Source organism: Rhinopithecus roxellana, chromosome 20 (assembly GCF_007565055.1).
Source record: "Rhinopithecus roxellana isolate Shanxi Qingling chromosome 20, ASM756505v1, whole genome shotgun sequence".
NCBI lineage: Eukaryota > Metazoa > Chordata > Mammalia > Primates > Cercopithecidae > Rhinopithecus > Rhinopithecus roxellana.
The window spans coordinates 17,303,726-17,405,223 of NC_044568.1; the positions used below are offsets into that span (position 1 = coordinate 17,303,726).

Here is a 101,498-nt window from a genome sequence, read left to right on the forward strand (position 1 = left end):
CCAGCTCTTTCATCCCCTGACAGCTCAAATTTCAACCACTACCTCCCTGCAATGGCTTAGGCACCTCTGGTAACGAGAGTGCTGCTCCCATGCCACCAGCATTCAAGGTGTGGCCTCAGAGTGCTGGCAAAAGTGGTCCTGACCTGGTCCAGCACTGGTAGGGGGACTGCTCTTATGGGAGCTGGGGTGCCTTGTCTGGGATGGTTTCAGAAACCAGGAAAGGCGCTGGCTCCCCAGGCTTTATAACCCAATGGCCCTGCAGGCAGAGCCCAGGGAAACCCACACTTTGGGTGATGCCTAGGGGCCCTGGAGGCCACCGGCTGGTCCCAAACCCCAGGGCTTGTCAGTCTATTGGTGGATATGGATTACAATTCTGACCTGCTGAACTCTGGTTTGAAGTTACTTGTAAATATACTGAGATGTCTCTGGAGGGACACATAGACGTTGGGAGACAGGTTGGAGCTAGAGAGACTAACTCTGGGTGTGTGTGTGTACATCTTTTTAAATGTTATACCAGCTGGGTGCAGTGGCTCAGCTTGCAATCCCAACACTTTGGGAGGTGGAAGGCTGAGGTAGGAGACTCAGTTGAGTCCAGGAGTTTGAGACCAGCCTGGCTAACCAGGGTGGGGTGGTTGGGGTGACTTGAGACCCCATCTCTACAAAAAGTAAAAACAAATTAGCCAAACATGATGGTGTGTGCCTGTGGCCCCAGCTACTTGGGAGGCTGAGGTGGGAGGATTCTTGAGCTCTGGTGGGTGAGGCTTCAGTGAGCTGTGATTGTGCCACTGCATTCCAGCCTGGGTGACAGAGGAAGACCCTATCTCAAAAAAAATTATGTAATTCATCTATTCAAAACTACTAAATAATAATTTAAAAATTTATTTTTATTTTTATTTTTTTGAGACAGAGTCTCTCTGTTGCCCAGGCTGGAGTGCAATGGCTCAATCTCAGCTCACTGCAACCTCTGCCTCCTGGTTCAAGCAATTCTCCTGCCTCAGCCTCCCAAGTAGCTGGTATTACAGGTGCCCGCCACTACGCCCAGCTAATTTATTTTTAGTAGAGACGGGGTTTCACCATGTTGGCCAGGCTGGTCTCGAACTCCCGACCTCAGGTAATCTGTCCGCCTCAGCCTCCCAATACTAAAAAGTTTTTTTTTTTTTTTTTTTTTTTTTTTTTAGAGACAGAGTTTCGCTCTTGTTGCCCAGGCTGGAGTGCAATGGCGCAGTCTCGGCTCACAACAACCTCCGCCTCCTGCCTCCTGGGTTCAAGCAATTCTCCTGTCTCAGCCTCCCAAGTAGCTGGGATTACAGTCATGCGCCACCACACCCAGCTAATTTTGTATTTTTAGTAGAGACGGGGTTTCTCCATCTTGGTCAGGCTGGTCTCGAACTCCCGACTTCAGGTGATCCGCCCATCTCGGCCTCCCAAAGTGCTGGGATTATAGGCATGAGCCACCATGCCCCGCCCTAAATAAATTTTTTAAAACCAAATACTAATATGAGAGGTTTTTGAACTCTCATAGAGTAGGACCCATAGTGTGTCCTCAGGTCACCAGGCTATCTCTAGGATCCCTTATAGGACCCCTCAGGGTCTTCTCTGACAGCTGTTGCTTCTTGGGTCCTGGCTGGAGATCTCTGCTGCCCCCAGACTCAGAGGAGCCACTCCAGGACTCAGGGAGTGGCTGGCTTTGGGCCAGCCCAGCCCTGCAGATCCAAGGCGGGTCCTCTATCTCCATAATCAAATAGTGCTCTGCCTCCCGCCCTGTCTGGGGACCCTGCTCACCAGCCACAGGCGGTTTAGGCCAACCTCCCTGCCTCCTGCCCAGTGCAGACGCAGCCTATAAAACTACCCTATGTGTCCTTGCCGACCCTGGACACCCAGGCGACAATGGCAGAACTGCCCGCCACAGAGACCCCTGGGGACGCTACTTTGTGTAGCGGACGCTTCACCATCAGCACGCTGCTGAGCAGTGAGGAGCCCTCTCCACCAGCTGCCTGTGACAGCAGCCACCCCAGCCACCTGACCCACGGCAGCACCTTCTGCATGCGTACCTTTGGCTACAACACGATCGATGTGGTGCCCGCGTATGAGCACTATGCCAACAGCACCCAGCCTGGGGAGCCCCGGAAGGTCCGGCCCACACTGGCCGACCTGCACTCCTTCCTCAAGGTAAGTGCTATCTCAGAAGACTGGCCACTTCCCTGCTGTGTGACCTCTCTGAGTCTCGGTTCTGTCATCTGTGCCATGGGGATGGAGGAGTGTCTTCTTCCTGGATTGAGAGGCCCCAGTGAAATAGTGAAGCTGCAGAACTCTGCACACATGTTGGAATGTATATTAGCCAATCACTAGAACCCCAAAGGTAGAGTGGGAGGCCTAGAGAGGTAATGAGCTTCCGGTGAGTAGAAGCATGCAAGCAGGTTGTACACACCTGAAAGAGATAGAGAAAGATGGGCCTGGGAAGGTTCACCTCAGAGAGGGGGCTCGCCAGGCTTGCTGCCTGGGAGGCTGGACTGTGAAGAGTGGAGGGCTGGAAACTGGATTGTCATGCCCCTTGTCTGGCCTCCCTTTTCCCATATGACAATTGGGCAGAATTGTTCTTTTTTCTTTTTCTTTCTTTTCTTTTCTTTTTCTTTTTTGTTTGAGACAGAGTCTGGCTCTGTCGCCCAGGTTGGAGTGCAGTGGTGCAATCTCGGCTCACTGCAACCTCCACCTGCTGGGTTCAAGTGATTCTCCTGCCTCAGCCTCCCAAGTAGCTGGGATTACAGGTGTGCACCACCATGCCTAGCTAATTTTTGTAGTTTTAGTAGAGATAGGGTTTTGCCACGTTGGTCAGGTTGGTCTTGAACTCCTGACCTCAAAGGATTCCCCCACCTTGGCCTCCCAATGCGCTGGAATTACAGGCATGAGCCACCACGCCCAGCCCAGAATTGTTCTTGATTCTGAAGCTAAGACTTGACAAACTGACAGGACTTTTCCCCACCCCAGAGCAAACCAAGACATGGCCCTTTGCTCCACACTGAGATGAAGTGCCAGGAAGAAAGCCCCAGAGGAGGGCATCAGTCACTTGGGGCACAAACCAGGAGACCTCCCAGTGCCCCAGAGGTAGAGGCCTGGTTTCAAGACCCAGCCCTCCAGGGACCAACTATGTGGCCTTGGGCAAGCTTTCATCTCTCCAGGGTGATAATAATCCTGTCCCCCGTTACAAGGCTGGGCAACTGCCTAATCACTTCCAAGACCACTGCTCTCCCAGGGGCAAGAGGTGTTATGAGCAGGAGCGCCCAGGACTCCCAGTCTCCTGTGGCATCTGATCTTGGCTCACTGCAACCTCCACCTCCTGGCTTCAAGAGATCCTCCTATGTCAGCCTCCCGAGTAGCTGGGACTACAGGTGCACGCCACCATGCCTAGCTAATTTTTGTATTTCTTAGTAGAGACAGGGCTTTACCTTGTTGCCCAGGCTGGTCTTGAACTCCTGAGCTCAAGTGATCCACCCACCTTGGCCTCCCAAAGTGCTGGGACTACAGGCATGAGCCACCGCTCCTGGCCTAGGGAGCATTTTAAAAGCCCCTCAAGCAGCTCAACACCCAGTGGGCTGAGGGGCCAGGGGGTGCCCGGTATGGGGCACAGTGGTGCAGGTCAGTGGGTTGGATGCAGAGTCGCCGTCCCTAGCACCCCTACCTGCCTGACTCGTGGTCTCTGGACTGCCAGCAGGAAGGCAGACACCTGCACGCCCTGGCCTTTGACAGCCGGCCCAGTCACGAGATGACTGATGGGCTGGTGGAGGACGAGGCAGGCACCAGCAGCGAGAAGAACCCTGAGGAGCCCGTGCGCTTCGGCTGGGTCAAGGGGGTGATGGTGAGTGGGGTGTGGGTGCTGCTTGAGGTCCAGAAATGGGGGTGAGGTGGCAGAGCTCCATCCAGGCTCAGCTCTGACTCTCAGGCCCTGGTGGGGCTTCAGTTTCCCATCTGTACAATGAATTCAGTGAGTTAATAGATCAATAGATAATAGATTAATGCCTGCCAGGAAGTAATTAGAAGAAACTGTATTTCCCTAAAAAGCCACCAGGGGGCTGCACTAAACACACAATTCCGTAAATGTGTTTTTCTCCTCCATGAAGGGAACGAAAAAGTTTGCTGTAGTGTAGAGCAGGATTAAGTTTCCAGACAGTAAAGAATCAAGTACATTTGGCTTTGGAGACATGATGGGACTTTACAGAGGGGATCTCATGGGATGTCGAAGGCTTTAGCCCTGCTCTGGGAGGCAGGAGGCTGGGGTTCTGATCTTAACGCTGCCAACTTGCTGTGCCTCCGTTTCTCCATCTGAACCACGAGCCCTCCCCGAACCCCATATGCTCATATTCAGAGCTGGGATCTCCCTCCCGGGCTGTGTTGCCAGAGCCGGGAACGGCCCTGCAACTCAGTGGGACCAGCAACTACACCAGCCCCTCCCACCTGGAACCTTCAGCCTCCATCTTGGCCTTTGGCTTTGCTTTAAATTTGGAAGCTGAAGTCACAGGCCCCTGAGCTCTGATATCTGCTTGTACATGGGCCACTGGCTCACCTGGCATTTGCTGAGCTCCCTGTAAATGCCAGGCTCTGGATCAACTGCTGACCACTGGGGCCATGGTCGTGGCTGGCAGACACAGGATCCTGGGCTTGGGATGGATACAGTGAGGGGGGACAGAGCTCGTAGCCCAGCGTCAGGCCTCAACAGGAGGGCAGGAAAATAGGTGGGAGGGATAGGTGGGTCTCTGGGTGCCTCTCACCCTCTTGCCCCATAGAACCAGACTTGGAACCTACTGACGTGGGTGAAGAAGGGACCCAGTTGTCCCCAGGGCCTAGGTGCCTGACACCCTGCCATAGCAAGGGACAAGGACTTGTTTGGCCTTGGGGTGTCCACCCAGGTGGCCTCTGACCCCCCTGTCCTCCCAGATTCGTTGCATGCTCAACATCTGGGGCGTGATCCTCTACCTGCGGCTGCCCTGGATTACGGCCCAGGCAGGCATCGGTGAGTGCCCCTCTGGGGAAGAGGAGGGAGGGCCTGCCTGAATCCTGTTCTTCCCAGGCCCCGAGGTTGCAGGATTAAACTTGAGCTGCAGAGACCAAAGGGCCAGGCCTACACCTCCCTGGTGCCGTCTCGAGCCCCTGCAGTGACAGGGGTCAGGGGGGTGTGGCAGAGGCACACTGGACCTGGGGTCAGTAGGCCTAAGGGCTCTTTGCCCTCAGTAAGCCACTTAACCTCTCAGAGCTCACTTCTACCTCGAAGCCTGCAGGTTAGAAAGTTGTCCTCTGGCCGGGCTCAGCGGCTCACACTTTGGGAGGCTGCAATCCCAGAACTTTGGGAGGCCGAGGCAGGTGGATCATGAGGTCAGGAGTTCAAGACCAGCCTGACCAACATGATGAAACCCCGTCTACTAAAAATATAAAAAAATTAGCCAGGCGTGGTTGGCGGGTGCCTGTAATCCCAGCTACTCGGAAGGCTGAGGCAGAGAATTGCTTGAACCTGGGAGGTAGAGATTGCAGTGAGCCGAGATCACGCCACTGCACTCCAGTCTGGGTGACAGAGTGTGAGACTCCGTAAAAAAAAAAAAAAAAAAAAAAAGCTGCATTCTGTAGCCTACAGCTGCTCTGTAGCCTGCTGTGTGACTTTGGGCAAGTTTCTTCACCTCTCTGAGCCCTGGATTCCTCATTAGGAAAATGAGGGTGATAATAGAACATACCTCATGGAGCTGTTGTGGGATTTACAGGATGCAGGTAAAAACAGCACAGATTTGGCTCCCAGAGGTGATCACGGAGTGGTAACTGCTACTTTATTTTTTATTATTAAACGAGGGTAGCTTCCCCCTCATGCCTAACAATCCAACAAATGCTGGCTCAAGGGCTCCTTGGCTATTCAGAGTATGGCAGGAGGTAGACAGAGACCCATTTTTTTTTTTTTTTTTTTTTTTTTTTTTTTTTTTTTTTTTTGAGATGAAGTCTCGCTCTGTCGCCCTAGGCTGGAGTGCAGTGGCGTGGTCTCGGCTCACTGCAATCGCTGCCTCCCAGGTTCAAGCAATTCTCTGCCTCAGCCTCCCAAGTAGCTGGGATTACAGGCATGTGCCACCACGCCCGGCTAATTTTTGTAGTTTTAGTAGAGACGGGATTTCATCATGTTGGCCAGGCTGGTCTTGAACTCCTGACCTTGTGAACCGCCCGCCTCGGCCTCCCAAAGTGACAAAGACCCGTTTTTCAGATGAGAAAACTGAAGCTCAGAGAAGGGAGATGAACGTAGGTTGCATGGTGAATGAGTAGGCAAACTGGGGCTCCTCCCCTGGGAAATGCCCTGCCTAAGCTTTGGGTGCTCCCTGCAGTCCTGACCTGGATCATCATCCTGCTGTCGGTCACAGTGACCTCCATCACAGGCCTCTCCATCTCAGCCATCTCCACCAACGGCAAGGTCAAGTCAGGTGGGCCATCCCCCTTCCCACCAAGGCCCTCCTCTCGTGGGCTGCTAATCCTGGGAACAGGACTCCCAACTTCCCCAACCCAATGGGACACCCAGCTGCTCCTGTGGTTCCAGGAGAGGGCTCTAGGCAAGCTGTCTACAACACGAGATGGCCTCAGCTGTCTCCTGTGCCGTGGGTCCCATGGCCACTCTCTCCTGGCCTCTGCCTGCCCCGAGTCTACCCCAGCGAACCGACTCCTCTGGTTTCATGGTTCCCGACTCTGCTCTGATAGGTGGCACCTACTTCCTCATCTCCCGGAGTCTGGGCCCAGAGCTTGGGGGCTCTATCGGCCTCATTTTTGCTTTCGCCAATGCTGTGGGTGTGGCCATGCACACCGTGGGCTTTGCAGAGACTGTGCGGGACCTGCTCCAGGTGAGGCCGGGGGCTGGACCCTGGGTAGAGGGATCCGGGTAGCCCACTGCACTCTCCTCCGCCCCATCTAGGCGGGGCCCTCCTGCTGCCCTGCCTGACTTCACCCATCAGGAACCACAGCCTGATCACTGTGGGTGAGAGTGACAATCTCACCAAATAAAGACCATTCCTTTCCCAGAAGTCCCCTTTGTGGGGGGTGGTGTGTGGCCTTTAGGGCCACATTGTCCAGGCCCATGCAGCAGCTGCTTTGTGGACTCGATGGCAGGGGTGGTGCTTGAGTTAACATCGTCCTAGAAGAGTGCACCCCACAGGAGGTGCCTCCTAGGTGGGCAGAGTCTGGGGGATGGGGAGTTCAGAGGGTGGCTTGCAGCCTGGCCCATTTTCCCTCCCCAGGAGTATGGGGCACCCATTGTGGACCCCATTAATGACATCCGCATCATCGGCGTGGTCTCCGTCACTGTGCTGCTGGCCATCTCCCTGGCCGGCATGGAGTGGGAGTCCAAGGTGAGGAGGCCATAGAGGAGGGGGACGTGGAGGTGGTCATGTAGAAAAGCGGGGGTCACCAGGCCTGGGCCCTCCCTGGTCCTCTGCCTTTTCTTTTTTTCTTTTTCTTTTTTTTTTTTTTGAGACGGAGTCTCGCTGTGTCGTCCAGGCTAGAGTGCGGTGGCCGGATCTCAGCTCACTGCAAGCTCCGCCTCCCGGGTTCACGCCATTCTCCAGCCTCAGCCTCCCAAGTAGCTGGGACTACAGGCGCCCGCCACCTCGCCCGGCTTGTTTTTTTGTATTTTTTAGTAGAGACAGGGTTTCACCGTGTTAGCCAGGATGGTCTCGATCTCCTGACCTTGTGATCCGCCCGTCTCGGACTCACAAAGTGCTGGGATTACAGGCTTGAGCCACTGCGCCCGGCCCTCTGCCTTTTCTTTTCTTTTCTTTTTTTTTTTTTTTGAGACAGAATCTTGCTCGATTCCCACGCTGGAGTGCAGTGGTACCATCTCGGCTCACTGCAACCTCCACCTCCCAGGTTCAAGCGATTCTCCTGCCTCAGCCTCCTGAGTAGCTGGGATTACAGGCACCTGCCACCATGCCCAGCTAATTTTTGTATTTTTTGTAGAGATGGGGTTTCACCGTGTTGGTCAGGCTGGTCGCAAACTCCTGACCTCAAGTGATCTGCCCGCCTTGGCCTCCCAAAGTGCTGGGATTACAGGTGTGAGCCACCGTGCCCTGCTGCTTTGTATCTCTTTTGTGTGACAATCTAGGTTCCACATGGCCCAGGGTGGGCATGGTGGCTCCAGGGGGCTGGGCACCCAGACTCCTTCCGTCTTGTGCTCCCTCCATGCCTGCACGTGGCCTTTGTCTACCTGGTCCACCATGCCCACATGCCCTCCAGTCAGAGGGAAAGCAAAGAAGGGGGAAATGAAAGGGAGGGAATTCCCTTTTCTCTTTCTTTTTGTGGCACCATCTGGAAGCTGCACTATTGCTGTCACACATGGCTGCAAGGGAGCCTGGGGAGGTGTGGCCTTCAGCTGAACCACGGATCCTGCTGGCAGACTCGGCCGGACAGGCCCTACAGGCAGGGCAGGACCTTGCCCCTGCAACCTGTCCTCTCCCCACATTCTCTGACCTGCAGCTGTCAGAGGGTGACCTCCTCTCTCTTCCTCGGATGCCCTTCCCCAGACAGTTCTCTGACTTGTTCGTTCTCCCACTTTAGGTGTCTGCTAAACACCTTCTCTCTGGTGACACCTTCCCAGGCCATCCTGCTAAATGAGCTCCACCCAGTCCCCATCACACTCCCTCTTCTTACTTTATTTATTTATTTGTTTTTGAGATGGAGTCTCGTTCTGTCACCTAGGCTGGGGTGCAGAGGTGTGATCTCGGCTCACTGCAACCTCTGCCACCTGGTCTCAAGTGGTTCTCCTGCCTCAGCCTCCTGAGTAGCTAGGATTATAGGCGCCCACCACCACGCCTGGCTAATTTTTGTGTTTTTAGTATAGATGGGGGTTTCACCATGTTGGCCAGGCTGATCTCGAACTCCTGACCTCAGGTGATGCACCCACATCGGCCTCCCAAAGTGCTGAGATTATAGGCTTGAGCCACTGCATCCAGCCTGTATTTTTAGTAGAGACAGGGTTTCCCCATGTTGGCCAGGCTGGTCTCAAATTCCTGACCTCAGGTGATCCTCCCACCTCAGCCTACCAAACCTCTTCTTACTTTAAATTCATCCTCCTTATTTATCAGCCAAGACAAGAGGCTTTGATGGTCTTGAACTCTATACCATCTATATTCCCAACTCCTTGAACAGATCCTGCTGCATAATGGGTGTTGAATGAATGAGTGAGTGAATAATGGAGAAACAGGCCCTGGGCAAATTATTTTCTGGCAGGGCTTCCCAGAGAGGTAGAACCAGACTATCTGACCTCTGGGGTCCTTCGCCGCCCCCCCCCCCCCCCAGGCCCAGGTGCTGTTCTTCCTTGTCATCATGGTCTCCTTTGCCAACTACTTGGTGGGTACGCTGATCCCCCCATCTGAGGACAAGGCCTCCAAAGGCTTCTTCAGCTACCGGGGTATGTGCTAATCGAGGCCCTGACCATGACTCTGGGGACAGGGACTCTCTGCCCAGGAATCTGGCCCATTGTGTGGACACTGGGAGGATGGGATTAACCAATCCCATGGTCAGGGGCTGCCTGCCCATCAGGTCCCAGCAAGGGGGGTCAAGCCCTCCAGGTGAGCCTTACTCGGGCCTTGCTTTTCCAGCGGACATTTTTGTCCAGAACTTGGTGCCTGATTGGCGGGGTCCAGATGGCACCTTCTTCGGAATGTTCTCCATCTTCTTCCCCTCGGCCACAGGCATCCTGGCAGGGGCCAACATATCCGGTGACCTCAAGGTGAGCAGAATACCCGCCCCTCCTGTGTCCTGGCACCGCACAGGGGCTATGAGCAGAATCCTGCTCCCTGCTCTACTGGCATCTGCCACTGGGCACTGAGACCTGGGAGGCAGGGATTCTAAAATCCAGTCCAGTCCAACTCAGCTCAGTTCAACCCAATCCAACCGATTCCATTCCGTTCTGTGGTTGTTTATGAAGACCAGCTGTATTCTAGGCTTGAGGGGCACCACGAAATGGCTAGGTTCCTCCCTAGTTCCCAGAACTTAGGGGAAGACTGGCCCAGCTGTGACCTTAAGAGCTCAGCCTTGCTCATGCACATCTGGGCTGACATCCTCCCAGGGCTCCCCACTGCGTTGCTGCAGGCAGGCTTCTTGGCTTGGCATTCAAGGCTCCAGCCCACCTATCCAGGCTCATCCCTGACCAGTGCCACCCTTCCCATGAGCCTGCTCCAGCCCTAAGGCTCTACTGCTTTGCCCATGTTACCCTGTCCCTCCTCCATGCCTTTGCCTGTGCTGCACTCTCTACCTGCAACTCCATACACTTGCTTTTTTACCCTGAAAGTTTTGTTCTGTTTCTCTTTCTTTTTGTTTTGTTTTTTTTCCTTTGAGCTGGAGTTTCGCTCTGTCACCCAGACTGGAGTGCAGTGGCACGATCTCAGCTCACTGCAACCTCCGCCTCCTGGGTTCAAGTGATTCTCATGCCACAGCCTCCAGAGTAGCTAAGACTACAGGCACCTGCCACCATGCCCAGCTAAGTTTTTTTTTTTTTTTTTTTTAAACGGAATCTCGCTCTGTTGACCAGGCTGAAGTGCAGTGGTATGATCTCGGTTCACTGCAAACTCCACCTCCCGGGTTCACACCATTCTCCTACCTCAACCTCCCGAGTAGCTGGGACTACAGGCACCCGCCACCACGCCTGGCTAATTTTTTGTATTTTTAGTAGAGATGGGGTTTTGCCATGTTGGTCAGGATGGTCTCGATCTCCTGACCTCAAGTGATCCACCTGATTCATCTTCCCAAAGTGCTGGGATTACAGGCATGAGCCACTGCTCCCAGTCTGTTTGTGTTTCAAATACCTCCTTCAACTATCCTCTCTCCCAGCCCTTCCATCAGAGTCATGGTTCCCCCAGCATAACGATGTCAGGCCAAATGCGTATCTGTTGCCCTGGCATCTGGAGAATGGAGACTTGCCTCTATCTCCCTATTCCCTCCCAGCTCAGAGTCTGGCACATACTAGGTGCTCTGTACATGTTTGCTGACTGAATCGTGGTGAAATGCAGTGTTTGAGGAGTAGTACAAAGTGCTGCACCATCGGGGAGAAGGAGAAACTAACGTTGGCAGGGGTTCCAGCAGAATTTCTGGGTGCAGGAGGTGCCAGAGCTGGGTTTTGAAAGATGAGAAGCTGGCGGAGCCTTTGCTGAAAGGAGGTGGCAGGCAAGAGGGGGTGATGAATGCGGAGCTAGCCCCATGCTGGAAATCACAGCTAACCCCTACCCCAAACCCCCAGTCTCATTTGGAAGGCACTCCTTGATGCATTTTCTTAAGCGAATTAAGGACTGTGCATTGAGCCAGGCACAGTGGCTCATGCCTATAATCCCAGCACTTTGGGAGGCCAGAGCAGGTGGATCACTTGAGGTCAGGAGTTCAAGACCAGCCTGGCCAACATGATGAAACTGTTTTAGTCTCCACTAAAAACACAAAAATTAGCCAGGTGTGGTGGTGGGCTCCTGTAATCCCAGCTACTCGGGAGGCTGAGGCAGGAGGATTGCTTGAACCCAGGAGGCGGAGGTTGCAGTGAGCCAAGATCGAGCCACTGCACTCCAGCCTGGGCGACAGAGCGGAACTCCATCTCAAAAAATCCCAAAAAACAAAAAGGACTGCGCATGGAGGTGACTGTGAAGCCAGCCTGGCTTTAACCGGCTATGCACCAGGTGGTGTTTGGCAGGGCCTGGAAATTGGAGAACAGCCGGCCGTTGGTTTGTCTGGGGAATGGCCAGCAGAGGCCTGGTCTGTCTGCCCTGAGGGTCCCGCAGAGGTTGGGCCTGTGCTCAGACAGCCTGGATTCCATGGAGCCTCATTAGATGGTTGCCTGGGAATTTATCTCGATGCCTCATCAAGCTTTTTAGGTTACCAGCCAGCTGGCGTCAGCTGTCTCGAAGCCGGGTGAGGCCCGCCCCTGCACTCTGTCCTAAATGCCCTCAAGCTTTAAGGGGCTCTTGGATGGCCTCCACCTATCCTGTGGGACAGCATCCTCAGCAGCAGAGCCACTGTTGGTGGAGCCCTCCCTGTGACATTTCGGGCAAGTCCCTTTGAAACTCCCTGGGCCTCAGCTTCCCCAATTCCAAAATGGGTCGAGTCCAGCCCCCACCTTGCAGGGTGGTGGGGAGGATTCCATGCGCTAATTCATGTAAAGTGCTTAGAATAGTGCCTGGCTCAGAGCAGGAGCTAAGAGCTTCTTGTCATCATTGTCGTTCTTACCATGATATAGACAAGCAAGCCAAGGTCAGAGAGGTTCGGGGGCCTGCCCAGGACTACACAGGTGGCAGAGGAGCCGGAAAGCCAGTTTCTAAAACAGAGAGGCCTCAACTACATCACCATTTCATCATCCAGCAAATATGTTCTGTGTGGCCTCAGGGCATGCCCCTGTGCACAGTACTGCCCCCACCCCAACAGCTCACACTTACCCCCTGCCAAGTTATTTTCTGATCTCACAGATGGGGAAACTGAGGCTCAGGGATGTTAAGGGGCTTCTCCCAGTGTACACAGCAGGGAAGAGGTGGGCTGAGATGTGGACCTGGATGTGCCTAACTTTGTTAAATGCCCAGGCAACAATCTTGAAGTTAGTGACACATCCAGGTCCACATCTCAGCCCACCTCTACCCAGCTCACCTCTTCTCTGCCTGCCTCTTCCCAGCACATCCAGGGACTGAGATCTCAGATCTAGATGCAGGAGGTAGGATGGGGGTTGATGGCTGGCGTATTTGTGTTTTCACCACAAATTGGGTGGCTTAAAAACAGACCTATATTCACTCCCAGTTCAGGAGGCTAAAAGTCTGGGATCCAGGTGTCGGCAGGACCAAGCTCCCTCTGAAAACCCAGGGGAGAATCCAGACTTGCCTCTTCCTGATTTCTGGTGGCTGCTGACAATGGCTTTCATTGGCTGGCAACTGTGTCACTCCAATCTCTGTCTCTGTCTCATGTGGCCTTCTTTCATCTGTGGGTCCTTTCCTTGCAAGGACATCAGTCATTGCATTTGAGGCCCACCCTAATCTGGTGTGACCTCATCTTCATTAATTGCACCTGTAAAGACCCTGTTTCCAAATAAGGCCACATTCTGAGGTTCTGAGTGGATGTGAATTTTGGGGGACACTATTCAATCCACTAGAGGCAGGGTGGGAGGCTGGCATGTTCTGTTGGCTTTGGGGCTAGGGACCCCATGTGCATGGCCCAGTTGAGTCAAACAGGTTTGCCAGGCAGGGCTGGCAGGTCCACACCTGCAGGGGCCCCGCAGAGCCCTGGGGTGGAGACTCCACCCAAAGCCCTGCCTCAAAAAAAATAAAAAAAAGAGAAAGCAAGAAAATATGAGCAGAGATTTATTTCTCAGAATGGTAGGAGAAAGTTTGGGGTGTATTCTATCTATTGTTGAGGAACCAGACAAATCAATTGGTGCATAATGATTGAACATGCTGTGAGCGCTGGCGGGGAGGGGAGTCCTGGTCTAGGATCTCAATGTGGATTAATTTATTTCACCAACATCCCTGACAGATGAGGGGCCGGGGTGTGAGAGCACAGCCCCCTGCCCAGCTGGCCGCCTGGAACTGAACCCGGGCAGGCCAACTCCAGAGCCCACCACCCTACCCCCGCCCTCACCACCCTCAAAGCAAGCCCTGGCCAAGTGCCCTCTGTGGCCCAGGCGTGGAGCTGTTGAATTTCTTCTCTCTGCCTCCATCTCCCAGGGGCTTGGGTGGAGTCTCCGCCCTGTGATCTCAGTTGTGTTCATCCCTCTGCAGGGGTCCTCAATCATGAGGCTCTTTCCTCTCTGTGCTGGAACAGGGGCTCTGAGGGGCCAAGGTCAGAGGTTGCTGTCCCCAGCCTTAGCCTTAGACAAGGAGGACAGGCCTGGAAGGAGGCCCAGGGGCTGCCTAATGTCCTCCCTCCTTCCCTCTCTCCCTCTCTCCTTCCCTCCTGCAGGACCCTGCTGTAGCCATCCCCAAGGGAACCCTCATGGCCATTTTCTGGACCACCATTTCCTACCTGGCCATCTCAGCCACCATTGGTAAGTGGCTGCCCCAGCCAGTCAGGAAGGGGAGGGACCTGGCCTCCACCCTGCAGTGTCCCAAACCCCCCACCACTGGAGGGGATCAGAGGGTGGGGTCTGACTCTCTAACAGGGAGAGCTGGGCTGGGAGGGTATGGCCACCTCAGGATGTGAAGCCTTGAACCTATCTCTGGGGTATCTTGACAATGATCAGAGCATCTTCATGGTGGTGGGCATGGCGGGGTCAGACCAGGCTCCTTGGGTCCCTTGAGGGCCCAGATTCATAAGTGTGAAGATCCTACAGGACAAATCTAGGAGTGATGATGATGATGATGATACCAGCAACTGACTTCCCACATGCCCAGCCCTTTGCATGCCAATCCTATCACTGTCATTTTCCCTATTTCACCAAGGAGAAAATGGGGGCTCAGAGATGTTAAGTGATCTGTCCAGGGTCACACAGCCACTGAATAGTGGAGCCGGGCTTTGAGCCCAGGCCTGAGCTGTTAACACCTACCTTGAACTGAGATCCTCACAGGTGCACTTGCTCCCAGTGGCCCCGTTTGAGGCAAGCTGTTCACAAATGGCCAAGGGACTTGGTCCAGCTCACAGCCACTCAAGGCTTAAGATCCAGGTCTGCGATCCAAGGAGGACGTTGTGATCTTGGTCACTTAAGCTCTATGCCTCTATAAAATGGCAACAACAAAAGTAATAGTAATGCCTGCTCGGAGGTTGTTGTAAAGTACTTAGCATGGCTCCGGGCACACCTCCATTGTCATCATTATCATTGCATGATGAAGGGACAGCTGCCCGTCATCTGCAGTGTCTCACCCTCTGCAGAGGTGGGGCTGGAAGAGGATAGAGTAAGGAGGGAAGGGAGACCTCCCCACGCTCTCCTTCCTCCTCTCAGGCTCCTGCGTGGTGCGTGATGCCTCTGGGGTCCTGAATGACACGATGACCCCTGGCTGGGGTGCCTGCGAGGGGCTGGCCTGCGGCTATGGCTGGAACTTCACCGAGTGCACCCAGCAGCACAGCTGCCGCTACGGCCTCATCAATTATTACCAGGTTACCGCCAGGAGGGCTAATCCACCAGACTCAGTGGGGGCTGGATGGAGGCTGCAGGGCCCCTTGCAGACCTGGAAGTTTTTGGGGGGGACAGTTTTGGGGGCTGAGCCCTAGGCTTAGGGGAGAGGGGTTCAGAGCCCAGGTCTGTCCAGTCCTGACCTGTGGGTGGACACTGGGATCTCCAGGGGTGGGTCCTGGACTCAGATGGAGACTCAGGACCCAGCCCCTGCACACAGTAGGGAATGAGTTGCCACAGATGGGGGCTTCTGGCTCAGCCCCCCACCATGGAGTCCCTGAGCCCCAAATCCCCACAGACCATGAGCATGGTGTCAGGCTTCGCGCCCCTGATCACAGCTGGCATCTTCGGGGCCACCCTCTCCTCTGCCCTGGCCTGCCTTGTCTCTGCTGCCAAAGTCTTCCAGGTGAGGCCACAGAAAGGGGTCAAGATGATGGGGGCAGAGGAGCCTGGGCTAGAGGCACAATCAGGCGGGTACCTGGCTGACTGCTACAAACAGCGGAAGGTGTCATTAGACCGGGGTCTCTAGCCAGAAGGGAAAAGGAGCTATCAGCAAACTCTTGAAGGAAGCAGCCCCTTCCAGTGGTGTGACTTGACAAACACCTGCAGCCCCCACCCCAAACTCCCACCTGTGCCACCTGCATCCTGTCCGCAACTCCACCATTCAAGCTCTACCCAAAGCCATCCACGCCCCGGTCATGCCCTTTTACTGTCTTCACGGTAGGGCGGAGGGAGAGTGATCATCCCTGTTTAATAGAAACAGACACCAGGGGGCGCGGTGGCTCAAGCCTGTAATCCCAGCACTTTGGGAGGCCGAGACGGGCGGATCACGAGGTCAGGAGATCGAGACCATCCTGGCTAATATGGTGAAACCCCGTCTCTACTAAAAAATACAAAAAACTAGCCGGGCGACGAGGCGGGCGCCTGTAGTCCCAGCTACTGGGGAGGCTGAGACAGGAGAATGGCGTGAACCCGGGAGGCGGAGCTTGCAGTGAGCTGAGAGCTGGCCACTGCACTCCAGCCTGGGCGGCAGAGCAAGACTCCGTCTCAAAAAAAAAAAAAGAAAAAAAAAAGAAACAGACACCAGGACCCAGGTTGGGGAGGTCACAGAGGGCACCGAGCCAGGGCTGGAGCTCAGGTGGCCCCAGGGGAGGGGAGGTGGCAGTTTCCAGCCTGGGGGTGAGTGAGGCCTCTGGTGCTGCAGTGCCTTTGCGAGGACCAGCTGTACCCACTGATCGGCTTCTTCGGCAAAGGCTACGGCAAGAACAAGGAGCCCGTGCGCGGCTACCTACTGGCCTACGCCATCGCCGTGGCCTTCATCATCATTGGTAAGGCTCTGTCAGGGCTCACAGGGCCTGGCCTCCTGTTCCCCTGGCCGGCCATGAGGGTCATGGGGGCCGGGCTTTTCTCTTGCCTCCTCGTCTCCCCGCCCCAGAGCCCCGCCTGGCCTGACAATTAGTGGGCACTCAGAGGCTAAGTCTTGAGGGGTGAGGCCCCACCTGGGAGGAGACATCGGGGGGTCATGTGATCCTTTCCCTTCCCACCTCCAGGCAGGTGGCTCCCAAACCATGTCAGGCAGCAGAGCCTTCTGCTTTGTTAGAAGAGAACTTACCTGTTCCCCCAGTCTGCATTCGCGTGTCCTGGCAGCTAGCATCCCCCTTCCCTGGGTCTAAACAAACCCCCAGAACACCTTTGGAGCATGGGACAAGCTGACTGGTCCCTCCTTGGGATGGGATACCAATGGCTGGTCAGTATCCTCATAGGTATATAAACTAGATAACCCAGTTCATCAGACCTAGGGCTTCTAGACTCCTTGGGCTTCAAGATAGCAGATATCTTAGGAGAAAAGAGCCCAGGTAATCAGTTCATTAGATCAACTTCCTATCCAGGCTTTGCCATGTGCCAGTTGTGTGACCTTAGACAAGTTACTTCACCTCTCTGAGCCTCATTTTTCTCATCTGCAGAATGGGAGCAATAGTTCCTAACAGGTGTGTCTCAGATGGGGAGGAAAATACCACGTGTGCAGGAAGATCTACATGCATTCATATATGCACACACTCACATGTGCACACACACATGTGCACACACCCGGTACTTGCCTAATTTACTTAGCTATGGAGGCAGAACTCGCTAGGAGAGAGGTAGCCATGCTGCGACATGATGTCCCCTGGCCCTTGCTCCCTATACAGGAGTGGGGTGGGGGTAGACTACTGGCCAGCCTCCCTGGGCTCATGGGCACCCTCCTGCCACCAGTGAATCCATGCTGTTCAGGCTGGCATCACAGTCCATGAGATTTGCCCTGATAGCCTAGTCACTATTACCCAAGGGAAGCTTTCCAGACACCGGGTGCTACTGGGTCCTGAACCACATGAAGAGGTGGCAAGGATGGAAAAATCTGGTCACACTTGATATTCTCTGGCCCTGTCTCTGCTTCCTGCTCACAGGGGCCCAGAAACACATTTCCCTGCAATGTACCCTGATTTAGATTCGATGTCCTTTCATCTGGGTGGGTCTGACTTGACTTCAGACTGAGGATCCGGGCAGGGTTCTTAGGTGATTATATGAAATCATGGACAGAGGACCTGGCATATTAGTGCACACTGTGTTTTGGGATCACCAGAAGCAGGCCCCAAGACAAGGATTCATATGTGAAAGTTTATCTGGGGTGCTGGGGGCAGTGGCAGGGGAGTGTAACAGGGAGACGGGGAAGAGGAAGCAGTTCTTGGGTGGGTGAACACTGGGGTACCACTGGGGTGGAGCTGTGCTACGGCCTTAGCTGTCCTGGGTCACATTGCAAAATATATTTCTGGCTGGACGCAATGGCTCACGCCTGTAATCTCAGCACTTTAGGAGGCCGAGGCAGGCAGATCATTTGAGGTCAGGAGTTTGAGACCAGCCTGGCCAACATGGTGAAACCGTTTCTACTAAAAATACAAAAATTAGCTGGGCATGTTGGTGCACACCTGTAATCCAAGCTACTAGGGAGGCTGAGGCAGGAGAATTGCTTGAGCCCAGGAGGCAGAGGTTGCAGTGAGCCGAGATCATGCCACTGCACTCCAGCCTGGGCAACAAGCAAGACTCTGTCTCAAAAAAAAAAAAAAAAAAAGTATTTCTTGCTGTCATTTGTGTTCAAAACAGTACGATAGCAACTACCCTTGGTCATCCCATAGCCTGGTGGGGTCTACTGTCACACTGACCCCCACTGTCTTAAAAGCTGGGTGTTTAGTTTACAAGACACTATCCCTTGGAGCTTCACAAAAGGATGGACCCATTTCACAGATGAGATGGACCCATTTCACAGATGAGAAGGTTGAGACTGACTGAGCCTTGGTGGCCTATCTGGGGTCCCCCACCCTGGGAAGGAGAGTGCCAAATCAGTCCTTGGCAGAGTTGCCCAACAGGCTGTCCTCTCTCTCCCTGGGTTCCTGAAGCTGAGCTCAACACCATAGCCCCCATCATTTCCAACTTCTTCCTCTGCTCCTATGCCCTCATCAACTTCAGCTGCTTCCACGCCTCCATCACCAACTCGCCTGGTAAGCAAACCCTTCACCCACCTCAGGAGGCGGCACCCAGGGGCTAGGGGGAAATGGGGCATGGGGTGGGAGTGTGAGGCACGGGTGGAGGTCGGCAGCCCAAGGTCACCTCTCCATTTAAAACCATTGAAAGGGAACATTAATAGAATAATAGCTCTCGGCTGGGCGCGGTGGGTCACGCCTGTAATCCTAGCATTTTTGGGAGGCCGAGGTGGGCAGATCACTTGAGGTCAGGAGTTTGTGACCAGCCTGGCCAACATGGTGAAACCCTGTCTCTACAAAAATACAAAAATTAGCCGGGCGTGGTGGCAGGCACCTGTAATCCCGGCTATTCTGGTGGCTGAGGCAGGAGAATCACTTGAACTGGGAAAGGGGTGGTTACAGTGAGCCGAGATGGCACCATTACACTCCAGCCTGGGTGACAGAGCAAGGCTCTGTCTCAAATAATAGTAATAATAATAATGATAATAATAATAGCAGCTGTCCTTTCTCAAGCACTGACAGCGTGCACTTTACACGGATTCATACATTGTTTACCATCTGTAGAGGTTTTCCAGTCTTTCCCTTCCCCAGTTTTACAGGAATCGGGAGCCTGATTCCTCAGAGAAAGAGAATTGCCCAAAGTCACAGCTAGACTGTCACACGCAGTGCTGCAGGTTGCACACTGCCTAACTCTAGGAGGCACCATTCATATCATAGATTTCAGACATTTGCATGTTTATGATGGAAAACTTCTGGCAGATGGCAATAAAGAGTCTTGAGGAAAACTTTTTCTAACTACCTCCAAATTGCCATTGCCTTTTACCAGGCCACCTTTTACATAGACCCCAGTGTTCATGATGGCCCTGGAGTTGCGCCATGAGGCAGCTGTCACTAGTGGCAGCCCTGGCCTGGCCTGCTGGTGGGGAGCCAGGCAGAATCATGTCCTTCCCCCTCCATCTCACCCCCTTGGCACCATGGGAGCTGGTGCTGTTGCTGACATGGGATGTCCTGTGGCCGTATTTGGCCAGAGCTGGATGCTCCTGGTGAAATGCCAGCCGAGGCAGGTGTGTGGTTTGCCCCAGAGCCTGTAGACCCAGCCCCAGGAGGCAGGGTGGGTGGTGCTCATGGCTGGCGGGTACAAGCTGGGACCCCGGCTCTGGACACTGCTCGCATTACTGCCAGGCCCTGCCCAGCAGCTCTGGCCTAGAAGGAGGCTCCAGAGTGCCAGGCATGTCCACTGATTGGTGCCCTCGGCCCAGGGTGGAGACCTTCATTCCAGTACTACAACAAGTGGGCGGCGCTGTTCGGGGCTATCATCTCCGTGGTCATCATGTTCCTCCTCACCTGGTGGGCGGCCCTCATCGCCATCGGTGTGGTGCTCTTCCTCCTGCTCTATGTGATCTACAAGAAGCCAGGTGTGCATCTCAGCTGCGAGGCTGCAGCTCTCCTCCCCCAGGGTACCCATGCAGGCGGCCCTGCCCTCTGCCCCTGGCTGGAGAGCCCTGAGTCAGGCTCTGTGCTGTCCAGGGCCCCTCTCTGCCCCTCACCTTCATCCCTCCCCATGTGGCAAGGAACCCCAAGGGATGTCCCCACTCAGGGCCCATGCCTCGACTTCTAAGCCATCCCTGGGCACCCAGGACCTGGGAATCCCCTGTCCAAAGGACCCTGAGTGAGCTTCCAGGGCCTACGTTGGCCTCTTCCCTAGGTCTGTCCCCCAAGAAGGGTCAGCAGGCTGCTGTGCACACCTAGGCCTCAGGGCCGAGGGCTGTCTGTGTGGATGGCAGGCAGACAAATCTTGGACTCCGAGCAAGGTCTCTACTTGACTGCAGGCAGGGACCCTGGGGTGGCAGTGACCTAAGGATGGGAAATAGGGCTCTGAAAAAGCCTGGGATTCTAAGTCTCAACCTGGGCTTCTAGGCCATCATGAAGGTTTGGCAAGGCAGGAGGATATCGTGTGGAGCTTGATGTATAACTTTTTTGAGGGGGGACTGGGGGGCAGAGTCTCATTCTGTCACCCAGGCTGGAGTGCAGTGGCACAGTCTCGGCTCACTGCAACCTCCACCTCCCGGGTTCAAGCAATTCTCCTGCCTTAGCCTCCTGAGTAGCTGGGATTACAGGTGTGTGCCACCACACCTGGCTAACTTTTGTATTTTTAGTAGAGACAGGGTTTCACCATATTGGCCAGGCTGGTCTCGAACTGCTAACCTCAGGTGATCCACCCACCTCAGCCTCCCAAAGTGCTGGGATTACAGGTGTGAGCCACCGTGCCTGGCCTTGACGTGTAATTTTTCAACATGCAGCCACACGGTCTGTAGGCCTCCACCCTATAGGCTGCCCACGCCAGGTGGCCCTGCTCCCACGGGTGCCCAGTGCCTCGAGAAGGCCAACATTGCCTCCATCCCTCCGCATGTCTGGTTTCTTCTACTGATCCCTAACACTGCTCTCCCTTGCTCCCCCAGAGGTAAATTGGGGCTCCTCGGTACAGGCCGGCTCCTACAACCTGGCCCTGAGCTACTCAGTGGGCCTCAATGAGGTGGAAGACCACATCAAGAACTACCGGTGAGTGGAGCTGCCGGGACCCACCTGGAACCCCGGGGCCGGTGATGGCTCCACCCTGGGAGTTTCCAAGCCCAGACCTGTCACCTGACCCAGGCAGACCCAGGGTGTGTGGAGCCTCCACTGAGAGGGAACAGAGGTGGAGGAGCCACCCAGCCACCACGAGATAGGGGTGGGCATATCCTGATGGGGACCAAGCAAGTCAAGGGGCCTCTCCATGCCTCAGTTTCCACAGTGGAAATGTGCTTTGTTGTCGAGGTGATTGTTGCTGCAACTCCCATCACAGTATCCCTGGAACCAACGGTGACGAACCTCCCCTGGGTACCCTTCAAAGCGGATTCCCCTCTTTGTCGAGGAGGATTATGCACCTGCCATCCCCTTCCCACCAGATCCTAATAATTATTGGCAATATCTATTTTTGTCATGCTTACCATGAGCCAGGTGCTTGCAAAGTTTCTTACACAGCCTTACAAGAACTGGCTGAGGTCCAGGAAATTACTAACCCAGTCATGGACAAGAACACTGAGGCACAGAGAGGTTAAGTAACTGGCCCCAGGTCACACAGCTGGTGAGTGGCCGATTAAGTCTGGCTCCAGTTGACTTAGGTCATGGCCCTTGACCACTGTCATCTGCTGCCTCTTGAGTAACCTGCCTGGGTAACTGATGAGTTTGAAAGTGACGGACTTCCTCACTCCCAGGCTTTGTTCTTTCCCCCACTGTGCTGGGCTAGGCAGGACAGGGCAGGGGAGAAGCATGAGGGGTAGCATTTGGTGGCCTGAGCAGGAAGGACCAGAGAGACTAGTGTGGAGGTCACCAAAAGAGCAGGAAGGGCCCCAAAAGTCACCCTGGATTTATAGGCGGGAAGCCAAGGCCCCAAGCATGTAGGGTCATGCTGGTGGCCACACCACCATTCAGGGAGCCTGGGAGGTGCCTTTCCTACCCAGACCCCCATGGGCTCTCTCCTGATGGTTCCTGCCCTTTTCCCTTCCCTCCTCAGCCCCCAGTGCCTGGTGCTCACGGGGCCCCCCAACTTCCGCCCGGCCCTGGTGGACTTTGTGGGCACCTTCACCCGGAACCTCAGCCTGATGATCTGCGGCCACGTGCTCATCGTGAGTGGCCCCTGGAGGGGCGCAGGGCAGTACTCCTGGGGGAGCCGCCTGTGTGTGATGTGTCAGAGTGGGGGCCGAGGGGATGCGGAGCAAGGGGTGCCCAGCCAGGTACCCCCATGGACCCCATTCTCTCCCCCTCCTGGCCCCTCTTGCTGGCTTCTCCCCCAGCTTCCCTGCCTCTTTTCTGCTCCCTCCCTCTCCCTTCCTCCCCACTGTCTCCCCCACTCCTTGTGTTTCCCTTATCTGGGCAAAAGAAAAGGGCACCGTGGGTGCTGCCAAGTCCCTGGGGCAGCCTCCAGGGCAGGAGAGGGGCTGAATCTCAGGCTGGAGGGTGAAGGCAGCCAGTGATGTCCCCTGTCCCACCCACCCATAGGGACCCCACAAGCAGAGGATGCCTGAGCTCCAGCTCATCACCAATGGGCACACCAAGTGGCTGAACAAGAGGAAGATCAAGGCCTTCTACTCGGACATCATTGCTGAGGACCTCCGCAAAGGCGTCCAGATCCTCATGCAGGTGCCGTGGACTGGGGGCTCCCCTACAGGACTTATGCATCGGTGGCACAACCTGGAAGGCAGAAAGTCTTGGGGGCCCTTTTGCTTAAGCCTCTTTTGCTGCAGAAAGAGCCCCAACTTTTTTTTTTTTTTTTTTTTTTTGAGACTTGTTTTGCTTGTCACCCAGGCTGGAGTGCAGTGGTGCAATCTCAGCTCACTGCAACAACCTCTGCCTCCCAGGTTCAAGCGAATCTACTGCCTCAGCCTCCTGAGTAGCTGGGATTACAGGCACCCGCCACCATGCCTGGCTAATTTTTTTGTGTTTTTAGTAGAGACGGGGTTTCACCATGTTGGCCAGGCTGGTCTGAAACTCCTGACCTTGGGTGATCCACCTGCCTCGGCTCCCCGGAGTGCTGGGTTTACAGGCATGAGCCACCATGCCTGACGAGAGCCCCAGCTTTCTTATGTCTCCAGATGTGCTGATTCTGGGCACTTTTTCGGAATGCCCAGGACCTGGGAAACTGACCTGGAAGCCTGTGGGGGCTGGTGTCACCTTGGCCAATTCTAACTTTTGGGAGCCCTGGGAGGGATGTAGGGTGTTGGTGACCAAGCGAGAACTAGAATTGAGGATTCTGGAATTCAGATATTTCCTCCCATCAGCCATCTTTCTCCCAATAAAGTTTTGTTTTGTGCAAAACAAATTTTTTTAAGATTGTATACATATGTATATATATTTTTTGAGCATCAGCACATCTGGAGACATAAGAAAGCTGGGGCCTCTGGCCAGGCGGATCACCAACTCTGCCCCTCTGATGGGTTCCCCATCTCACCCCTATCCCCTGGCAGGCGGCAGGTCTCGGGAGAATGAAGCCCAACATTCTGGTGGTCGGGTTCAAGAAGAACTGGCAGTCGGCCCACCCAGCCACAGTGGAAGACTACATTGGCATCCTCCAGTGAGTCGGGGTAGAGGAAGGGGCTTGGGATCTGTTAATTTGGGCCACTGGGCCTTGAGAAGTGGAAAAGAAGTAGTGGGTGCTTAAACAGTTGAGTCCTGCTGGGCAAAGTGGCTGGCATCTGTAGTCCCAGCTACATGGAAGGCTGAGGCAGGAAGCTCACTTGAGCCCAGGAGTTGGAGGCTGCAGTGAGCGAAGATCGCATTGCTGCACTCCAGCCTAGGCGAAGGAGCAAGACCCTGTCTTTGAAAAAGAAGTTGAGTCCATTTGCTCACAGCTAAAGAAGAAACAGGCTGAGGCTGAAGATGCCCGTCTCTGACCTATGAGTCATGGACACCAAAGCCATCTGGGGCCAGGCAGGTAGCACCATGAGTGAAGCGGGCCAGGCATGGGGTGATAGGGAGCAGTGGAGACTGTGGCAACCCAGCGAGAGTGGCTCCTACTTGACTTGTGTCCATGCAGGATGGGCTCTAGTGCCCATGCGGAAATGTGGGCCCAGTGTTGCCAGATCTTTTAATTTTTCAGAGGAACTGCAAACGTGAGTTTTTAGGTGAGAACCTCATGCCTCCCTGTGGGCTCCAGAAGGTGGCCAGGGAGCCAGTCAAGAACTCTGAGGCGGTGCCCCTGAACAGGGAAGTGAAACCAGGCCCTGAGGACCGAACTCCCTGGGGACTTCAGGGCTGATTCCAAACTCTTATCAGCACTTGCTGTGTGAGGTCCAGAGATGCCTGCCTGAGTGGCTTTTCTGTGTTGATGTTGTTGTGTGTGGTATCACTGAACAACACGAAGCTGAGGGCTGGGGCCCTGGGACCTGCTTCCAGGTATGCTGTTAACCAGCTGTAGGACTCAGAGCAATCCTCTCAGCTGCTGCTAACAGAATTACAGCAGCAACTGATAGAATACCTGATCTCCAGCCTCTCTCCACCTCCAACATTCCAAACCTTCAAAAAGCAGGGCCTGAAAGGTCCTTTCCCAGAGATATGTGATCTAAGGAGCCCAGGAAGGGCAATGCACAGCCCATTGGCCCAAACCCCAGTGGTGGGTGGGCTCTTGGGCACTGTGTCAATCAGGCAGTACATACATCTTTGGAACAAGAGTCTTCCAGATACCTTTAATTTTTAAAATTTATTTTATTTTATTATTTTTATTTTTGAGGCAGAGTCTCGTTCTGTTGCCCAGGCTGGAGTGCAATGGTGCGATCTTGGTTCACCACAACCTCTGCCTCCCAGGTTCAAGTGATTCTCTCGCCTCAGCCTTCAGAGTAGCTGGGATTACAGGTGCACTCCACCACACCCGGCTGATTTTTGTATTTTTTAGTAGAAATGGGGTTTTGCCATGTTGGCCAGGCTGGTCTCGAACTCCTGACCTCAGGTGATCTGCCTGCCTTGATCTGGGCAGATCAAGTGCTGGGATTACAGGCATGAGCCACTGCTCCCGGCCTCCAGACATCTTTATAGACAGCCTATTGCAGGAGTAAAGCTTTTCTTATGAGCATGTCTGTCCTTTGGTCTACAGTCTCAGCCATATGATTCTAATCCCAGCTGCTCACTCCCTTAGCTATGTGATCATGGGCAAGTTACTCTCCAAAACTCAGTTTTTGCATCCATAGAATGGAGGTAATAATTACCATCCCCACCTCCATGGGCAGAGTTGGGAGGAATTATCCAAATGTATCAGGAGGACAGGGCTGACTTGGTTCCCCTGAGTACCGGATCTGCAGGATCCACAGTGCCACAGACTGTAGAGCTAGAGGAGTCCTGGGGTACTCTCCAATTCTGCCTGTACAGTATACAGATGGGGAAACTGAGGCCCAGAGAACAGAAAGGGTGTGGTAGGAGGCAGAACCAACCCTAGACATCTGGTCTACTGGGTGCCATGTCACCTCCCTGGTGGGGTCTCGGGGAGAAGCTGGACCTCACCTCCTCTCTTTCCAGCGATGCCTTTGATTTCAACTATGGTGTGTGTGTCATGAGGATGCGGGAGGGACTCAATGTGTCCAAGATGATGCAGGCCCACAGTGAGTACATGCCCCACCCACTCCCAGAAAGTTCTAGAACCTATTTTTTTTTTCTTTAATGGCAGAGGGAAAAATGAGTAAGAAATAAAAGGTTACAGACTCATAGAAAGTCACCTCTTTTTTTATTTTTTTCTGAGACAGAGTCTCCCTCTGTCGCCCACGCTGGAGTGCAGTGGGGTGATCTCAGTTCACTGCAAGCTCCACCTCCCGGGTTCACGCCATTCTCCTGCCTCAGCCTCCCCAGTAGCTGGGACTACAGGTGCCTGCCACCACGCCTGGCTAATTTTTTGTATTTTTAGTAGAGACAGGGTTTCACCGTGTTAGCCAGAATGGTCTCGATCTCCTGACCTCGTGATCTGCCCGCCTCTTAATGGTCCATTAGAGCCCATAAGGTTTCCCAGAGAGAGAAGGCAACTCATTCAAGGTCATGCTTCCCAGCTGGGGCAGAGCCAGGACTGGAACTCAGAGTTCCCCGAATCACAATCGGGTCAGGGCAAAAGGATCTAATATAGGCCAGACACGGTGGTTCACACCTGTAATCCCAGCACTTGGGGAGGCCAAGGCGGGTGGATCACCTGAGGTCAGGAGTTCACGACCAGCCTGGCCAACATGGTGAAACCCTGTCACTACGAAAAATACAAAAATTAGCTGGGTGTAGGGGTGGTGCACACCTATAACCCCAGCTACTTGGGAAGCTGAGGCAGGAGAATCACTTGAACTTAGGAGGTGGATGTTGTAGTGAGCCGAGATCACGCCATTGCACTCCAGCCTGGGTGACAAGAGCAAGACTCCATCTCAAAAAAAAAAAAAGGGGGGGGGATGTAATAGAAAACCAGGAAAGAGGGGAGAGGAAAATGCCTGCAGGAAGATGCCGGAATATGAAAATACATAATGACTGGGGAAAAAAATCATGCTATGGATATTATGAGACCAATCTCCCCAATGGAATAAAATAAAGTACTTGAACAGCTGCCATATTAGCATCTGTTTGTCCATATCATCATCCAGTTAATAGAAAGACGTAATTCCCACTCCTCACTCAATATATAGGTGGAAGTGGTTTTTATGGTAAATAAAATTAGATTTGCAATAAGACAAAAGTAATGATTCAGGACTTGGTTAATGTTAAGTTTAAATGTACATATCATGTTGAGAATTTTCTTTGAACTTATAACAAAACAAAGTGCTACTGAGCGAACATTATTGCAATGTAGTAAAGCAGAATGTAAATTCCTTGAGGTCAGCAAAAAAAAAAAAAAAAGAGAATACATAATGACCATGGGAACTGGGCATTTTGGTCCCCTGAATAGGGATGTGTTTTGCATTTTAAAGTCATATATGACTGCAGACTCTGAATTAAAAAATATTTAGAGAGGCTGGGTGTGGTGGCTCGTGTCTGTAATTCCAGCACTTTGGGAGGCAGAGGCAGGTGGATCGCTTGAGTCTAGGAGTTCAAGACCAGACTAGGTGACATAGCAAGACCCCGTCTCTACTAAAAATAAAAAATTAACCAGATGTGGTGGCACATGCCTGGAGTCCCATCTACTTGGGAAGCTGAGGTGGGAGGATGGCTTGAGCCCAGGAGTTTGAGGCTGCAGTGAGCCATGACTGTACCACTGCACTCTAGCCTGGGTGACAGAGAAAGACTCTGTCTCAAAAAACAAACAAACAAACAAACAAACAAAAGGAAATATCTAGAGGTGTGAAAGCAATAACGTTTATGGCAACAAATGGGAGGCGGTGCTGGAGAGACTGGGAGCTTGCAGTCCACGTCTCTTGCAGCCAGGGGCTGGGTCCATTCATTTGTGCTGTTGCTAAGTGCATGCCTGGCACACAGCAGCTGGTCAATAACTATTTATGCAACCACTATTTACGGAGCAGTAACTCCGCTCCTGACCAACGCTGCTCTTGGTGCTGGGGTTACAGGCACAGCAAAGCCAAAAAGCCTCTGCTGTTGAGAAGCTGACACTCCGGAGGGAAAAGCAGACGCTTCCCAGTGGGCCCATAAGTCATCTCAGATCATGAGTGTGTCTTGAGAAAATGGGTGCAGGGCGTAGTGGCCAGGGAAGGCCTCCCTCAGGAGGGGGCCTCTTGCTGAGGAGGCCAAGGCTAGGGAGAGTATGTTCCAGCTCGGGGCGCACCCACCACCATGGCCCAAGGTGGGGATGTACGTGGCCTGTTTGACGGGCCAGGCATGACTGGAGTGTGAGGAGCTGGGCAGGAGGCAGGTCAGAGGGAAGCCAGGGCAAGGTGCAGTGGGGCCGTGGAGGCCAGGCGGGGCCTTGGGACTTTCTTCCTGGCATTAAGGGAGCCTTGTCAAGGAGGAACCCATGGTGCCCTCAGACAAGGAGAGCCTGTGAACAAAGCTGCCTCTTCTTTTGCAGTTAACCCCGTGTTTGACCCAGCGGAGGACGGGAAGGAAGCCAGCGCCAGAGGTGCCAGGCCATCAGTCTCTGGCGCTTGTCAGTGTTCCCACTCAGAGCTCAGGGCACTCTCGTCCTGTGGGGCAGCTAGGGGTGGGCCACCTGGGACCTTGGTTGAGGAAGGTGGTTTTTTCTTGTAACAGTGATGCCTGAGTAACTGGAGTTGGGAACTGGAGGGGCTTGGCCATGTCAAAGATTGCCAGCAGCCAGGCGCAGTGGCTCACACCTGTAATCCCAGCACTGTGGGAAGCTGAGGCAGGAATTCCAGGCTGCAGTGAGCTGTGACCACACCACTACATGCCAGTCTGGGTGATGCCAGACCCTGTCTCAAAAAAGGAAAAAAGATTGCCAGGAGGTGGAGAATTCAGGGTCAGAGAATCATGGGGACCCACCTAGCAGGCTCTGGGGCCCTTGTCCCACCCCTGCCAAGGCCATGCAGGGTGCGGCAGGATTTTCCTTCGTCCTCTCCCACCATCACCCCGGGAGGCAGGGGGCCTGCAGTGCAGGCGGGAGGGCTCCTATGGGCATCTGTGAAGGGCGCAGGGAGGTGTTTAAGGGAATGGAGACTGCATTTCCCTACCTACCCAGAGGGCTCTGGGACTGCCTCCACCCCCAGTACTCACCAGAATCCCAGGAGAGAGAAGCTGAGAGCAGGTCAGGGGCACATCACAGCACTGAGCATCCTGGGCCCCAGTTCCTGTTCCACCTGCCAGAGAACCCGTGTTCAGCATCAGAAGGGGTGTTGGTGGGGCCCTGGGCCAGGCCTGCCAGGATGCGTGGCAGTTGGCTCTGCTCTGACCCGTCCCCACCTCCTGCAGTGGACCCCGAGGCCCTGGTGCAGGAGGAGCAGGCCACCACTGTCTTCCAGTCGGAGCAAGGCAAGAAGACCATCGACATCTACTGGCTGTTTGACGACGGAGGTCAGTGCCCCCTTTGGATCAGCCCCCCTGCCCGGCGGGGGGTGGGTTGGGGGTGGTCTTCCTTCCCTTTCCTTCCTGGCCTGCTCTCAAAGGGAACAGGGGCTCCTGGGCCCACCAGTCAGCTCAGGGGAGCCTGGAGGGACCCCTCTGTCTGGCCTCTAGTTTTTTGGTTATAAAATGGGAAACTTTGAGAGAAGAGCTGAGGTCGCCATAAGATGGAATCTTCTGACTGGATGGCCCTTAGGGGCACAGGCAGGTGATATCAATGGGGAAATGGGCGGTGCCCAGGAAGGCTAGAGGAATATTTTTCACTTCACAATGAAAAATACCCTTTCCCATTAAAAAAAAAGTGACTTTCAGCTTTATTCCTCCTACCTTTGATAGAGTCACAGATAGAAAGAAAATATCTTTGCTCCAGTGGAATGAATCCTATTAATAATTGCCGAAATAGGCTGAGCACTTACTACCTGCCTGACAGGGAATTCCCTACCTAATGCAGTCCCCAGGTAGGAGCTGTCATGATTAACTCCCCTTTATAAGTAAGGAAACTGAGGCACAGAGGATTACAAGGTGATATGTGACAGCTACTCCTTGGTCTTGTGTGGAGAGACAACAGAGAGGGCTGAGGGCTCCCACACACTGGTCAAATATTCACTCTTCAAGAACTGCCAATGACTGGACTCCTCGATTTTTATGTGAAACTCCTCAATTATGAAATGACAACTTTTTTTTTTTTACTTCTTTTTGAGATGGAGTCTCGCTTTGTCACCCAGGCTGGAGTGCAGTGGCATGATGTCAGCTCACTGCAACCTTCGCCTCCCGGGTTCAAGCGATTCCCCTGCCTCAGCCTCCCGAGTAGCTGGAACTATAGGCACCTGCCACCATGCCCAGCTTATTTATTTATTTATTTATTTATTTATTTATTTATTTATTTATTGAGATGCAGTTTCACTCTGTCGCCCAGGCTGGAGTGCAATGGCAGGATCTTGGCTCACTGCAACCTCTGCCTCGTGGGTTCAAGCGATTCTCCTGCCTCTGCCTCCTGAGTCACTGGGATTACAGGCGTGCACCATCAGGCCTGGCTAATTTTTTGTGTTTTTAGTAGAGATAGGGTTTTACGATGTTGGATGTTGGCCAGGATGGTCTCGAACTCCTGACCTTAGGTGATCTGCCTGCCTTGGCCTCCCAAAGTGCTGGGATTATAGGCACGAGCCACAGCGCCCGGACGCCAGCTTGTTTATTTAAATACACTGCACAAGCACAAATAAACCCTACCCCACAGAGCACCATGTGCATCTTGGGTTTAGTCAGGTTTGTTCATTATACAGATGGGTCGACTGAGGTCCAGCGAGGAGAGGAAGGGGTTTGCTAATGGCAGAGCGGGGCAGGAACCCACATAGTGCTCTGTCCTGAGTGTATTCTTGTCATGACTCACGGGGACTCTCCTTGCCAGGCCTCACCCTCCTCATTCCCTATCTCCTTGGCCGCAAGAAGAGGTGGAGCAAATGTAAGATCCGTGTGTTCGTAGGCGGCCAGATTAACAGAATGGACCAGGAGAGAAAGGCGTAAGTGCGGAGGGCTGGCCCCGGGCGACTGCTGCAGGGACCAGTGCCATCTTAGCTCCACCCAAGACTGTTCCCCTGCCCCGATCCTCTGCCACTGCCCCCAGGTGGGCTCTGAGATTGTCCCAAAGCCCAGGGCCAGCTCTCTCCAGGCCATGGCAGTGGGCAGGAGCAGGAGCAGGTTTCTCTCCATTCCAGAAGTTGCTCTGGTTTCCTGCCCACTTCAATAAAATGCAGATGCCCTAGGCTTTGCTAGACAGGGAAGGGAGTTAGGTTGTAAAGTTAGAAATCTCTGGGTTTGGACAACAAGAAGCATAAAAATAAGAAAGAAAAGGAATCTATTTTTTAAATTTAAAGTTAAAAAAAGGCAAGAAAAATTGAAAAAAAAAGATAAAAAACAAAAACAAAAAACAGATCTCCAGGAGGAACTTGTATGAAATGAAGGATGGGCTGGGCCAAGGCAGTTGGATCGAGACCAACCTGGGTGACATGGCAAAATCCTGTCTCTATATTTTAAATTTTTATATATTTTAATATATATTTTTTTCTTTTGAGACAGATTCTCGCTCTGTCACCCAGGCTGGAGTGCAGTGACCTGCTCTCAGCTCATTGCAACCTCCGCCCCCTGGGTTCAAGCAATTCTCCTGCCTCAGCCTCCCTAGTAACTGGGATTAGAGGCATGTGCTACCATGCCCAGATAATTTTTTTGTATTTTTAGTAGAGACAGGGTTTCACCATGTTGACTAGGCCAGTCTTGAACTCCTGACCTCAAGTGATCCGCCCACCTTGGCCTCCCAAAGTGCTGGGATTACAGGTGTGAGCCACTGCGCCTGGCTAATATTTTAAACTTTTATATAAATATTGTATATGTATTTAAAAATTTAAATATATATAATTTTTTGAAAAAGGGAAATGAAGGATGGAGAACACGCCTCCTCCTGAGAAATGAAGTAGGGGCTAGAATCCTTTAGGGCAGCAGTCCCCAACCCTTTTGGCACCAGGGACCGGTTTCATGGAAGACAATTTTTCCACAGACTGGGGAGAGAGTAGTAGTTTTGGGATGATTCAAGCTCACTACATTTATTGTGCACTTTATTTCTATTATGATTATATGGTAATATATAATTTAAAAATTATACAACTCACCATAATGTAGAATCAGGGGGAGCCCTGAGCTTGTTTTCCTGCAACTAGATGGTTCCTTCTGGGGGTGATGGGAGACAGTGACAGATCATCAGGAGGGTTCTTGGCCCTCTAAGATCCTGTAAGAGGGTTCATGGCCCTCTAAGAGTCTAATGCCACTGCTGATCTGACAGGAGGCAGAGCTCAGATGGTAAAGCAAGCGATGAGGAGTGGCTGTAAACACAGATGAAGCTTCGTTCACTGCCATGCACCCGGTTCCTAACAGGCCATGGCTGGTACCTTTTGGCAGCCCTGGGGGTCAGGGGCCCCTGCTTTAAGGCAATGTCCCCAATGCATGGGATGCAGGCTCTGGTGAGACAAGAGGTGACTTTAGTGGCCAGGGGTTGAGGCAGCAAATACCACTGAGTCTTTTGGTGAGAAGTGCCTTTTAATTCTCCTCCAATTCTGGGGCTGATTCTGCAGAAGGTCCTGGTTTAGCCTTGACCTGTCCTTCCCTTTGGTAACCTGTGTTTGTCTCCCTGAGCAAGAGGAGTAGGCTGCACACATGGGCTTGGCAGGCAATGGCATCTAGTCAGAACTTAGTGACCCTGGTTTATCAACATGGGTTTTATTGGTCGCCTCTTCCTTGCAAGAGGTGCTGGTTTTCTGTTTAAAATTGTGATGTTGACTGGGCACAGTGGTTCTGCCTGTAAATCCTGGCACTCTGGCAGCAGGCCAAGGCAGGGGATTGCTTGAAGCCAAGAGTTTGAGACCAGGCTGGGCAACATAGTGAAAGCCTGTCTCTACCAAAAAACTTTAAAAAAAATTAACTGAATGGTGGCATGTGCCTGTAGTCCTAGCTACTTGAGGGTGAGGCAGGAGGATCACTGAGCCCAGATCAAGGCTGCAGTGAGCTATGATTACACCACTGCACTCTAGCCTGGGTGACAGAACAGATACTGTCTCTATTTTTTAATAATAAAAATAAAGTAAAATTTAAACAAATAAAATCATGATATAAAATTTCCCTTTGAAATGTATCTAAGTTTGGGCCAGGCGTAGTGGCTTATGCCTGCAATCTCAGCACTTTGGGAGGCCGAGGTGGACGAATCACCTGAGGTCAGAAGTTCAAGACCAGCCTGACCAATATGGTGAAACCCCACCTCTACTAAAAATACAAAAATTAGCTTGGCATGGTGGCATGTGCCTGCAGTCCCAGCTACTCAGGAGGCTGAGACAGGAGGATTACTTGAACCCAGGAGGTGAAGGTTGCAGTGAGCCGAGATTGCGCCACCGTACTCCACCCTGGGCGACAGAACAAGACTCCATCTCAAAAAAAAAAAAGCATCTAATTCAGAATGTGAATTGATTTAAACAGAAAAGGAAGTAAATAGTAAGGCAGGTGGCACACAAGTGTGGAGTTGACAGGTGTCGGCAGGTGGAATTGGGCAGCTGCTGCTTTGAGCAAGGTCAGGTGAGGTGGGAGATGGTAGGCTGGAGGTTGGCTGAAGGGTACAGACAGATGGGGCGGTTTGCCCAAAGTCATCCAATTAATTAGCTGAAGAGAAGAACCCCTGCCCGGTCGCTAGTGTCCTTTGCAACTATCCTGGCTGTGATACCCCAGGGTCATAGTAGGAGGGGATCTCCCAGCCCACACCACCTGGTCCTATGCCAGGATGGCCTCCCATGCTCCATTCTCTAGTCACCCACAGGTGAGTTAAGGGAAACCCAGCAATCTATTGAGCTTTCTCCTCATCCCCACTAAGAACTTCTCCCGGGAAAGCCCCTTTTCAGCAATGCTAAGGAAGGTGTTGCTTAGGAAAAGCAGCATTTGACTTCTCTGTGATCTCCAAAAAGTAAATAAGATACGAGATTGCTCTGCAGTCTCTGCTTCCTGTGCTGGCTGTGAATGGAAGCTGGGTTCAGTAGGTTTGGTATAGTTCAAAGCTATGGCAGCCTGGGTCAACAGCATGCCCTTGGCGGGAGGGTTATGTAACCCTTCCTCTGCCTCCCTCTGTCCCTTGGTGGGCCACATCCTCTGCTCTCTACATAATCCTGGGGCAGATCTATGCTGCCCTTGCCTAGGCACAGCCCAGGCTTGCCAGCCTCCGCTGCTACTGTACACCAAGCAAATCTGCCCACGGCTCTGCTTTCAAAATTTCACTCCCCAAGATCAGGGACCAGCAGCGGCTTGACTGCTGGGCCCCAGCCTGGTCCTCCAGGCTTGTCTCCCTTTTCTTCCTCTCTCCCAGCACACTCTGTGCATCCCAGCCAGCTCCTCACTGCCCTGTTTCACTCCCTGGACCCCGATGCCTTCCCTCATTTTGACTGTTCCCCACCAACCAGTCCAGTGGTCCCTAACCAGACTGGCACATCGGAATCATGTGGGGCATTGCCAAAACCACGTCCTTCCCTGGGCTTCTGACTCAATGGTGGGCAAGGGGGTGGGGGAGGGCCCAGGCAGGTGTATTTTTTTGTTTGTTGGTTTGTTTTTGTTTTGTTTTGTTTTCCGAGATGGAGTCTCGCTCTGTCACCCAGGCTGGAGTGCAGTCGTGTGATTGCAGCTCACGGCAACCTCTGCCTCCTGGGTTCAAGCGATTCTCCTGCCTCAGCCTCCCGAGTAACTGGGACTACAGGCACCTGCCACCGCACCTGGCTAATTTTTTTTGTATTTTTAGTAGAGATGGGGTTTCACCGTGTCAGTCAGGATGGTCTTGATCTCCTGACCTCATGATCTGCCCACCTTGGCCTCCCAAAGTGCTGGGATTACAAGTGTGAGCCACCATGCCCTGCCAGGTGTATTGTTTTTTGTTTGTTTGTTTTGAGATGGAGTCTCGCTCTGTTGCCCAGGCTGGAGTGCAATGGCACAATCTCAGCTCACTGCAACATCCGCCTCCCGAGTTCAAACAATTCTCCTACCTCAGCCTCTCGAGTATCTGGAATTTTAGGTGCATGCCACCACACCTGGCTAATTTTTGTATTTTTAGTAGAGATGGCATTTTGTCATGATGGCCAGGCTGGTCTCGAACTCCTGACCTCAGGTGATCCATCTGCCTCAGCAGGTGTGTATTCTCAGGTGTAATCTCAGCACCCAAAGTGCTGGGATTACAGGCGTGAGTCACCGCGCTCAGCAGGTATATTGTTTTGAAGGCTCCTTGGGTGATTTCAGTGTAGACCCTCCCCTGCCCCACCCGCTTTGGCCTGTAACAGTCCTACCCCTCATTCAGCATCCAGCCAGACTGCCACCTCTGTGAAGTCTTCTCTGACTGCTACAAACCACAGTGGGCTTCTCCTTCCCTGTTAGATGCAAAGTCAGTGCTGTCTGTCTTGCTACTCCTGGTTCTGTACCTAGTTTCTTGTGTGTTATCTTTGCTTCCTCAGCCACTCTATAATTTCCTTTATTCAACTTTCCTATCCCTTAGACCTTTGTTACTCAAAGTGTTGTCTGTGGACCAGCAGCATTGCATCCCTGGGAGTGTGTTACAAATGCAGAATCCCAGGCCCCACGCCAGACCAGCTGAATCAGAATCAGCATGGTAACAAGATCCTCAGCAGCTGCGTAGACATGTGAAAATTTGGGGTGCGCTAGTAGAGATGGCCACCAGATACTTGGGAAAGTCTGGTCAATTACTTTTCCGTTTCACTTGTCATCATCTACCCCATTTTATGGGTATTCGTTTCCTGTCTGCCCCTACCCCTGTGTTCCACAAGGGCAGGCTTTAATCTGTTTTCCTCACTGCTATGTAGTCAGTAGGTGCTCAGTAAAAATTATTTGAGTGAATGAATACATTTTTAAAACTCTCAGGCTGGGCATGGTGGCTCCCACCTATAATGCCAGCACTTTGGGAGACCGAGGCAGGAGGATCACCTGAGGCCAACATGGCGAAACCCTGTCTCTACTAAAAATACAAAAATTAGCCAAGCACAGTGCACACATCTGTAATCCCAACTACTTGGGAGGCTGGGGCATGAGAACGCTTGAACCTGGGAGGCAGAGGTTGCAGTGAACCGAGATTGCACCACTGCATTCCAGCTTAGGAGACAGAGCAAAACTCTGTCTCAAGAAAATGTGATAACAATAAACCTCTCCATGTGTCCTCCAGGATCATTTCTCTGCTGAGCAAGTTCCGACTGGGATTCCATGAAGTCCACATCCTCCCTGACATCAACCAGATCCCTCGGGCTGAGCAGTAAGTTCTGTTTTGGAGCTTCCAGGCAGAAGGGCCAGCTGTGTGCCTGGAGACCCTTCTGCCAGCTTCCCCCTTTTTCCTGAATAAGCTGGGAGCAAGGGGCTCTCCTCCAAGCCCTTCCTAGATGTGTCAGAGGGCACAACTTCTGTAGTGGCTGTGGCCGGGACATGTTCGCTCCCTGGGGCTGAGGGGACCCTGGGCAAGGTGGCTGCAGCCCCTGACGTTGTGTTAACACATTGGTGCTGGGAGTGGGGAAAAGGTGAGTGACGTGGGCAACAGCTTCTTTCCTCCTTCCACTCAAGGGCAAGAGCACAGACTTTAAGCAAACCCCTGTGTGAATTTGTAGCAATGACCAGTGGTAGGTTCAGCAGGGACTGTTTGCTTTCCAAATGGTATAACTTCATCTTCTTCAAATAAGACACTTACAAACAGGATTTGCATTTTGTCAATCAGTGTGCATGAGGTTTTCCAGGACTCTCTCCTCACTAAAGTATGTCTCCTCCTGACCTGCTAGCCCTAACTTTTCTCTTACATCTCCCAGCCATAAGGATGTCCCCCATGGACAGGGAAGGAAATCAAGACAAGCAAAAAGGAGCTATGTAATAGTGATGGATACATTGGCTCCAACCATTTGTTAGGAGCTGTGCTCGGTGCTGCAGAGGCAGAGATGAGGAATCTGCAGCCCCATCCTCCAAGCATAGCTGCAGGCTGGTGCATGCCAAGGGCAGTCGCAATGCTGCAGAGACAGATCAGGGTGCCCAGGAGAGTAGGGTTGTCTCTGTTGGTGGAAAAGCAAACCCTTGAGAAAGGCTGGCCTCGATGATCAAAAAGAGATGGGTGAGATCTTCCAGGCAGAAGAGACAGCAGGAGCAACATACAGACCCCATTTAGCATCTGATATTTATTTAGTAGAGGGTTTCATCATGTCGGCCAGGCTGATCTCGAACTCCTGACCTCAGGTGATCCATCTGCCTCGGCCTCCCAAAGTGCTGGGATTACAGGTGTGAGCCACCATGCCCGGCCCCAACCCTAAATCTCTGTGTTTAATGATGTGAATCATGTCGCACGGAAGACCCCCCAGCAGCTTCTGGTCTCACTTGGAGCAGATAGGGAAGCCCTGCCCAACTAGGCCCTCACTGCCTGCCTGTCCTCACCTCTGCCCACCCTTCCCTGCACTCACCTCGCTCCAGCACACAGGCTCCTTCACTGCTCCTCATATGAGCCAAACACGCTGTGCCTCGGGGCCTCTGCACGTTCAGTTCTGTTCGCTTCAGCACCCCGTCCCGTGCACAGCTGGCTTTGCAAGGACAGACTTCCTCAGGTCCCAGAAGGGCCTTCCCTACCCGTTATTCTTTGTCCCAGTACTTGGTTGTCCCTTCATAAAGCTTCCACTTCACATTTATTTGCTACTTGCTTATTACCGTGGCTCCGTGAGGACTGGGAACACAATCTGATTTGGTCACTGTTGTGTAGGATGAAGCCTGGTACAGAATCATGCCCTGTAAATACCTGCTGGATGGTCGAGTGGGTCACAGGTCAGTGGTTGTGAGCAACTTGTGAAAGTCCAGTTGATGCCAGACCCAGCCTTCAGAGCTGAATTCAACATGGAGGCCACTTTGTAAGTGGCACTGTCCGATGGGTTTCAGCCTGAAAATGGGAGCTGTGGCACCACTGCCAGCTCCCTGCAGGGACCTGGCACCCCTGGAGATGGGGTTATCATCTCAGCCGGCCTCAACCCACTCTCTCGTCCCCAGCACCAAGAGGTTTGAGGACATGATTGCACCCTTCCGTCTGAATGATGGCTTCAAGGACGAGGCCACTGTCAACGAGATGCGGCGGGACTGCCCCTGGAAGATCTCAGATGAGGAGATGAGGAAGAACAGAGTCAAGGTGCGGGAGAGGGGTGGGGGTGGGAAACGCGGCACATCACTGGGTCAGGGACGGGTGTCCCGCATGTCTTGAGCTCCCCCAGCCGCTCCCCTCGATCCTCCACCCTACCTCCCACTCCAGCCCCTGAGGGATCCTCAAACCACCGTCGCTCAGGCTGCTGGGTAACCTGGCTGTGGAGCTCAGTGCTATCCTCACCTGGGAGCCTGGTCCTCCTGCCCATCTTGAGTGAGCTCCGGCAGTGGACATGACTGCCCGGAGTCCTTCTCCTTCTCCTCCCCACTTCCTCTATGCCGAGTGGAAGAGATTCCTGAGACTCATGGTGATGGCCAGGGTATAATCTGTCCTGTTAGGCCAGGCGTGGTGGCTCACCCCTGTAATCCTGGCACCTTGGGAGGCCGAGGCAGGTGGATCACTTGAGGTCAGGAGTTCATGACCAGCCTGGCCAACATGGTGAGACCCCATCTCTACTAAAAATACAAAAACAAATTAGCTGGGCATGGTGGCAGGCGCTTGTAATCCCAGCTAGTTGGGAGGCTGAGGCAGGAGAATCACTTGAACCTGGGAGGGAGAAGTTGCAGTGAGCCAAGATCGTGCCATTGCATTCCAGCCTGGGCAACAGAGTGAGAGTTCATCTCAAAGGAAAAAAAAAAAATGTGTCCTGTGTGCCACCACAGCTGCCTGACCTTCCCTGCTTAGCCTCTATAGACCCTACCCTTGCCACAGCTCAGAGCCCCTTCCTGGACAGCACCTTCAGAACTCTAAGGGCTAAGAGAGGGTGTGGCCTCCTCCTGTAGCTGTCCTGTGACTGTGTCAAGGTGGAGTGGGCTCTAGGAGTGCGGGCGATGGGGTCAGGGGGCGGGTCCCACTTCTACCCCCAGTGTCGGTCATTCTCCACCACCAGAGATTTTACCCCCTGGGGGACATTTGGCAACCTCTGGAGACATTTTTGCTTGTCACAACTCGGGGGTGGGGTTTGCTACTGTCAGGCAGTGAGGAGAGACCTGGGATGCTGGCAAACATCCTACGATGTGCTGGACACTTCCCACAACAAGCACTTGTACGCCCCAAATAACTACAGTGCAAAGTCCAGAATCCCTTCCCCAGGTGAACTCCCTTCCCCTGAGTCTCCTGGTCTCCAGGATAGGGCATCCGTCCATGATCAGAGCCTGCATGTCAATCATTTCTGAACAATTTGAGATAGGCCTTGGATTGGAAGGAGTCTCCCACCCCCAACCCAGTCCCACGAAAGCTTTGGGGACTTCCCTAATCTGTCCGCCCCAAGACCCTGCCCCAAAGGGCCCACGCAGCCATCTGGCTCTTTGAAAAATGCTGAATAAAACCTCGTGTCTGAAGGAGACCTTCCAATACTCTGTTACAGAAGAAGTGGGGTGACCTGTCCCTGCTCCGAGCTCCCCTGTCTTTTCTAGAGTATTTTTCGTGTACCGGGCCCTCTGCCGGCTGCTTTTCCATAGGTTGTCTCATTTGATCCTCCCCAAATTCCCCTGGAGAAGGTATCATCATACCCATTTAACAGATGAAGACAATGAAGGTCAGGAAGGCAACCTGACTTGTTCAAGTTCTCTCTGCTACAAAATGTGACAGCTGAGATCTGAACCTAGTAAGGTGTTCTTTCTTCCCCCTAACCTGCTGGTTATGGTCATAAAGTCAGGCAAGGAAAAACCATGGAAGGCTTCTTGGCAGAGGTGAGCTTAGTGCTCCATTACTCTGAGGGTCCCTTTCTTCCTGGAGGCAGGAGAGTCTATACGAATTTATGAGGCAGGAGAGTCTACAAGTAAATCGTGAATCCAGTTGAAAATGTTAACGAGGCCATGGACGTGGTGAAGGGTCGAGTGACCTCGAGGATATGGGAAGTGACCACTCGGCTTTCTCCCGCCCAGTCCCTTCGGCAGGTGAGGCTGAATGAGATTCTGCTGGATTACTCCCGAGACGCTGCTCTCGTCGTCATGTAAGTAGTACCTGGCTGGTGGGAGGACCAGTCTGTCAAGAGTCAAGTGTCTCAGGTCTGGGAAGGGGCTCAGCGGGGGCACCACGGAGGACCCGAGCCTTCCCCTGTGAAGCAGAAGGGCCAAAGTCCCCATAAACATAGCCCTGGTGATTCTCAGCACGTGGCTGGGCCTGAGCCCGCCCTATACCTGAGCTCCAGCTGGCAGGGGTCAAGGGCCTCACGTGTCCCAGGCATCAGTGACCGCCCCTTGTCATTGCTTTTTCCTGTTGGCTGCCTTTTCCTACCAAATTCCACTTGGCAAAGAGGGAACCCAGCTCTTTCCAGAGGGACATTGACTCCTGGTTGTTCAGGAATCACTTGGCCCTCCTTGGCTATCGGCCATTCCCAACTGATGTTAGTTCCAAGCCTGAGCGACAGAAACAGAGGCCTACCCCAGCCCTGGCTATTCCTACTGGACCCACGTCCAGTTCTGAGCCACCCCTGGGGTGTGTTCGCCAGGGCTGAGCAAGCAGAATGTGGGATGGAAGTGACAGCTATGCACCTAAGGTCTCAGGGTGGCTCTGCTCTCTCTGAGGCCTGTAAGAAGAACATGATCAGCCCGGCACAGTGGCTCATGCCTGTAATCCCAGCACTTTGGGAGGCCGAGGCGGGCAGATCACCTGAGGTCGGGAGGTCGAGACCAGCCTGACCAACATGGAGAAACCCTGTCTCTACTAAAAATACAAAATTAGCTGGGCATGGTGGCGTATCTGTAATCCCAGCTACTCGGGAGGCTGAGGCAGGAGAATTGCTTGAACCTGGGAGGCAGAAGTTGCTGTGAGCCAAGGTCACACCTTTTCACTCCAGCCTAGGCAACAAGAGCGAAACTCTGTCTCAAAAAAAAAAGAAAGAAAGAAGAAGAAGAACATGAGCAGCCAAGCCCTCAGCTCGGGGGACAAGGGGTCTTTGCCAAAGCAAGTAACTGGCCTCTCCTGCATTTCCTGGGGGCCAACCACCTGGGAATCAGACAGAAGGGATCTTTCGGCTCTGGTGGTGCAACCCACTCCCAGACCTGTCACCATCTGACCTGGACTGCAGATGCTAGGTTCTGCAGGACAGCCGAAACGTCCGTGGAACCTGTTTGTTCATGTCCTGAAACCAGGATCAACTACACAATTTACAAGGCCTAGGACAAAACGAAAATGTGGGGCACCTTGCTCAGAAAATATTAAGAAGGTCAAGATGTGGCCTTCCCTTTCAAAGCAATCTCCCTTACATTCTCACATAGGATGTATGGAATTTGTTTTTTAAAAAATCTCATGATGGTGGAAAGGAGGAGGGGTGGGGGTTCAACACAACTGATCATAGGTTGATCATTGATGTAGACAGATGATGACGTGGGCATGAAACTTCAGGGTATCATTTTTCAACATTCACCTGTTTGAACGTTTCCATAAATCTGCAAAATGCATCCTGCCTTGGAGAGCAACCACAAGTGCCTCATCAAGCTTGCTTTTCTCTGGTAAGAAGGTCCCCAAAAACCTGTCACCATATGCTATTCTAGGAAGATGTGCTTAGATGGGAGGGATCCTTCAGCTCTGGTGATACAACCCATTCCCAGACTTGTCACCATCTGACCTGGACTGCAGATGCCAGGATCTAAGGATCTTAGATTCATGAGAGGAGACCTCAGAACAAGTGGTCCATTGAGGGTGATAAAAGCAACTCAAACTTATGTTCCCACTACTTCTGTTGCTTGAGTACTATATAAGTTGCATGCATCCCTTACTGCTGTGTCTGCAATACTCTCTTTCAGGAGAGCACTGGCAGTGTTTCTTTTAAGTAGTGTAAGTGCCCCTTTGAGAAGATCAAAACAGCGAACGGGTTCAGACTGAAAATGGCCAATGGCTTCTAGCAGATAAGTAGATAAAGCTTGAGGATATGCATCCTCCTAGGTCTCATCAAAGGCTAGCAGCTAAACAACCAGTTTGGAGACCTGACCTGGAGGTTTCTGGACCTCCAGTCTGTCTTAAGATGTCCATGAGGGTTTTTCCTCCCTGGCTGTCTGAGGATTGACTGCCATTATGAATGAACCAGTAAGTATCCAAACTAGGAAGGTCATGACCAACTGACTACTTCAGAGGAAACAAACGGTCATCTATGTCCTTCACCCTGGGAAGGCAACAGTACCTAAGATAGAAATTCCGGACAAACTAGCCAAAATGTACAAGACCACACTGAATATCATCTATGCATTTGGATTTAGAACTAATTTTGGTGGTGGGAAAACAACTAGCTTTGGCATAATTTATGATTCCTTGGATTATGCAAAGAAAAGTAAACCCAAACATAGACTTGAAAGACATGGCCTGTATGAGAAGAAAAAGACCTCAAAAAAGCAATGAAAGGAATGCAAGAACAGAATGAAGGAAGTTACGGGGACTGTAAAGGCCAGTGTTGGTATTGGCAAAAGGTGGGCTGGAGATTGGATCACAGCCAAAGGAGTAAAGGGGTGGCAATGGCATTATCTGCGGCCATTGTGGATTTTCTACAAGAAGATTAATAAACTAAAAACTCTCACGTGAAAAAAAGATGCCCAGGAGAATTCAAAAGGCACCAGCACCAGTTACTCTTCATTGACAGGACAGAGGTAAAATTTTTGCTTTTACCAGTTAGTGGAATTTTGTCACCAGGAGAGTGGTTCAGGCAATTAGAAACGTGCTTGGGGCTGGGTGTGGTGGCTCATGCCTGTAATCCCAGCACTTTGGGAGGCCAAGGCAGGTGGATCACTTGAGGTCAGGAATTTGAGACCAGCCTGGTCAACATAGTGAAACCCCATCTCTACTAAAAATGCAAAAAATCAGCCAGGCCTGGTGGTGCACACCTGTAATCCCAGTTACTTGGGAGGCTGAGACAGGAGAATTGCTTGAACCTGGGAGGCAGAGGTTGCCGTGAGCCAAGATCATGCGACCGCACTCCAGCCTGGATGACAGAGCTAGAATCGTGCTTGGATAATACTCAAACGCTAATTCCATACACTAAAGCAGTTTTCAGGAATCATGTCTTAGAACATTCAGGCTGGTATAGCCAAATACCATAGGCTGGGCTTATCAATAACAGAAATTTATTTCTCCAGGGGCTGGGAAGTCCTAGATCGAAGCTTGGTAAATTCAGAGTCAGAGGCAGGGCTCCTTTGCTGACTCATGGATGGGCCTTCTTGCTGTGTCCTCACTTGGTGGAAGGAGCCAGGGAGCTCTCTGGGGCCTCTTTATAAGAGCTCTAATCCTATTCATAGGTCATAGGGCTCCACTCTCATAACCTCATCATCTCCCAAAGGCCCCATCTCCTAAAACCATCACCCTGGGGATATGGATTTCAACGTGTGAATTTTGGGGGGATATGAATATTCAGACTGTAGCAAATGGTTCTGACTTATAGTTTCTGTTCTTCCCAGTCACTGCCTATGTGCCAGTAGACAGTAGAGCATACAGAATTCTTCATGATTCCTAATATCCTATGCAGTGTGCAAACCCTTCTTAGCAGATGAGTGTAAAAGCACAGAAGTCTAACAACAGACCATTGTCAGTCTGCCCCTGGGACACAGTATTCCTCATGCCCTGATGTCCCTAATGCCAGTGTGTGCTTTTTTTATTTATTTTTTAAAGAATGATTGCATTTATTTCTCAGATAGTGATATAACTTTTTTTTTTTTTGAGATAGAGTCTCACTCTGTCACCAAGGCTGGAGTGCAGTGGTGTGATCTCAGCTCACTGCAACCTCCGCCTCCTGGGTTCAAGTGATTCTCCTGCCTCAGCCTCCCGAATACTGCCACCTTGCCCGGCTAATTTTTTGTATTTTTAGTAGAGATGGGGTTTCACTATGTTGGCCAGGCTGATCTCGAACTGCTGACCTCAGGTGATCCACCCACCTCAGCCTCCCAAAGTGCTGAGATTACAGGCGTGAGCCACAGTGCCCGGCCGCAGATAGTGATATAATTTATAGTGTAGTCAATTGGGTTGAACTGTCACTTGCAACACTTTCTTGTGTGACTTAAGGCATTAGAAAAAAAAGAATGTCAAGATGGTGACAGCAGGGCATTAGACAAACAAGGGACCCTCCTGAGCAGAAGGCCCCATGTGACTGTGCTGGCTGCACACTCAGGAGGCTGGCTCTGCCCAGAACAATGCTTCCTGGGGCTTTAGGGACATTTTTTTTTTTGTACAAAGAAAGTGCCCCATGTTTCCTTGGAGAACAGTGATAAGGAAAGGGGCTGGGCTTATCTCCAGACCTCTTGCCAACACCTAGCAGGGAATGTTCCTAGGGCAAGGTTGGTCCAGGGTGAGGGCTGGGTCCGAGTGCGAGACAGTGGAAATGGCTTCGTCCTGGGACGCCTCCCCAGACTCTTCCTTGGGTATGGTGCCTGGTGGGTGTGCATGGGTGTGCCAGACCACAGCTTAGTGCCGCCTCTGTTCAGAGAGGCATGTGTGCATTTTGTCTATGCCATTAGCCCACTGTGTGGCCTTGGGTGAGATCCCATGTCTTTCTAGCCTCAGTTTCCCTAATTATAAATAGTTAACAAAAGTATTTCCAAGATTCTCTTTCATGCTAACATGCTGTGATTCTAAGTTTATTTGTCATTAAAATGAGTCAGTCTCAGCTGGGCTTAGTGGCTTATGCCTGTAATCCCAGCACTTTGGGAGGCTGAGGCTGAAGGATTGATCAAGCTCAGGAGTTGAAGACCAGCCTGTGCGACATAGTGAGACCCTGTCTGTACCAAAAAAAAAAAAAAAAAAAATCAGTCTCTCGGTCTCTTAAGCCATAAAATGAAGAATTTCATCCCAGGAGGTGACCATCAGTTGGAATCTCTCCCTTCCCACCCCCCATTCCCACCACCGTCCCCCAAACTCACAGGGAAAACCAATCCCCACCTACCAGCCTTTGTGGGATTTGCCAATACAAGTGATTATAAATCCAGTGACCCAAGAGAAGACCCCTGCCCAGGGCGTCCCACCCCATGCCAGTAGCTACAGCTGTTGCCCAGAGGCCCCAGCTATTGGGCCAAGTCCACCAGGAGGACAGAGCAGCTGCATCTTTCCATCATTAATCTCCAACCTGGAGCCATGCCTAGTGTTTCTCTACAAGTTCAGTCAGAGGGTCTGCTTCATCAGAACTACCAGGGGACTGTGGAAAATGCAAGTTCCTCGGTGCCTTCCAAACCAGGCTCTAGGGTGCAGCCCAGAAATTCTGAGGAAGGGGAAAAAAAAAATCTCCCAAGCCTCCGTGAAATGATTAGATCACATTGTCTAGCATTTGGGAGAGCATGCTTGGGGCATTTTCTAGAGCCAGTTTGAGGTAGCACTTGGTCAACTGCTGTTCACTAATCAGTGGGTTATCAAATGGCCCCAGGTTTGAGCTCAGCTACCCCAGCACAGTTGATAAACCAGCCTCATAAAGAGCCCAACAACCTTTGACTAGCCTAGCAACATATTCCTATTGGGTCCAGATGCCTCTTTTTTTCTAAAAACACTCCCTCCTCAAAGCCAAACAGCAATAATCAAAATAGTAATAATCAACATTGCATTTTATGGCTTGGGCCTCTATATGATACTCAAGGCATCAGGCCTTATGAATTTGCAAAGCCCTAATTTTAAGACAGCGTCTCACTCCGTCACCCAGGCTGGAGTGCAGTGGCAGGATCTCAGCTCACTGCAACCTCTTTGTTTTTTTTTTTTTTGTTGTTGTTGTTGTTGTTGTTTTACTTTTTGTAACCTGTGACTCGGGCCTCTTTGGTCCTATAATTTTCTTTGTTTTTGAGGCGGGGTCTTACTCTGTCACCCAGGCTAGAGAGCAGTAGTGAGATCTCAACTCACTGCAACCTCCACCTCCCAGGATTCAAACAATCCACCTACCTCAGCCTCCCAAGTAGCTGGGACTACAGGCACATGCCACCAGGCCTGGCTAGTTTTTTGTATTTTTTATGGAGACAGGATTTTACCATGTTGGCCCAGGCTGGTCTCCAACTCCTGGATTCAAGCAATCTACCTGCCTTGGCCTCCCAAAATGCTGGGATTACAGGCATGAGCCACTGTGCCTGGCCTCAAAACTCTATTATAATCACCCCCTCACTCCTACTTTAGAGATGAGGAAGCAGCTTCAGAGGAGTTAAGCAGCTTGGCCAGGGTCTTGCAGACAGGAAGTGGGAATTGCATCTGGAGCTTGTGACTGTGGTTCTGATGCAGGGCTGTCTTTCACATCTAGGTTAGATCTGAAGCCGCCTTTCTTTGTGGCTAAGAGATGTAATTCTGAAAAAAAAAATGTTCCTTTGTTCTGGAACAGCTTTATTTCTGAAGATTAGTAGCTCAAGGCGTGCATATCACGTCATTGATTGGTGTGGGGGCGGGGTGATTTTAAAGACAGCTGTCTCTTGGACAGGGGGACAGGCTCTGTTGGGGGAGGGAACTCCATGCTGAAGCTTAAAAGTTCACCACAGGGGTGATGGGTGTTCCCCACCCCCATGATACAGGCACCATTTCTCTCGTGGCCTTTGACGTTTCTGAATTCAGTCCCTGAAATCAGTTACTGCTTCCTGGATGGCATTGTCTGCCTCTTGCATAACTGCTCAGTCAGGAGAGTTTGGTCTCAGTAGTCCTATGTCCCTTTCCCCTGGAAAGTCACTAAATATTTGAACTCAGATGACTATAGCTTAATGAAATGGCCTTGGGCCAACCCGCCTTCCCTAATTTTTGAGACCTTTTTTGTTTGTTTGTTTGTTTTGAGACAGTCTCACTCTGTTGCCCAGGCTGCAGTGCAGTGGCGCAATCATGCTCACCGCAGCCTCGACCTCCCAGGCTCAAATGATCCTCCCGCCTCAGCTTCCTGAGTAGCTGGGACCACAGGCGTGTGCCATCATGCCCAACTAATTTTTGTATTTTTTGTAAAGACAAGGTCTCACCATGTTGCCCAGGTTGGTCTCAAACTCCTGGGCTCAAGTGATCCACCCGCCTCAGGCTCCCAAAGTGCTGGGGTTACAGGCGTGACCACGCCCGGCCCAGGACATTGTTTTTTAAAGGAGGGTAGGGCTTGTCCCAGGTGAAGCTTTGTGGATGGAACTTCAAGTATGACACAGCTGTTTAGGATCCCAGTTACCCTTCTCAGAGGAGGTTGGAGTCGCTGTGAGCAGAGGCTGCTGCGGAGGGAAGATGCCAAGACCTCGGTTCAAGTTCCAGCTTTGCCGCCACTGGCTTAGCTGTCACGTGCTGGTCAGTACTAAGTGCTGATGACAGCTGCTGACCTTACGGAGCGCTCACTGTGTGCCAGGCATTGTGCTGTGCCTGAGTGTGCTTTGCCGGCTTTAGCGTCACAAACATCCTGAGAGGGAGGTTTTTGTGTTCTTGCTTTAGAGAAGAGAAACTCTGCCAAGGTCATCTGGCTGAGGAAGTGGCAAAGCCACGACTCAGATGCCAGAGCCTGGCTCTGATCCCAGTGCTCCAGCATCCTCCTCCCGCCCCAGTTCCCCCAGCTGTGAAGGAACGTGGTGCTGTGGGCCCTGCCCGTTCCCCAGGGGGATGTACTTGGGGAAAACAGACATTCAAGTGAGTCGCACGGAAGGTGCTGGTGCCCCAACTTCACGTGGCACCAGCTGGACCTGGGAGACCCTGCTGGAGCTCAGAGACCCTCCCGAAGCCCAGAGCTGGGCAGCTGTGGCCATCCCAATGCATTTTTGGAATTCTCCAGATAGTAGAAAAGTCACTTCCTGAAATAGTTGGAAGACATGGCTGAACAGCATTCCCAGGGCATCTTTTTATTCATGCAGCTTTGCACAGTTAAGAGAAGGGGCCTCCCCATAGGCAGTGGTGGAGTTTTGCTCCCAGGGCCTCCTGCACAGGGCAGGAGGCAGGACCAGAACACTGAGCTGGACAATGAATGAACAGGAACATATCACATTGCTGTGGCCACAGGCTGGCACAGGGCTGAAGAGGCAAGCCTGGCATGAAGCGGGTGGCCCGATGGGGAAGGGTCGCCCACTTAACAAATATATAACTGAGCCCGACTGTATCAGACTGTGTTCTGGGCACTGGGAAAAGGGGGGTGAACAAGACAGATCCGGCCTGCTTGTGAGCGAACATTCTAATGTGGGGAGACAAGCACATAAATCAGAAGATGCTGTTGGGACTGTGGAGGGCTCTGAAGACAGTAAAGTGGGGTGATGCGAGGAAGAGGTGTGGGCGGCCTGCCCTGGAGAAGTGACCAGGGAAGGAGGTGGATGAACTTGCCTGACTCAAAGGAAGTGACCAGGTGCAGAGCTGGGGCCGCTCTTTCCCCACTTGGTGGGGAGAACGTCAAGTGCAAATGTTGGAGGCAGAAGTGAGCTTGGCGTTGTTTTAGGAATGGAAAGAAAGCCACAGGGCATCAGGGGTGAGCAAGGCGAGGGTGGGAGGAGGTGAGGTCGTGGGCTTGGCGAGGACTAGATCCCATGGGGCTTGTGGGCCATGGCTTTGTTTGGAAACGCTTCACGACAGAAGGTCCATTCTGGGTCATGTTTGTGCGGAAAGTGAGGAGGTCATTCTTAGGGTGGGTGGAAGGAGCTCTGAGGGACAGTAAACAGACTCGCTGTTCTGAAAACAAACCAGGAGCTTGGGGTGTGGAGAGGCCCCATGGTAATCACTCCTCTGCTGCTTTTTCATGCTTTGCAGCACTTTGCCCATAGGGAGGAAGGGGGAGTGCCCCAGCTCTCTGTACATGGCCTGGCTGGAGACCCTGTCCCAGGACCTCAGACCTCCAGTCATCCTGATCCGAGGAAACCAGGAAAATGTGCTCACCTTTTACTGCCAGTAACTCCAGGCTTGGCCACCCCTGTCCACGGCTCTGGGTGCGTGGGATGAGTTGGAACTCGGCTGCCTCCAGTCCACAGGGATGAGACTCATGTTCTGTTGCACTTTAAGTGGCAGCATCTGATGATCTCACCGAAAAAGATGGTAGATTTCCAAATCTGGCCGGACTCCGCTTACATGGGACACATTCTCTGGGTCTTGATTTTATGGGCTGGAGAAATAGCAGATGGAGCTGCAAGGAAAACTCTCTAAAGGATCCTATTCCTTTTAAACGCTTTCTTTTGATTTTGATGACCATTAATTAAGAGTTCAGTCTTTGATTTGTATGCAAATTGGAGTCCGAATGCTGAGTGTGAATCTTGACAGTTTCTACAGACCTTCCTGGGTGAAAGTTCCTAAACCATGCCCTGCTTCCTCCAGTAGGAGAATGGCAGCCCCACCTGTAGGACCTACAGGTTCTCTAAGGAATGCAGGGCTCTCTCTGAGTCTTCACAGTCAGGCAATTTTTTTTTTTTTTTTTTTGAGATGGAGTTTTTTTTCTCTTGTCGCCCAGGCTGCGGTATAATGGCACGATCTCAGGTCACTGCAATCTCCGCTTCCTGGGTTCAAGCATTTCTTCTGCCTCAGCCTCCCGAGTAGCTGGGATTACAGGCACCTGCCACCATGCCCAGCTAATCTTTGTATTTTTAGTAGAGACGAGGTTTCACCATGTTGACCAGGCTGGTCTTGAACTCCTGACCTCAGGTGATCCACCCGCCTCGGTCTCCCAAAGTGCTGGGGTTACAGGCCTGAGCCACTGTGCCCGGCCCAGGCAAATTTCTTGGCCACTTCTCACTCCCGTCACCTTCAATAATGGGTCTTTGATGTCTTCATTGGTTCTTTAGACAAGGGACTTTTTGAACTTTTTTGGTTGCAACCCACAGTAAGAAATATATTTCACACTGAGACTTGCAACGCACACACACAGAAATGACGAAAACAAAAATGTCACAAAACAATGCTTACCCTTCCCTGGGGGACGACCTCCAGTATGTTCTGTTCTATTTATTTTTCACTGTTGGTTGCAATCCAATAAAATGACTTTGGGATCCACTCATGGGTGGGGACCCACACATTTGAAAGGCATGACCACCTTTCTGTTGTGCCCTGCATTTGTCCACACACAGGGAGTCCGGCTGAGCTGGGTGTCATTGCCATTTTCCCAGCTCATCTTACGGGGAAGAAAAGCGGATTGACAGAACACATGAGGAAGGGTATTGATGGCAGGAGAGTCAAAAAAGAGTTTTAAAGAAGGGGCAAGGTTGAAGGAGTCTAGTGGCAAGTGGTAAGATTTCAGGCATGGTTAAGAACAGAGGGCAAGGATGTCAAGAATGAGGACATGGAGAGGGGTGTAGAGATGGCAAGGTTGGCAAGGATCAGAAAGGCAGGAGCAGGTCCAAGCCAGCCCAAGACCAGGTGAAAGGAGAGGGGAGGAGGAGCCACCTGCAAGAGATGGAAAGAGCAGGCAGTAGAGGGGGCTGGCAGGGAGGGGCTGTTAAGAGTGGGGTTGGAGGTGGGAGAGAAGCTGGGACGAGGGAGATGGAGAAAGGACCTATACCTGGCTCACAGAAGGCATTCAGGTCACGACACATTGAACACCCCCAGTGTTTGAGCCCCCAAAGCTAGGGTGCAAGAGCACTGGCATCGAATGCCAGTGGGTGAGGCCAAGCGAAAGGGTATTTGCAGCTCTAGACATAACCAAGAAGCATAAAGGTGAGTTGTTCGCTGGTACGACGGCCTGTGCCTTCTTCCAATGGCTCTGGGGTGGCTGAAGGAACAGACACTTTAGGGTTTTGTCAGCTTCCTCCAAGACTGCTGCAGTGCCTACACTTTAGACTTCAGAAGACTAAAGATCTCCAGAATTTAGAAGGAGATCTGAAGTCTCCTTTTTGGAGTTACAACCCAAAGGATGTTAGCATTTCTCAGGTCATCAGACTGCAAAGCCCAGAAGGCTTGGGCCTCCCAGGCTGTTCTAAAGCCTCACTGACTGCCTTAGGGCCTGCTGCGAGGGACTGGGGCCTGGTCAAGCTGACTGGGAACAGCTCTCCTGCTCCGAGGGACCTGGAGGATGGGCCTGCCTCCGAGCCATTGAGCTGGACACTGGGACAATTCTTAACTCCAGATAAGGGGAAGCATCCCTTAGGGAATGCTGGCCTTTCTAGAGCCACATGGAAAACAATTTTCTGGTTCTTCAAACCTCAAGGAGTCCTTGATCCAAAAAACAGAGAATGTTTTGGCTTTGGGTGTCAAAAAAAAAATTTCATGATGTCAGAAATAGTATGTTTTTAACAATAATAACAGCTTTATTAAAAAAAAAAAAAAAGCTTTAACAGCGAGGCCATAAACAATGAAATGAATAAAAACTATGGTCACTCAGTCAACGGAACTTACTTGTTTTGGAACACACTGTTTTTCAGCTCTGCTGAGTGTTTTGAAAAAAATTAACTATTGTTTTTCCAACCCTGGATTGAACTTTTCTCAGAGCCCCTACTGGTTCTGCAGGTCATAGTGCCAGATTTTGACATAAATATTTATAGGAGTCATTTATTTTCCCTTTGATTCTCTTCCATGCATTTGCAGACTCACAGGGAACCGTTTTTGTCAGCCTTTATCAAAGTCTCCCAGCATTTCCCATCTTGCCTGACACAGAGAGGTAACAAGCCATGGCAAGGCCACCAGGAGACTGGGATTTGAGTTTCAGTGTCTCCCCAAAACTGGCTGTGTGACCTCAGATATGCCCCTTCACCTCTCTGGGAGCCCTCCAGCCGATGAAATGAAAGAATTGGACCAGAACAGGTGTCCCCAGCCAGCTGACCTGACAGTGACTGCTGTTTGGCCCAGGAGTGGTTGACAAAAATTGTGGCTGCATCAGGAGGTGGGGGTTAAGGGGAAGGGGTACACATTCCTTGGTCACCCCCAACCCACTACCCTTCCCAGCCCACCACTTCCTACTCCCCTGTGGTGTGAGCCTTTGGATCCAAGGATTTTGAGTTTCTCTAGATCATTATTTGGCCTATTAGGGTAAGAGATATAGGGTCACACTGCCTATCTGTCCCTGCCTTTGGATGACAAAATGCTTCCCATTTAGGAGTTTGTGCAGTAGGAAGTACTATCCATGAAGCCTTCCCTTCCTCTGTGCTGGCAGAGGAGGGAACCATCAGGGTCAGGGCCAGCCTCAGCCCCAGCGGCCGCCCCAGCAGGGGCTCCTCCCATCTCTCCCCTGGGATCCACTGCCCAGTTAGCTCCCAGTTTTGCCCTCTGCATTTCAGCCTCCAGGTTTAGTATCCTCCCTCAGTGCCTGCCCAGACTTGCTATGGCTTTGAAGTAATTACAGTACCACCTATTTTTCACCCAATGGGCTCTCTGGGGTCTGCTTACCCAGGCAAAAAGCTGTGGGCCGCCTTAGCACATGGAGAGTCCCAGTGCAGATGAATTTCCTTCTAAACCCCTGCCTGGACTGTCCAGAGTGGTGAGGGGCAGGAGGGGCTCACAGGGATGAGACCAGCTGGAATGTTCCAGAAGAACCGCCTGGCTGGGAGGCCTTCAGGCACATGCAAAGCAGCCAGGTTTGGTTCATAGCTGTGTATAGCTCAGGATGTCAGGGAAAAAATGCTGCCAACTCCAAGAATGTTCACAGAAATGGGGCGCAGGAAAGCCCAGCCACCAGCTTCATTGGTAATTTCCCACTTGAAGTGAGGTTTCATCCTGTGACCGAAAGCAAAAGTACAACATACGCACCCACTTCCTAAAAGGGAGCCATCACAAATACAGTTCTATAAATACTCTCAGAAGAACCACCTGGCTGGGAGGCCAGAAAGCAAAATGTCTGATAGATGAAAGACAGTAGCAAGGAAGGACAAGTGGTTTTATTCTAACTCATGAAAGTTACAAATAAAACATTCTACGTTTGCAAAGGAGGGAGCAAACACATAAGGTCAAGGGTATTAGGAAAGTCTTTATAGGGAACATGGTGTACAAAAGGGGTACACATTCCTTGGTCATCCCCAACCCACTGCCCTTCTCAGCCCATCACTTCCTACTCCCCTGTGGTGTGAGCCTTTGGATCCAAGGATTTCGAGTTTCTCTAGGTCATTTTTTGGCCTAATAGGTTCCAGAGATTGGTGGGATTCAACAGAAAGACAGAAATGAGAGCTGGGGTGGGAAGAAGGCTTTCCGGGCAGCAGGGGTAGCTTGAGCAAAAGACAGAGGAAGGATTGCCCTGGGCATGTTTGGAGAACAAGAAACAAGCCAGTTTTCCTGGAGCGTGAGGCAAGTGTGCATAGGAAAGCAAGACTGGGCCGGGCACCGTGGCCCATGCCTGTAATCCCAACACTGTGGGAGGCCAAGGCAGGGTGATCACCTGAGCCTATGAGTTTGAGACCATCCTGGGCAACATGATGAAACCCTATCTTTACAAAAAAAAAAAGTTAGCTGGATGTGGTGGTGCGCACCTGTGGCTTCAGCTACTCCGGAGGCTGAGGTGGGAGGATCGCTTGAACCTGAGAGGTTGAGGCTGCAGTGCTGTAATTGTGCCACTGCTCTCCAACCTGGGTGACAGAGCAAGACTCTATCTCAAAATAAATAAATAAATAAATAAATAAATAAATAAATAAATAAATAAAAGAGCAGGAGAAGTAGCAGTCATGTAATATGAAGGGCAGAGTAACAGGCTTAATGCTGAAGGGAAAGAGAAAGCAAATTGATTTGAGTTTGGTACTTTAAGTGTGAGAATGCCCAGGTGGTCAGACCTGTGGTCCGGGAGCCTGGGAAGAGTTCAAGGTGTTCCCTGTTAGCCTGCAGCTCTTTGAGAGCAGTGACCGTAAACAGATTTGGGAGTCATGGTCATGGTCAGGGACATGGAAGTCATAGCTTAGGTGAGATCAAGAGAGAAAGTACAAAGAAACAACAGGGCTAGACCTTGGGAAGGGCTATATTTAGGAGGCAGAGTGAAGAAGGGTCAGTGGTGAGGCAGACTTGAAAAGAGCATTGGAGGGACAGGAATAAAACTCAGATCACCGAGGAGGCACCAGAGAAGGGGATGAAAGAAGCTCAGAGTCGACCACGTAGTACCTGTCTGCAAAGGGGCTGGAGCCACTGAAGGTGCTGTTGAATTTGGGGTTGTGGCATCACTGGGAGCCTTGCAGGGAATAATTAGGTAAAGCAGCAGGTCAAGGGCCAGGGATTGAGGAATGAATTTGTAGACAGGAAAAGAAAGAGCAGCCCTGCTTAGCGACTTCATACTTGAGTAAGTCAGCAATGGAGATATTGAGGGAAATAGAGTGGAAACCCGAGGGAATAGTAGACTCAAGGAAAGCTGCTTTGACTGTTGTTATCATAGGGCATGTATTAGGGTAATGCTAAGCTATGCTGCAGTAACAAATTGTCCTCTCAATGTGAGAGACTTACATGACAAAGTTCTGTTTCTGTTACAAATATTCCTACCACAGTCAGGCAGCTCTTCAGGGTTCCTCTTCTCTACATCAGGACTCAACGATCAAACTTACTCCTGTCTTGGGAAGCCACCACCTTGACCAGTAGCTTCCAGCTCACTGAAGAAGGGAAAAGAGAGCTGGAGGGTGACACACTGGCTTTTAAATGCTTCCACCCAGGCCGGGCGCGGTGGCTCAAGCCTGTAATCCCAGCACTTTGGGAGGCCGAGACGGGCGGATCACAAGGTCAGGAGATCGAGACCATCCTGGCTAACATGGTGAAACCCCGTCTCTACTAAAAAATACAAAAAACTAGCCGGGCGAGGTGGTGGCGCCTGTAGTCCCAGCTACTCGGGAGGCTGAGGCAGGAGAATGGCGGGAACCCGGGAGGCGAAGCTTGCAGTGAGCTGAGATCCGGCCACTGCACTCCAGCCTGGGTGACAGAGCAAGACTCCGTCTCAAAAAAAAAAAAAAAAAAAAAAAAAAAAAAAAAATAATAATAAATAAATAAATGCTTCCACCCAGAAGGGACGTTATTTATTTCCACTCAAAGCCCAGTAGCCAAAGCCAAATAGTCACATGGCTCCACCTAACTGCAAGAGTGCTGTGAAATTTGGGGGAAGATGTGAATATTCATTGAACAATAAATGTCTCTGTTACAGAGTGAGGATGAGTAATAGAGACCTGAGTGTATCGATAGGTCAGAGGGGAGAGATTGACGATGCAAGGGAAAGAATAACTGCAGAAAAGGTAGCGATGATGAATCAACAAAATGGGGGACATTTTTGCCACACAGCAGGAAAGGTGTAGCTGAAGTCTGGTAGCCCTGGGGTGCAAAACTCTCAGGACCCTTGCCCTTGTGATCTGCCCTAGCAGGGCCCCTGAGCACCAGGTCAGAAAGCAAACATGGAAATTGCAGGTGACATGTTCCCCAGCAATGGGGCTGGCCAAGCAAAGAGGGAAGGACAAGGCATGAGGGAGGGATTCAAGAAGGATGACCGTGAGCTCCCAGGTGGATGGGGAGACCGGAAGTGAGCTGCAAGACTTGACAAGATTTGAAATGCTAGTAGCATAAAGACAAAAAGAACCTGCAGGCTGGGCGTGGTGCCTCATGTTTGTAATCCCAGCACTTTGGGAGGCCAAGACAGGTGGATTACTTGAGGCCAGGAGTTTGAGACCAACCTGGCCAACAAGGTGAAACCCCATCTCTATGAAAAAAAAAAAAAAATTAGCCGGCATGGTGGTGGCCACCTGTAGTCCCCGCTACTCAGGAGGCTGAGGCAGGAGAATTGCTTGAATCCAGGAGGCAGTGGTTGCAGTGAGCCAAGATGGTGTCACGGCACTCCAGCCTGGGCCACAGAGTGAGACTCTGTCTCAAAAAACCCCAGAACAACAACAGCAACAAAGACATGCAGTGGGGCGGGCACAGTAGCTCACACCTATAATTCCTGCCTTTTGGGAGGTCAAGGCAGGCGGATCACTTGAGGTCAGGAGTTCTAGACTAGCCTAGACAACATGGTAAAACCCCCATCTCTACTAAAAATGCAAAAATTAGCCAGGCGTGGTGGCATGCACCTGTAGTCCCAGCTACTTGGGGGCTGAGGCAGGAGGATGGCTTAAACCAAGGAGGTTGAGCCTGCAGTGAGCTGAGATGGTGCCACTGAACTCCAGCCTGGGCAACAGAGTGAGACCCTGTCTCAAAAACAAACAAACAACAACAACAAAGAAGAATATGCAGTCGATGTGGGAGACGGGGAGATGGAGAAGAACGAAGTTTGTGGTCAGTACGTGTGCACTTCACAGCCTGACACTCTGGAGGAACTAAACATCTTGAGCACACCAAACTCTATGGTGTCCACCAATTGCCTATGAGGTCTACAAAGGTGGGACTTGAGATGCACCTTTTAGTTGCTGGATGGGAGGGAGACCAGGGGAGGGCCCAGGGCAGCTGGAGGGGACTCAGGGCGGGGACTGTGGACCCAACAGGCACAGGGGTATTTCAATATCTTAACTGCTGAAACAGCTGAAAGACTGCATGTCAGCTTTGAGGATGAACATATATGACTCATCTCTTACCCTAGGGTGCAGCACAGCTTAGCAGAGTAGACACCCAATAAATGTCTGCAGAATGAATGAATGAAGAACAAATGAATGGATCATACCAATGGGTGGTAGAGCAAAGTGGCGACAAGATAAAAGGAAGTGAGCTAAATATCGTGAGAGTGTGAGGTGGACGCTGGAGTTGTTAAGGTGGGCAAGGGGTGGAGGGGAAGCTTGTGAGCCAGTTGTCAAAGTGCTGAGTGAGATCCTGAGAGAGAGCCCTGGAGGTCAATAGGTTGTACTTGCAGACAAGTAAACCTTCAGATCAGAAAAGGGAGCTGAATGATGACAGCACATGGACACATGGGAGGGAACGACACACACTGGGGCCTGTCAGTGTGGGAGGAGGGTGAGGGGAGGGAGAGAATTAGGGAGAATAGCTAATGGATGCTGGACTTAATACCCAGGTGGCCAGGTGCGGTGGCTCATGCCTGTAATCCCAGTACTTTGGGAGGCCGAGGCAGGCAGACTGCTTGAGGCCAGGAGTTTGAGACCAGCCTGGCCAACGTGGTAAAACCCTATCTCTACTGAAAATACCAAAATTAGCCAGACATGGTGGCGGGCACCTGTAATCCCAGCTACTCGGGAGGCTGAGGGAGGTGAATCTCTTGAATCCAGAAGGCGGAGGCTGCAGTGAGCCGAGATTGCACCACTGCACTCCAGCCTGGGTGACAGTGAGACCCCATCTCAAAAAAAAAAAAAAAAAAACAAAGAAGAAAAAGAAAAAGAAATACCCAGGTGATGGGATGATCTCTGCGGCAAACAACCATGGCACACATTTACCTATGTAACAAACCTGCATAACCTGTTCGTGTACCCCGGAACTTAAAATAAAAACTGAAATAAAAAGGAAAAGAAAATAAAATGATGCTAAGATATGCACCAAATTAGATGCAGGTATGCTCTTATAAGCACACCTAGGAGGTGGGCTGGGTGGGAAGAGCCTCGTTCAGTGGGGTGATATTCCGGGTCCTTTCCTGGAAAAAGACAGGGTTGGTTAATGTCAGGAGTACTAGGGCAAGGTACGTATGGGGGAGGGGACTGGAGCCTGTACACAAAGAACTACACCCAGGGGTTAATTCCAGAGATCTCAGTGATGGATATGAGGCTAGGGCAGGAAAGGCCAACTGGGCCTCGTCAAGAGATAAGAGTTGGAGGCTAAGTGCAGTTGTTTGCAATGGGCTGATAAAGACAGGAGGGTAGGGCCGGGCGCGGTGGCTCAAGCCTGTAATCCCAGCACTTTGGGAGGCCAAGACGGGCGGATCACAAGGTCAGGAGATCGAGACCATCCTGGCTAACACGGTGAAACCCCGTCTCTACTTAAAAAAAAAAAAAAAATACAAAAAAAAAAAAACGAGCCGGGCGAGGTGGCGCCTGTAGTCCCAGATACTCCGGAGGCTGAGGCCGGAGAATGGCGTAAACCCAGGGGGCGGAGCTTGCAGTGAGCTGAGATCCGGCCACTGCACTCTAGCCTGGGCAACAGAGCGAGACTCCATCTCAAAAAAAAAAAAAAAAAAAAGACAGGAGGGTAAATCCGGGACTTAATGTGAGGGCTGAGCAAGCAGAAATAAATTCCTGGAGGAGATCAAAAAGTCCCACCATTTGAACAAAAATGTTGCCCTAAGCTATTTCTGGTATCTTATGCATCTTTGCTGAAGTGCTGGGTCCAGTCCTCTGAAGTCAACTTGGGGAAGGTGGGAGTTTTCCTGGGGGAAGAAAGAAAGAAAGTAACACGGGATCAAAATCCTACTTAGGGTATAGAATATTCTGTGTACAAGAAAAGGTACATGAGGCCGGGCATGGTAGCTTATGCCTGTAATCCCAGCACGTCAGGAGGCCGCGGCCAGTGAATCACCCAGGGTCAGGAGTTTGAAACCAGCCTGGCCAGCATGGTGAAACCCTGTCTCTACTGAAACTACAAAAATTAGCCGGACGTGATGGCAGGCACATGTAATCCCAGCTACTCGGAAGGCTGAGACAGGAGAATTGCTAGAACCCAGGAGGCAGAGATTGCAGTGAGCCAAGATTGTGCCATTGCAGTCCAGCCTGGGCAGCAAGAGTGAAGCTCCATCTCCAAAAAAGAAAAACAAAAAAAAAAAAGAAAAGAAAAGGTACATGACATTAAGATATATATTTTTTCTTTTCTGTTTAAAGTAAAACCTGGACAGCAATCAGAATATTTAGAAGGAAGCTATGATGGGGGAAAAAGAATGTGGGCTTCAGAGGTTACCTGGGGCCTCCAAGTTCAGCCCTGACCCTTGCCCTAGATGCTGACCTGGAGGGCGGGCTCCACCTGACTCTTGTTTGTCCTGGGTCCAAACCTGGTCAGCCAAGGACAGTCATAAACCTGGCATGCTCTAGGGCAAAAGCAAGTATTTACTGCTGGAGAGATGACCAAATCAGGTAGATAACCTCCCATCTACTCATCCTCTCCAGGATCTAAGTCCTTTCTTGGGGTAATCAGTGAAGGTTTCCTATGTGTGGTGGAGGTTGTTTTATTGACTTCCTTCCACTCTTGGAAGAAAGGCTGGAGAGTAGCACTCAGAACTGGGAAGCCCAAGCAGGGTTTTTTCTTTCTTTCTTCTCTTATTTTATTAGAGAGAGAGAGAGAGAGAGAGAGAGAGTCTCACTGTGTTGCCCAGGCTGGTCTTGAACTCCTGGCCTCGCGCGATCCTCCAGCTTCAGCCTCCCAAAGTGCTGGGATTATAGGCATGAGCCACCATGCCAGGCCAAGGTCTTTAAAAAATTATGGTAAAAGACATAACACAAAATTCACCATTTTAACTATTTTATTTTTTTGAGACAAAGTCTCACTCTCTCGCCCAGGCTGGAGTGCAGTGGTGGGCTCTCAGCTCACTGCAACCTCCACTTCCCAGGTTCAAGCGATTCTTGTGCCTCAGCCTCCCAAGTAGCTGGGATTACAGGCACATGCCTCCAGGCCCAGCTACTTTTTGTATTTTTTTTTTTTTTTTTTTCTGTAGAGACGGGGCTTCGCCACGTTGGCCAGGCTGGTCTCCAACTCCTGACCTCGGGTGATCCGCCCGCCTTGGCCTCCCAAAGTGCTGGGATTACAGGTGTGAGCCACTGTGCTCAGCCTTAACTATTTAAAAGTGTAATTCAGTGGTATTTAGTACATTCACAGTGTTGTGCAACCATCACCACTATCTCATTCCAAAACATTCTCATCGCCCCAAAAGGAAATCCTGGACCTATTGAGCAGTAAATCCCCACTAACCCCTGGCAAGCATTCATCTGCTTTCTGTGTCTATGGATTTGCCTGTTCTAGATATTTCGTATAAGTAGATACAATATGTGGCCTATGTGGCCTCTTGTGTCTGACTTCTTCACTTAGCACCGTGTTTTCAAGGCTCGTGCATATTGTGGCATGCATCAGCACTTCATTCCTGTTGAAGGCTGAATAATATTGCACTGTGTGGGTATACTGTATTTTGCTTATTCATTCAGTTGGTGGACCTTTGGGTGGTTTCCACCTTTTGTGCTATTATAAATAACGCTGCTATGAATATTCATGGACAAATTTTTGTGAAAAGTGCTTTCAATTCTTTTGGGTAGATAGATATCTAGGAGAGGCATTGTTGGCTCATCTGGTAATTCTGTGTTGACTTATCCAGCAACTCTGGGTATGCTGTCAAACTTTCTAAGGGCTGAGTTTAACTATCAGACCCATTGTTCTGCTGCCATAGCTTGGCCCCCGTTGTCAGTCTTGACTGGTCATACCCTTTGGTGTCTCCTATTCAAGAGACACTTTGAGGTTCTCAAAAACTAGCTCAGTTTTCATTTTCTTCCATTTAAAAACTGTGTGTAACAAACACCTTTAAGAATCAGGTAACAGCCGGGCGTGGTGGCTCATGCCTCCAATCCCAGCACTTTGGGAGGCTGAGGTGGGTGGATCACAAGGTCAAGAGATTGAGACCATCCTGGCCAACATGGTGAAACCCTGTCTCTACTAAAAATACAGAAATTGGCTGGGCATGGTAGCGGGCGCCTGTAGTCCCAGCTACTCAGGAGGCTGAGGCAGGAGAATTGCTTGAACCCGGGTGGCAGAGATTGCAGTGGGCTGAGATCATGCCGTTGCACTCCAGCCTGGTGACAGAGCGAGATTCCATCTCAAAAAAAAAAAAAAAAAAAAGAAGAAGAATCAGGTGGCACAGGGGAGTAGCAGGGAAGTGGGTGCCCCAAGTCCTCAAAAGTTGATAACCACAGTCTCAGATTCCCCTTCCTTCAAACAAAAACACTTCCCCTTCATGGGCCACAGTGTTAAGGGAGGATTTGCCTTGGGGAGCTACTTCTTGTAGAGAAGGGAAGCTGCTTCTGGCTTAGCGAGGGCAGGAGAGTTGCTGTGGGAAGGGTTTCATTAGTATGGAACAGGACGTCCATTTCCTGGGCTAAAGAAGGTGGTTTGGCCGGGCGCGGTGGCTCACGCCTGTAATCCCAGTACTTTGGGAGGCCGAGGCGGGCGGATCACAAGGTCAGGAGATCGAGACCACGGTGAAACCCCGTCTCTACTAAAAATACAAAAAATTAGCCAGGCGCGGTGGCGGGCGCCTGTAGTCCCAGCTACTAGGGAGGCTGAGGCAGGAGAATGGCGTGAACCCAGGAGGCGGAGCTTGCAGTGAGCCGAGATCGCACCACTGTACTCCAGCCGAGTGGACAGAGTCAGACTCCGTCTCAAAAAAAAAAAAAAAAAAAAAAAAAAGAAGGTGGTTCATGTGGGTGGCCAAATTAGGACTTCAGAATGACATAAAAAGCACAGATTGTGGTTGGAGTTCAAATGACTTCAAAAAAAAAAAAAGAAAAATAAAACAAAAACCAAGAGTTCAAAAAACAAAGTATGGAAGTTCAGGAGGGCCTAAGACACCAGACTGTTTCAAATAAAACATGAGTACTGGCAATGATCTCTTGCTGACTCAGGTTTTGCAAAGGCCCATTCTCTACCTTCGCAGCCTGATTGTAAAATAAGATAGGCCTTGGTTCTTCCATTCCTGTCTGCATCTCAGAAAGCAAACATGAATTCGATCACAGCAGAGAGACAGCAACACTGCAGCACTACCACAATCAAGTTAAAGAGTTTCCATGTTTCTTTCATTTCCACATTTCCAGAGATCCCATTGAACACTGTGGATTTCCCTTCAGCTTACTAACTTGCATTCCCTCACATGCTTTCTCTCCCACTTTATTTCTTTTTCTTTTTTTTTTTTTTTTTTTTTTTTCTGAGACGGAATCTCGTCCCATCACCAAGCTGGAGTGCAGTGGCACAATCTTGGCTCACTGCAACCTCCGCTTCCCGGGTTCAAGCAATTCTCCTGCCTTAGCCTCTCGAGTAGCTAGGATTACAGGTGGGTGCCACCACACCCAGCTAATTTTTGTATTTTTAGTAGAGACAGGGTTTCACCATGGTAGTTAGGCTGGTCTCCATCTCATGTCCTTGTGATCCACCCGCCTCACCCTCCCAAAGTGCTGGGATTATAGGCATGAACCACCGCACCCGGCCTTTTTTTTTTGAGATGGAGTCTTGCTCTGTTGCCCAGTCTGGAGTGCAGTGGTGTGATCTTGGCTTACTGCAACCTCTGCCTCCTGAGGTTCAAGCAATTCTCCTGTCTCAGCCTCACAAGTAGCTGGGATTACAGGCACCCACCACCACCCCTGGCTAATTTTTGTATTTTTAGTAGAGACAGAGTTTCGACATGTTGGCCAGGCTGGTCTCAAATTCCTGACCTCAGGTGATCTGCCTGCCTTGGCTTCCCAAAGAGCTGGGATTACAGGCATGAGCCGCCGTGCCTGGCCCACATTTCCTCTTGAATGAACTGATCAGTCTCCTGGCCTCGAGTCTCTCCCCCTCCATAATGACATGGATCCATACTGATTCTGATCTGTCCTTTCTACTGCTCAAAAACCTCCATTGTCCACAAAATAAGGCCCAAACTCCCAAGGGTGACCATTCAAAGTCTTTTCTGAGCTGGCCCCAAGACTTTTTTCCAGTCTTACCACTCATTATTATCTGATATTGTCATTATTATAATGATAATGATGTGGTCATTATTCTTATTTAAAAGTATATCCTGGCCAGGCGTGGTGGCTCACGCCTGTAATCCCAGCACTTTGGGAGGCCAAGGCAGGCAGATCATCTGATATCAGGAGTTCGAGACCAGCCTGGCCAACACGGAGAAACCTCGTCTCTATTAAAAATACAAAAAAATTAGCCAGGCATGGTGGCAGGCATAATCCCAGCTACTTGGGAGGCAGAGGTAGGAGAATCACTGGAACCCAGGAAGCGGAGGTTGCAGTGAGCTGAGATCACGCCACTGCACTCCAGCCTGGGTGACAAGAGCGAGACTCCATCTCAAAAAACAAAAACAAAGTTCTTGCAGTGATTTTGTTGCACAGCCAGATTTGGGAACCACTGTACTGGACTCAGTCCAGTCCTCTAAATATTAATGGCTAACATTTACTGAGCACGTAGTAAATGTCTGGGTTTGTCCCAAGAACTTAACAACTTTGTACTGTTTAAGCCTCACAAAAACCCTATGAAACAGAAGATACTATTATTATTATTCCTATATTTCCTATTTTACAGATGAGGAAAATTAGGTAGAGAGGTTAAGTAACTTGCTTAAGGTCACATAGTAAAAGCTGGGTTTGAAAACAAGCAGCTGGGGTCTGGCCCCATGAGTTTAACCAGTGAGCTCTACCTGCCCATTCAAATTCTGCATACAAAGTCACTGGCACTCCATGGTGTTTAGTCAGTAATTGCTGCCATTATTACTTTTATTCAAATCTCACCCATCCTTCAGAATTCAGCTCAAATTCTACCTCTTCCATCAAGTTTTCTCTGACTCCCTTTCTTCTTTTCTCAATGTAATCATAAATCCTTCAGAAATGTATTTGACTTTGGGATAGCCTTTTATTTCTGTGTTTTTGTTAGCATCCTCATTATACTTGTAAAGTCATTGAGAGTAGGGTCATGCTGTGTTTATCTCTCTATTCCTGGCACATTTGTTGACCTGAATTTAACATTTTCCTAAATGTGCTATAAGCAGAATCACCGAATTTCTCTCTCTCTCTCTTTTTTTTTAATTGGAGACTGAGTCTTGCTCTGTCTCCCAGACTGGAGTGCAGTGGCATGATCTCAGCTCACTGAAACCACTGCCTCCCAGGTTCAAGAGATTCCTGCCTCAGCCACCCAAGTAGCTGGGATTACAGGTGCCCGCCACCATGCCTGACTATTTTTTTTCTATTTTTAGTAGAGACGACATTTCACTATGTTGGCCAGGCTGGTCTCGAACTCCTGTCCTGAAGTTATCTGCTTGCCTGCTGGGATTACAGGCATGAGCCACCACTCCTGTCCCCAAATTTCTTTAAAAGGAGCTATCTCATTGGGAGATAACTCAAGACAGAATCACAGAAATTGGATTGTCTTTTCCCTAGGGGAAAAAAATGCAAAATCACACTCCTGAACTTTCTTTCTTCTGAGTGGGAAGGGATAAGATATCTTGACGTCTTAAGGGGCCCTGAGGCTTGTCACTGCAGGTGAGGGGAAACCGCACTCCTGGCATATTTGATTTCTCAATGCAGCTGTCGCCTCCTGCCTCGCCGCCTCCTTTAAGGCCTATGTTGGTTTTACCTGGGCTTGCTCCACTGGTTAGCTTCTCCCTAGTTGCAAGACTACCAGATCATAATCAGTTATTATCTCCCATCCTGGTGTGTGAAAAGCTACAGAATTTGTAGGGCCCAGTGCAAAATGAAAATGTAGGGCTTCTGTTTAAAACTTATTAAGAATTTAAAGATAACAGCAGAGCATTAAACCAAGCACGGGGCCCCATCTACTACATGCGGCCCATGAAGCCAGCTTTAATGAAAAAAGGGTTAGGCCAGGCGGTGTCTCGCACCTGTAATCCCAGAACTTTGGGAGGCCGAGGCAGGTGGATCACTTGAAGCCAGGAGTTCGAGACCAGCCTAGCCAACATGGTGAAACCCTGTCTCTACTAAAAATACAAAAACTAGCCTGGCGTGGTGGCGGGCACCTGTAATTCCAGCTACTTGGGAGGCTGAGGCAGGAGAATTGCTTGAACCCGGGAGGTGGAGTTTGCAGTGAGCCGAGATCATGCCACTGCACTCCAGCCTGGGCAACAGAGCAAGACTCCGTCTCAAAAAACAAAAAAAGATCAGAGCCTTCTCAGCAGCCCAAAACCAAATGCAGAAAGCTGAGTGTGGGGACAATTTATTTCCAAAGCCCTCAACCTCTCATCTTAATATAAAGACAACTGAGAAAGAAACCACCCTGTATTCTGTGTTATATTAAGGTTGACTACTGTGGGCTGAACTGAGTCCTCCAAAGAGATGCTGAGGCCCTAAACAGTACCTGTGAATGTGGCAGCATTGGGAAATAGGGCCTTTGCAGATGATGGAGTTAAGATGAGGTTATTAGTGTGGGTTCTGATCCACGATGACTGGTACTCTTATGGAAAGAGGAAATGTGGACACAGAGCCAGACATGCACACAGGGAAGACGATGTGAAGAGACCTACACAAGGAGAACCCATGAGAAGATGAAGGCAGGCTGGGCTGATGCTTCTATATGGCAAGAAACGTCAAAGAGTGCCAGCAGGCCGGGGGCGCTGGCTCATGCCTTAATCCCAGCACTTTGGGAGGCCGAGGTGGGCAGATCATGAGGTCAGGAGTTTGAGACCAGCCTGGTCAACATGGTGAAACCCCATCTCTACTAAAAATACAAAAATTAGCCGAGCATGGTGGCAGGCACCAGTAGTCCCAGTTACTCGGGAGGCTGAGGCAGGAGAATTGCTTGAACCTGGGAGGTGGAGGTTGCAGTGAGCCAAGATCGTGCCACTGTACTCCAGCCTGTGCAACAGAGCAAGACTGTCTCAAAAAAAAAAAAAAGAAAGAAAGAAAGAAAAGAAAAAAAGTGCCAGCAAACCACCCAGATAGGAGAGGGGCCTGGAAGATTCTCCCCTGAGACCTCAGAAGGAACTAACCCTGCGGACACCTTGATCTCAGACTTCCAGTTTCCAGAACCAAGACAATAGATTTCTGTTTCTTAAGCCAGCCATCCCCAGCCTTTTTGGCACCAGGGACCAGTTTTGTGGAAGACAGTTTTTCCACAGACCAGGGGTGGGGTGGGGGGCATGGTTTCAGGATGATTCGAGCACATTACATTTATTGTGCACTTTATTTCTATTGTTATTACATTGTAACATATAATGAAATAATTATACAACTCACCATGATGTAGAATCAGTGGGAACCCTGAGCTTGTTTTCCTACAACTAGATGGTCCCATCTGTGGGAGATGGGAGACAGTGACACCCGAAGTGTGTTACTTATGTCGAGTCTCCTCATTTTGGTTGCTGTCACTGCAGAAAACCCTGCTTCACAGAGATAGGATGTTGCAATAGGCCAGGCGTGGTGGGTCACACCTGTAATCCCAGCACTTTTGGAGGCCAAGGCAGATGGATCACTTGAGGCGAGGAATTCAAGACCAGCCTGGAAAACATAGCAAAACCCCATCTGTCTCTACTAAAAATAAAATATATATATATAGCCAAGTGTGGTGGCGCACTCTTGTAATCCTAGCTACTCGGGAGGTGGAGGCATGAGAATGGCTTAAACCAGAGAGGCGGAGGTTGCAGTGGGCAGAGATTGTGCCACTGCACTTCAGCCTGGACGACAGAGTGAGACTCTGTCTCAAAAAAAAAAAAAAAAAAAAAAAGGATGTTGGAAATGAAAGCAGGCTTTTCAGTGCTTTTGTGGCCATCTCAGGATTAAAGCCTAGACTTTAATCCAGAACATGTGGAGATTTTTTTTTTTTTTTGTGAGACGGAGTCTCGCTCTGTCGCCCAGGCTGGAGTGCAGTGGCCGGATCTCAGCTCACTGCAAGCTCCGCCTCCCGGGTCCACGCCATTTTCCTGCCTCAGCCTCCTGAGTAGCTGGGACTACAGGTGCCGCCATCTCACCCGGCTAATTTTTTGTATTTTTTAAGTGGAGACGGGGTTTCACTGTGTTAGCCAGGATGGTCTCGACCTCCTGACCTTGTGATCCGCCCGCCTCGGCCTCCCAAAGTGCTGGGATTACAGGCTTGAGCCACCGCGCCCGGCCTATGTGGAGATTTGAAGTTGTTCAAACATTCTGTTTTGTTGTTGTTGTTTAGTTTTTTTTGTTTTGTTTTGTTTTGTTTTGTTTTTTGAGACGGAGTCTCACTCTGTTGCCCAGGCTGGAGTGTGATGGCACAATCTCGGCTCACTGCAACCTCCATCTTCTGAGTTCAAGCAATTCTCCTGCCTCAGCCTCCTGAGTAGCTGGGATTACAGGTGCGTGCCACCATGACCGGCTATTTTTTGTATTTTTTAGGAGAGACAGGATTTCACCATGTTGGTCATGCTGGTCTGGAATTCCTGACCTCGTGATCTGCCCGCCTCGGCCTCCGAAAGTGTTGGGGTTACAGGCGTGAGCCACCTCGCCCAGCCTCAAACATACTTTTAAGGCCACCAGATGCAGCTGTACAACTGAAGTACACACACTTGCCACTGTAAAGCCTGCCACCAGATGCAACTTGCCACTCACTGATAGTGTTCTGATATGAGTCTGCAAACAATTGATTTATCATAGCCTCTGTGCAGTGAAACCTCTCTGCTAATGTTAATCCGTGTTTGCAGCCACTCCCAGCACTAGCATCACCAACTCAGCTCTACCTCCCATCATCAGGCATTCGATTCTCATAAGGAGCAAAGCCTAGTTCACTTGCATGCACAGTTCACAATAGGGTTCGGCTCCTATGAGAATTTAATGCCCCCGATCTAACAGGAGGCTGAGCTCAGGTGTTAATGCAGCGATAGGGAGCAGCTGTAAATACAGATGAAGCTTGGCTGCTGGCTCACCTCCTGCGGTGCCGCCTGGTTCCTAATAGGCCAGGGACTCATAGTGGTCCGTGGCCCGGGGAGGGGTTGGGGGGGGGTTGGGGACCCCGTCTTAAGCCATCCAGTTTGTGGCACTTTGTTATGGCAGCTGCAGCAGATGAATATACCCACCAACCAGACCAGGCTCCTCCTGTTACCTTCCTGCCCTTGGCAAGCTCCTGACAACACCTGAAAAAACAGATGTCCGGAGGCGGTTGGAACAAGGAGAGGGTTGGGGCAATGTCAGTTTCGTTTTTCAAGACTTTTTTTTTTTTTTTTTTTTCTACATAGGAGGAGGAGGGAATGCCTACAATAAAGAGGTCTTTATGGTCCCACTTCAGGAATCGGAGAACCCCGCCCTCCTCGTCTCAGCCCCAATTTAACAGGTGCATGTGTATCTTATAAAGTGATGCCCTTTTGGGGGGGGGGCGCTCCAGTGTGCGCAGGACTGTGGCTGACTTGTCAGTCATCATAAGGGTGATGTCCCAAACGTTCAAGTCTGAGGCCCAGGGAAATTGGCAACAGCTGCCTGGATGCCTCCATCCTCCCAGCCCAAGGAAGATCTGGCCTCGCTCCTTCGTTGTCCTTAGGAGCACGTGGTGTTCTCCTAGGTGGCCCTGCACACGGGGTCGCCCAGCCTGTCTTTGAGGGCCGAGTGGGTAGTCTTCCCCTGTAGGACGCGCTTCCCCGTAGGTTTCCACGTGGGGCCACCGGAGGCAGAAAAACGGGAAGTGGGCACTGGCACCTGGGGTGAAAAAGGGTGGGGGTGCGGCTTTGTGAGGAAACAATTTGCAGAGACTGCTAAACTGGGGTCTGCTGGGATACCCCACTCCCCACCCCCTGCGTGGGGCGCCCTCAGCCACCCGAGCTGGGGGCCCCCTAGGTCTCAGGCCAAGCTCCCCGCGCGGCATGCAGCGCACCCAAACATGGCCGCCGAACTCGGGTTCCCGGGGCGCAGCCGCGCCTCGGGGTGACGCAGAGGCTGCGGGTTGCATCAGCCCGCGCCCACGTGCTCGGTCCGCCCTCTGCCACCCGGATCCGGGCGCCGATTGGGCCACGTTGGGACAGTGCCTCCGCCTCAGCCAATGGGCGGCAGCCACAGAGCGTTCTGTCCGCAGAGCCGGGCGCGGGGCTCCTATAAAAGGCGCCCAAAGCGGGGGGCGCGCGCCCCAGAGACGCGAACCGTCGTCGCGGAGGTTGCGGGCGGCTGTTACGCCGCCTGTCTGGCACCTGGGAGCGCAGCGGAGTCCGTACGCCGCCATGGAGTCCGACACCGAACCCGAGCCCGTCACGCTGCTGGTGAAGAGCCCCAACCAGCGCCACCGCGACTTGGAGCTGAGTGGAGACCGCAGTTGGAGCGTGGGCCACCTCAAGGCCCACCTGAGCCGCGTCTACCCCGAGCGTCCGGTGAGAGCGGCCTCGAATTCCCGCCCCTAGGCTGTAGTCCCCTGCCCTCTGCTAGGAATGCCACGTCCGCCTGCCCTGTCCTGTGGCCTCCTCCCCCTGACGGCTGCGATCGCCCGGCCGGTCACCTCCCCCAGGGCTGTGGTCTCTCCTTCCCTGCCCCGCCGACGCGGGCTCCCCTCTGTTGCCCAGGGGCCGTCAGTAATCAGCGGCCTGACCTTGGGCGAGTCATTTCACCCTCCAAGCCTGTTTCCCCCCAGCGGCCAGGCAACTCGGTGTTCCTAACTGGGCTTGCATCCAATGGCTAGAAGTAAGAAAACATCCGTGTTTCAAAATGAGGTTTCTGAATGCTGCCTCTCTGCGGGGAGAGGAGCGGGCAGGTGCCACCCGGGGCCGTGGCTTGAGAAGCCTGGGGACCGCCCAGACACTGTGGACGGAAGGCCCCACACCCAGAAGCAGGACGTGGCTCTTCTCCTCCCTGTCCACCTTCCGCCGTGCCCCTCCCTGTCGCACTGGACCGCGCAGCCATTGCCGAGTCCCGGGGTGGAGTCCCGTGCACTTTCTGACCAAGAGCGACTGAGAAGGGAAGCAGGCAGGAGTCGCCTTCAGTCTGGTTTTAGGACGGCAGCCTCTCCATTATTAGCAAGACTTCCTTGCTTTGTTTTGGTTGACACATCTGTCAACATCACCTTTAGCACCGCCTGCCCTGGCCACCACGTGATGAGGCTGTAAGCCGGCCCTTCCTGTATTTACTTTCTGCTCTGATATTATGTAAGTGTCAGCAGTGTTGTTCACTGCCCACGAGCATAATTCTTCATCACACAGGAGAGGGCATCCGGGCAGGAAAAGATAGTGAAGTCGTGAGTTCCAACTTGTGGTAGCGCCTGTGTCTGTTTTTGTTCCATATGGTTAAGAATGTTTTAGAAGTGAGTTTTCCTTCTGAGTTGTTATTTTGAAATTTGCATGTTTATTTAGTAAGCTTGCATTCCATGTCCTCTAGAATTCACCCTGGCACATTTTTCAGTTTCATTATAACTGCTTCCAAGAAACTGGGTGGCTGTGTTGCCATGAGAATGGCTATTGGGTACACAAATTGGTGAAGCAGGTGAAGCCTATGGTTGCATCATATGGCAAAAGGCAGGGTTTTGAAGGAGGGTTTTTCTTAAGGGCTTCCTTTGGTGAGGAACGCGGCTCCCATCTGTTCAGTCTGAAGACCTAAGATTGTAAACAAATACCTCTCAGGTATACAGATTTGTGTCTAAAAATTATTATGGCTGAAACATACTTATCATTTGTTTTCTGTGGTAGAAAATGGTATATTATGAGAAGGCCTACTTTGTAATAGTCGTTGACTTTACTTAATATTTTTCTTTTTTTTTTTTTTCTTGAGGCGAAGTCTCCCGGTGTCTCCCAGAATGGAGTGCAGTGGCGCGATCTCGGCTCACTGCAAGCTCCACCTCCCGGGTTCACGCCATTCCCCTGCCTCAGCCTCCCAAGTAGCTGGGACTATAGGCACCCGCCACCACGCCCGGCTAATTTTTTGTATTTTTAGTAGAGACAGGGTTTCACCGTGTTCGCCAGGATGGTCTCGATCTCCTGACCTCGTGATCCACGTGCCTCGGCCTCCCAAAGTGCTAGGATTACAGGCGTGAGCCACCACGCCCAGCCTATTTAATATTTTTCAAATCAGCCATCTGCGTGAAGACTCAATATCAAGTTAGGCCTTTAAAAGGGGGAAAATCAAAACCACTGGCAGCTGTGGTTTTCCAGCCTTTTCTAGTGGTTGAACTCTAATAAATGCAGGATCCTACATATACAAAAGGTACTGTTTTACAAATTCATATATATATTAGCATTTACCTTTAAAGTTCTCACCTGTCAGTGAAAAAACCGGTGAACACAGCATTCAGTATGTTTATTTTGGTTCAGTTACAGTGTCAAAAAGTCCTGATGTATATGATAAGTAGATGCACTTTTTGCTGTTTTGTTTGTTTTAAACAGCTTGCTTTAATTATCTCAAGCTACTTGGCAGGAACACCTTTATTCCAGGTTTTGCTTAATCAGTTATTCTGGCATGAGTAGATTAACACGTTAGTGATCTCCAATAGACAGTTTATATGTTCATATTATTTGAAGTCATTATTTTTAAGTACAGTTTAGAAGGAGTTTCAAATAGATTTTTTGTTGTTGTTGTTGAGACAGAGTCTCACTCTGTTGCCCGGACTGGAGTGCAGTGGCCTGATCTCAGCTCACTGCAAGCTCCGCCTCCCGAGTTCACACCATTCTCCTGCCTCAGCCTCCCAAGTAGCTGGGACTACAGGCGTCCGCCACCTCGCCCGGCTAGTTTTTTGTATTTTTTTTAGTAGAGACGGGGTTTCACAGTGTTAGCCAGGATGGTCTCGATCTCCTGACCTCGTGATCCGCCCGTCTCGGCCTCCCAAAGTGCTGGGATTACAGGCTTGAGCCACTGCGCCTGGCCTTCAAATAGATTTTTAAAATGAGATTTGTGTAAAAGAGTGTATAGTCCCTATGGCATTAAAATCGGTGATATGGAGAAGAGGGGTGGGAATTGTGACACTGTGGCAGCAGATGACCTTGGACAAGTCAGTTTTTCAGACTTTCCTCCCTTAAAATAGGGATACTAAATCTCACAGGGTGGTTGTGTATAATATCACCCACACGCCATCTCCTCTATAACTGCATTTGTATGCCAAGAAATTGTCTGTGAACACTTCAGTTTAGAATAGCTTCACATTATTTTGGAGCACTGCTAGGTGGTTTTGGTTAAGGCTGGCCTTGGGAGTACTCTGAGTTTTCTCTGAAACCGAACTCGATTTGGTTGTAGGTGCCCTGTTTGCTGTTTGTTGCTTTTAGTAATAGGAATCAGTTTACCTGGGAGTTAAGAAGTACATTGCCGTAGGTTTGGACTGGAGATAATTTGCCCTTTTTTTTTTTTTTTTTTTTTTGAGATAGAGCCTCACTCTGTTGCCCAGGCCGGAGTGCAGTGGCATGATCTTTGCTCACAGCAACCTCTACCTCCCGGGTTCAAGTGATTCCCCTGCCTCAGCCTCCCGAGTAGCTTGGGTTACGGTCACAAGCTGCCACGCCCAGCTAATTTTGCATTTTTAGTAGAGATGGGGTTTCACCATGTTGGCCAGGCTGGCCTAGAACTCCTGACCTCAGGTGATCCACCCGCCTTGGCCTCCCACAGTGCTTGAATTATAGGCATGAGCCCCTGTGCCCAGCCGATAATTTGCCATTCTGCATTTATTTGCATGTTAGAGACCAGTTAAAGTTAGACACTTTCTAAATAGAAGTTTTGTATATGGGGTTTTTGAGAAGGTATTTTCCCGTGATGCTGGGGGGAAACACACATAATCAAATTACTTGTATAAAACAGTTTATTCTGTGTTTAGGAACTTTTGGGGGTGAAATGCTGACCTGTGTTTTTCTTTCCATGATCAGCATCCGGAGGACCAGAGGTTAATTTATTCTGGGAAGCTGTTGTTGGATCACCAGTGTCTCAGGGACTTGCTTCCAAAGGTACCTCACTTACACATTAACCTCTGAATGTTTTTAAGCACTCACTAGGTTAGGTTCAGGTCCTTAAGTGCCTTCTTATTACTTTTAGCAGGAAAAACGGCATGTTTTGCATCTGGTGTGCAATGTGAAGAGTCCTTCAAAAATGCCAGAAATCAGCGCCAAGGTGTGTCTACTTCTACATGATGATAACAATTTGTATCATTCAGACTTTCAGGGGAGTAATAAAGGAAGTTGGATAAAACTTTTATTGAGAGACTGTATGGTGTTATTACCAAGTACTATTTTGTTTCTTTCCTAGGAATTAGAAACTGTATTATCAACACAAGTGATAGGTTCATAGTAGCAGATTGTTCCATTACTGCTGTAGTGGAAAAGTGGAGTTACATATTGCACTATCTTCTGGGATATGATTTGATCTATGGTTACTGTGTATCGAGATTACTGAACTAACACTAATTGGATTTTCATTGAATTTAGCACATAGCAAGTTTTTTCAAAGGAGCCATTAATTTTTATAAAGAGTACAAAAGTGAATATATTTCCTCTGGAAATTTTCATTATGATTAGTTGGATAGGAAAAGATCAGAGTCTTTATCAAGTGATCTTTAAAGAATTGTTTTTTTTTTTTTTTTTAAATATGGTCTTGCTATGTGGCCCAGGCTTTTCTCAACCTCCTGAGGGCAAGTGATCCTCCCACCTCAGCCTCCTGAGTAGCTGGGACTACAGGCATGTGCGACTGGACCTGGCTCTAAAGACTTCTATGTGACAGACAAAGACATGTATTTTTCATTTCACAATGTTTATTCACATATATGGTGTTAGTATTCTAGTGTAGTGATGCACTCTAAATTTGCATTATATTTCCTAGAACATTTGAACAGAGCATAGGAAATTCCCTATTTTGCCATTATCAATTCTAACAAAAATCTTAAAAGCACTTTACCATTTCATTTCCCTGCACTGTAATTTTTTAAAAATGATCAAAAACAGTATCATACCAAGGCTTACTTGTATGAGAATACTATTTTAGAAAGTTGGGGCCGGGTTCTATTTATAAATCGTATTGGTCAGATTTCTGCGATGAGTAAGTTTAGCACCATTATCAAGAAGCTTTCTCACCAATGACAACTTCATTGGAAGATTTTAATGAAATGTTAATGAAAGTGTAGCATCGTTACTGTAGGGAAAAAATATGAATATGTTAGCATCTGTATATTGAAAATTGTGTTTAATAAATGTCAGACTATTTTTTACATAACGTTGCTTCTATTTAATTTTGTCACGTTCAGAGGTGGGGGGTAGGAGACGTAAGCCCTTGACAGCAAAATAATTCCTTTCGCTTGATTTCAGACAGTTGCATCAGCTCCCTTGTTCTGTGTTCGTGTTACGCTTATTTAGGTGGCTGAATCCACAGAGCAGCCCGCTGGTTCTAATCGGGGACAGTATCCTGAGGATTTCTCAAGTGATGGTTTAAGGCAAAGGGAAGTTCTTCGGAACCTTTCTTCCCCCGAATGGGAAAACATCTCAAGGTGAGTGTTATAATAAAGATCTCAGCTTATGCAACATGAATGTGCCTCATTTACATCAATTTAAGAGTAAGGTGTGTTTACATGTATATAATCAGAATTTTTAAACCTACAGAATTTTGCTTTACAAATAGCTTGGCTTTAAAGATCTCTAATATATTTAACTTTTCTTAATACACAACCTTTTAGTACACATAAATTTAAAAAGTAGGCAATGCATATATTGAAAAAAAAAAGAAAGAAAATGTAGGCGTTTCATCCTTCCATTGTGCTGACCACTTGGTTGCCATCATGATAGGAAATTGCTGCTGCAGGAGAAAAAGCTGTTGTAAGCATTGTGCAGCTGCTTTGCTGAGTGGCTTTGCGCTTTATTGTAATAATGGGTGACAACCAGGGAAAGACTGTTTAAGAAGTGTTCTTCCAAAGACTTGGGGGTACTAGGAAAATTGACCATTTTTTATAACTGTTAAAGCTTTTCTTTAGAGCAAAAGTCAAAACTAAATGCTGTGTTATTTGGATTTTTATAGCTCTTGGAATACCTTGTTTTTGGGGAAAAATTCATTAACTACAAGTTGAAATTCTGTAACTCTCCAATTCCCCGTCCCCCTTTTCCTAGTAGTTTTTATATGCAATATTTTTATAAAGTCAGGTGTTTCAGGAATGAGTTTTTCTTTTTTTTCCCCTTTAATGGAACTTTCAAATATACACAACAGTGGGGACTAGATAATGAATCCCCACACCATCATCCAGGCCTAGTAAATAACAATCAGAGTTTTACCATACCTCATCTATTACCCTTTCCCCTCTTTTTTTTTTTTTTTTAAGTATTTAAAAGTAATCCCCAGTCATCATGTTATTTCATCCCTATATACTTGAGTATATAACTGTGAAAACCTTTTAATTATCCTGTATATCTAGAATGCCATTATCAGATCTAACAAAAATCTTAAAAGCACTCTATCATTTCATTTCCATGCACTGTAATTTTCCTAAATGATCAAAAACAGTATCATACCAAGGCTTACTTGTATTGGAATACTATTTTAGAAATACTCTGTGTATGGAATTTAGTTAAAAGATTGTCAGCATATAAATTGAATAACTATTGGACAGAAAATTATTGGTTAGAAAAACTTAAAACCACTTCCCTTATTCTGATTCAACTATTCCTAACTTGAGAATTGAGGCTCATATTTGACTTTCTGAATCTCACCATATTTAAACTTGATTTCCTTTAACAAATACTTATTGAACAGCCAGTACATATAACTTTGCTTAAGGATATGAGTTGACCTACAGGAATGACCACATAACCAATTTCTGATCTTTGGGCAATTCTATTACGCTTTCAATTTTGTGATGTGCTACTGAAGAAATACACTGTGTAAGAAGCACAAAGCCAAAGATAACCCACATACACCTGCCCTACGAAGTTGAGGGCTGTGTGGCCTGATTAAAGAAGTGTGCATTTAACATCAGACCAGCTCTGAAATCCAGCCTTGCTACTTAACTAGCTCGGCGACCTTGTGTAAAGCCCCTGTCTTCCCTCAGCTGTACTTGGGTTCCCCTTGTAAAATCTCCTTCGTGAGAGTGCTGTGGATGCAGCAGCCTGTACAGGACCCCAGGTAGTCAGTAAGCATGCACAGGTGATGCCATATGCACACATCACTATAGATACAGATGGAGGGTGGAGGAAGAAGTGGATATCGGGAGGATGGGAGAGATTTCCTTCAGGAAAGACTGGGAGAAACGTGACTTTTGAGCTGCCTTCTAAAAGATAAACAGTGGGTTGAGACTTGCAGTGAGACTCAACAAGTCAAAACTGAGCTGGGATCTACTTAACCCCAAAAGGTTGTTTATATGTGCACTCAGCAAGTAGGTAGCAAGGGCTGTTGTTTTCCTGTGATAGAAGTGCTGTGTCATTTAGTACCTTCTGTGCTTATTGTACTTGGGTGCATCATACAGTCATTTACCATGTAACTGCCACAAATCCCATTCTTCTATCTCTTTGAACTCTAGATTTTAATTTAAACTTAGTTTTCATATTTTAATTTAAACTTAGTTTTCATTTGCTCATACTGAACCCACTCAAAATGAGTGTTTTTTTAAATCTGTGTATAGGCCTGAAGCTGCCCAGCAGGCATTCCAAGGCCTGGGTCCTGGTTTCTCCGGTTACACACCCTATGGGTGGCTTCAGCTTTCCTGGTTCCAGCAGATATATGCACGACAGTACTACATGCAATAGTGAGTCCTTCCCGCTGTGCTGGGTGTGGCCAGGGCTGCCGGGAATTGAGAGGAATTTTATCCATGTTACCTGTAAAGTTCAGAATGGAGGGATGAATGTATTTTCATCAGTCTGCAGAGCCCTGCTCTGTTTGGTCTGGGTGGAGTAGAGTGTAAATGACAGCTGTTACATGATTTGTGTATTGACACAAGGGTGTTTTTGTCTGATACACAGTTTAGTGCCTTTATTTAGAACATGTTACTTTCTTTTCAATTTGTGGTACCTTCACAGTTGTGTGAAGATTTTAATTTGCTACTGTGCCATAATCTTACAGTGGCCTTGATGTTTAATTCCAGGTGAAATTCACCATGTGGCTTCTCTTAGAAAAGGCATTTATAGATACAATTAGTAAGGAAGCTCCTCACTAAATTGAAGAAAAATCAAATGCATATCTACCTACTTAAAATTCTTAACAGTAAAAGACTGCTGTATAAATAAGCCACAGACTTCACGGTGCTTTGGTCTCAACAGTATCTGCCTCTGTCATTTTTATTTTAGTTTAGCAGCCACTGCTGCATCGGGGGCTTTTGTTCCACCACCAAGTGCACAAGAGATACCTGTGGTCTCTGCACCTGCTGCAGCCCCTATTCACAACCAGTTTCCAGCTGAAAACCAGCCAGCCAATCAGAATGCTGCTCCTCAAGTGGTTGTTAATCCTGGAGCCAATCAAAATTTGCGGATGAATGCACAAGGTGGCCCTATTGTGGAAGAAGATGATGAAATAAATCGAGATTGGTTGGATTGGACCTATTCAGCAGCTACATTTTCTGTTTTTCTCAGTATCCTCTACTTCTACTCCTCCCTGAGCAGATTCCTCATGGTCATGGGGGCCACCGTTGTTATGTACCTGTAAGCAGATGGTTTCTCTAATACAAATTACACTACCTTATGTTCACACTAAGCAGATCTTGCTCTTTTTTGTTTTTTGTGTTTTTTTTTTTTTTTTTTTTTTTTTTTTTTTTGAGACAGAGTCTTGCTCTGTCACTCAGGCTGGAGTACAATGGCACGATCACTGCAACCTCCGCTTCCCGGGTTCACGCGATTCTCTTGCCTCAGCCTCCTGGGTAGTTGGTATTACAGGCACCTGCCACCACGCCTGGCTAATTTTTGTATTTCTAGTAGAGACGGGGTTTTGCCATATTGGCCAGGCTGGTCTCGAACTCCTGACCTCAAGTGATCTGCCCACCTTGGCCTCCCAAAGTGCTGGTTTTACAGGCGTGAGCCACTGTGCCTGGCCAGATTTTGCTCTTTTTTGAGCAATCTCAGTTACTGTAGAAGGAGGTGTGTTTAAATAGTATATCATTCTGTGGCTGGGCACAGTGGCTCACGCCTGTAATCCCAGCACTTTGGGAGGCCGAGGCAGGAGGATCACATGAATCCAAGAGTTCAAGACCATCCTGGCCAATATGGTGAAACCCCATCACTACTAAAAAATACAAAAAATTAGCCGGGTGTGGTCACACGGGCCTGTGATTTACTTGGGTAGCTGAGGCAGGAGAATTGCTTGAACTGAGGAGGCAGAGGTTGCAGTGAGCCAAGATCATACCACTGTGCTCCAGCCTGGGTGACAGCAAGACCCTGTCTTAGAATAAATACGTAATAAATAGTATATCATTCTGGCACTTTCAGTACAAAGAATTCATGGCTTGGTTGGTTGTATGGTCCCAAGAACATACCAATCCTGTATTAATGTAAGAATATTCTCTTGTCCTCTAGATAAGCTACATTACCTTCCAGGCTCACAAACCAGAATTATGTAGCCATACTGAGGCATGGAACAGCAAATTGTATTTGTTTTGAATGAGAACATATTTGCCTTTATCAGGCCACAGCTGCCTTCCAGGGTAAAGGTCAGGCACTGACTGTTAGCATAGCCCTGAAAGGCAAGGGAATCTTCACATACCTGACATTTGGTTTTAGCTGTGGCCTGGAGCAGTACTCAGCTGGGGGTGGTTTTGTACTCTCTCTCCCCAGGGGACATTTGGCAATGTGTAGGTATTTTTGTTTGTCACATCTAGGGGAAGTGGTCCTGCTGGCATCTGGTTAGTAGAAGCAAGAGTGCTGCTGAATTTTCTACAATGCACAGGACAACTCCCACAGTAAATATTTGGCTGAATATGTCGCTAGTGCCAAAGCTGAGAAAGCCTGGCCCAGAGTGATGAGTCTTCACGGTTGAAACTAAAAGAAGAAATTTTCCTTTATAGTAAAAATGGATTTTTATTTTAGCTTTTAAAAATAAAAAATAATTAGAATATAATGAACACTCAAATATCCACAATTAATCACTGCTAATATTTTGTTATATTTGTTTTAAGACTTGGGATTTAATTGGTTTCTTCAAATCAAACATTTAGTTAATATTTTCTGTAGTCTCTAGAATCATACGTTTAAATGAGCAAATGTAGGTTGTCATTATGTTATATATAATGACAGTTTTGTAGGTATATGCCTTCTCCCCACTTTGTGCAGGTTTTCAAGGGCAAGGTTTAGTTCATATAAAGAAGCAGTTATTGAGTGCATACTATGTGCCAGGTGCTATTTATATTGCTGGGTGTGCAATGATGAATAAAACACAGTCCCTGCCTTCAGTGGTCAAACGCCTCTGTAGATGGGTCTTGCAGTGAGCTTATCATCAGGGTACTGCTAGGATTAGAGGTGGGGAGCCTTGGATTCTTGAGCAAGTCTCACTGTGACATCAGCTAAGATGGATTTTTATGTGCTTCCTTTGAAGGCATCACGTTGGGTGGTTTCCATTTAGACCGAGGCTGGTTCAGAACTTCCCAAATGATGGTCCTCCTCCTGACGTTGTAAATCAGGACCCCAACAATAACTTACAGGTATGGAGCCTCCCGTGAAGCCCAGGCGAGCTTGACATGATATGCCAGGCTCTCATATCCTTAACCTTTAGATTTCCAGCTTGTGGTTTACCATTTTATTGGGCTAAATATTTCATGATTTGTTCACATTTCTTCTTAGAGCAGCAGCTATTTTTAAAACATCGAATGTGCCATCACATTCTATCACATATTTTTGACATGTGGCAATTTGCATTTTGGCTTAAGTAAATAACATTTTTTTAAACCCACTATTTTGAGCATTCAGTGGTCTGTAACAGTGTGTTATACCATAAGAACTGGTATGAAGTGGTTAACTACTAGTTTAATAATAGTTGAAGCCTGGGTGTGGTGACTCACGCCTGTAATCCCAGCACTTTGGGAGACTGAGGCAGGTGGATCACCTGAGGTCAGGAGTTCAAGACCAGCCTGGCTAACATGGTGACAACCCATCTCTACTAAAAATATAAAAATTAGCCGGATGTGCCTATATTCTCAGCTGCTAGGGAGGCTGAGACGGAAGGATGGCTTGAACTTGGGAGGCGGAGGTTGCAGTGAGCCAAGATTGCACCACTGCACTCCAGCCTGGGTGACAGAGTGAGACTCTGTCTCAAAAATAGTAATAGTTGCAGATCTAGTTTCATTTGCTCTGATATTTGCTGCCAGGAGTATTCAAAACTCGGACAACATCAACACAGTTGTGCTGTGGAAGCCTGAGAAAGAGCCCTATCCAGCCTAGGGCATCATGCCCTGGGGTCCTGGCTGCCTGCTGCTGTGCCTGTGGGGCGGGGGGCAGGGATTTACCCTGCCCTTTCCTAACATTATTTGGTGTTCATCACAGCCCTAATCGTTTTCTCATTGTGTTGCATTACCTGTAGGAAGGCACCGATCCTGAAACTGAAGACCCCAACCACCTCCCTCCAGACAGGGACGTCCTAGATGGCGAGCAGACCAGCCCCTCATTTATGAGCACAGCATGGCTTGTCTTCAAGACTTTCTTTGCCTCTCTTCTTCCAGAAGGCCCCCCAGCCATCGCAAACTGATGGTGTTTGTGCTGTAGCTGCTGGAGGCTTTGACAGGAATGGACTGCATCACCTGACTCCAGCTAGATTGCCTCTCCTGGACATGGCAATGATGAGTTCTTTAAAAACAGCGTGGATGATGATATGCTTTTGTGATCAAGCAAAAGCAGAAACGTGAAGCCGCGATACAAATTGGTGAAAAAAAATGCCCAAGGCTTTTCATGTCTTTATTCTGAAGAGCTTTAATATATACTGTATGTAGTTTAATAGGCACTGTAAGTAGAAGGCCTTAGGTGTCGCATGTTTATGCTTGAGGAACTTTTCCAAATGTGTGTGTCTGCATGTGTGTTTGTACATAGAAGTCATAGATGCAGAAGTGGTTCTGCTGGTACGATTTGATTCCTGTTGGAATGTTTAAATTACACTAAGTGTACTACTTTATATAATCAATGAAATTGCTAGACATGTTTTAGCAGGACTTTTCTAGGAAAGACTTATGTATAATTGCTTTTTAAAATGCAGTGCTTTACTTTAAACTAAGGGGAACTTTGCAGAGGTGAAAACCTTTGCTGGGTTTTCTGTTCAATAAAGTTTTACTATGAATGACCCTGGGAGAGACTCCTATCATCCTAGCAGTTGACTCTGCATTTGTTGTATCTAGATAGTCAACAGTTGAGTTGCCAGTGTTTAACCTGAATGCTTGTTTTTCCAAAGAGGACTGTTTGTGCCAGTAAGAATGATCAGGTAAGGCCATGACAGTTTTTGTTGGTGTTTGTTTTTGAGATGGGGTCTCACTTTGTTCCTTGGGCCAGAGTACATTGGCTACTCACAAGTGGGGTGGTAGCGGGCTACAGCCCCAAACTCCTGGCTTAAGCCACCTCTTGCCTCAGCCTCCTGGGCAGCTGGGACTACAGGCATGCACCATCACACTCAGCTTAAAGTTTTAATTTACTAAGAATATACCTGTGTTTCCCCCATTTCGTGATTTAAACAGTGCTGGCTTATATAGGAAACCATCAAAGTTAAATTCCCCACATTTAAAGTTAGTAGTTAGTGGTTTCACCTTGGCAAATCTGCAATAGTTTCACCTGCTCAAATTTCATGCTTTTGTAAGCTGAGCTTATGTTTGTAATTTTAATCCTTTAAGTACTACTGTGGTGACTAATCATTTTTTTGTTTTTTGGTGGTGGTTTTGTTTTGAGACGGAGTCTCGCTCTGTCACCCAGGCTGGAGTGCAGTGGTACGATCTCAGCTCACTGCAACCTTCACCTCCTGGGGTCAAGCAATTCTCCTGCCTCAGCCTCCCGAGTAGCTGAGATTACAGGCGCCCACCACAACGCCCGGCTAATTTTTTTATATTTTTAGTAGAGACGAGATTTTACCATGTTGGCCAGGCTGGTCTCGAATTCCTGACCTCAGGAGTTCTGCCCGCCTTAGCCTCCCAAAGTGCTGGGATTACAGGCATGAGCCACCATGTCCAGCCAGCAACTAATCTTTAAAGCACAGTTTTATATATTTTTACGTGAGTAATGTTATGGTAGGTGTTCTACTTGGCAAAGTAGATCAGCCTTTTGTATCATGGTTGTGATCATTTAAATTAATCCTTATTGTAAACATTGTTTACATAAGATAAACATTCACTAAACAACTCATAGCAAGACGCTGGGTAGGTACAAAGATGTCTTATGTGTGGTTATGCTTTCAAAGCCAACTGAAACCCTTTTGTAAGGAGTTAAATAGCAAAAAGTTTCAAATAACTGTGCCTCTAGAACAGAACTATCAGAAGGCGATGAATATTCACAAATTGCGAAGAGATAATTTGCTTCACGGAAGAAACTAGAGTGGGTATGAAATGATGGGGGGAAAATGATGAGGTGTGAAATTACTCACCTTCTCTCCAGTTGAAGGAAAGAAGGGTAGCAGCAGGAGTAAAAGCTCAGCCCCAGGATGTGCTCTTCCTGCCAAACAGCTGGATTCTGCACATGCTTGGGAATGAGGTCCTGCTAGTTTAGGAAAACGAACATTAAGAATTCCCAAAGTCTTGGGTGGAAAAGCCTGTTTCTTTTCAGAGGCAAGGCCATCACCATTTGGCAAAGGGCGCAAGGCCCCAGGCAGCTGTGGTACCATCTGTTTCTAAAGGAGCCGAGGGTTCACCCCCTGAAATGTCAGTTTGTGGCTTAAACTCTAGGTTCTACAAGCCCAAAATAAATAGTGCCAGGAAGGTGCCCCTGAACAGAGATGTCCAGGGTTCAGATTGGCACCCCATCTGCACTGGGGCAAATGGGACTCTCAGCAATTAAGGCCTAAGACGGCTGACAGTGGGACATGGCAGAAATTCAGGGCTTCCACCACAGCTACTCAGTGTGGCATGATCATGGGTCACACACCACTCTGAGTACTTAGGAAATTATTGGTTTGGGCCTTAAAAGTAGCAAGTAAATAACCGAAAAAACAAAACCCCAGATATCAGCTCCGGCTATAGCAGCTTCCTAAGTCTGTGTTTTTAAGGTGCAATTTCTTGAATCCTAGTTCTGTAGAAGAAACACTCCACCCCCGCCCCTAAAAAATGAGCTTCATGATCAAGTACATTTTGGAACCCGCAGGTTGATCCAAGTTCATAGATTTCTTGACTGCAGGCCTTCTGGGGCCTTTAATATGCCTGAAGCTGGGGCTTTCCCTTCCTGAGAACGGCCTAGGACTATCCATGTGCCTCATTTTGGGAAATTTAGTAATGAGTTACTAAATCAACACTTCCTTTGGCATTCTACATAGCAAACATACTTTGTTAGATGTGACATTTTACACAATAAACAATGGAGATAAACTTTTTAAAATTTATTTTTGGCCAGGCACGGTGGCTCATGCCTGTAATACCGCACTTTGGGAGGCCGAGGCAGGTGGATCACTTGAGGTCAAGAGTTTGAGACCAGCCTGGCCGACGTGGTGAAACCCTGTCTCTACTGAAAATACAAAAATTAGCCAGGCATGGTGGTGGGCACCTGTAATCCCAGCTACTTGGGAGACTGAGGCAGGAGAATCGCTTGAACTCGGGAGGGGGAGGTTGCAGTGAGCCAGGACCGCGCCACTGCATTCCAGCTTGCACAACAGAGTGAGACTCTGTCTCAATAAATAAATAAATAAGAAATCGTTTATTTATTTATTTTTACCAGTGCTCTACATGTTCAGAGAAACTTCTCTGGTAACCAACCATAGAAATGATCCCTGAAAGTATAGTCTAAGGAGATAAATATTCTTTCCATAGCCAGGAGGGAGACAAGAAGCCATACCTGTCTACAGTCTGACTGACAAAGGGGGAGGCTCCAGGTCCCCTGGAGAATCCCAGGTTTTATGGAATAATTACTTGGTCCTTTTCAAAGTACTTGAATGTATGTAGGATAGTCTCTGTCTTATCAGCTAGCCCTGCGATCTAGGTGTTCTCCCAGGTTGTAGAGGCTTGCAGAGATGAGAGACCTGTCTTTTTTTTTTTTTTTTTTTTGAGACAGAGTCTCGCTCTGCCGCCCAGGCTGGAGTGCAGTGGCCAGATCTCAGCTCACTGCAAGCTCCGCCTCCCGGGTTCACGCCATTCTCCTGCCTCAGCCTCCCGAGTAGCTGGGACTATAGGCGCCCGCCACGTCGCCCGGCTAGTTTTTCGTATTTTTTAGTAGAGACGGGGTTTCACCATGTTAGCCAGGATGGTCTCGATCTCCTGACCTCGTGATCCGCCCGTCTCGGCCTCCCAAAGTGCTGGGATTACAGGCTTGAGCCACCGCGCCCGGCCGAGAGACCTGTCTTAAGGTCTCAAACCCATAACTGGCAGATCTGAGACTATAAATACTCCCTCTCAGGAGTGGACCTCTTCTACAATTTTTTTAGCAGTCCTTATGTGCCAAATATGGCGTGGGGGCCAGGAGACAGAATGAGGCATAGGTTGGGCATGGCCCCTGCCCTCTTGGGTCTTGTAGTCGGCTGTGGGTGGCAAGTACAGCAGCGATGGCAGACAGGTGTGTTGAGTTTGAGGACGGGGAAATAACACCCACAGCCCCATCCCAGCACTCCTGTGCAGCAATGGAAGTGTGCCACCGACACGGGCTGCAGGGTGAGCAGGAGTGACAGGCAAAGAGGAAGAGAGCTCTGCCTGTGCAAAGGCGGAGGGAACGTGGTGTGGGAGAACTGGAGAGAATTCCACATGAGTATGAAGTGGGTAGGGAGATTGAGACTGGAGAAAAGGGGAAGCCGGGGCTGCTGACCATGCAAAGCACTGAAAGCACAGCACTCCCAGCCTCAGGGTCCTCCACGATTGGAGACTGAGCATGAATTCAGAGGAGCTGGTGGAAGTCACCCAGTCAGGCCCAGAAATCTTGCAGCGCATCCCTTCCCTTACCCCTGTCATAAATGGGAGAAGACACCATCCACATGATGCAGGGGAGAGTGCAGGCATGAGCCAGCACCCATACTATCCCCTGCATCTGTCCTCCTTGGCTATGTTTTACACCCCCCACCCCTTAGAACATTGTAGTCAAACTAGGGAGTATTAAATTGGCTGGTTGCTCCCAACTACACTGGACAGAGTGGAGAAAACAAAGGATGAGCTCACCGTTTCAAATTCCCAGCTCAAGCTCTGCATAAAAGCACACCTCTTCATAGCTTACAGTGTGCACCTTTCTCTCTGGGGCCTGGTGGGACTTGAGTCTAGTTACAGGTCCCGAAAAGAGGGGAGGGCATAGGATCTAAGAAAAATCAAAAGTGCCCTGCAAGGCAGCTACCTCGGGGAAGGCCATACGGTTTCCCAAAGGGTTAAGAAATTGTGATGAGATCAGGCGCGTGGCTCAGGCCTGTAATCCCAGCACTTTGGGAGGCCGAGGTGGGTGAATCTCTTGAGGTCAGGAGTTCGAGACCAACCTGGCTATTGGGGTGAAACCCTGTCTCTACTAAAAATACAAAAAAATTAGCTGGGCATGGTGACTTCCTTAGAAGAGACCCTTATCTCCTGTAGCTGCAGGATCGAGATTTCTGAGCTCAAGTGATCTGCCTGCCTCAACCTCCCAAAGTGCTGGGATTACAGTTGTGAGCCATCCTGCCTGGCCAGGGCTGAGACTTGTGAAAAGGAAACCCAAAGTCTCATCTTGCATGTGGCTGAATTATGTCGCAAATCGAATTCCCGAATTCCAACCTTGCAGGACATCTTCAGTTAAAGTGAGGGCAACTTGAAAATTGGAATGGGAACATAAGGGAAGATTCCAATAAAGCTGGGGACGCTGAATCCCTAAATTCTGTTATGTTCCTTGCCAGCAGAAACAGCCCATCTACCCCTCCCTGGGTCCAGCTGTGTGGACACAGATTCGCAGCAAGTGTGAGGGTGTTATTTCCCTACTGTTGTAATCATCACACTGTCTTTTTCTTTCTTTCTTTTTTTTTTTTTTTTTGAGTCGGAGTCTTGTGCTGTTGCCTAGGCTGGAGTACAGTGGTGCAATCTCGGCTCACTGCAATCTCCGCCTCCTGGGTTCAAGCAATTTTCCTGCCTCAACCTCCCGAGTAGCTGGGACTACAGGCACGTACCACCACATCCAGCTCATTTTTTGTATTTTTAGTAGAGACAGGGTTTCACCCCAATAGCCAGGTTGGTCTCGAGCTCCTGACCTCAAGAGATTCACCCACAGCCTCCCAAAGAGCTGGGATTAAAGGTGTGAGCCACGCGCCTGATCTCATCACAATTTCTTAACCCTTTGGGAAACCGTATGGCCTTCCCCGAGGTAGCTGCCTTGCAGGGCACTTCTGATTCTTCTTCGATCCTATGCCCTCCCCTCTTTTCAGGACCTGTAATTAGACTCAAGTCCCACCAGGCCCCAGAGAGAAAGGTGCACACTGTAAGCCATGAAGAGGTGTGCTACATGCCAAAAGAACTGCATGATTTTTCCAATTTATACAGACAAATCCAAGAGATATGTATAGGAGTAGATTTTAAGGGTGTGAGATCATGGAAGGACCATAGTGTTGGATCTGGCTGAACTTAACGATATGGGCCCACTAAGCGGAGATTCTGAACTCAGTGCTTTAGCATGAGGGGTTAGAAAGGGCTCTAACTTGGTTGGTTGGTTGGTTGGTTGGTTGGTTGGTTGGTTGGCTGAAACATGGGCCAAAAGGTAGGTGGCCTACACTGTTTCTTATTTTGTTATTAATATATTTGTATATTCATATACAAACTTGTATGCTATGATATATAATACATATTATAGATATAAAACAAATCTTTAGGCCAGGTGTGGTGGCTCACGCCTGTAACCCAAGCACTTTGGGAGGATGAAGTGGGTGGATCACGAGGTCAGGAGTTCAAGACCAGCCTAGCCAACAGGGTGAAATCCCATCTCTACTAAAAATACAAAAATTAGCCAGGCATGGTGTCAGGCACCTGTAATCCCAGCTGCTCGAGAGGCTGAGGCAGGAGAATTGCTTGAACCCAGGAGGCGGAGGTTGCAGTGAGCTGTGACCGCGTCACTACACTCCAGCCTAGGCGACAGAGCAAGACTCCGTCTCAAAAAAAAAAAAAAAAACCTTTTGTTTTCTTTCCTCTCTCATTCCCTTATCACCTAACATGAGATGGATCATCACAGCATTGAAGTGACAGGATGTCAAGCAGAAGAGTAAACATCACCCAAGGATGTTGCAGCCTCTCTGGGGAAAGGATTGGCATGTTTTCTGTTGTATGCAGGACGGTTAGGTAGAAGTATGGCTTTGTTACTCTCTTTATCTGAAGATTAAGTGTGGTTTAAGGAGATGCATACAGGTGCCAGGTTGACAAAGAGAGTACCGTGATGATTAGTTTTATGTGCGAACTTGGCCAGGCCCAGTTATGTAATCAAACATGAATCTAGGCCAGGCTTGGTGGCTCACGCCTGTAATCCCAGTACTTTGGGAGGCTGAGGCAGGCGGATCACCTGAGGTCAGGAGTTTGAGACCAGCCTGGCAAACATGGTGAAACCCCATCTCTACCAAAAATACAAAAATTAGCCTGGCATGGTGGTGTGTGCCTGTAGTCCCAGCTACTTGGGAGGCTAAGGCAGGAGAATCACTTGAACCTGGGAGGTGGACGCTGCAGTGAGCAGAGATCATACCACTGCACTCCAGCCTGGGCAACAGAGTGAGACTCCATCTCAAAAAACAGAAAACAGAAAACAAAACCCCCGTGAATCTAGGTATGACTATGAAGGTATTTTGCAGATGTGATAAACCTGTGTGGGCCTCATCTAATTATCCGAAAGACCTTAATTGCAAAACTCAGGTTTCCCCAAGGACAGAACAATTAAGTCTATGACCTGCAGCCTCAGCTTCCACCTGAGTTTCCAGCCCACCATCCTACCCTACAGCTTCAGACGCGCCTAGCCAGCTCCCACAATCATGTAGGACAATTTCTAGAAGTGAGTTAATGAACACGCTACTGGATCTGTTTCTCTGGAGGAACCCTGACTGACACAGGGGCCGACTCTGGAGGTTGTGAGGTCCAGTTCCTTATCCTTGTGTAGTGTATTGGCCAGTGGGGGTGGGAATTGCTTCCAGGCAGGCTGTGTCATTTGTTCAGGCAGCGGCCCCTCCGCGTGGCTCTGCCTGAGAGCAAAGGCAGGTGGGTGTGGCCCTGGGGAGGGCCTGAAGCTTCGCTCTGTGCCTCCTAAGCTTTCCCACTCCAGGGAGCCGGCCAGACAGGTTGTCAGGAAGAAGCAGGCTTCACCTGGCAGGATGTCTCCAGGGTGGAAATGATAAGATTTAAATGGTGTGAGGACCCAGAGGGTGAGGTGGGACAGCACCACTGACCCAGCTGCAGAGTTGGACCCTGTGATGCCCGTTGTGTACATAAGAATCTGTGTGCCTGAGTGCATAGGTGCCTGTACTTGGATAGGCTGCGAATCTGTGTGCACACAGCTGGCTGGAGAGCACATGGGTAGGCACATGTACCCTATTGTCAGCACTCACCCATCAGCTCCTGGGGGCCCACTTGCTGCAGGTGATCCCTGTCCTCTTGGGCTCTACACCCTGGCAGGTCAACAGAGACTACAAAGAAACAAGTGGACATAAAATGACAAGTGCTAGGATAAAAAGCATGGAAAGGAGAGGGGATAACGCGGCAGGGAACATTTTAGAGTGCGGTGATTTCGACACCAGGAGGACAAGTGGTTAGACAGTGGTCGAGGAGGGCCTCCGAGGAGGTGACACCTGAATGATGAGCTGGAGCAAACCAAGCAAAGATTGGAGGAAGAGCCTCCTAAGCAGAAAGAACTGCAAGGACAAAGGCTCTGGGGCAGGAGCGGGTACGTGTGTCCTGTCTGTGTGTGTCCTGCACGGTGGCAGGTGTCTGAAGCTGAGCCCAGAGGAGCTGTGGAGATGAGGCCCAGAAGTGGAGCCAGAGCACGTAGGACCGGAGACCCACAGTAAGAAACGGGATGTGGTCGAGATGGGATGGGAGCCACCGCAGCACCATGGGGCGGGGGCAGCTGATTATGAAGTTGTGTACTTCAAGGAGCTGGAGTTTTATGAGGGAAGAGCGAGGAGATGTGTGGGAGGAAGAGCAGCCCCACTGAGGCCTGCAGGGAAGGCAGCAGACCCCAGGTCAGAGCATGAAGGTGGAGGGAACGTTCCAAGAAGTGGGTGGGGGAATAAGCACTGGATGGCTGATGACAGAGGGCAGGGTGGAGTATGCGGGGCCAGGGAGGGCTACACAGAGCGCTGGGAGGGTAAGTGGTGGCCCTGGCTGGCTGGGAGGCACCACCTTGAGGTGCTACTGGATGCTACACCGCAGGGAATGCGGGTGGTCTCTTCTGATGACAACCTTCTTGCTGGCGTTAGACTGAAAGGGGAGGCGATTTGTAGGGAGGAGGCCAGAGGGGTTGTCCCCAGGGAAGGGCACCAGATGTGGGGCAGGAGAGCTGGTGTGAGCTGCAGCCGTGGGGCCTGGAGGAAGTCGTATCACCCCACTGAATTCTCACTTCCTCACCATAACAGACCCTGTGACATATAAAACCTGCTCTGCCTACCGCACAGGGGTCACAAGGCTGGAGTGAAATAATGGAGCGCTTTCCCAGAGTGGCACACGGGACCCAGGGACGGGTGTGCAAAACCATTCTAGGTGGAAGAACACTTTTTTTCTTCTTCTTTTTTTTTTTTTTTTTTTGAGATGGAGTCTCCCTCTGTTGCCCAGGCTGGAGTGCAGTGGTGCAATCTTGGCCCACTGCAGCCTCTGTCTCCCAGGTCCAGCTAATTCTCCTGCCTCAACCTTCTGAGTAGCTGGGACTACAGGCAACCACCACAACATTCAGTTAATTTTTGTATTTTTAGTAGAGATAGGATTTTACCACATTGACCAGACTGGTCTCGAATTCCTGACGTCAAGCGATCCACCCGCCTTGGCCTCCCAAAGTAGCTGGGATTATAGGCATGAGCCACTGTGCAAAGCCAAAAACACTTGATTATAATAGCATGCTATTTTTCAATGTATTATATAAATGTATTTTTCCGTTTAAAGTGGAGATATAAAGCTCCGCTTTAAAATCCACATAAGTAAAAAAGCCAGTCCGTTTAAAAGGTTAAGTAAATAACAGTCTAGGGCAGATACAGAAAAGACAGCGTCATGGCCATGGTTCCTGAAGGATTAAGGTTGCAGGAAACACTGAATGCTAAAAGCTTTGTGAGTGTATAGTCCATGAAAATGTCTTTTTAAAAATGAGGTGCATACCAAGATATTTGAGTGTGTGTATTTGGGGTAGGTGCTGTGGGCATACAGGTGTACCTGTGTGTGTCTCACAAGCAGGTGTAGCTGGGTGCTTGTGTGTATGTGGTGTTTGTGTATCTATGCACACGTATCTGGGCACACGTGCTCATAAGGCTCTCTGCGGCCAGGTGCGGTGGCTCACGCCTGTAATCCCAACACTTTGGGAAGCTGAGGCAGGGGGATCACGAGGTCTGAAGTTCGAGACCAGCCTGGCCAAGATGGTGAAACCCCATCTCTACTAAAAATACCAAAAATTAGCAGGGCATGGTGGCAGGTGCCTGTAATCCCAGCTATTTGGGAGGCTGAGGCAGGAGAATCGCTTGAACCCGGGAGGTAGAGGTTGCAGTGAGCCCAGATTGCGCCACTGCACTCCAGCCTGGGCAACAGAGTGAGACTCCATCTCAAAAAACGGCTGTCTGCATGTGCATGTGCATTGATCTAGCTGGGCAGGCGTGTGGGTATGGGTGTATTAGATGTGTGCACATCTTGAGTCATTGCTGTTAACAGTGACATAGCATGTGTGTAGAAATGCCTCCTCCTCCCCAGCCATCAGCATTACCCAGTGGGGCTGAGCTGTGCAGGAAGCTTGGGGCTGGAGGGTCACTAGCCACCAGAGGGCAGAGGATGGCTGGGCAGGGGCTGCATCTTCTGGTCGGCTGTGGGCTTGTTCTCCCAGGCAGCCTCAGGATCTTCTCAGCTCTGCACTGGGTCAGGCAGGTCTGCCTTGAGCCTGACACTGGAGGCCATCTGGCATCCTTCTCTGCCCCTTCCCCACCTTCCCTGACCTCCTGCAGGCCTCTGCTAGACTAGATAGTAGCCCCTGGCTGAGGCCTTCTGGAAGGCCTGAAGCTCAGAAAGTGGACCTGTTGTTGGAGGGGCGGTTGGGACCCATGGCCAACCATGGGTGGTCTCATGGGGTCCTGGGAAAACGGGTACTCCTGGCTCAAATGGCCTGGATCCTGAGGTGCTGGTGCCTGGGCCTCTGGTGGCAGGGCTGACCTAGATACTTCGGGCTCTTCTGCAGCCTGGGCTCTGTGGCTCTGACTTTGGGTCCTTTGGGGGTGCTATGTGGCTGGCTGTCTCCTCTGCTCTCAGCCCTAAGCCTGTTCAGAATAACACTAATCCCCAGGCTCCTCCCTGGCTTGTGGGGAGTGGGCCCTCTGAGGTTATAAGGTGGCCACGGGAGGGGCAGCTGGACCCTGAAGCCCTTCTGCTCAGATGTCCTCACATCCCGGGCCACCACCTGCCTCCTGCCAGCACGAACAGGGAGGAGCACCCCAAGACCAGCCTGATGGTGGCAGTGGTGATTAGCTGCAATCCTCGATCCTCCACACATCCCTTCTCTCCACAAGCACTTAGTGAAGTCCTGCTGTGTGCCAGGCACTGTCCCAGGAACTCGCCTTTGGGTGATGGGTGGCTCCCTCCTCTGCCAGCCTGGGAGGACCAAGGCCTTGTCAAAGTGGACCATGTGAGTGGGCAGCAGTTTCCCCCACCCAGAGAGGAGGCTGCTAAGCCATAATGAGAAAGCAGCTGACTGTGGGCCGGGTGCTGCAAGGAGCACGGGCGACACCATCAAGCAGCTGATTCTACAGCTGCCCTGGGAGATGAGGACGACTCACCCCACTGTACGCTTGAAGATACTGAGGTTCTCTCACCCAAGTCACGCAGCCAGTGAGTGGCCCAAACTGGCATCACACATGGAGCTTGGTCTCATTCAGCAGCTCGCTTTTTTTTCTTTTTCTTTTTTTTTGAGATGGAATCTCACACTGTCACCCATGCTGGAGTGCAGTGGCACGATCTCAGCTCACTGCAACCTCCACCTCCCGGGTTCAAGCGATTCTCATGCCTCAGCCACCCAAGTAGCTGGGATACAGGTGCCCACCACCATGCCCAGCTAATTTTTGTATTTTTAGTAGAGACAGGGTTTCACCATGTTGGCCAGGCTGGTCTCAAACTCCTGACCTTAAGTGATCCACCCACCTCAACCTCCCAAAGTGCTGGGATTACAGGTGTGAGCCACCACACCCAGCCAGCTAGCTTCCTTCTTTCCTTCCTTCCTTCCTTCCTTCCTTCCTTCCTTCCTTCCTTCCTTCCTTCCTTCCTTTCTTTCCTTCCTCTTCCTTCTCTCTCCCTCTCTCTCCCTCTCTCTCTCTCTCTCTCTCTCTCTCTCTCTCTCTCTCTCTCTCTCTCTCTCTCTCTCTCTCTCAATGAAGTTTCACTCTTGTTGCCCTGGCTGGAGTGCAATGGCGAGATCTCAGCTCGTTGCAACCTCTGCCTCCTGGGTTCAAGCAATTCTCCTGCCTCAGCCTCCGAAGTAGCTGAGATTACAGGCGCCCGCCACCACGTCCGGCTAATTTTTGTATTTTAGTAGAGATGGGGTTTCACCATGTTGGTCAGACTGGTCTCAAATGCCTGACCTCAGGTGATCCACCCCCCTCGGCCTCCCAAAGTGCTTAGATCACAGGTGTGAGCCACCATGCTCAGCCTCTCTCTCTTTCTCCCTCCCTCCCTTCCTTCCTTCCTTCTTTCCTTCCTTCCTTCCTTTTCCTTTCTTGCTTTCTTTTTCTCTCTCTTTCTCTCTTTTTCTTTACTCTTTCTTTTCTTTCCTTTCTTTTTTCTCCCCTTTCCTTTCTTCTTTTTCTCTTTTTCTTTGAGACAGGATCTCATTTTGTAACCAAGGCTGGAGTGCAGTGGCACAACTATGACTCACTGTAGCCTCTCAGCCTCGACCTCTTGGGCTCAAGTGATCCTCCCACCTCAGCCCCCCTTACTCTGAGTAGCTAGGACTACAGGCATGCACCATCACACCTGGCTAATTTTTAAAAATTTTTGTGGCCAGGCGCAGTGGCTCACGCCTGTAATCCCAGCACTTTGGGAGGCTGAGGTGGGCGGATCATGAGTTCAGGAGATCCAGACCATTTTGGCTAACACGGTGAAACCCCATCTCTACTAAAAATACAAAAAATGAGCTGGGCATGGTGGCAGGCAACTGTAGTCCCAGCTACTCGGGAGGCTGAGGCAGGAGAATGGCATGAACCTGGGAAGTGGAGCTTGCAGTGAGCCGAGATGACACCACTGCACTCCAAGCCTGGGTGACAGAGCGAGACTCCGTCTCAAAAAAAAAAAAATTTTGTGTAGAGACAGGGTCTCACTATGTTGCCCAGGGCTCATCTCCAACTCCAGGGCTCAAGCAGTCCTTCTACCTCAGCCTCACAAAGCGCTGGGATTATAGGCATGACCCACTGTGCCCGGCCTTCGCTCTTTCTTTAGAGACCTCCAGACACAGTGGGTTACTTTTTGCCTATGCCCAAATGTGAAGGAGCTAGGCAGTTCCTGGGTCTCAGGAGGAGTGACATCATCTCCCCTATCCTGCCCAGGTGGCCAAGTTCACAATTTAGTACATGTCCTTCCAAGTAATCCTCTACAGACCTGTCTACATGTCATCAAAGTCTGGAGTTTTGTCATCTTTATCTACTTTATAGAAATGGGATCATATTACACTCTTGTGGTAGGCAGAATAATGGCTCTACTCTCCCTCCCCCAAAACATAGCTCCATCCTAATCCTTGGAACCTGGGAATGTTATCTTATATGTGGGAAGAAAAGGGATTTTGCAGGTGTGATTAAGTTAAGAATTTTGAGATGAGGAGATTATTCTGTATGAATAAGGACAGAAGAGGTAAGAAAGAATTAATTAATTTATTTCTTTTGAGATGGAGTCTTCCTCTGTCACCCAGGCTGGAGTGCAATGGCATGATGTCGGCTCACTGAAACCTCTGCCTCCTGGCAGAGTGATTCTCCTGCCTCAGCCACCCAAGTAGCTGGGATTACAGGCACACACTACCATGTCCAGCTAATCTTTGTATTTGTAGTAGAGACAGAGTTTCGCCATGTTGGCCAGGCTGGTCTCTAACTCCTGACCTCAAGTGATCTGCCTACCTCGTACTCCCAAAGTGCTGGGATTACAGGTGTGAGCCACCACGCCTAGCAATGAAATAATTTTAGAAGTCCAGGCAAAGAAATCAGGGGAATCTTCCTGGAAGAGGTGGCCTTAGAAGGCAAAAGGGAGAATTGGTGAGTGGAAGAAGCCATAGGCCGGTTGGTGGAGCAAAGCTTTGAGAGCCAGTTGAGCTAGCAGGGCAGAACCTGGACAAAGCCTGCTTTCCAGACTCCAACTTAGTGGTGTGCTGGTAAAAGTTTAACAACTAGCTCTCGGGGGGGCAGGCAGGAATCCCAATCTGTAGCCTTTGCCAATTTCTTTGCCAATTTATACCACACATATTTACCTCCCACCATGGCCAATTTCAAGCTACGAAGATGATGCCACTGAATGCAAAATTGGTAAGAAATACACAGTAGCACACAATTCCATAGTATAGCCATTTCCACTCTACAGATCCAGCCAATGTCAATAACCACAGAGCATCAATAATAGTATGCTGGCAAGTCTCTGAGCCTACTATGACTCAGGAGGCTGCCCAATAAAAATAAATAAATAAATAAATAAATAAATAAATAAATAAATAAATAAATAATACACTGTAGCAAAGTAATTCACAAGTAATGAGTTTTGAGTGTTAACTTTGTTCACCTCAGCCTCCTAAGTAACTGGGACCACAGGAATGTGCCACCATGCCCGGCTAATTTTGTTTTTATTTTTTGCACAGACCAGGGTCTCCCTATGTTCCCCAGGCTGATCTCCAACTTCTGGGCTCAAACGATCTTCCCACCTTGGTCTCCCAAAGTGCTGAGATTACAAGCATGAGCCACGGCACCCAGCCTATTTTATTTTATTTTTATTTTATTTTATTTTATTTTATTTATTTTTTAAGACAGAATCTCCCTCTGTTGCCCAGGCTGGAGTACAATGGCGTGATCTCAGCCCTTTGCAACCTCTGCCTCCTGGGCTCAAACAGTTCTCATGCCTCAGCCTCACGAGTAGCTGGAATTACAGGTGTGAACCACCATACCCGACTAATTTTTTTGTATTCTTGGTAGAGACATGGTTTTGCCATATTGGCTAGGCTGGTCTTGAACTCCTGACCTCAAGTGATCCACCATCTCGGCCTCCCAAAGTGCTGGGATTACAAACGTGAGCCATCACGCCCAGCCTATAATTTTGTTTTTAATAATAGCTGTGTTCAGTAACTGGCTCACAAAATTCCGAACACTTAACGATAGGCTCCCATGAACAGACCAGGCTTCTCCAGCCCTCCTCGAACTGCATGAGACTGCCTCTTGGAACTTAAGAAGCTCCAAACCTGACAACCCACCAGGGTTTGCGCTGGGACAATGATCTGAGCTCTGTCCTCAAGCATGCATTTCTCCAGGTCATTGACCTATGGCAGGAATGCCCGGCCCCTCCTTCAGCCCTTGGTTGCAAACAGGAGGCCACAGGCTCCTCACGTCCTTCCAGTCAAGGCGAAAGGTCTCTCCTTGCAGCCCAGAGTGAAGCCTTCCTGCCCCAGCTGGCTGACCCCTCATTCTGCCTCTCTCTTGAACCTAGAGGCGTCTTGATCCCTGGGCCCCACCTCTGCAGGACAGAGCCAGGATTTCTGGGAGGGGTCATTACAACCATCCCCCATCTCAGCCTGGGACTTTCTGCAAAAGAGTTAGGGGAGCAGGCCACAGAGCAATGGCCTTCCTCAGGTCACAGATGCTTTTAATCCGAGCTCCCATCAGGCCTGGGTAGAAGCTCTGCCACCCCAAATCACCAGGCACAAAGTCCCCGCACCGGGACAAATCATAATGTTGGGCCTGTCTTTTGCCCCAGCCTCTCCACCCTAAGTTTATTTTCATCTTGACAGTACCCCATTTCCTCCTACCTAATCCCCACATTCATCTTCCTCTTCCCTTCTTCACCATCAACACTCACTGTCAGGAGAGGAATTGATTAGCTAGTTCTTGCTATTAATTAAATACTTGATGATGCATACGGCCAAGCTTAGATGGATGGAATCCCCGTATTGGTAAGGTCGGAATTTTTATTTTCTTTATTTCTTTTCTTTTTTTTTCTTTTTTTGAGACCAAGTCTCACTCTGTCACCCAGGCTGGAGTGCAATGGTGTGATCTTGGCTCACTGCAACCTCCACCTCCCAGGTTCAAGCCATTCTCCTGCCTCAGCCTCCCTAGTAGCTAGGATTACAGGCACACAGCACCAAGCCCAGCTAAGTTTTATATTTTTAGTAAAGACAGGGTTTCACCATGTTGGCTAGGCTGGTCTGGAACTCCTGGCCTCAAGTGGTCTGCCTGCCTCAGCCTCCCAAAGTGCTGGGATTACAGGCGTGAGCCACCACGCCCGCCTAGGGTGGGAATTTTTCCACCAGGGTTCTGGGTTCAGCTCTGCCACAGATTCCTCTTTCTGGGCTTATCCTCTGAAGGCGTGATTTTGGCATGACTGAGTGGATGCAGGAGGAACTTGGGGTCAGCGGGCTGTCACCCTGCTCTGACGTGGAACCGGCTCAGCAACAGGGCCACAACAGGCCTTGTTGGACATGGAAGCAAATGAGAAAATTAGTAATACTGATTCAATGTTTACTTAAGATTCTGATACTTTGTCCATTATAGATCTTTTGCATTAATTTTGATTTTTTTATTATAGGAAAATATATATAACATAAAATTGATCATTTTAGTCATTCTAAGTGTACAGTTTTGTGGCATTTAATACATTCACATTATTATATAACCCATCTCCAGAACTCTTTTCACCCTGAAAAACTGAAACTCTATTACCATTAAATATAAACTCACTCCCTGTTCTCTCTTCCTCCAGCCTCTGGTGACCTCCATTCTATTATTATTATTGTTAGAGACAGCATCCCTCTGTTGTCCATGCTGGAGTGCAGTGGTGCAATCACACCTCACTGTAGCCTCAAACTCCTGGATTCAAGGGATCTTTCCACCTCAGCCTCCTGAGTAGCTGAGACTATAGGCACGTGCCACCACACCCTGCTAATTTACTTATTTGTTGGAAAGATGGGGTCTTGCTGCATGGCCCAAGCCAGACTTAAATTCCTGGCCTCAAGCTATCCTCCCACCTCAGCCTCCCAAAGCATTGAGATTACAGGTCTGAGCCACCACACCCTGCCCATTCTACTTTCTGGCTCTTAAATATGACTCCTCTAGATACCTCATATAAGTGGAATCATATAGTATTTGTCTAATTGTAACTGGTTCATTTTACTTGGCATAATGTCCTGAAGGTTCATCCTCATTGTAGCGTGTGTCAGAATTCCCTTCCTTTTAAAGGATGAATAATATTCTGTTGTGTGGATATAGTACATGTTGTTTATCCACTCATCATTGATGGACGCTTGCATTGCTTCCACTTTTGGCTACTATGAAAAATGCTGCTATGAACATGGGTGTGCAAATATTCATTTGAGTCCAAAATTTTGATTGTTTTTTCTTTTTGAGACAGAGTATCACTCTGCTGTCCAGGCTAGAGTTCAGTGGCGCAGTCTCGGCTCACTGCAACCTCCGCTTCCCGGGTTGGAGTGATTCTCCTGCCTCAGCCTCTCGAGTAGCTGGGATTACAGGTGTCTGCCATCACACCTGGCTAATTTTTGTATTTTTAGTGGAGACAGGGTTTCACCATGTTGGAGGCTAGTCTCAAATTCCTGGGCTCAAATGATCCACCCGCCTCGGTCTCCCAAAGTGCTGGGATTACAGTGAGCCACCATGCCCAGTCCATAATTTTGATTTTTAAATGGTGACTACTAAGTTTTTCTGGCACCCCTTAAATTTTGTCATGCACTTACCTTACCCTAGTCCTGGCCCCAGTTTGGGTTGTCACAGCAAGGTGGAAATGTACTGAAAAGCTCGTGTTTTATCTTTAAACGTTCACGTGGGGACCAAAAAAGGGGGAAAACCCACTTTGATAGGGATATGACAAAGGGATGCAGGAACCAACTGAAAGAGCCCCCAGCGGCCAAAGATGGAGCAACAAAATAAATAAAGTAAGCATCAAATTATAGCCCAAAGTATAAAATAAGTGTCTATGAGTCTATACTAACATAGATGATTGAATACATTCATATTAATAAATGGGAGAGCACTTTGAGAGGCCAAGGCGGGCAGATAACACTTGAGTCCAGGAGTCTGAGAGCAGCTTAGCCAATGTGATGAAACCATGTCTCTACCAAAAATACAAAAATTAACCGGGCATGGTGGGGCATGCCTGTAGTTCCAGTTACTTGGGAGGCTGGAGTGGGAGGATTGCTTGAGCCTGGGAGACGGAGGTTGCAGTGAGCTGTGATCTCGCCACCACACTCCAGCCTGGGCAACAGAGTGAGACCCTGTCTCAAAATAAATAAATATATAAATAAAAATAAAAATAAATGGGAAATAAGAGACAAATCTTCCATGCAGAAGAATCCCAAATGAATTCTGTAGATTCTCCACCCTACAGGAGGGCACACACAACTCCAGGCTGTCTTAGTGACCTTCTTCCAAAGAGTACGGTACAGGAAGGGGGAGCAGGGAGAATTAACTTCACAGTGGAGAAATCTGACAAATACGACCTCACTCAGGTGATTGAGGTCACATCAGCTGTCATGAATTACGTTGATAGTGGGCATCCGGCATATGATGGGATGAAATGGCACTTTACCTCCGTGACCCTTTTCACAACAGCCCGTAACGCCAGTATAAGGGAAACATCAGACCAGGCGCGGTGGCTCACACTTGTAACTCGAGCACTTTGGGAGGTCAAGGTGGGTGGATCACAGGTCAAGAGTTTGAGACCAGCCTGGACAACATGGTGAAATCCTGTCTCTACTAAAAATACAAAAATTAGCCAGGCAGGGTGGCACGTGCCTGTAATCCCAGTGGGAGGCTGAGGCAGGAGAACCACTTGAACCCGGGAGGCGGAGGTTGCAGTGAGCCGAGATCATGCCACTGCACTCCTGCCAGGGTGACAGAGTGAGACTCCATCTCAAAAAAAAAAAAAAAAAAAAAAAAAAAGAAAAAGGAAAAAGAAAAGAAAAACATCAGACAAATCCCAACAGAAGGGCATCCTACAATATACGTGACCACTGCTCCTCAAACCTGTCAAGACCATCAGAAACAAGAGAAGCCTGAGAAACTGTCACAGCCACAAGGAGATGTGACAACTAAATGTGTTTTTTTTTTTTTTTTTTTTGAGATACGGTCTCGCTTTCTCACCCAGGCTGCAGTACAGTGGCACAATCACAGATCACTGCAGCCTTGAACTCTGGGGCTCAAGTGATCCTCCCATCCATCTCAGCCTCCCAAGTACCTGGGGCTACAGGCATGCACCATCATGCCCAGCTAATTTTTGTATGTTTTTTAGAGACGGTATTTCGCCATGTTGCCCAGGCTGGTCTCGAACTCCTGGATTCAAGCAATCTACCTGCCTTGGCCTCCCAAAGTGCTAGGATTACAGGCATGAGCCACCATGCCTTGCCAAATGTGATGGATACTTGACGGAATCCTGGAATGGGAAAAATATATTAGGTAAAAACCAAGGACATTTGAATGACCATGGGTTTTAGTAATGTATCCACATTGATTCATTAATTGTAACAAATATACCATATGAATGCAAGATGATCATAATGAGGCCAGGGGTGGTGGCTCACGCCTGTAATCCCAGCACTTTGGGAGGCTGAAGCGGGAGGATCTCTTGAGCTCAGGAGTTCGAGACCAGCCTGGGTAACATAGTGAGAGCCCCATCTCTACAAAAAATTTTTAAAAATTAGCCAGGCGTGGTGGCACATACCTGTAGCCCCAGCTACTCAGAAGACTGAGACAGGAGGATTGCTTGAGCCAGGAGGTTGAGGCTGCAGTAAGCCAGGATCACGCCACTGCACTGCAGCCTGAGTAACAGAGTGACACCCTGTCTCAATAATAATGACAATAATAATAATAACAGTAATGGAAACTGAGTATGGGTTGTACATGGGAACCTTGCTCAGTTTCTCTGAAAATCTAAAACTCTTCCAAAAAGCAAAGTCTGTTTAAAAATTCACACGGGGTTTGCATTCTCCTCCACGACAAGGTTTTGCAGGTTATGATTACAGAGGCAGGAGAGGGTGCAGGTTATCCTGCCCCTCCCTGTCCCAGAGATCCCCTTCCCCAGGAGCTGTCTCCCCTGTGAGAGAGGGTGAGCTTCTGTGCCCCCAAGCCTCTTGTCCTCTGACTCCAGTATTCTCAGAAGCTGGGACCAGCCCTGAGCCCAACTTCCTGAACTCAAATCCTGGCTTTCCGTCCCTATGTGACCTGGAGCTTGTAGCTTCTCTTCTCTCTGCCTCACTGTTTGACCTGTAAAGCAGGGCAATCAAGGCATCCCGAGGGTGGCTGTGAAGAGTGAATGAGACGGCAGACAACCCAGACGCCCACGGGTGGGTGAAGGGACCAACACAATGTGGTACAGGCGTATAAGGGAATGCAGTACAGACACAGCCTAGACACACACAAACCTTGAAGACATTCCTCTAAGGGACACAGGCCAGGTGCAGTGGCTCATGCCTGTAATCCCAGCATTCTGGGAGGCCGAGGCAGGTAGATCACTTGAGGTCAGGAGTCAAGACCAGCCTGGCCAACATGGCAAAATCCTGCCTCTACTAAAAATACGAAAACTAACTGGGCATGGTGGTGGGTGCCTGTAATCCCAGCTACTCAGGAGGCTGAGGCAAGAGAGTTGCTGGAACCTGGGAGGTGGAGGTTGCAGTGAGCTGAGATCGTGCCACTGCACTTCAGCCTGGGTGACAGAGCGAGGGTCTGTTGAAAGAAAGGAAGGGAAGGGAATGGAAGAGAGGGGAAGGGAACAAGAAAGAAAGAGGGAGGGAGGGAAAAGTAAAAGAAAGAAAGAGAGAAAGAGAGAAAAGAAGGAAGGAAGGAAGGAAGGAAGGAAAGAAAAAGGAAGAAAGAAAGAAAGAAAGAAAGAAAGAAAGAAAGAAAGAAAGAAAGAAAGAAAGAAAGAGAAAGAAAGAAAGAAAGAAAGAAAGAAAGAAAGAAAGAAAGAAAGAAAGAAAGAAAGAAAGAAAGAAAGAAAGAAGCAAACCCAGAAACGAAAGATCACACACTATGTGACTCTATTTATGTGGAATGTTCAGAGTAGGCAAATCCATAGAGACAGAAAGCACATTTGTGGTTGCCAGGAGCTGGGAGAGGGCAGGATGGGGAATGACTGTTTATTGGATGTGGGGCTCTATTTTGGAGTGATAAGAATGTTCTGGAATTAAATTCATGGCTGCATAACATCGTGAATGTACTAAATGCCACTGAATTGTACACTTTAAAATGGTTAAAGTGGTAAGTTTTCATTTATCAGTATTTTTAAAATTCTACTACAATTTAAAAAAGACTAAAAAATAATAAAAAGAATTAAATGAGATAATGCAAAAAAGCATTATCTCAAAAATATAGCTGATATTAGTATGATTAGTAAGCTAAGTTTTAAGAGTCTAAGGTGCAGGATTCTAAGTTTAAAGGGATAGGCTCTCTTGGTTTTTTGGTTTAGTTTTAATTGTTTTTTTAAATCCATTATCCCAAGGGTTTCCCACCCTTGGGAGGCCCCCAGCACCCAGGCTGCACTAGAAGTTGGGGCCCACCTCCCTTTTCTCCCCAGGCCCAGCCACTGAACGCCAGTACCCTGGTCAGGGGCACCCTGGGTCATTGTCCTCTGTGGCCCCAGGAAGGGAACAGAAACAACAGCCAGGAAGACAATAGCCGCCAGGAAATCCTCACGTTTCTAGAGAAATAGAGCCCAATAATGAAGTTCTTCCAGCCTGATTGGAGGATGGGGTGCTGGGGAGGCCTGAGCTAAAGGGCTCACCTCCAGCCCCGACCCTGTCAGGGCAGATGGTACATGCTCACTCAGTGAGGGGGCTCCAGAGGCCTGTGGGTACGAACCTGAGGGCTGGTGCCCAGAAGCAATCAGCTTCTGTCTCTGAGCCTTGGGAAATGGTGAGGGTCAGTCCAGCTCCCCACGTGGTTCTTCGCAGCTTTGGGCTTGGAGCAGATGCAAACTTGGGACTAGGGTAGGACCTCTTGAGAGGCGACTGAGCAAG

At 49.7% G+C, this 101,498-nt stretch overlaps 2 protein-coding genes and 2 pseudogenes across 6 annotated transcripts; 3 read left to right on the forward strand and 1 right to left on the reverse strand.

Annotated features, from left to right (window-relative positions):
* The first annotated feature begins 1,873 nt into the window (after window positions 1–1,873).
* SLC12A3 (solute carrier family 12 member 3) lies at window positions 1,874–49,723 on the forward strand. Of its 4 annotated transcripts, none has more exons than XM_010365456.2 (26): window positions 1,874–2,169; window positions 3,707–3,853; window positions 4,930–5,005; window positions 6,348–6,443; window positions 6,715–6,854; window positions 7,248–7,358; window positions 9,304–9,415; window positions 9,606–9,736; window positions 13,927–14,011; window positions 14,903–15,057; window positions 15,372–15,479; window positions 16,278–16,401; window positions 18,505–18,606; window positions 19,848–20,003; window positions 21,048–21,147; window positions 22,142–22,253; window positions 22,627–22,767; window positions 23,592–23,698; window positions 25,633–25,715; window positions 28,100–28,177; window positions 28,957–29,058; window positions 30,512–30,623; window positions 35,846–35,932; window positions 37,687–37,822; window positions 39,721–39,788; window positions 48,461–49,723. In XM_010365456.2, exons 1-26 carry the CDS (start codon window positions 1,888–1,890, stop codon window positions 48,600–48,602), a joined length of 3,093 nt encoding a protein of 1,030 aa, XP_010363758.1. In that variant the 5' UTR covers window positions 1,874–1,887; the 3' UTR covers window positions 48,603–49,723. The 4 variants fall into 4 exon arrangements, with proteins under 4 accessions (XP_010363758.1, XP_010363760.1, XP_010363759.1 ...); XM_010365458.2 differs by having other exon boundaries at window positions 28,100–28,150; XM_010365457.2 differs by having other exon boundaries at window positions 3,710–3,853.
* Window positions 41,852–42,352, forward strand: LOC104664072 (annotated as a pseudogene).
* An 18,460-nt stretch (window positions 49,724–68,183) lies between the features above and the next one.
* HERPUD1 (homocysteine inducible ER protein with ubiquitin like domain 1) lies at window positions 68,184–80,318 on the forward strand. 2 transcript variants are annotated; one of them, XM_030924761.1, is made up of 8 exons: window positions 68,184–68,501; window positions 71,964–72,041; window positions 72,130–72,204; window positions 73,440–73,570; window positions 75,689–75,811; window positions 76,350–76,700; window positions 78,583–78,688; window positions 79,564–80,318. In XM_030924761.1, exons 1-8 carry the CDS (start codon window positions 68,355–68,357, stop codon window positions 79,726–79,728), a joined length of 1,176 nt encoding a protein of 391 aa, XP_030780621.1. In that variant the 5' UTR covers window positions 68,184–68,354; the 3' UTR covers window positions 79,729–80,318. The 2 variants fall into 2 exon arrangements, with proteins under 2 accessions (XP_030780621.1, XP_030780623.1); XM_030924763.1 differs by lacking the exon at window positions 79,564–80,318 and having other exon boundaries at window positions 76,350–76,543; window positions 78,583–78,662.
* Window positions 80,319–82,829: 2,511 nt separating this feature from the next.
* Window positions 82,830–82,945, reverse strand: LOC115895384 (annotated as a pseudogene).
* Window positions 82,946–101,498: the final 18,553 nt, after the last annotated feature.

What these genes read in the sequence shown, in the direction of transcription:
- HERPUD1 (XM_030924761.1), top strand. Translation starts at nt 68,355, where the DNA reads ATGGAGTCCGACACCGAACCCGAGCCCGTCACGCTGCTGGTGAAGAGC. An exon ending in TCAGGGACTTGCTTCCAAAG is followed by an intron (nt 72,042 to 72,129) that starts GTACCTCACTTA and finishes TATTACTTTTAG; the next exon opens with CAGGAAAAACGGCATGTTTT. An exon ending in GCCACCGTTGTTATGTACCT is followed by an intron (nt 76,701 to 78,582) that starts GTAAGCAGATGG and finishes CTTCCTTTGAAG; the next exon opens with GCATCACGTTGGGTGGTTTC.
- SLC12A3 (XM_010365456.2), top strand. Translation starts at nt 1,888, where the DNA reads ATGGCAGAACTGCCCGCCACAGAGACCCCTGGGGACGCTACTTTGTGT. An exon ending in ACCTGCACTCCTTCCTCAAG is followed by an intron (nt 2,170 to 3,706) that starts GTAAGTGCTATC and finishes CTGGACTGCCAG; the next exon opens with CAGGAAGGCAGACACCTGCA. An exon ending in ACATATCCGGTGACCTCAAG is followed by an intron (nt 9,737 to 13,926) that starts GTGAGCAGAATA and finishes TCCCTCCTGCAG; the next exon opens with GACCCTGCTGTAGCCATCCC.